Raw genomic sequence first — 113,613 nt, forward strand, 5'->3', positions numbered from 1 at the left:
TACGTCTCTCCATGTTTCCTGTTTTATTCTGAAGAGACCAGTGTTTCCATGTTGAGTGTGTTTTGTTTTCCATCCCCCTGTGGCGTCATGTTCATTTGTGTCAGCTGTGTCTCTCCAGGTGTTTCCACTTCCTTAATTACCCTTCTGTGTTTTTAAGTCCTCTGTCTCCTTCTGTTCTTTGTTGGGTCATCTGTTTGTTTTCATGTCAAGTCTGAGAGTTTTTGTTAATGTTAATGTTCTGTTTCGTGTTTGGTTTGTTTCATAGTTACGTTCTCGCATGTTCCTGTCCAGTTTCACGTTCTTGCCCATCGTCATTATCCCAATTTAAGTTTCAGTTTAGTTTCACCCTTGTTTTGCCTCGCCTTGTTTTTCTGTTTTTTGTATCAGCTGCAATAATGTTTTTTTGTTTAGACACCAGTTCATTTCTCCCGTGTCTGCATTTTGGGTCCTTTCCATAAAACACAACGGCATTTCCTGCTGTAACAGTGTTGCTTTCTCGTGATTATTTTTCTTGTGTGGTTGAAATAAAATAACTCCTTCTACTGGTACTGTAGGTTACTGCGACTTCTGCATGCATGTCCATTTCACTCGTTGGCAGCAAAAGATGAACTACCGCAATATTAGGCAGGTGATGTCAGTGTTTTGTCTGATTGTAGAAGATGAAGCAGTCAGATATCATCTACAATGATCCTTTCGGTAGGTGTCAAATGTTGACCTAATGTTAGCTCAAATTTCTGACAGGTTAATCCTCAGTCCTGAACATCCGAATGCAACAAATGGACTTCAATCCTGACCAAGTTCAGGTAGGTAGTCGGAGAGCAAAGAGGTGGAACAAAACTGAGTCAAGGAAATACTGCCTTTAAGTCTGACATCATTAGCTGTTTCTGGATCCAAACTCCATTGCAGGTCCCAAAGTCGAACAAACTCTGCGGCATCACTGAGAGTTAAAAACTGTCTAAATCCTTTCATCTGTAATAAAATGAACAGTGTGGCTGCTCTATCAGTTGTAACAATTAATTTTAACATCCACTAGATTCTACCAAAACAGAATCTATGAAGTTAGCATTGAGTTAGCTCACTAGTTTCCATCTAAAGATGATATACCATGTTCTGACTGAGGGATTTTTGAGAAATTAAAACGTACAACTAGCTATCACCTCCGACATAAATGAAGACAGAAAACTAAACAGCAGTGACGTTTGTAGGATTACTGAAGTTGGCCTAGCTGGTATATAATGATGTGCTACTTTTTGGCTAGCTACACAGCTATGGTTAGCATAATATAAACACAGTTAAGCTGGAGGATGAATGTAACTTTTTTCCATTCAATAAAAGTTAACAGGAGGGTTCCCAATGGTCAGGGACAAATGCAATCACACGGCAAGATGCTGTAAATGGGCAAAACTTTAGTCAGGAGAAAAACTGAGATAATCTATCCACAATATGAGGTTAGTCATTAACAGACTGCTGCATGGGCTGGGCTGTAGCTACATCATAAGGTTTTAAAAACCGAGCTTTAAAATAATTAGTGGTAATAAAAAACAGGAGGACTGACAGTGATCACTGCTCTTTGTTAGGGGGTTGTTCAGATTAAATAGAACAAGATACAAAGCATTAAAACATGTTAAAAACACAACAGCCTTAATGGACCCAGAAGCAAGGTTCATACGTTGTGAGTTCACAACTGTAAACATTTAAATATATCACAATGAAAAGTCTAACCGCTGCACTAGTCCTACACTTGTGTTACAAGGACAAACAGGCACAGAAAGGTAACAGTGGTTGCATCCTGTCAAACACAGTGCCTTTTACCATCTTTCTATTTAGATGTGTCAGTGCAACGGCCTCTGTGGTTTCAGCAGGATGTGCTCTTACGCTCACACATACCTCATGACCCAAGGACCACTTGCTGTAAACACCCAACAAAACTGTAGTTTTCAACAGGTCTTGTTTATTTCATGCTGCAACTCATATGAGCTCAGAATCATTATTGTATAACAGTGATTATTCAAACAGTTGAGTAAAATAATCTGACACAGATGCTGAAACTCAGTAAAAATGATATGAATTAAAAATGTAACATTGCATTTATGCAACTTAAGAGCAACGATTTCCTAATCCTGAATGCTAAACATCAAAATCCTGCGTGAATACAAATATTCCTGATTATCTCTTTCTGGACCCAGAAGTTGCCGTTTTCTTGTTTAACCTTTTGTTATCTACAATGAGCTCACTGCCAGAATCAATATTCTGTATACTCAAGTTATTACTCAACGCATGTTTTTAATTAAATGTGTTTGTATTACAGAGTGGGGTATACTGGAAATGCAGATAAACTGGTCCAATAAATAAAATTGATCAAGTTTATATAACATATTTAATGCAGACCAAGTTTTAGATCTGATTACGATTCATAATTTTTGAATATAGGCTATGTCTAACAGTGTAATTCTTCTTAGATATCATACTGTATTTTCCACTACAGGCTGCAGTAAACACGTGATCGTGACTTCCATACAGTAGATACTGTGTCACCTCTGGCTGGCCAATCAAACACATTCTTGCCTCTCAATAGCAGCACAGTAACCTTCATTTTACACGAGAATCTCACCACAATGGTGTCTTCAGTGTTTGCCTTCGGTCTTCTGTGCCTGTTCTTGGGAAAAATGGGTAAGTTCCATTATCATGAATTCAGATTTTTGTATTGCGAAGTTATTACATTGAACTGAATGTACATTTGTTTGTTTTTTTCAATTCCACTACAGTTCAGATGACAGAGTTGCAAATGTTCTCATCTGTTCATCCAGAGTCTCGTTTCCTATCAGCTCAAGTTGGTGGAAACCTGACATTAAAATGTTTCCATGATGGTGACAGGTCTGCAAGACTTTACTGGTTTAAGCAAAATCTGGGACAAAAACCAAAGATCATCTCTCACTTTTTCAAATATAATGTGAACAACTCTTCTAATGAAGAGCTCAAGAACAATCCACGCTTGACACTGGAAACACAAGACGGCAAATATCACTTGACAATCAAAGATTTGCAAGTTTCAGACTCAGCTTCTTACTACTGTGTTTACTATTTATACACTTTAACCTTTTTAGAAAACATTATCATCAGTGTAAAAGGTTCAGGTGTGAACATCAAAGCTGTGGTCCGACAGTCAGCATCTGAGACCATCCAGCCAGGAGGCTCCGTGACCCTGAACTGTACAGTACACACTGGGACCTGTGATGGAGAGCACAGTGTTTACTGGTTCAAAGACTCATACGAATCCCATCCTGGACTCATTTACACACATTTGGGCAGAAATGATCAGTGTGATAACAAACCCAGCACACAAACGCACACCTGTGTCTACAGCTTGCCAATGAGCAACCTGAGTGTTTCTCATGCTGGGACCTACTACTGTGCTGTTACCTCATGTGGACGCATACTATTTGGAAATGGGACCAAACTGGAGCCTAAAGGTGAGTAACCTTTTCTACCTGTTTCTCACTTTATCAATATTTAAAGATATAGGCAAGAAAAAGCTCTGTTTCTGGTGTGTTGCAGGCACGTTTAATTCTCAGGGCTTGGTGTATTTCTTGAGCGGAGCTTTGACATTCAGCTCCATCCTCAGTGTTTTACTGGGATACTTGCTGTACAAGATAAACAAAAGAAACAGGCACCAATCGACAGGTAAGTGGAGACTTTTAGGTAACAGCTTAGACTGGTTTTAGCTAAAGTTGGATTTTCAATTAAATCAGTTACTTTGTGTTTCACAAACAGAATCTCAAGCAAGATTTTCAGGCCCCGCAACAACAAGTGCAGAGGTGAATATATTTTTTTAAATGACTTGTTAAAGCACTCTTCAACAAACTTTTTACAGTCTTCTGTGTTATGGCCATTGTTTAAATCTGAAATCCTGTTATCTACTTTGTACACATTTTGACAGGGTTACCAGCATGCTGACAGCCTTCATTATGCTGCTTTAAGCATTAAAATCCCCAAGAGATCAAGAACGCAGAGAAACAACACCGACGATGAATGTGTTTACTCTGCTATAAACAAATAAAGATGGACATTTGCAAATGAGGTGGCCAATTTTCTTTATCTATTAGAGAAATGCTGTATTGGTGTGTCTGAGCATAGACATTTTTGTATTTTCACTGTGTTAAAATTGTAATGATACAAATTTAGGAACTTCTGCCCTGTTTGTTGTTTTTGTGATGTCAAGGATTCCCCCTTTCTTTCTTGTTCTTTCATTGTTTTTTCTATGTACCAATACATTTGTAGGAGATATTTAGTGATACTTTTCTACAAGTTTAATATATGAAACAATGTGCTTGTTTTTATCCTTATTGCTTTTCATGTAATTATGGAGACATTATGGACAAATTCACTGATGATCAACTAAATCTATTTTAACTAGGTAAAGCATGTTTGAAAGGATTGATTTGTTTCTGTAGAATACAGTAGAGGCTCCAAAACCCCCGCTGTCCACTAATATGATCATGGGGATATGATATATGATATGATATGACTTGAAATTGAGGAACACCGTGGGCCATGTCCTTCGAAGACCGAGAAGGCCGTAAGTACAAGGCTGTAAAATGGGACGGTCTAGCCTCTGATTTGCGTCACCAGCTGTCTCTGTGGAGTTTAATAAAGTCAGCTGTCTGCTCCTTGCTATCTAAAATATAACAAAACACTGGAGTAAATTCTCGACCATCTCACACTTCAGTTGAATCCGTTTTCCGTTTGACATTTATTCAAATGTGTAAAAACTATAACTTTAATCACAGCCAAACCCATTTACTCAGGACCAAATAAAACACTTAAAAAAAGCCAAACAATAACATTTTTAAGTTATCTAAGTGACTTATATATCATGTTTAACCTGAGAAGCAAAAGACTGCGAAAAGCAAAAGCATCAGAGCAGATATTTGAAGTTTACACAGCTACATTCTCACCTGAAAATATCTTAAAAGTTTATTTTGAGACTCAGAAAGAGTAATATTAAAACCAAGTAGCGTCGCCTTTGTTTGAATTCTGGGATAGGTTGGGCAAAAAAGGATACACCCGACCCGTCCCTTCAAACCCGGAAAATGAAGGACGCATTTGTCGGCCGCTTTTGGAGGAGTCTGAGACAGCCTGCGTCGCCTGGCTGTCATGTAATCGGTCTACAAATGCAGCATCCGAAAGATGTGGTCCCTGAATTTGGACGCAGCTTCTGTCTCCCGGTGAAAATTGCCTAAGTGTTTGTATTACTCCCTTCTTCTAGCTCCAAGTTACTCACCAAGTAGCAAGGACCCTTTGTGGTCACACTGTGAGTGGATGACGTTGACTATGAGGTGGTGCATTCAAACAGGGGAGGAGCCACACAAACATATCACCAAAACCTTCTAAAAGCATGGAGAGAGGCTGAAACAGCTTTTCTAGTAAGCCTGGTGAGAAATAAGTTGGAGTTGCCTAATTCCACCATTCCCACCTCCCTCCATTATGATGACCATCTCACACAGGCTCAGAGAGCAGCTGTTGCTGCACTGCGACAGCATTTTTCAGATGTGTATCCCCCCTGACCTGTCATACCAGTGTCATAGAGCACCATTTTGTAACGTGCCCTTGCGTGAGGTTGCATTCACAGCCCTATAGCTTACCCCAGCATAAGAGACAAATTATTGAGAGACAATTGGCCGAAATGCTAAAAATGGTAGCAATAGAAGAGTCACATAATGTGTGGTGTAGTCCCATAGGTTTTGCATCGACTACCACAAGGAGTTTGATGTCTACCCAGTGCCTCAGGTTGACAAACTCCTGCACTGTTTAGGAATTGCTCACTTTTTCACAACATTGTATTAAGAGTCCAGGGAAAAAACTGCTTTCTCCACTCTTCTCCACACAATTCCATTCAACTTGTTCGGAGCCCAAGCCACCTTTCAGTGCCTCATGGACCAGGTGCTTTGTCCACATGCTGCATATGCTGCCGCCTATTTGGATGATGTCATCATTCACAGTAAAACCTGGGCAGAGCATGTGCTGGGGTGACTGCAGTCCTGGAGTCCGTGAGGCAAGCGGGGCTCCAACCTGAAGAAGCACGCATCCTGCCACACGCACACAGCCTTCAAGCTGGCTGTGGTTAAACCTTTACTCAAAAAGCCATCTCTAGACCCAGCAGTCTTAGCTAATTATAGGCCAATCTCCAACCTTCCTTTCATATCAAAAATCCTTGAAAGAGTAGTTGTCAAACAGCTAACAGATCATCTGCAGAGGAATGGTTTATTTGAAGAGTTTCAGTCAGGTTTCAGAGCTCATCACAGCACAGAAACAGCTTTAGTGAAGGTTACAAATGATCTTCTTATGGCCTCTGACAGTGGACTCATCTCTGTGCTTGTCCTGCTAGACCTCAGTGCAGTGTTCGATACTGTCGACCATAATATCCTATTAGAGCGATTAGAACATGCTGTAGGTATTACAGGTACTGCACTGCAGTGGTTTGTATCATATCTATCTAATAGACTCCAATTTGTGCATGTAAATGGAGAGTCCTCTTCACACACTGAGGTTAATTATGGAGTTCCACAGGGTTCAGTGCTAGGACCAATTCTGTTTACATTATACATGCTTCCCTTAGGCAGCATCATTACAAGACATAGCATACATTTTCACTGCTATGCAGATGACACCCAGCTCTATCTGTCCATGAAGCCAGATAACACACACCAATTAGTTAAACTGCAGGAATGTCTTAAAGACATAAAGACCTGGATGGCCGCTAACTTTCTGCTTCTCAATTCAGATAAAACTGAGGTTATTGTACTCGGCCCTGAAAATCTTAGAAATATGGTATCTAACCAGATTCATACTCTGGATGGCATTACCTTGGCCTCCAGTAACGCTGTGAGGAACCTTGGAGTCATTTTTGACCAGGACATGTCCTTCAACGCACATATTAAACAAATATGTAAGACTGCTTTCTTCCATTTGCGCAACATCTCTAAAATTAGAAATATCCTGTCTCAGAGTGACGCTGAAAAACTAGTTCATGCATTTATTACTTCCAGGCTGGACTACTGTAATTCATTATTATTAGGATGTCCAAAAAACTCACTGAAAAGCCTTCAGCTAATCCAAAATGCTGCAGCAAGAGTACTGACAGGGACTAGAAGGAGAGAGCATATTTCTCCTGTTTTGGCTTCCCTTCATTGGCTTCCTGTTAAATCCAGAATTGAATTCAAAATCCTGCTCCTCACATACAAGGTCTTAAATAATCAGGCCCCATCTTATCTTAATGACCTTGTAGTACCATATCACCCTATTAGAGCACTTCGCTCTCGCTCTGCAGGCCTACTTGTTGTTCCTAGAGTATTTAAAAGTAGAATGGGAGGCAGAGCCTTCAGTTTTCAGGCCCCTCTTCTGTGGAACCAGCTTCCAGTTTGGATTCGGGAGACAGAAACTATCTCTACTTTTAAGATTAGGCTTAAAACTTTCCTTTTTGCTAAAGCATATAGTTAGGGCTGGACCAGGTGACCCTGAATCCTCCCTTAGTTATGCTGCAATAGACGTAGGCTGCCGGGGGATTCCCAAGATGCATTGAGTTTTTCCTTTCCAGTCACCTTTCTCACTCACTATGTATTAATAGACCTCTCTGCATTGAATCATATCTGTTATTAACCTCTGTCTCTCTTCCACAGCATGTCTTTTATCCTGTCTTCCTTCTCTCACCCCAACCGGTCGCAGCAGATGGCCGCCCCTCCCTGAGCCTGGTTCTGCTGGAGGTTTCTTCCTGTTAAAAGGGAGTTTTTCCTTCCCACTGTCGCCAAAGTGCTTGCTCATAGGGGGTCATATGATTGTTGGGTTTTTCTCTGTATCTATGAAGCGCCTTGAGGCGACTTTTGTTGTGATTTGGCGCTATATAAATAAAATTGAATTGAATTGAATTGAATTGAATTGAATCCCAGGAGCAAAAATGAGGTGAGGTAGTTGTTGGAGTTGGTTCGTGCCTGGCTTAATGCCCAGAGACGTGGAGCAGTGGGTTCAGGGTGTAGTGTCAGGGGAGGCTGACTAACACAGAAATTAGACTGTATCCAGAGATGTCTAAGGGACTGAACACAATGGGGACGTTAGCTAAATAAAATAACATTTGATTTTTCCTTTGCATGCTTGACATGTCTGTAGCAAGCATGACGGACCCCACCACAAAGTTCGTACACTTCGGCAACTTTATTGTGTTGCTATTACTTTCAGCACTCGGCTGCAGCTGCACTTACACACACACAACAATGAACTCAGGACCCAGTTCATTCTTTTTATGTAGGTGAGCCATGATTGCTGATGGAGTTCCACTCCCCTGCAGCTGCGCCACAAACCATGCCCACCAATGTCTTTTCTTAAATGTATTCTGATTGCAAAGTATTTGGTTTTCAGCTGCAGAGACTCCTTTGGCAGTCCATAAAGAATTAATTTAAGGCTGAAAATGTTAAAGAATTAAAAAAAAAAAAATTTCAGTACCATAAGTTGGGATATATATAAATGTTTTTTTTTTCTTAGCTCATTTGCAATGCATTAAGTACTACTAGCTCTGCTGTTACTCCCTGTCAGTCTTAGTCCTGACTCAGACATTCAAAGTGCAATGATTTACTCTTTCCTCTCTGTGTCAGGTTGTGGTTTTTGGGAGGATGTTAGGGTGTTAGTCTGACCAAAAATAGATGCTACCTGAGAGAAATAGCAGCAAAGTCAATTTCAATAGTGTTACCTGAATGGCACTGTCAGTACCCTTTAGGTAACACAGACATATTACCTACAGTCCATTTCAAATAACAGTATTGGCAACAGACCTTCCGAAATAATAAGAACACAAAACACGTGCTACCTTTTAACATAAAGATCTACCATGTTACATTTGCTTTTATTCTCACTTCTGTGATGAAAGTGAGTTGAAATTTGTTTGCAGTTTTCACAACATCAAAAAACTGTATACAGACCTCATTACAGTCTGCCTCCTCTGGACAGCATGAGAAGTGTGTCAGTCATACTGTCACAAAGAGATCGATATCATGCGAACATCTAGCAAGTGCCGGGTGCCTTACTGAGTCTCTACTGAGTCTGTAAATGATGAACAGGAATAAGTTCCACTGTATGTTGTCAGTTGTGTTTACACTCTATGTAATGATCAGTTTTAGACTAAAAATATATTTTTAAAAAAACAAAAAAAACCATGACACAACCATTATGGACCTGTCGCTATATCATTCTACCAAAGGCAACAAATCTCTGTGTTAAATGCACAGAAGACACATTTCATCCTGGGGGCAGATCACATGGCCTTGCAATGGCCAATCAAAAGCTGTCTTGTTTCTAAAGAGTGGAAAAAAGTCAAGGTTCATTTCATTTAACACAGAGGTTTGCACACGATGACACCTGCCAACTTTGTTTTCTATGTGACATGTCTGATCTTTGGAAATTTAGGTGAGTTATGATTTTTTTTAATCTATCAGTGGTTATGATTGCTCCTCTATACACATATGTTAATGAAATGTTTCCTGTAAAATTAATGCTGTGTCTGCGTTGTCTCATTCTCTATCAGTTCAGTTGACTCAACAGAATTTCTCCGTAACTCATAAGCAAGAGAGACGGTTTGTATCAGCTATTGTTGGTGAACACTTGACTTTACAATGTTTTTATGAAGCCAGTGATGCAACAAGGTTCTACTGGTACAAGCAGAGTCTTGGACAGAAACCAAAGCTCATCTCTACTCATTATGTATTTAAAGCAAATGGGACTTTTCATGATGAATTCGAGAACAATCCACGCTTCACCCTGGATACAGAAATAGGGAATAACCACTTGTATATAACAAACTTGCAGAAGTCAGACTCAGGTACTTACTACTGTGCAAGGCGGGTTTCTTTAGTCCTAGAATTTGCAGAAGGCACTACTGTCAGTGTAAAAGGTTCAGGTTTAAACATCAAAGCTTTAGTGCAGCAGTCAGCATCTGAGACCATCCAGCCAGGAGGCTCTGTGACTCTGAACTGTACAGTACACACTGGGACCTGTGATGAAGATCATAGTGTTTACTGGTTCAAAGACTCTGGAGATTTTTACCCAGGACTCCTTTACACCCATGGAGGCAGGAACGATCAGTGTGAGAAGAACGAACAAACATACAACTGCACTTATAACCTGCCAGTGAAGAGCATAAATGTGTCTCATGCTGGAACTTACTACTGTGCTGTTGCCTCATGTGGACACATACTGTTCGGAGAAGGAACTACTCTGAAATATAAGGGTAAGGAACATTGTCACAACAAATACAATATTGCGCTAATAAAACTCTAAAAAGTGCAAAAAACATTCTGAAATCCTTGTTCTGGAATTCTGGGTCTTTACAGACAAGAATAAATCTCACTTCTTGGTGTATTTCTTGAGTGGAGCATTGGCTTTCACCTTCACCGTGGTGGTTTCTCTGACGTTCGTACTCTACAAGATGAATAAAAGAAAAAACTTCCAATCAGGTATGGACCATTGGTGCTACTTACATCTAACAGCTTGTATTCATTTATTTGGCTTTTCAATCAGATTTCAATTGTTTATATGTCACATTTAGAGGCTCAAGCAAGATTTTCAGCTCCCTCTGTAGAGGTATGTTTCATCTGTTTAAACGATTTTACAATTTAAATAACATAAAACACATTTTTCACAGCACTTTTTATTAGAAGGCATTTTTTGATATACATTTCCTTTTTTTGACAGAATGCTCATACAGACAACCTCCACTATGCTTCTATAAATGTTAACATTTCCAGAAAATCAAAGAAAGAGAGGAACAGCAAGACCGAATGTGTTTACTCCAGTGTGAAGCAGTAGGACTTGTCCAAAATCTTCATGGTCGATAAGATGTAAAGTACACAGAATCTCATGTGGAGTGTCAGGTGGACATTATGTTATCCTTGTGATAACACTGTTTTCTATCCACAACAGTGCACAATTTCTCTGTCAGAAGTTCGATCGATAGATAGATAGTGACAGAAAGTGGCATTATAGGACGAATTTCAACATTGCTCTGTATATAATGAATTTTCATGTCTATATTTTGTCAGAAAATAAAAATTGAAACCCCTGTTGTTTGATTTGCACAACCCTTCTGCAGCTTTGAAAATGTAGGTTTGTCAGACTTTTTTTGGTTTTTCAGAGTGTGTTCACTGTTCACTGGAGAATATATATATATATATTAGTTAACAATATTTGTTTTCACTGTATTAAAATTGTAGGCAGTCTACATTATGACTTTAGATGATGTGTATAACAGATAATCCTGTTAGTAATGGAGAAGAACTAGAGAACACTGAATAACAGCTATTCAATCTTACAACTAAAAACTTTTAATTTTAAGGTAATAGAGTTTTCAACAAAAGAAAGTTGTGATGTAGAGTGGCTCGTGTGCTTTAGTGCAGAGCACAGTCACCATCAAAGCTCATTTTTGTGGTGCAAGTTTGTCTGACTCTCCCTTTGTTCTTTGTTGCAACATCCTAAAACTTAGAGTGTGAAATGCACTGCTCATTATGGCATTACTTTGCTCTTGTCTGGTCAAAAGACATTGGGCCTCACTTGCTGGTATTTGTATGAAATCGATATAAATATCGCTTGCAAATTAACTTGCGGAAAAAGTGAGCTTGCATGTAAAATTATAGTTAGATTTCTGAAATATGTGCACCATCCTATTCTGTACTATAGCACATCCTGCTATAGTACAGGTAAAGTAATTTATAAAATATTTTTCCTTTATTATTTTTCAATGAAAACTGACACAGTAACATTTATATATATGTTTACTGTAAAATTCTGATCTGATATTTGAGTGGGCCGAGCCAGCCCGGTCATGTTAGGCTGACCTGTGACATCATCAAGTACACTCGTGTGCTACGTTCTCAGGAAGTCCGGACTCCCGTGTGAACTTATGAAGTTTGCAAGAACATGAGTACAGAGTTGCGTACGTGAGTATTGAGAAATGGCCCTTAATAGAGTGGGGTTACATGCGGTGATGCTAGCATTAGCCATGCTAGCACGTTAGCTTCAACAGGTGGTCAGGCTGAGTCCACAGGCGCGCACTCGGAGGTTCAGCTCTCTGTTTCACTGCAGGGTCCCTTTCCTTCTTCACCTCTCTCAATCACATATCTCTATTAAATCTTTGTCAGGCAGAGTGTAAAGTGGCATTTCAAGGCTGAATGGCCTTTGTACAAGCACACGCACTTCTTAGCAGAGCAAAGCTATGAGCACAAACAGCAGTGTAGAAAAATCCAGGCAACAAGTGTATGTCTGTCCAACCAATCTCAGAGCTCCTTACATTGCGCCGTGTGGCTAATTTGCATTGCTTTAGGATCTCATAAATGAGATAAAAAATCTAAAATCTAATCTGATAGCTAATCCAGAAGGTAATCCAATAGTTAATCCCAAAGCTAGTCAATTTGCTAAAATAATAGCTAAGACGTGAGCTAACAGGAAAGGGACATGGATTTTCAAATGAGGAGTGGAATCGCCATTGGCCATTGGAATCGTCAGAAATAATCCTTAGATTTTTTTAATCTGTTTACTTATTTCTCTTATATAAATTGTGTTTTTAAAAAGATTTTGAAAATCAGTTTTTTAATTTGGAAATTGAAAATGATTTTTGAAATGAGATTTTTCTTGCGAGCTGGATTTGAAGTATTTATTAATGGATTGAAAAGTCATTTTAAAATATTGACTTAAAAATAGTGAAGCGTCTGGACTTCTTTAAGTTACTTGAAGACGTTTCACCTCTCATCCGAGAAGCTTCTTCAGTTCTAAGGTCAAATGGTGGAGAGTCCCAGATATAAACCTAGTGGGACTCTCCACCATTTGACCTTAGAACTGAAGAAGCTTCTCGGATGAGAGGTGAAACGTCTTCAAGTAACTTAAAGAAGTCCAGACGCTTTTCTTTGCAAGCTCCTTTGACTACGATGACCTGGATGACTGAGAACCTTCACAGACACTTAAAATAGTGTTTTTAAATTACATTATTAAATAAGAAATTACTTTAGTAAGGTTTACAATTGCATAATTTATTGTACAATTCATTATTTAAGCAGATAATTCTTTATTTCTATGCATGCGGCTCTTGTGGTCCTCCATACCACATTGGTTTATTGCTGTAAGGATTTGAGGTCAAATTTAAAAGGTCTAATTGACTGATAAGCAAATCCACGTCTTTAAGGATCACACTGTCATTACATTGTCTGGAAATCAATAATAGTTATGATGTCTAACGTGTGTCAACTATAACGTGAGGTATTATTTCCTGTCCTAAAGCAGTGTTTCTGAGGTGTCACAGATCAATTATGGTTCCTTTTGTGCCACAACTGGAACTATGGAGATACCAAAAGCTCATGTTTGTATATGTAATGAGCTTTGTGAGTTGCAAATTCACCGTTAGTTATTATGTTATAGATGTAGAATTGGCGTGACATTGTACTGATGTATTCTTTACACTCTTTATTGTCCACGCCTGTCGGCTTGACAAAAGCCGACAGACAAAACTGAGACATAACCGTCTCAGTTTTGTCTAACTTATTTGAACTGTCCCTCCGATGTTTTCATTTCTAATCTTGTCCATCTTGGTCATTCCCAATGTAAAAATGTGAATCTCGAGTTTAGCCACCACAATCCCCCCGCCCAACTCAATTACTCAAACACCAAAACCATAAAAAAGACTAACAAAACATTTACTTGCATACGTTACATAGTGTGTTACCAGTGGTGGCCAACCACTTTCAGATAGCTTGCATCTGTTATTCTTATTTTCTGACCTAAACCATGCAGTGTCTTCCTCAGACATAAGTAACAGATAACTGTTGTTATATAAATATTGTTGTTCATGTTCAGGTTATGTAAATATTGTCCAGAGTTTGTGGTTGAGTGGTGTTGAATGACCTCATGATGTTATTATACTTAGAAGTTCTAAGTTCCAGAGTATCCAGAGTCATATGGAGAGAAAATGTAGCACTGTTTACAACATCACTGACCTCTGTGGGAGTAAAGTTTAGGTAGCTGCTCTCTATTGTGTTGGCACATGGCACTGAAGAAGTGGACGAATTATATCCTTAAATCTACTTACAGCATTTTCAGAAATATATCTACTCTAATGAAAGTTATTCCCCAATGCTGTGTAGCCTATTTTTGTAAGTTTCAATGTTATTAAGCAATGGTCTGACTTTTTAGGGAATACTGTTAAGTGCTTGGTTTTTACACCATATAGCACAAGATGCAGAATATGATTAAAGCGGTGGGTGGGCTCATTTACATTTTGAGTCTAGCAAATTAAATGCAGTGTTTAGGCTGTTGTTTTCAGCATCTACGTGAATGGTAAGATCACTCACTATCATATTTTTGTATTAAGTCAGCAGTTCGGAAAGACTCAAACTGGTCCATCAGGCCTCAACCACCGTGTCTGATATCTTCTTTGCTTTTTTCCTATGGAGGGTTCATTTGTTCCTCCATGCCTGAAAATCAATGGATTAGAGATGGGGGCAAACCCTGGTCCACATACTCAGATGAAAGACGGGCCTTTAGAATTTTTAAGAAAAATGTGTACAAAGAGTTGATTGATCAGTGCTGTTTTCTTTATTTATAAACAGTTTTATTTATTTTTTTTTGCCTCAATCATGAAGTCTAACACTATTGGCTGCTCTGAACATGTGATCATCTTTCCTTAAAAGACATACTGTGACACTTCTGCTTGGCCAATCACACACAGTCTTCTCTAACAAGAGTGGAGACGGGTTTGAGATTCTTTTCATTCAGCAGGATTATTTAAAGACTATGACACCTGCGAAGTTTGTCTTTTGTCTAACATGTTTGCTCTTAAGGGAAATGGGTGAGTTTATGGTTTTGAAACTGCAGTCTGAATATATTTCCATGCTTTTAAGGGTCTATAAAATGTATTTGCTCTGTCTTTTATTTTACTTCAGCTCAGGTGAACAACCAGGAGTTCTTCTCGTCTGGTCATCAAGAAAGACGTTTCATATCAGTTAGAACTGGGGACAGCGTGACTTTGCATTGTTACAGTAAAAATGGTGTAACTCCACGGTTTTACTGGTATAAGCAAACATTGGCAGAGAAACCAAGACTCATTTCTACCTTCTATGTATATGAACAAAATGCCACATTTCACAGTGAATTCAAGAGTGATCCACGCTTCACCCTGGATACTCAAACAGGTCAAAATAACCTAATAATCTTGGATGTGCGCATTTCAGACTCAGCAACTTACTACTGTATATGTTCCTATTTACACACATCAGCATTTTCAGAGAGCATTACTGTTGGTGTTAAAGATTCAGACTTGAACATCAAGGCTGTGGTCCAACAATCAGCTTCTGAAACCATCCAGCCAGGAAGCTCTGTGACTCTGAACTGTACAGTACACGCTGGGACTTGTGATGGAGAACACAGTATTTACTGGTTCAAAGACTCTGAAGAATCTCTTCCTGGACTCATTTACACCCATGGAGGCAGGAATGATCAGTGTGGGAGGAAAGCCAACAGAAGAACACACACCTGTGTCTCTAACTTGACAATCACCAGCCTGAATGTGTCTCATGCTGGGACCTACTACTGCGCTGTCGCCTCATGTGGACACATACTGTTTGGAGAAGGAACCACGCTGGTGTTTGGAGGTAAGTAGCAGTATATAACCCAAATCTGTGACTGTTATTTTATTATCTATCTTAAAAGAAAACCTAAAATATAGAGAAGTCTGTACTCAGAATACTTGGCTCTTTACAGATGAGGTAAAATCTCTTGTCTTGGTGTACGTCTTGAGTGGAGCATTGACTTTCACCTCCACCCTGGTTGTTTTACTGGCTTTTCTTCTCTACAAGATGAGCAAAAGAAACCACTTCAAATCAGGTACTGGAAAAAAGTGCTGCATTTGACAGCTTTTATTCACTGATTTGGACTTTTAAGTGAGACTGCTGTTTTTGTATTTTACATTCAGGCCATCAACAAGCAAGACTTTCAACTCCCTCTGCAGAGGTACGTTCCATCTGTTCAGATTAAAGTAATATTGAAAAATAGTTTAGCGCATATTACTTTGAAATATTTTTTTCCAGAAACTGTAATTTGATCTACCTCTCAAATTTGTTTTTACCAGGGTAGCCATGATGCAGACAACCTCCACTACGCTGCTTTAAGCATTAACCTGCCCAACAAATTGAAAAGACAGAGGAAAACTCAGAATGAATGTGTTTACTCTAGTGTCAAGCAGTAGGTTACATTTTTCCACTCTAGTGAGACAAAAAATCCATACTGTCACGGGGTTTGTGTTTTTGGTTTAAGTCATACTCTGTGGATTATGGTTTTCTGTTTGTAATATATTTATAGTTCCTGGTTTCTAGGTTTCTGTTCTGTTTCTGTGCCTCCTCTTTGTTCTTGGTAAAGGTTTAATTCTGTTCTCCGTGAGTTGTCTGCTTAGTCTTAGTTTCTGTCTTTATGTCGTCCCTGTGTTCCACGTCTAGTTACTTTTGTCTCTGTGCTTAAGATTCCCTCTGTTCCAGAGTCTGTCAAGTCTGCGTCTTCGCGGATCTTTCATGTGTTAGGCTATGTCCTCTCTATTTTTGGTAATTCCATGCCGGTGGAAACCCAAACAAAACACGCATTAAGAGGCTCTAATGCGGCCCATGTCACCCCTACTTGCGGCCTGCATAATGACGTGACGAAATACTTTAAAAAAATATTGTTCAAAAATGTATTAATATGGAGGCAATATGCAGAGTGTTACAGGCATAGCCCTAAAGAATGCCCCTCATAGGCCCAGTTGTAAGTAAGCTATAAAGACTTGACTGTACACTGTGTTCGTGTTTTCCTCTGAAACAATAAGTTCTGTGGAAGCAGCCTTTTCAACGCCTCTCTCTGTCTCTCGCTAGCAAAGTTGACCCAGACAACAAAGTAAAGCTAGTTTTCAGCTACGAGCCCGACACGAACCCGACGTATTAGCCAGAGGTCCCTTTACTACGGTTCGGAGCCGCGGACCTGTTTTATATACACGTGAAACAGTTTTCTATACGAGATCGCTGCAAAAAGTGCAGCCTTACCTAATGTCCACCTACTGTTACTCATTTTATATTAAGATTTAAAAATCCAGTTGTTATTGGTATGGCGAGTAATCTTCAGTAATAGTAATAAATTACACAGCAATAGTACATTCATGTAGTTGTAAAAAGCATGATAATATATTAAATAATCCAAAGTATTTAGAATACGTTACTCTCATTGAGTAATGTAATGGAATACGTTACAAAATACATTTTGGGGCATGTATTCTGTAATCTGTAGTGGAATACATTTTAAAAGTAACCTTCCCAACACTGTTCTTAATAAACATAGTACACATGTATAACAAGTGAGATGTTAGGTTAGGATGCTTTTATTTTTATTTTAGTAAACATTCAAAACCTACAATACACAGCTGGGGTTTGGAAGAGAATAGAACACATAATTCAAATATAATCGGATAATTTTTGGAGCAGCCTTCCAGATCTCCACGTAGTAACATGCTTTTTTTAGACTTGAGTGTGTTCCCACCTGTTCCCCATCCTCTTGTTTTCCTGCCCTTGTATTTAAGCCCCGTGTATTCCTCTGTTGCTGGTTTGTCTGCTTGTCATCCTCATCCTTCATTTGCGTTGTTCCCTCTGTGGATTAGGTTTTTTCTAGTTCTTTGGCTCAGGTTGTGTGTTTCTCGTTAGCTTTCTCAGTTTAGGTTTTTCGTAGTTTAAGTCACTGCCATTCTCTACTTTTCTTTGTACTTCATCCACACTGAAAATAAAGCTCACTCAGTGTATGCCAGTTATCAGTTCCTGCACTTGGGGCCTTCCCTCATCACTCCACATGTCTGCCACTGCAGCCGTGACACATGCATTCATTAGATGTTGACATCCAAATTGTGTGCACAATAACGTTTACTGCGTTTTTCAGTCTTTAACAATGTGTAATATGATCTGGGGGGGGTTTGTGTTTCTTTTTTTATGTTATGTTTTATGTTTTATGTTTTTTATGTTATGTTGTTGTATATTATAGTCACCTCTTTCTATTTTGTAATCAATATTCTTGAACTCACTTAAAGAAAATGATGTATGGTTGTTGTTGAGTCTGCGCTTCCACAGGCTCCGCTAGTTTAGAGAATTATTCCTCATGAAGAACAAAAATAAGACAGAACATCTTCAACCGGTCTTTTACTCGACAACAAGGGAGAGCTTGGTCAGAGCCAGGTTGTGGAGCTAAACGCTCCTCACCTGTCTCCAAACCAAGTCCTTCAAAGAGCAGCTCTCCTCGGAGCTTTTTTATTGACAAACTGTTACAATACACAACACAACACAAGCACCTCCCACCGTAAAACCCCCCTTGGTTAAAAAAGACAAGGCACTGTGTGTGTGTGTGTGTGTGTGTGTGTGTGACCTCCTGCTCACCAAAAGGATCATAAAAGCAGGAAGCTTACAACACAAGAAACAGATCTTTCAGATAGGATGTGCCTAATAAAACCCACGTCAGCCTCCTCCAGCACCAAATTGGCTGGAGAGGTGGTCAGAGACAAAGGAATGTCTTTGATCCTACAGTTTGAACTAAGACTTTACAAATTTAAGAAACACAATGACAACATTCAACAATTTGACTCCAACAGTTGTGGTCCTCTACGTGAGTTTTGGATGGGAATAAAGAAGACCAGATCTTCAACCAGACTTGATTCTTAAGTTTCCTAGATTGTGAATCCGTGGCTCCTGCTTTATCTGAGTTTTGTATTGTTCTGTTTTTTGGAAAGTATTCAGTATTAAAATTGCCTTTTTGAGTTCACTTAATGCTTAATGAGTCCTGCATTTGTTTCCTACCACTCAGCTGTTTCTGGACAGTTAAAGTGAGAATGATGTCCTTTTGTCTGTGTTAACCTGGCGGCAAAATGGCAACCTCTTCAGGGTGTACCCCTAATTTCACCCTATGGCAGTTGGGATATGCTCTGCAACCATGAATTGGACAAACATTAGAAAATAAAGAACAAACGAAGGGAAAGAAAGAAAGGTAGAAAGTGTGTCTTGTGATTGTCTCATTATTGTATGTTTTCTTCTTCTATTTATTGCCTGTATGTTTAGGATTGACATGTCGTTTTCTTTCTTTCTCTCCTCCACGTTTTCCCTCTCTAAAATATCACAGAAGTGCCTCTGGAGAAAGCCCTTCTAATTCCTCAAGCCTTCTACAGCAAGTTAGATAAAAGCCACTGTGTGTTTTCTCACACAGTGCTCACTAGTGTTTAGACACATTTGCCTCACTTACTCAGAAGATGAATCAAAGAGTTCTTACCTTGTTCACCTCCTCAGAAGAAGGACTCTCAGATGGGCTTAGGCCATTCTCAACTGCAGCAAGGATTTGTGTTGTGCTGAGTTTACCAGTGATTTCATAAGTGTCTTTGATAAGGAAATTAACCCAATGCTGCACCATATGGCTGCAACAACAGCTTGTTTGTTCCGTTTGCAACAAGAGCAGATGAGTGTGGCTGATTACATTCTGGAGTACGCTGGTTGGGAAGACAAGGCTCTTTGTGGTGTATACGTGGCATAAATCCTTATATGAGAGATAAATTAACCACTAAAACCTGTACAAATCCCATGATGCAAACATTCTTCTGATTTATCTGCACTGTGATTAATGATCACCATCCTTAAACTGTTCCCACAAAGTTGGAAGCATGAAATTGTCCAGCATGTCTTGGTGTGCTGAAGCATTAACAGTTCTATCACTGGGGCTGTGCTGAGCTCCTGAAAAAACAACCCCACATCATAATCCCACTCCACTACACAGTGCCTTATGCCACTGCATCTGACACATTGGAGTGAAATAGGTTATATAAGGCTTTGATGCAGCTGCTTAGGCATGGAACCCATTACTTGAAAAAGTAGTTCAGTAGTTCAATTGTTAGTGTCACAACGAGACTGAACGGACTCATGCGCAGGCTCTGGGTTGGGAACAATAAAGAGTCTTTATTTACAGAAACACCAGGTGAGCTATTTACAAAGTGGGGGAAAAGACGGGTTCCGGGAATCCACACGAGCAGGGAAAGAGGCTTGCACTCAACACACGCTCCTAGGAGCACACTCCGTCCACGCTCCACGCCACACGCTTCTCTTCACTCTCCACCTTCACCTCCAAATACCAACTTGTATTTGCACTTTAATCAGCTGATTTCAATTAATGTGCCAGAGGAAGAACATAGAGAACAGTCTACAACATGAATATGGGTATTACTTTTACTTGTATTGCACAAACGGACAAGAGCACGATGGTAAAGTGCAAACTTCCCGAGCACAAAATTACACCAAAACTAGGTCTAATTACTAAAAAAACAGTAAATATAGACAGAGGCCTAATAGTATTGCAGTTATCAAACTTATAGAAAAACAACAAGGGAATCAAAACAGGTATCCAAAACTCAACCTGACAAAAAAAGGAGTAAAAACTTCAAATGACAGAAAATCCTAAAAACAAATTCCCAAACACAAACTTTAGATAACAAAAAATGATATATATGTATATATATATTATATATATATATATATATATATATATATATAGGATATTTAATGAGTTAACATCTAATATATCTGATCTGTGATCTAAACCATGTTGTCCTTCTATTTTCTTTTCTCAGCTACTACGTTTAACACTACAGATGTAAATGATCATGTGATCTAGTTTTCCATATACTGTGTAACTTCTGATTGGCCAGTAAAATCTAATCTTCACTCTTAAAAGTGAAGAGTCGCCATTCTTTTATTCAGTACGACTGTTGGAACAATGGCATCTGCACACATTGTCTTCTACCTGATATGTTTGTTCTTGGGTGTAATTGGTAAGTTTGTGTTTAACCACAATCTAATTCTTTTAAGGTCTTTTTTCTCAGCTGCCATGTTCCACAATGTGTATTTGCTTTGTCTTTCATTTCACCACAGCTCAGAAGAACAACATGCATGTATCCTCCTCTGTTCATGAAGAAGCACGTTTTATATCAGCTAAATCTGGAGACAGAGTGACTTTACATTGTTACTATGAACAGAATGTTGCTGCGATTTTTTACTGGTATAAACAAACTTTAGGAGAGAAACCAAAACTAATTTCTACCTTCTATGAGTCAGAAACCAATTTTGCAAAATTTCATCATCCATTCAACAATAGTGCACGTTTCAGACTAGATAATGAAAAAGGAAAAAAACATTTGATTATCTCAGACTTAAATGTTTCAGACTCAGCAACTTACTACTGTATATTTTCCTATTTCTACACATCAACATTCTTAGAGACCATTATTGTCAGTGTCAATGATTTAGATTTAAACATACGAGCTTTAGTTCATCAGTCAGCATCTGAGACCATCCAGTCAGGAGGCTCTGTAAGTCTGCACTGTATGGTTCACACTATGCTGAGCTGTGATGGAGAACACAGTGTTTACTGGTTCAAAGACTCTGAAGACTCTCAACCAGGACTCATTTACACCCATGGAGTCAGGAATAATTAGTGTGAGAGGAAAGACAACAAAAGAACACACACCTGTGTCTATAACTTGAAAATGGAGAGCCTGAATGTGTCTCATGCTGGGATCTACTACTGTGCTGTCGCCCTATGTGGACACATACTGTTTGGAAACGGGACCAAGCTGGACTTTGGGGGTAAGTCACTGTTCCAGCAGAGGTGACTCACATGGTATTATAAATAGGAGCAGATCATATTTGATGAACTCAGGAAGAAAAGCTAAAAAGCTCTGTCATTTCTAGGATTTACATTTCGGCGAGATTCTCCTGCCCTGATGTATTTCTTAAGCGCAGCTTTAACACTCACCACCATCATCAGTGTGTTATCAACTTTTTTAGTGTATAAGATGAAAAAGAGGAACAACTGCCAATCCAGAGGTTAGAATTTCTGTTCATATTTTACTGTTGTGGTTGTAAAACAATCATTTAGGTTTAAATCGTTTTCTTTTTTCCTCAGCAGACTCAAACGCAAATGATTCTGTAAATTTAGAGGTGAGTTTTAAAGTGTGGAAGTTCATGTGTTTTTAGAAAAAGAGATTTCTTGTTGAATTGTTATTTTGATTCTTTTGGTATCCAGAGCACCCAAGAGGACAACCTTCATTATGCTGCTTTGAGAAAAATTAGGACGAAACAAGCAAGAAGACAGACGAGCAACACCCAGGATGAATGTGTGTACTCCGGTATAAAGTAAACATAATGGATATAATGATTTTTAGTATTACCTTTCTGCTGTAGTGATGATTTTGGCATCTTCTCTTTATTTAACTGCTAACAGAATTTGATCACTTGCATATTTTTGAAATTCTCGTAAATGTAATTCCAGTAGATAATTTGTTTTGGATTTTGGGTTTAATTTATTTTTGAAGTTTCAAATTTTTAGTTGTCTTTTTGGATTTGTTGTTGTGTTGAGGTTTTTTTTAATCATTTGAAGTTTTGATTCTTTATTATGGTGGGTTCAGTATTGGACACTTGTTTTGATTCCATATTTTATTGTTGAATGCTTGTGATAAGATTAGGTTTTTGTGGCGGTATTTACTGTATTCAGATGATGAGGCTTAGTTTTTGTGTAAAAATGTATAATATTATTGTGAGGATTAGTCTCCCAAGTGTTCCCGTTGATGATGACTTTCCCCTGCATGTTTTTTCTCACCTGTTTAACATTCCAATCCAATCCCACTTTATTTATAGAGCAATTTAAAACAACATGGTTGACCAAAGTGCTTTCCAGCAAAAAACTGTGATAAAAGGTAAAAACCATACATTAAACAGACAAAGAAATAAATATAAATAACAATAAAATAAATACATAAATGAAAAAACAAGTTAAAAATAAATCAGTATATATTAAATTTTAAAACATGAGTAAAATAGACAATAAAGTATACAATAAATAAAATTAACAAAATAAAAAATTATTAAGAGTGACCAAAAACTGACTAAAACTGACTAGCTGACTCTAGTACTACTCCTAAAAAGCATTGGAAAAAATATGTGTTTGTAAAAGTGATGGGGCCAGTTGGGGCCAGCCTAATATGCAGGGGCATCTTATTCCATAATTTGGGGGCCACAACAGCAAAAGCTCAGTACCCCCATTGTTTCAGTTTTGGCATGGGGACACCAAGGAGTGACTGGTCAGTTGCGAAGTATATAGGTGTAGAAGGTCTGACAGGTAAGTTGGAGCCAGGCCATTTAAAATTTTAAAAGCAAACAATTGAATTTTTAAATGAATTCTAAAATGGGCAGGCAACCAGTGTAAAGAGGCAAGAACAGGGGTAATGTGCTCATTTTCGCGTGTCCCTGTCAGCAGGCGAGCAGCAGCATTCTGGACCATTTGCAAGCGTGATAGTGAAGCCTGATATAATATAAACCACAATAAAATGCCTTACAATAATCAAGGTGTGTGGTCACAAATCCATCTAAAACTCTCTAAGTCACAAAAAGAAATAAAAGGTTTGACTTTAGAGAGCAGCCTCAGCTGAAAGAAGCTATTTCTCACCACTGTATTTATCTTACGGTCATTGTGTTTCAGGGGTAGCTAAATCTGACAGTCGTCTGCATTAAAATTAAATGAGACTTTATGTTTTTTAATAATATGGCCACGGGGAAGTAAATAAATGCTAAAAAAGAAGGGGCCCGAGGATGGATCCTTGAGGTACACCACATGGGAGGGGGCGGAGGATAATTAAAATTTCCCAATTGAGACAGAGAAACTTCTGTCACACTGGTATGACTTGAATCACTCCAAGGCAGTGCCTGTAATTCCAACATGATGTTCTAGGCGAGAAATTAATATGTTGTGATCTACTGTATCAAAACCTGCTGTGAGACCCAAAAGCACAAGTAAGACGGAATTCCCTGAGTCAGCAGTTAGTAAGATATCATTAAAAACTCTCAAAAGTGCAGACTCAGCTGTGAAGTGCTTTAATACCTGATTGAAATAGAATAGAATAGAATAGAATAAACCTTTATTATCCCACGGATGAGAAATTTCGGTGTTACAGAGCTCTTACAGCAAGGGAAAATAAAATATAAAAGGAGGACACAAAGTGGTCCTATAAACATAAGCAACCGAAGTTTGCATGTACAGGTATATACAGGTAGCAATATACAGAATATCTATAGAAAAATTAAAAATAATTGTACAGAGATATGTTTAAAATGTACAGGATTATGTATAAAACCTACAGGGTTATGTATAAAATCTACAGAGCTATGTATAAAATGTACAGTAAACGAACAAGCTGGTGAGTAAGATGACCAAAAGAATGTTAAGCTGCATTATAGAGTCTGACAGCTGCTGGTAAGAATGACCTGCGGTAGCGCTCCTTCCTACACTGTGGGTCTAAAAGTCTACTGCTGAGCGAGCTACTCAGTGCTCGTACAGTCTCATGCAGGGGGTGGGAGGTGTTGTCCATGATAGATGTTAGCTTAGACAACATCTTCTCCTCCCCAACCTGCTTGATGGACTTCAGCGGACAGTCCAGGACAGAGCTGAACCTCCTGACCAGTTTGTTGAGTTTCCCCCTGTCCCTCTCTGCCATTCCACCACTCCAGCAGACCACAACATAGAAAATAGCAGACACCACCACAGTGTCATAAAATGTCCTTAGGAGTGTCCTTAAGACAGACAAAAACGAATACATCCAAAAAGTCTCTGAGCACGTCATTCACAAGCTCCTGGAAGACAGCGGGAGAATTAGTTAACCCAAATGGCATAACGAGGTATTCAAAATGCCTCAGAGGTGTGTTAAACGCTGTCTTCCATTCATCTACTTTCCGTATCCGGACGAGGTGGTAAGAATTGTGGAGGTCTAACTTGGTGAAGACATTGGCTCCCTGGATTGACTCGAAAGCTGAGTAAATGAGTGGGAGTGGGTATTTATTCTTTATTGTGATGTCTTTCATCCCTCTATAATCAATACGTGGCCGGAGAAACCCATCCCTTTTAGGCACAAAAAAGAAGCCAGCAACTTCCGGTGAAGAGGACAGTCTGATAATTCCTGCTGGCAGCGACTCCTGAATGTACTTCTCCATGGATTTGAGACAGGTTGTAAAGTCAGCCAGACGGCAGCAGAGCTCTGGGTAATAGGTCAATAGCACAATCATATGGACGGTGAGGTGGGAGTTAGAGCATTTTATCCATACTGAATACTTCCTGTAAATCATGATACTCAGAGGGTACCCAGGAAAGACCAGGTGGCTGTGAGATCTGTGGGAAGGAGAACCCTGTGTTTATGGGAACGACTGATCATAGTGCGGTTAGTGAGACAAAAAGACTCCAGCTAGCAATCGTTTTCCTGGCCCAGTCAATCTGTGGGTTGTGCTTTTGTAACCCTGGGAACCCATTGATGAGCGGAGTGTCAGGGGAGGGGAATGTGAAAAAGGAAATGGTTTCATTGTGATTGCCGGACGTAATATTACTGATGAGGCCTGGTCTGCCTCTTTCTTTCTTAAGTCTATTATTATTTTTATTTTTTGCTTTTAAATTAAACACAACATGCTTATACAGATTTCAACTGAGGGCAATTACTACATTTAGCATTTGTGAACTTATAAGCATGAAAAAAAAGAAGGAGAAAAAAGAGGAAGAAAAAATTATAACAATATTAACTAAATAAGGAGTAAAATAACATTCACGCGGAGTGTGAGGCATGAATTATGATCAGTTAATTTTTAAGAATTCTAGAAATGGCTGCCAAATCATACAAAAACTCGCCAGTTTCCCCTTTCTATCAAATCTTATCTGTTCCACCCTGGCCACAGACACCATCTCATTAAGCCACCTTTTAAAACACGGGGCCGAAGAAGACCTCCACTGTAAAAGAATAAGTTTCTTTGCAGCCAGCATACCCATTGTAATTATCTGTTTTTGTGAAAAGGAAAAAGATTCGATAGATGCAAATGATCCAAGTATAGCCAGTGTACCATCAAGTGGTACTTTTTTCCTAAATTGGTTTGAAAACCACGTAAAAATCTGGCTCCAAAAAGCTTTCAAGACAGGGCAATGCCAAAATAGATGTGCAAGGGAACCTTCATCGATATTACATCTATCACATAAGGGGGATACAGAATTATAGATCCGGTTAAGTTTAAGTTTAGAAAAATGTAATCTGTGAATGACTTTAAACTGGATTAGTTTATATCTGGCACTTATTGAGCCTTTCTGAATATTGGACAAACAGTTTGACCATTGGTCCTCAGACAGAGATTCTTTCTTAATTCTTTCGTAATTCTCAGATATCAAGCTTCAAATGGAAAAAATGCAGACAATGATATCTAAAAGCACCTTACAGTTACCCAAATAAAGGCCAGCATATCACTTCCAAACTTAGTATATCTTATGGGTGACATCCAATGTTCCCTCTAATTTTTCATGTGTCTGAGCGAACACACAAACTCCCTGAGTGGCCCCTTGGACCACTGTGAGCAACGAGCAATGAGTCTGTGGTCTGGGAGAGAGTCCTGTAACGCTCTGTCTGCAAAATACAGCATATAATGACCAATGTTGGGTAATTAATTATATAGTTACTTCTTCAAAAAAGTAACAGAGTTTTGCAAACAACAAAGTTTTTTGCAGCTGTTTAAATAAACATTTCAAACTATTTACAGAACAATCAGCTGTTCTGCATCAAATCTGATGCCACACAAATTATTTGTGTCACTCCAAAAAATAATTTCTGTCCACTATGAGATAAAGGAGAACAACAGCCTGATACCTGCAGGCCTGACAGCAGGAGATGTATCAATCCTGTAACACCTGTAACATTCAGCAGTCGCCTCATTGTTCTGACACACACAACAAAACTATTGACTACACTACACACTAACTACACAAGATTTACGCTAAACGTAGCAAATCTCACATCTCAAAACACCGCCATCACTCCTAAAACTTCCCCCTTCCTAAACAACTAAATGCCATGTTGCCATATCATTTTTTGATTGGTCGATATGGTCCTTTTTCGACCAATAGGAAAGGGTGGGGTTTTCTGGTTTTGTTTTTGCTCACAGGCGGAAAGTGCTTTCGAGCATTTTCCTTATTAAATGCTGTTTTTACCGTTTCTTCCCGCAGTAAATATAAATAACGATAGCATTCAGGAAGAAAACCAAACATTACATTGTTTTTTCCCACTATAGCCATGTGATCATGTTTCCTTAAAAAGACATACTGTGTCACTTCTGCTTGGCCAATCAGGCACAGTCTTCTGTAAGAAGAGTGGAAAAAAAGGTTTGAGATTCTTTTCATTCAGCACGATTATTTCAAGAAGATGACATCTGCGAAGTTTGTCATCTGTCTCACATGTTTGTTCTTGGGGGAAATGGGTGAGTTTGATTTTGAAAGTTTCAATATATTTTCATGCTTTAAAGAGTCCATAACCTGCATTTGGTCTGTCTTTTATTTCACTTCAGCTCAGACAAACAACCTGAATACCTCTTCTTCTGTTCCTCAAGAAAGACATTTCATATCAGTTAAAACTGGGCGTGACTTTGCATTGTTACAGTAAAGGTGATGGAGCTCCACGGTTTTACTGCTATAAGCAAACTTTGGGAGAGAAACCAAGACTCATTTCTACCTTCTATGTATATGAAAACAATCCCACATTTTATGATACATTCAAGAGTGATACTGAAACAGGTCAAAACGACTTAATAATCTCAGATGTGCGCATGAAAAAATAAATATGAAAATATAAACTCAAAATGCTTGGTCAAAGACGCAGCACTGTGACAGATGTCAAGGTGATTTTATACCTGCTACTTAATCTGTGGTACCTGGGATCAAGTATTATCGCCTAATGGAAAATCCTAAAAACCGTGTGGAGCTGTGCTTAGCTGATTGAAGCAGGTACTAATGGCAGTCTAAAGAGCTTGGATAGAAAGCGACTGTACTTCTTTAAGTTTCATGAAGACATTTCACCTCTCATCCAACAGGCTTCTTTGGTTCTAAAACCAAATGGAGGAGTGTTCCAGGTACTTAAACCCTAGTGGGGGTTGTCACATGAGCCAAGGTGTGAAAAAAGATGTGGATCATTATCACCATAGGTCTTGGGTGAAACCATTGTGAGACTTTGCATCACCCTATCATGTGACCCATTGAGGTCACCGGAGAAAAGATATGAGTGGGGGTTTAGGTACCTGGGACAGGATCTCAAGACTAAATTGTAGGTGGCGGACAGTTGGTGTCGTAAACCACCCCCTCTGTTCAATGATGGTTGCTTTATGTGGTGCTTTACTTCTGAGCAAACTAAAAGTAACATAGTGTATGCTGTGCAGTGCAGCGAGGAGTGCTCAGACCTCTACATTGGAGAAACTACACAGTCACTCCTTAAATACATAAACACAGGGCACCTCATAGAAAAGCCAGCTCTTGTGACGACATCCAGTAATAGTAGAAGTGAGACATTTTTAACCCTTTAAAACTGGTCGGAGCGGCACGCTCTGTTTTGTGTAGCTATTTTTAAATCCCTGTAGAACTGGAACGTAAGCGAGCGCAATAATTTTTTTTGCACATGAAACCGGAGGAGTTGCATCTTATGCCATCAGCTTGTCCTAAGTCAGGGTTTCTTTCCACATATGGCTTGGCAAAAACAACATAAAAAGCACTTGCAGCAACAAAAACATAATATTCCAGAAACACGCTTTGCTGATCCGATCGGCTGTTCTTGTTCTCGTTGGAATAGACGTCAGCGTGAACTATTGCGTGTCCACCATTACCTGGCCAAAACTGGAAGTGACGTCATTTTCGCGGAAAATGTAGTTTTTTTTACCTTCGGGACCTTAAAAGCCCATACTGGTGTTTTTAAAAGTCATATTTGATGTCATCAAGCTGTATGCAGGAGGTGGCTGACAGCTGCTCCATTCCGTAGTCTGTATCTGTAGCCAGTTCTCGCTCAGACCTATATAATTTATGCTGCACTTGAGGAGATCTAGCATGCACTGAAGATTTATACATGCAAGTAGATATTAGATTTAATGTGAGAGTCTGACAGTATAGAAACACATCCTTGAATGAGATTGGCCAAATTTAAATCAGGTATGGTTTTTGTCTTTATTGTTTAAATAATAAATTAATACATAAATTAATACATAATTACAATATTTACTTTCAGTGTGTTCCTTTTCATTAGCACATGTATGCAGAGATGAATATTTATTGACTTTAAATCAACAAAGAAAATGGTTTATTTATTTCTTTAAACCAACATCAGATTCTTCGTTGTTGCTTACCTAGCATTCAGTTGAAATCCTAGCAAAGTGACTGACTGTAAGATATGTATATATGTCAAGAGATTACATTTTATATAGCTCTCACCATGCAATAATTCTGAGACACTGAGCTCAACACTATAGGTAGCAGGTGACATGTGATCAAGTTTCCTTAACAGGACATACCATGTCACTTCTGCTTGGCCAATCAGACTCACTCTTCTCTCTTAAAAGAGGAGAAAGGATCAATACTCTTTACAATGAGCAGAACAATATGAGCACAATGACATCTGCACAGTTCGCCTTCTATCTGACATGTTTGTGCTTAGGAAAAATGGGTAAGTTTTTTTGTGTTTGTGTGTGTGTGTTTGTGCGTGTATGTGTGTGTTATAAAATGCAGTTTGAATCTTTTAAAATGAATGACGATGATTTCATGAGACCATAATTCTGTTTACTTTGTCTTTCATTTCACTTCAGCTCTGACGAAAGACCTCAAATTCTCTTTTTCTGTTCATCAAGAAAGACGTTTCATAACAGCTAACAGAGGGGACAGCGTGACTTTGACTTGTTTCTATGAAGGAGATGTTGCTGCGAGGTTTTACTGGTACAAGCTGACTTTGGGACAGAAACCAAAGCTCATTTCTACTCTTTACAAGTTTGACACCAACGCCACCTTTAGTGATGAATTCAAGAATGATCCACGATTCACAGCTGATGCCGACAAAGGAAAAATCTACTTAAAGATAACAAATCTGGACATTTCAGACTCTGCTACTTACTATTGTGCAAGTAGCTATTCATTTAAGTTTGAATTTGGAGAGGGGACTATCATCAACATAAGAGGTTCAGAGTTGGATATCCCAACTTTAGTGCAGCAGTCAGCTTCTGAGACCATCCAACCAGGAGGTTCTTTGACTCTGAACTGTACAGTACACACTGGGACCTGTGATGAAGAACACAGTGTGTACTGGTTCAGAGACTCTGAAGAATCTTTCCCAAGAATCATTTACACCCATGGAGGCAGGAATGATGAGTGTGAGAGGAAACCCAACACACAGACACACACCTGTGTCTACAACCTGCCAATGAAGACCCTGAATACGACTCATGCTGGGACCTACTACTGTGCTGTTGTCTCATGTGGACACATACTGTTTGGAAACGGGACCAAGCTGAACTTAGAAGGTGAGTCACATTCAAAAATATATTCAATTCCATTCTCGGCTCATTCCTATAATACAGCTGAAGATTCTGCATGTTCTTCTTCTCTTTCAATTTGCAGATGAGGTGGGATTTCTTTACTTGGTGCATGTCCTGAATGGAATTGTTGCATTCACTTGTGTCCTTAGTTTGTGTTTGATGTCCGTATTGTTTGTAATGACCAAAAAGAAAAGCATCCACTTCACAGGTAAGTGTTGTTGTAAAGTTGATTCATGCATTGAATGTCATGTGCTAAAAAGATTTTCTTCTGTTTTTCAGAGTCTCACGGAAGCTTTTCAGAGGTAACTAAAGAAATGAAGATTCTGTTCTGTTTATGTTCAGCAATTTTTATCCTTCAAAGAAGCACATTTGTGATTTACTTTTTTCCTTTACTAGGATCACGAGAACATTTTAAGGGAGAACAAAACAAACAGATCAAGAAGACAGCGGGATGACACCTGGAGTGAATGCGTCTACTTTACTGTAAAGCAGAAGAGCTGAAAATGTTTCATCTTTGTTTTAAAATGCTGTGATATACAGAGACAAAGTACAGAATTCCTTTATCTATAGTTTTGGTTTTATGATTTCACCTAAATGTGGTAACTGTAGAGATGTTCTTTCCAATAAATCTACTGAAGAAGCTTTTTAAAAACAAACATGCAAGTGCGTTTCCAGTTTATACCCATCCCAGCTATTCTGGTACTGTTTTATAGACAGAAAAAAATTAACACAAATAATGTTATTCACTGGCAAACAACTACTTACTTTAAATATTAAGCATGGCACACTGTCAAACGACATAGAGCTGTTAGGATCATTCTTTGTTTCAGTGTCAAAAGCTGATGCTTGATTGGTTTTTGTGAGGTTTTGCAGATTTTGAGAACTATCTCCATGTGACCCATCATACCTGTGCAGTCATTCATCAACATTAAATTAGAATAAAAATAATAATTACGGGATAACAAAGATCAGCCTTCACACTTTAAATGTTTTAATGAAGTTGATGATCCATGATTCGGCTTTTCCATAATGTAATGAGCAACTGTGATATCAGGCTGTAAGAACAATCATATTTTTAACAGTACTGGAGAGTAAAATTTTACCTCCAATTCTGTGCATCAGCTGTCAATGAAAGCCTCTTGTTCCAGTATATCATAAAAATAAAGGACTGTAAAGAGTACACCACTGCTGTCTTTTTAGTTCTCCTGATAATAACATGTTTATAATGAGCCTGTTTATTTAAATTGTTTTTGTGCATCACAACATCACCCTGAACAGGAAAGAGAGGCGGGTTTTGGTCATCATGTGCTCTTCAGATTGAAAGATGTTGTAGGACAGATTTAGTCTGGGGATCCATGGTTCATGAGTGTTTATGGACTATATTTGCTGATCTGCCCTGGGGTGGCGCTCTATGGGCTCAAATTGTGGTCATAAATATTTTGTACTTATAAATCAAATGCTGTCATGGTCCTGGGTCATTTTGACCCAGCGTTTTGTGTTTTATGATTATGTCCCTCTGTTCTAGTTATTCGGTGTCCTCCTCCCTTGTGTCCGGTTCGGGTTCTAGATTTCCTGTTTTGTTCTGAAGGTCTGTGTCTGTTGTCATTGTGTTCAGCTTGTCTCCTCCGGTCCTCATGTGTATTGGGTTCAGCTGTTCTTCCCTCCTGTGTGTGATTAACCGATTACCTTGTGTGTGTGTGTATATTTAGTGGGTGTCGGTCTGTGTTCGTTGTCGGCTCGTCTGCGTTCATCTGTGTAACTACGTCTCTCTGCATTCTCAGCTCCCCGTTTCATGCTTAGGTTTGTCATTTAGTTCTCCCAGTTTAGGTTTCTTCAGTTGTTTTGTCATGCCTCACTGCCTGTTTTTGCCACTGCCACCTTGTAAATAAACGTCACTCGAAACATCAGTCACTACCGCATTTTGGGTCCTCCTTTTCTCCAACACCACACGGCTCACCCCGCCAGCCGTGAGAAATGCGTAGTTGTGAACTGAGTTTTGTAACCATGTAATCTGAAAATGTTATGTTTGTGCAACTACATACATCCTGTTTGTATGTCTTCTTTGTGTGTGTGTTTGCAAAAAAATATTTACACAAGTTACAAATTATTTTTGTTAAGGTCTGGTTACAGATGCATAGCAAAAAACTATGTGTAAAACTCCACGCTTCAGTTCCCTGGCTGTGTGTGACTTCCAACTTGCAAGTAGTGATGTGTCGGTCGCGAACAAAACAGCCCTAGAGCCGGGTCTTTGAACTGAACGATGTGAGTCGACTTGTGGGGTTTTTTTTTTTTTTTTTTCTTTCTCTCACCCTCTCTCTCGCACTTTTTTTCGCTTCACTCCGCACGCGAGCCTTGTGCTTTGCACTGGGCAGAGGGGGGAGGGGCGGTAGTTACACTCGCAGTAGCACAGGAACAGAGCAGGAGGGAGAGAGAGAGAAAGAGAGCCAGGGACAACAACGTCACATTAGAAAGGTATAGTAATCATCCACAACTATTTTCAGTTGCGGATGATAAAGGATTCAGAAAGTTTATTCATGCAGGTCCATATGACAGAGAATATGTATGTTCTTTTTGTTTTCATATTTTCATTTATATTTAATTGTGTTGTTGTTGTTTGCAGTGTTTTGTGTTGTTTCACTTTAAACTTGTTTAAAAGGAAAGAGCTGAAAATTAAAATAATTAAAAGTTGAAATGTGAATAGTTGGTTTTTGTATTATTTGATTTTGTCATGGTCCCCGTGTCTGCCCGGCTGACTCAGGTTGGCTACATATGTTTCTTGTTTACATCTGCCTCTCTCACGCTTGCCCTGTCTCGCCGGGGCGGAGCTCATTGCGAGCTCCCGCCCCTGGCCCTCGCGCCTGAGATTAATCACACACCTGTGACTCATCGCGTAACCTCATCCACTACTTAAGGCAGTGGCTGGAAACATCTCGTCGCTGGACTATTGAGTAACCTCGGTAGTAAGCTCCGGAGTACTAGTTTCTTGTTGTCTTTTCACGTCGCTGATTGATGAGATTAATCGGAACAGGAATTCCGTTTCCCTTGGAGCCCTGGGTGTGCAAGGTTGGTGGTGTGCTGTGTTTTGTGGAGTCCCTCGTGTGTGAAGAGCTCCTTTTCCGGATTCCCCTGTGCCCTGCATCCCCCTTGCCCTCTCACTTGTATGAGAGGGCACCTGGTGTTGTATACCAATAAACGGAACTGTATTCTAGCTGCCTCGTCTGCGCTTGAGTCCATCCCACATCGTGACAGATTTATTTTTTATGTGGAGTGAATAAATAAAAGTATATTTACGGTGACCGCTAGAGACGAAGCACGTACAAACTCCAAAACATGTAGAAAACACAACAGAAGTGCTCCAGGATGCTAGGCACAGTGTTGAGCTTTTGTTACCTAGTGGCTACACAAGCCAGGAAGTACCAATGACTGGATTTGGTGTGTGGTAGTAACAGGTAAATTAACATTTTTTAAATTATTTGAATATATATGAGTGCTTGTGTATAAATACACAAACAATACACATATGCTTTCAATTGTGTAATTTAAGTGATCTAGGTAGCTCTGTTTTGGAAGTTCAGCTCATGCTAGAAATGTGTTTTGGAGTTTGTATGTGCTTTGTCCCTAGGGGCCACCGCATATATATATAAAACCACGTTTCTTTTTTACATTAGTAATTCCTTTTGTGCATAATTTTATATTGTTGTTAATAATGAATTAATTAAAGCAACAAAACAACCTGAAGAGCCATTTGGGAGCTGAAAGAGCCGGCTCTCTAAAAAGAGCCAGAAATTCCGTCACTAGTTGCAAGTATGAATTTTGACCCAATTTTTCTTCCTTGCTGGTGATTGGTCAATGTAATGTCAATCCCAATTTTAACAATCTAATCAGAGAACAGATGGGTGTGGCTGTCGAAGGAGTGCTTTACTGAGCTTCAGGTCCTGGAACGGTAAATGTCCTTTCACGTGTCAGCATTTTTCTCCATTAACACACCACAAAGGAAAACAGTCTATGTGTGCCCGAGTTCTGTGAATTTTTTGTCATAGGTTTGCGTGCTTATGCAGGGACCTCCAGAGCCTTTTCAACGGCTCTGTGGACCTCGGACCTCGTGTTGTTTAAATGACACTCTTCACTAGCCAGGATAGCTACAAAGCTTTCTCGTTATGAATGAGAGATGTTTTTATTGAACATTTGAACATAATAAAGCACAAACCCTTATAGAGCCCACAGTTTTACACTAACTAAAAAAAATGTGCCGGGAGGTTGAGGAGGATGATCACACACACCTGCAGCTGATCAGCTTTGTCTGGGAGAGCTACTTAGGAGAGTGGCTGAGTTCTCATCAATGCTAGATCATTGCGCGGCTGCCTCTGTGATTTTCCAGGAAGATTGGGCAGTGAGCACTAGGTACATGGACACAGACACTTGGAGAAGATACGGCAGAGGAGTCCGTAAGGCTCACTCATGTGGAGTGTGCACGGGGGGTCATCAATGTATTGTGATTTACCTCACTGTAAATAAAAGCACTGCATTCATTACAGAGTCCTGCATTTGCTTTCCTCGCACCCCTTGACAGATTTCACAAACTAAAACAGTTTTTTCCGTTCAAAAGTAGCCAAAACCATTTCACTCTGGACGCCTTTTCAAGGAGCTACAAGGTTCAACATTGTTGAACTGTCATGAGCAAGTGTCCTGTCTTCCTTCTCTCACCCCAACCAGTCGCAGCCGATGGCCCCGCCCCTCCCTGATCCTGGTTCTGCCGGAGGTTTCTTCCTGTTAAAAGGGAGTTTTTCCTTCCCACTGTTGCCAAAGTGCTTGTTCATAGGGGGTCATATGATTGTTGGGTTTTTCTCTGTACCTATGACGCGCCTTGAGGCGACTTTTGTTGTGATTTGGCGCTATATAAATAAAATTGAATTGAATTGAATTGAATTGTGCTAACAAATGAAAATTCTGAAAAGAAGTAAAGAATAATGGATAACTCAGGAAAACAATTGTCTGTTCTTCTGGTACACTGTGTCATTGATCTCAAAATTTTAGAACAGACTCAAAAATACCTGTAAAATTGGGGGTATTGCAGCATTGTCATCAAGAATCCCTCACCAAGCATACTCACCTGGTAGAGCGTGTCCCACATACTGATGGCTGTGTCCTGACTGTAGACAAATTTGTATGCACCCATCACCTCATGAAGTTTTAGTCTGCACCCATATTAGTCCTCTAGTTCACACATATGTAAAATAATTCAAAATGAATAACGCTGCAAAAAGATTTTTAAGTGAAGATTCAAAATATTTTATTCAAAACCAGTATTTTGAACAACAAATTAAGAGTGAAGATAACATTTATTTAAACCCTTTTTTTATTTAAAAAAAAAATGGTCACGTAAAAATATAAAATCTGTCCAGCTTTACATAACTATACATCACACTACGGGAGTTGGATTTGTAAATAAAATATTTGATGTTCAAATGAAAAAGCATTAACTTTGTTTCTCATCAATCCAGAATCAAAGCTTAACACTATAGGGCTCAGTGGACATGTGATCAAGCTCCCTAAATAGCACATTCTGAGTCATCTCTGGCTGGCCAATAAAATGCATTCTTCTCTCTTAAAAGTGAAGACAGGATTGAGACTCTTTCCATTCACCACAACATGATGACATTGACACAGTTTGCCTTTTATCTCACATGTTTGTTTCTGGGGCAAATGGGTAAGTTTCTCTTTAAACTACCATCTGAACCTTTTTGCCATGCCTTCATGTGTCCTGTGTACTTACTTGGTTCTCATTTTATTTCAGCTCACACAAATGATTTGAAATTGTCTGTTGATCAAGAAAGACGTTTTATATCAGTTAATACTGGGCAAAGTGTGACTTTGAATTGTTTTTATAACGGTAACGATGTGGCAAAGTTTTTCTGGTACAAGCTAAACTTGGGACACAAACTGAAGCTCATTTCTACTTTGTACAAGTACGGCACCAATGCTACGTTTCACGATGAATTCAAGAATGATTCACGATTCACAGCGGCTACTGAGGAAAGAAAAATCTACTTAAAGATAACAAATGTGCAAATTTCAGACTCTGCTATTTACTACTGTGGAGCTTATGGCTACATGTTTGAGTTTGGAGAGGGTACTTTTGTTGATGTAAAGGGTTCAGGTTTGGACATCCCAACTTTAGTGCAGCAGTCAGTATCTGAGACCATCCAACCAGGAGGCTCTGTGACTCTGAACTGTACAGTACACACTGGGACCTGTGATGAAGAACACAGTGTTTACTGGTTCAGAGACTCTGAAGCGTCTTTCCCAAGAATCATTTACACCCATGGAGGCAGGAATGATGAGTGTGAGAGGAAACCCAACACACAGACACACACCTGTGTCTACAACCTGCCAATGAAGAGCCTGAATACGGCTCATGCTGGGACCTACTACTGTGTTGTCGCCTCATGTGGACACATACTGTTTGGAAACGGGACCAAGCTGGACTTTAAGGGTGAGTAACTTGGTAATATTATTATAAAGTACATATGAGTATAGTCAAGGATCTTTAATGTTTCCTGGTGTCTGTCCACAGATGAGGGGAACTGTTGTGTCTCTGTGTATTTCTTGAGTGGAGCGTTGGCATTCACCACACTTCTGAGTGTTTTAATGGCTTTTTTATTGTGTGTAACCCACAAGAGAAACAGCACCACGTGCACAGGTACTGCAACTGCTATTGTTACTATCAATATAAACTCAATCAACCCTGCATCATAGTTAGAGAACTTCATCTGTTGTTCTTTTAGAGTCTCATCCAAGAACGTCACCTCTTTCCTCAGCAGACACAGAGGTAATTTTTGTGTTGACATTCAAATGTTAACAACTGACTCAATTTATTTTCAGTCTTTTATTTCTTTTAAGTAATTTTATGCAACTGTATATATTTTATATTTTATTATCAGCACAATGAAGGGGACATCCATTATGCGGCTTTAAGGGATCCGATAGCTGGCAGACCAAGAAGAAAGAGTAACAACAGCAAGACTGAATGTGTCTACTCTAGTATGAAGCAGTAGAACTGGATGAGTTTCTTTTCTGTTTTTGTGCTTTTGTTATTTTTAACAGGCTTCAGCATTTAAAGACCTAAAGACATTTGTTGTCTGTGAACTTCCTGATATGAGTTTTGCAACTTTATATTAAGATGAGTTTGATTTTGTCCCAAACAAAACAGTTTTTAGCCTGTGTGCTGGAATCTAGAATTCACAATGTTTATATGTAGTAGATCCTGTACTCAGCTCTTGGTTTTATTTAAATGCTTATAAACAGTGTCATAAAAAATAATTGCCACTTTCCTGATTTCATTTCTTTTAGCGTTAGTCTTTTAACATTAGTCAAAGATTTTTTTTTTAAGTAAATACAATCAATTTACAATACAATACAAACATATTAACTATGATTAACCAGATTTTTGGACAGCTGAGTGGAATTTCACTAGCCAGACCTAACCAGACCTGGGTGAGAGATTTAAGTCCCCGTGGCCACCCCCTGCCATCACAGCTGAGGTGGTAAAACGACTTGACACCCAGCCTTATGTGTTAAAAATGAAAATGAGTGCTAAAACAAAGCTTTTCTTTCTGCTACTATGTACATTATCTTTTTTTAATCAAAGATAAATCAGAAATGTATGTTTGCTCAATATGTTATCAAAGAAATGCAGATTGAGTAGTGGAAATGATTTCTCTTATTTCTAGATTTTATGTGTGTAGACATGATCCACAGTTTACCTTTTTATTCATGTCTGGGACTGAGAAGGATTGTGTCGCCAACCCATCATTATACTTTTGAACAAGAAGAATCGTGTTAAATGTTGTAATGGTTAAACACAGAATTATGTTTAAGTTGAGCAATATAATAATGTGAAAAGGTAAGAATGATTTTAAAGACAGGCTTAATTCAGGCTTAAATTGTGATTGACAAACACAGTTTTAAAGAGAAAAGGTATTTGGATTAAAAGGATTATGAAGAAGTGAATGTGCTAATGGAATCTAAACTGAATAAATCGTTATGTGAAGCTTATTCATAGGTAATATTACTAACTACATCTATGTACAATACACAGAGACAGGAGAGAGACAATACGAAGTGTGTTGTGTAGTATTGAATACCATGTTGAAGGTATGAGTCAGGATATTGTAGACAAAACAGGACGAAGACGTGCAAGATGCAAATTGTGCAATATAGCATTATCTAGATGTGTTCAGTAACTATGTAATTGAGGTGTGCAGATAAGCATATTGTTCCCAGGTCCAGTTTGTAGTAGATTTGTGGAAGTTTGTGTTGTTTTTGAGTCTTTTGGTAAGTTTTGTGACGTGTTTGTGTTTGTCAGTCATTTGGTGGTAGTGAGTTGAGGGCTCTGACTGCTTGAGGGAAAAACTTCTTGCAGTGTCTGGCCGTTATAGTTTTGAGCCTTCAAAAGCGTCTGGTAGATGGAAGAAGGGAGAACGTTGCATGTGAGGGGTGGAAAGTGTCCTTCACTATGTTCACATAACAGTAGTCATGTTTGCATAGAAGCTTCTCTTTTGTATCCCCTGCCAGGCCACTTTCAGCTGCGTTCACACATGAGTGGAGTGCACTGAAAACCACACAGCAACTTTGAATTTGTTCCTTTAAGACCAACAACTGTAAAAATATCATAAGATGTGTTCTAACACTTAGCTGAATTTAATACATGTAAAGTAAGTAAAATTTTATTTATATAGCACCTTTCAAGATAAAATCATAAAGTGTTTCACAGAAGCTAGAACATAAAACAAGATCAACCAAAGTCAAGTTTAAAAAGATGGGTTTTTAACTGTTTTTTAAAAGAACTGACCGAGTCTACAGATCTCAAATTCAGTGGAAGAGAGTTCCAGAGTCTGGGAGCCACAGAAACAAAAGCTCTGTCACCTTTTGTTTTTAATCTAGTGTCTCTATTTTGGTGCTTTTATTAGTGTTTAGTTTCAGCGTTTGAGCAACCTGAGAACATGATGAGCACAAACCTCCCCCGACTAGAAAAAGGAAACACAAAAACCTTTTAATCAATTATATTATCGGTGCATGTTGTCTTTGGTGATATTCAAAGAAGCAAAAAGTGCTCGCAAACCTGTGACCACATTTTATATATGAGGCAGATCACGTGATTCAGTCTGATCTCAAAAGAGTGGAGGAAGGTTATTTTCTTTCAGACTAGCAGTTTGAACACGATGGCATATGTCACGCTTGCTTCATATCTGACATGTCTGATCTTAGGGAATAAAGGTGAGTTATGTGTTAGTAATTTGGATTACGCTGTATTTACATTATTTCCTATCACCTAATATTACCAATCAGAAGAAATCCACATCTCATTATCATCTCAAAAGGACAGTAATGTCGTTGAAAACTCGACTTTGCATTGAAGTCATTTTCTTTTTTTCTGATTTTATTGTAGTCCAGAAGACTCATCTGCAACTACCGGCATCTGTTCATCAAGACAAAGATTTTATCTTAGCTATTGTTGGAGAAAATGTGAGTTTGCAATGTTTCTATGAAGGTGATGATTCAGCATGGATCTTGTGGTATAAGCAAACTCTGGGACAGAAACCGAGGGTAATCTCTACGTTCTATGTCTATGATACAAAAATCACTTTTTATGATGAATTCCAGAACAATCCACAGTTTACACTGGATACAGAAAATGCAAGAAATAACTTAAACATTTTAGATTTGAATATCAATGACTCAGCTACTTACTACTGTGCATGCAGCTATAGATTTGTGTTAACTTTTGCAGAGGGTACCATTGTCAAAGTAAGGGAGGCAGGTTTGAAAAACCCAGCTTTAGTCCATCAGTCAGCATCTGAGAGCATCCAGCCAGGAGGCTCCGTAACTTTGAACTGCACGGTACACACTGGGACCTGTGATGAAGAACACAGTGTTTACTGGTTCAAAGAAACAGAAGCATCTCGTCCAGGACTGATTTACACTTATGGGGGCAAAAATGATTACTATAGGACGAAAACTAACCCACAAGCAGACGCCTGTGTCTACAACCTGCCAATGAAGACCCTGAATACGGCTCATGCTGGGACCTACTACTGTGCTGTTGATTCATGTGGACACATAGTGTTTGGAAACAGGACCAAGCTGGACTTTGAAAGTAAGTACATTCAAGAAGAACATCTACTCCCACTCTAAATTCATACAGCTGAACACAATTTTATTTCTCCTCCTTTATCTGCAGATAACATGGACTCCTTTGTCTTGAAAGGAGCTGTTGCTTTCATGGCTATTCTGACTATATCACTGGTTTCCACTTTGTGTGTGATCATCAAGATAAACAGCTGCTGCTGCCCAGAATGTCATCCAAGCTTTTCAAATTTCTCCATGAAACACAAAGAGGTAACTCTTGGGTTAAAAAACAACTTTTTTTCACAAGTCACAACAGAGTATGAATATGTGAATGTTAGAAACTATAACACTTGAACATAGAAAAAAGGTGCTCGTGTGAATGGGTAAATGGGCATGTTGTATAAAAAGCGCCCTGAGTTGCATTTACCATCGAATGTGTAATTCAATCTTTGTACTTTGTTGTTACCAGGAGAACAAGAGCAAGACTGCTGACTTCTGGAGTGAATGTGTGTACTTTAGCTTCAAGCAGTAAAACTGAAAATGTTTCATCTTTGTTTCTTTATAACAGAGCAGAACCTCATATTTTCACTTTTTAAAGTTTATCATGACTTTTCTAAAGTTTTATTTTTTAAGATTTCAGCTAAATGTGATGACTTTAGGTTGCTGCTTTGCAAAAAAACTCTTAAACAATTCTTACAAGTGTGTTTGCAGTTTATATTTACCTCAGGATTTCTGATACTGACAGAAAAAATAAACACTAACTTCTGAAATAAACTGGGTGCAACTGTATTACTCAAGAAAGTGTTTGCAGCTCTACCAGCTCCACTGCAGAATTAGAAATGTTTCAGAAAAAATGATCTGCTCCACAAAATAGTGTTGGGGGCCAAACTACACAAAACAGGTGAGGAGGGCAGAAAGAAGGACACAGGAAAGTCTTAGAGAATATTTCAAATTAAAGACCACATGCAGACAAGACGATCAGCTTCTTAAAAACTCCTGATTTGATTTGATAGAACAAAACTGTGTCAGAGACTAAAGTCACTGATATGAAAAGGTTGCCTCTTCACATCATTAGACATATGAGTACCATTCACTAATAGCAATCACATTTGCCATGGGTAGTTTCCAGACTCATCAAAACAAGTTTGTTTTTCCACTGTGGTTAGAGCATGCGGTGGACCTCAGTGTACCTCTGCTGCTAAAAGTCAGGATCCCGACTTCACTTCAGAAACTTCGACAGAGAAAGCTGAGCAAGCAAGCCGGCTTTCTTGTCCTACTTTGTTGGTTTCAGTGGGTTTATGAAAATACAGATTCACGGGAGCTTCGCTTTTGTGCCACCTTACCTGGCTCCAGCTGCTTCAGTGTATTTCTCTGCTAAAATGATTAATGCCCACTCTATTGCTAACAAGTCCTTTCTTTTAAATGACTTGTTCTGTCGTGAGAAGTTGGATTTTATTTTTATCTCTAAGATGTGGCAGTGTGAGAATGAAGTTGCACATCTGTTAGAACTGTGTCCTGGAGACGGTTCATTTTGAGGCAGAACTGCTGTTATTTTTAAAAAGACATTTTTATGCCACACTGTTCTCAGAAGCTCTTATATCAGTTTTGGGATGATAATGACTAAAATTGGAAGCAATGAGCTTTTGTAAAGTGTTTTAATATATTGTCCATCTGGGTCTGCTACCTCTTTGACATTTGACATCTACACATTGACAATAAACTGGACTGGGCTAAAAACACCACAGCACTTTACAGGAAGGGCCAGAGTCGTCTCTATTTTTTGAGGCGACTGAGGTCCTTCAACATCTGCCAGAAAATGCTCAGGATTTTCTACGAGTCTGTTGTGGCCAGTGCGATCCTCTATGCTGTTGCATGCTGGGGGAGCAGGCTGAGGGTCGCAGATGCCAACAGACTTAATAAACTAATCCGTAAGGCCAGTAATGTTGTGGGGAGTGTACGACGCGACAGCGGACTGAGGACTAAAATACACAGGCAGGATAACGAGAGGATGGGGAACAAGTGGAAACACGGCTGGGACTAATCAGATGTAAAGAGACACAGGAAGCAAAGCAGACTCCAGTGACAGAGGACAAAGACTATCAAAATAAAAACAGGAAACACACAGACTGACAAGATACGTACACTTAACACAGTAACGTATTCTATGAGAAGGTGTGTCCAGTGGTTATACTGCATTTAACCCATACATTCTAATTTTATGTAACACATAAACTTTTAGATCAGAAGTTTGTACCACTTGTTATATGAGCACTTGTTGATTAGGATTATTAATATGTAACCTTTAATCATGTTATTGCTTATTGTGACCAGAGATGGGCAAGAGATGGGCAGAGTACAGTAACATGTTACTGTAATCTGATTACTTTTTTCAAGTAACGAGGATATTAAGGGATTAGTATTGGAAAAAAGGTAATTGGATTACCGTTACTTTCCCGTAAGCACGCTGCTTTACTGTGTTACTAATACCGTTATTTTCTTGCGAGTGTCTCATGACAATGATGTGAGCGAGTGCGACGTTCGTGACAACAGCTGTGTGCAGATCAACAATGGATAACATATCGAGTGCGGGAGAGAGTATGAGCGTGCAGCGTTTAAAGCGTGGAAGTACTGACCTTACTTTGAGTTTGATTCCATAAAAAGTGACAAAAACATTAGTGTCCGTTGTGCGTGGGAAGAAAACTTCTTTGTACAGTGAAAAACCCCGTATCTTCCGAGCAAGTACGCTACCACGGAATGGGAAATTCACAGACAAACTTGCGGATTCTTCCACTGACCGCTGTGGCACACCTGCACCAGGGCAAATCTCTGCCTACTATACCGGTGAAAATAGAGCAACAGGACCGCTGAGTCTTTGATTTTATTTATTTTCTGCTGTGTTTCACTTGCATTTATTTGTGTAAACACAAAAACCTATTTTATGTTATGTGCTGGAATATGCAGAAAATGGGTTTAAATGTTAAACAAATTGATTCCAGTCAGAGAATGTTGCATATAATTAAACTTTTGCTTGATGCATGAAGTTAAAAGATTAAAACTAATAAAACAAGTTTTAAAAAGAGACTTTTCCATTTGATTACATTTTGTATGATGGATTATGCAGAAAAAGTAGAATTGGGCTGAAAGATCTATTTCTTTATCACGTATTCAGGTTGTAAATCGTCTTTTTAAAAAGTAACTAAGTAATTAATTCCTTTTAAAAATAAGTAATCAGTAAAGTAACGGGATTACTTTTGGGGGGAGTAATCAGTAATTAGTTACTGATTACTTTTTTCAAGTAACTTGACCAACACTGATTGTGACAAAACAAGACAGAGGGTTAGCCAGAGTTAGCTCATCAGAAGATGCACCTGGCCTTGCACCTGTTGAAAGTCTAAACTTTAATGACACGTTCAGGTTCTGAACAGGTTCTTATATAAAAACAGCCAATACTGAACATCATATCTAAAAAAGAAAATGAAGCTTAGTAAAAGTATGCTGCAAAAAAAACATGGAATAAAATGGTTAACAAGAAACACAGGTCCTCGAAAATGCAATAACCTGTCGTGCCTTACTGAGCTATATACCTTCTTTTACCATCATTTATGTTGTTTCCTAACAGTCCAGACACTGAGCTTAACATATAGGTGTCAGTTGACACGTGATCAAGTTCCCTAAATAGGACATGCTGTGTCATATGTGGTTGGCCAATCAAACACAGTCTTCTTTGAAAAGCAAAGATAGGTTCAAGAATCTTTTCATTCAGCACCAGAGTCTGAACACGATGACATCTGCGCAGTTTGTCTTCTATCTGATGTGTTTGTTCTTGGGGGAAAAGGGTGAGTTTTTTTAAACTGCAGTATAAAACTTTTACTGTCCTTCCTTGTGTCTCAAATGTTCATTTACGTTCTTTCATTTTATTTCAGCTCACACAAATGACCTCAAATTCTCCTTGTCTGTTCATCAACAAAGACATTTTGTATCAGCTAATACTGGGGACGATGTGACTCTGCGCTGTTTGTATGAAGGTAACGATGTGGCAAGGCTTTACTGGTATAAGTTAAATTTGGGAAAGGAGTCAAAGCTCATTTGTACTGTCAACACAGTGGACAATCAAGCCATGTTTCATGATGAATTCAAGAGTGATCCACGGTTCACTGTGAATTTTGAAAAAGGAAAGATTGACTTAAAGATAAGAGATCTGCAAGTTTCAGACTCTGCTACTTACTATTGTGCAAGCAGCTATGGGTACAGGTTTACATTTGCAGAGGGTACTGTCATTGATGTAAAAGGTTCAGGGTCGAACATCCCAACTTTAGTGCAGCAGTCAGCATCTGCGACCATCCAACCAGGAGGCTCTGTGACTCTGAACTGTACAGTACACACTGGGACCTGTGATGAAGAACACAGTGTGTACTGGTTCAGAGACTCTGAAGAGTCTTTCCCAAGAATCATTTACACCCATGGAGGTAGGAATGATCAGTGTGAGAGGAAACCCAACACACAGACACACACCTGTGTCTACAACCTGCCAATGAAGAGCCTGAATACGACTCATGCTGGGACCTACTACTGTGCTGTCGCCTCATGTGGACACATACTGTTTGGAAACGGGACCAAGCTGGAGTGTGAGTAACTTTTATTTTATGTAACACAATCTTACATAGCAGCAAGCTACAGGATCTATAATGTTTCCTGGTGTCTGTCCACAGATGAGAGGAACTGTTGTGCCTTTGTGTATTTCTTGAGTGGAGCGTTGGCATTCACCACACTTCTAAATGTTTTAATGGCTTTATTATTGTATGTGATCCACAAGAGAAGCAACTTCAAATGTGCAGGTACTGCGACTTTTATTGTTATTGACATTAACTACTCAGTACTGACACAGCTTTACAGTAAGAACATTTTATTTGTTTTTCTTCAGAGTCTCGTTCAAGAATTTCTCCTGTTTCTTCAGCAGTCGCACAGGTAATTTTTTGGGGGGTTAACATTAAAATGTTAACATAACTGGAACATTTTGAACTCAGTTTGTTTTCATTTTTATTTATTTTGAGCAATTTTAAATAATTTTGCATTTTATATTTTATAATCAGGTAGCTCAAAATGAAGAAAACATCCATTATGCCGCTTTGAGGCACCACAAGGCTGACAGGCCAAGAAGACTGAGAAACAACAGCAAGGCTGAATGTGTCTACTCAAGCATAAAGCAATAGAAGTGGACGTGTTTCTTATCTATATCAATACTTTCGATGTCTTGAAAACATTTGCTTTCTGTTTGAATGTACATATTATGAGCAGGCAAGCTCTGTATTAACCTTAGTTAAATTTTTACCAAATACAAAACAGTTTTTGCTTTTAACATAGGTAAGAGTTTTAAATCTGGGCAGGATTCAAAAATTTGCAGTGCATTTTGAGGTTGAATACACAGAAGTGAAGCCATATTTACCTTTAAATCCATTTTTTTTAATGAAAACTTATTTTTACTGTAGCAGTTGTAGTGATGAGTGATTAAAACTGTCTATTCTCTCAGACGTAAAACAAGGAAAGTACATGACACAATGTTAACTATGCTGTGCAGAGAATCTGCATTGGGCTGTCTCATATTCATGACTTCAGTTCCATGACAATATTTGAAAAGGCTCATAATTTGTCACTACAAAAGCTAATAAATAACACAGGCTTTTCCAAAATGGCTGCTATACACGACTCGTATTTCTACCAGTCTGGAAAATAGATGACACACTTTATTATATTTATATAATAAAGTTTAGCGGGTTTTCCCCATGGTAACATTGGGCATCGGACACTGATTATACTGGATTTGTATGTGTTCACAAATGGCATTGGGAGCAATTGCTTCATCTGTGGAGTGGATGGACCCTTTTGGACTAGTTTGAAATTAGACGTGTGAGTATTACAAATGACTATAGATTTTCTCTACGTGACTATCTGCTGGTTTCTGGGTTGTCTCTTTAATGAGACGTTCAATAGCTGATCGCATAGTAATGTATAATTTGCATATAGGCAGTATTAAACCCAATGAGCTGTTTTGTTCTGCTCTGTTTTTTTCTTGTCTTTTGTCTTTATTTACTTTTTCAAGGAAATTATAAAAAATTCAAATAAAAAAATTTAAAAATACAGTTAAGGAAAAAAAAATTCCTTTCAAACTCTTTTCATAAAGCTGCTAACCACAAATTTTAAGCAAAGATGCTTCCTAAGTTTGAGAGTGTGAATTTAGAAAAAGAAAACTGTTTTTTTTTTTTTTACATTATGCTTTAGAAGTGTAATTTTGTATATATTTGTATATATTTCTTACCATCCAGCCAAGCAGAATGCTTCAATCCTTTACAATTGACACTGCTTTCACTTGATTTAAGCGTCATTTATTTATTTAGTTTTTTAGTTTTTCCAGGCTTACTGACCTCTAATACAGCTCAGCTTTATATATTAATATGGAGGATTTTATCACATACACAGTGACAAAACAGTAGATACTTTGGGAGTAATTTGTTTTTTGGTATGTTCTTGAAAGAAAATAGATTAATTTTGCTGTTATATAATTGTGCTTAAGGGGTCAAAAAACATTTTTCTTAGAAGATCCCCCACAGGCATTTTCAAAACACCACAACAATTAATAATTAATAATCATAACATTTTGTTTTTCCACCTCCGGCTATGAAAGTCTTCTTTTTTTAATTTCTGTGAAATTATGAAAACTTTATATTATATAATTACAGCATAGTCTAAGCAATGAGCTGGCAGAAATGGTTGTTTTTCTGGAAGGTTCTCCTTTCTCCACAGAGCAATGCTGGAGCGCTGTGAGAGTGACCACTGGGTTCTTGGTCACCTCCTTGACTAAGACCCCAGATAGAATAGAATAGAATAATCCTTTAATTGTCCCACAAGGGGAAATTTGGATGTAACAGCAGCCAGAAAGACACATATACAAACAAACAGTACACAAGACATAGAACGGAAACATACACATTTTTTACATATTTACATCAAGGGCAATGGTTACCAAAAACAGAGTACTGGCCCGCTATTAAATAAAATAAAATTAAATACAGATAAGAGGCAAATCCAGGTTGTAGTGTGAATCAGTTGATAAAATAGTGCAATTTACAGCGCTGATGTAAACCTCTATGTTTGTTGGGAGCAGTTTTGATTGTACAGTCTGACAGCTGCAGGGAGGAAGGACCTGCGGAAACGCTCCTTCATGCATCTAGGATGCAGCAGTCTGTCACTGAAGGAGCTCTGCAGTTCAGCAACATTTGCATGCATTGGGTGGGAGACTCTGTTCATCAGAGATATTATTTTGGCCAGAGTCCTTCTGTCTCCCACCACCTGCACTGGGTCCAGGGTGCATCCCAGAACAGAGCTGGCCTTCCTAATGAGTTTATCCAACCTCTTCCTCTCAGCTGCTGATAAACTGCTGCTCCAACATACAACACTGTAAAAAAGACAGATACCGCCACAGAGTCATAGAAGGTCTTTAAAAGTGCTCCCTGGACTCCAAATGACCTCAGGCACCTCAGCAGGTAGAGTCTGCTCTGACCCTTCCTGTAAATAGCATCATTGTTGAGGTTCCAGTCCGGTTTCTTATTGAGGTTATTATTATCCGATGCAGTCCTGTCTCAGAGGATTGTCTTCTTGCACATTCTTCTTGTTTCATTGCATCATATAGATTTAGGCCTTTAACAGCTATGAAATAATTCCCCACATCTGAACCTAATTTGTTGTTAAAAGTATAGTCCTGTTGCCTCATTAATTGGGCTACTAATAATAGCCTCATAATATATCTGAGGTTTCTAACCTGTTCGTTTGAAATATTCTTCCTGGCGGTTACTTTTATACAAGCCATTGTGTCACTGGGATCTTCATTGCTGCATTTTTTTTCTGTAAACTTCTCCAGATCTGTGCGGAATCTAACCTTAAACTGAAACATAAATACCAACCACAGTCTTATAAAGCAGCAGGTAAAATATTATTGTAAATGACAGAGATTATTTCACGAACAATGCCAAAGATCCTGTTGACTGATTAGAAAATATTCATACACTGTCTGCTAGCTTATATGCCTTTTCAGCCTGTAAGCTAAGCTAACAAGTCAACGCCACTTCTATTGCACAACACAGTCTTTCACACCGCAGCCAGGTGAGTTAAACACATTATGTTTTCTTGCTAGTTAAGTTTGTCAGTCCTCAGGTCCACACACTATGCAAGCAAGTTTAAATTACTGTACTGTAGTGAGGTTTACAGACATGCACTATATTCAGCTTGTACAGAACAGGCTGTGGGGTTGATGGTCGCTGTGAGGTTACATCAAGCATAGCAGACATCAATACATATTTAATATAATGAAACTGATAAAATTCACTCACCAAATTCTGCCTGTTATACTGTCCTTATAGTGTCCAGGGGCTGGAAATCAGCCACAAAGCTTACATAACTGTTATATCTTTATATTTTGTTGAATTTAGATGGTTTAATCAATGAACTGCAGGAAATCTGCAGCAGCACAGGTCAGTTGATCACAGTCTTTACATGACTAAAAACTACTGGAGATTCCAAAACAACTTATTATGTGAGCAGTTTGAATCCACTCTTAGGGCTCCTGCACCTGCTGAAACCCACTTTAAAATCATGGAGGCACAGCTGCCAGGGTGGCAGGGGCCAGGAGCTGCTCTGCATCTTGTTGCTGTGTCATCTTAAATTGGTCATGTGATGTTGACGCGCCGGCGTGTCCGTCGACCCGGAGTATTAATAATTACTTTCTTGAACTGTCTACTGCAGGTTTTGACTGAGCGTCTTGGAGGTGAGACATATGTCTCATGTTCAGTGGTTTTACCTGCTTTCTGCCACCTGGATCACACCATGGAGGTCTTCGATGAAGACTCGAACTATATGGTCAAATTTAAGACCGCCTTCACAGAGGACCTACCCTAACGTGTAGCTACACTCAACTGCCAGTGGCTCAAGATACCTACTGTGCTTGACCCACGCTTTAAGGATTTAAAATGTCTTGAAAAGGGAGAGCGAGAAGAGGTTTAGACCTTTCCCATCCCCTGCTGCAGGAACAGTGTAAACAGTGGCGGTTTTTGATATGGGCGACATGGGTGGTTGCCCAGGATGGCGACGTGGCATCATGGCATCGGCGGAAAAAAAGTTACTCGCACCTATGCTTCCCCGATAGCATGCAATCGCATTTTGGGGATTGCATAGGCACTGATTGGTTTTCTATTATCCATTTGCGAGGAGTAAGGGCACCCTCTGTTTGTGAGGTGCACCTGCTGCTTGCTGCACAGGTAGGAGAGGGGCGGGGCAGCGGGGGATTCTCTGGCTGGCTGGAGTGGCACCTAATAACTAAAATAAAACAAAATAAAAACAAACCAACAAACTAGGGCTGTCAAAGTTAACGCCATCAACACTATTAACACAATTAAAAATGTTAACTCAATTAATCCATATGGAGCGTAGAATGACTCAAAATCCCCGAAATGCCTCTGACAACGCATTTCGGGCAGTTCGTCCAAAGTTTGTCCATTTTGCACTCCAGATGAGTTGATTGCCTTAAAAATTTTAATCGCATTAATCGTGATGACGGCGTTAAAGCGTTAATGTTGACAGCCCTACAACAAACACAAAAACTGAAGACATTATGACAGGTCGTCAGTTTGGAAAAAAAGGGTGAAGGGAGTATCTGCCATCAAACAAGAAGACAGCCGCATGTAACTACGACGGTGTTTGCTAGTTCACCTTACGTCCATTAATTTAATAACGTGGTTAACCTACTCAACGTAAATTACACACGAACAACATTAAGCTACTCGCCCAGAGAAGAACGGCTGTTGCTGCCATCACCATCCGTCATCATTTCTGCTACACTGGCAGGGCTAGGGGCCAGGGCTCTCCTCTTCGGGTTCTTGGGGGATGTTGCTAACTCCGGGTCCGATAACAGGCAGCACACCCGCAGTAGATGTGCCTGGTGTGAGGTCTCGCAGCAAGCTATCAAATACGGTGCATTTCTCGGCTTTTAAAAAAAACGCTATGCGTTGCCAGGTGTTTTATCAGATTCGACAAAAAGCGTTTCAAGCGTGGAAGTACTGACCTTACTTTGAGTTTGATTCCGTAAAAAGTGACAAAAACATTAGCGTCCATTGTGCGTGGGAAGAAAACTTCTCTTTACAGCGAAAAAAACCCCCTAAACTTCCAAGCAAGCACCGAGTACGCGACCACGTAATGGGAAATTCACAGAGAAACTCGCGGATTCTTCCACTGACCGCTGCGGCACACCTGCACCAGGACAAAGTTCTGCCTATCCCACTCCTGCTTTACAGGTGAAAATAGAGGAACAGGACCGCTGAGTCTTTGATTTTATTTATTCTCTGCTGTGTTTTACTTGCATCTATTTGAAAGACTGAGTGTAAACACAAAAAAATATTTTATTTTATGTGCTGGAATGTGCAGAAAATAGGTTTAAATGTTAAACAAATTTCTTCCAGTCAGAGAATGTTGCATATAATTTAATGTTTGCTTGATGCATAAAGTCAAAAGATTAAAACTAATAAAACAAGTTTTAAAAAGAGACTTTTCCATCTGATTACATTTTGTATGATGGATTATGTAGAAAAAGTAGAATTGGGCTGAAAGATCTATTTCTCTATTCTTTATTTATTCAGGTTGTAAATCACGTTTTTAAAGAGTAACTAAGTAATTAGTTACTTAGTAAGTCTGTTGCATAGACTGCCAAGCTAACAACATATGGAGTAAGTAACTTTTAAGCACGAGTCTCCACTGTGTGAAAATGTTTTACTTTGAATGAAGAAAAAGCTGCTAGAAAAAGACCACTTGATGTTTGCCAATTACCAAGTGGTCATCTTGCGATTTATATGCATGTCTATGTAGATTCATACAAATTGCAGACTTTGACGGAATTTGGTAAAAATAGCAGAGTGATGCAGGACATGGCTGTTGCTGGTTACGTATAAAAGAATTTGATTTTAGTGTTTGACAACCCAACCAGTGAGTTAAACCTTCTTGGGAATTTTAATACATGTGGCTTTACTAGTTCTGTTGATACTGCTCGTTTGCAGATATGGCAGTCAGCCTTTTGTTTATCACTCTGAGATCTGCTGACTCCCTATACATTGTTCTTTTCCTTTCAGTGTGGCAAGTATTGTGGTTTTACAGGACGTAAGGTTTTTACTTTCATAGGTGCTCTGTGAAAAATACTGGTTCAAGGTTAAAAAACAAAACAAAAAAAACCCCATTCCATTTCAGGCAACATAAAAAATGCAACAAAAACATCTTGCAAAGGCATTGGGCAAAATGTAAAAGCTAACATGAGAGCATATTTCTCCTGTATTGGTTTCCCTTAATTGGCTTCCTGTTAAATCCAGAATTGAATTCAAAATCCTGCTCCTCACATACAAGGTCTTAAATAAGCACGATCTGATATCCTCGTGTCGGTGTTGTTCCCACATCATCATAATAAATGTTGTTCCAGGGTCCACATTACAAGTAACCAATCACCTTCTTCTGACGTCATACTTTTGCGACTTCGAAAAATACCCGCCTTAAAAAAACAAATGTTCTTCGAGAAACCGCCTTTTGTCCGCCGATCCAGCAATTTCAATTCCTCTCAAGATACTTTTCTTTAATAAACGGTAAGCATAATACATATGTTTTCCTTGAAATGGATAGCTGTTTGTTTGCTAGTGATAGGCTACTGGGGAACCAGTGTTCTCCAGAAAGAGAATTGCGTGTCAATGTATTTATGATTTATTATGAAAGTACAGGTGAATATATCTCTCCCGTCAATATATTATGATATATAATAAATGTACAGGTGAATATAGCTGTCATAACAATGTTAGGCAAAATTGCAGTAGCTTCCCTGATCATTTTACAAACACAAGTGAAGAGAATCTGAACTAAAAGGCCTAGACTAATGGTTGTGTGCTGAATCGATGAATCAAACTATCACCTGGAAACATAATTAACTGGTCCATAGCTGTGAAACGACATGAGTTCTTGATTCTATGGAGATTAACAGTAATCCAGAAATTTACAAATTTGTCCTTGGCCATCGTGTAAATGTTGTCCCAGGGACATCGCGTAAATGTTGTCCCTGGGACATTGCGTAAATGTTGTCCCAGGGACATCGCGTAAATGTTGTCCCTGGGACATCGCGTAAATGTTGTCCCAGGGACATCGTGTAAATGTTGTCCCAGGGACATCGCGTAAATGTTGTCCCAGGGACATCGTGTAAATGTTGTCCCTGGGACATCGCGTAAATGTTGTCCCAGGGACATCGCGTAAATGTTGTCCCAGGAACATCACGTAAATGTTGTCCCTGGGACATCGCGTAAATGTTGTCCCTGGGACATCATGTTAATGTTGCCAGAGACATACCATATGAAAGTTTAGCTTCTTTTAGCCCCTGTTTGTTTTATATTATATATATTTTTTTTTATATTATATTTAATATTTACATTGTATTGCAAAAAAACCCAAAACAAGTTAAAATGAATTAATGAATATTGACTAATTAAACCTTTGTTATTTTTCCACCAGAAATGGATGATATAATTAGAAGAAGTGTTCTGAATGACGAAAAAAAAAGAACTGGAAAAGATACACAACTTTGTGTGCATGTGTCACAATGCCAGGAGGACCCATTCAGTGTTGTGTTAGAAAAATTGAACTCATTAACCCTTCATGGACATTATAAATGTTTAAATGTGGCCTCAGGTAAAGACAGGAAAAGAGACTATTACAAATTCAACTGCATCAGAGCTGGAAAAAAAAGTCGAAACAGCTACAGAGCAGTGGGCTGTAAGGCCTATGTTTCATTTAAAGTACTCAAATGTTGGAAAGACCACACAGTCATCGTGCAGCGTACATATGATAAGCATGATGGGCATGATCCTTCGGACCCAAAAGACACACATTTCAACAATATTTACAGTGATTTGAGGAGGAAGATTGAGGAACTGCTTTCCCTTGGAACTAAGCCAGCCATCATACTAACCGAATGTCATAAATGGGCCAAAGAACATGGACACAGAGATCTTCACAACAGAGAGCATTTTGTCACACCACGTGACATTGACAGTGTTAGAACCTGCATGATGAGGAAGAAGCACTTTAACTGTGGAGACAGTCAAAGTGTACATACCTTACTTAATGGAAAACATCAAGAACATGTTCTCTTCTATCAACCATACACATCTGACCAAGAACTAATGATTGTTTTGCAGACACCTGTAATGAAATCAAACATGGAGAACTATGCAAAACAGTTAGTATTTGTTGACACCACCCACTGTGTTAACCAGTATTCATTTCCCTTATTCACACTTGTTGTAAGAGATGATCATGGGCATGGAGTCCCTGTGGCCTATGCTATTGTCAGCAACGAAAGTCAGAAAACCCTGGAAACTTCTTGGAATAGTTTGTGAGCATTTCCCAACTTCCCCAAGGTAAATAATACATTGACAGCTATTAATTTTGAAATAATTGCTTTTCAAAAAAGTTATAACATGCCAGAATCTAATGCTATAGCTGCAGCATGGGCTGCAAAAAACTTTCCTTTCCAGTTGTTAAAGTTATTCCTATAGGCTGTATGCAGTATTTTATATATCTACTTGTGAGTTGAAATGTTTAATTTGGCATTGAAGTGGTGCTTTGAGATAGCAAAAACATTTTCATACTGTTTAATCTCATTTAGTGTTTTCTTTTTTCTGTAGAGCATTTATGGTTGACAAAGACTTTGCGGAAATAAATGCTTTGCAGAAGGTTTTTCCAGAGTCAGCTATCCTTCTATGCTGGTACCATGTCTTGCAGGTAAACCACATTGTTTTCTTTTCACGTTGTCTAAGATGCACCTGAAACACATTTTTACAACAGGGTCCTGTTGTTATGATTTGCCTCATTGTGATATTCACCTACTCAGGTTAATGAATATAAAGGGATAAAATGTTGAGTGACTATGTCCATCCATTTAAGACCACAGTGCACTCATCTTCTGGTGGCTGCTTCCCAAAGCTCTTTTTGACATTTAAAAATATGTTTGCCTGGTTGATTTCTGTAATGCACAGGTCCTCTTGTCCAGTGAGTGACAGTTATTTTTGGACGTCAGCTTTCTTTTATGCTTTTTGTACAGCTGCTCCTCTGTCTCTCTCTCCAGATTAACTTTTTTTCTCTTACATTCACAGGCTGTTAATCGATGGCTTTCAAAATCAGAGTCCGGGGTCCATGGGCTTTCTAACACCCAAAAGAGAAATGAAATCATTTATTTCTTTTGTAAGCTGAAAGCTTGCACATCTGTAAGTGTAATTTGTCTATTTCACATTTTGATTTCTTGATTACACTAAGAGCATAATAACTTTCAGTTGCTAAAAAAAGTTACAGAGAGATACAAAATAGATTTTTGAAATAATTTCTAAAACTGGCTTCTTATCTTGCTTATCAAAACAAGTACTTAAGCTGTGCAGACCATCATTGTGTCACCCACTGTGCAGTAGAACTTGTGAGTGGGATTCTTTCACAGACAGATGCTGAAACCAAATATGCTTATAGGTTTAGTGTTCCTTCTTAGCCATTGTAAGGGAAGAAATAATTGCTTCTTAATACAAAAACACGACATATTATTAATAACTTAAAATTCTTAATGTTATTCAATAAAAGGAAAAGGGCTTCAATACATAATATTAAAGATTTCAATAGGTCTGTTAAATGGATTGAAATATATTCTGTTGCATCCAATTCTCTTAGGAGGATGACTTTAAAGCCACATCAGCAGAGTTCTGCCAGACATTTAAGCAATACCCTTTGGTGTGCCAGTATTTTCAGAAGCACTGGGAAGGCATTGGCCACATGTGGTGTGACTACGGCCGTCGCTTCAGTCACGCTCGTTCTGAAACAAACAATGTGATTGAAAGGTATGATTTATTATTTTGACCTCATTCAATTTTATTGCTGAAAAAAAGATATTATGCATTAATCCAAGAGGCTAAACTAAGTAGGTTCTTCATGTCATTGCCAGAACAGCTTTTAGGCGAATCCTTTAAATTCTAGCAGTGTTTTTTATGTTATCACAACAAAAAACAGAGTAGGTGGATTTGCCTAAATCAGCCAAACCGGCACAGAGCATTCCTTTATAAAAGATGTGTGCAATAGGTATTCCATTTTTTTTTAAAATAATACAGTTTTGATTTAAACTTTAAATTCCTTCAATTACAGTTACTAATCATTTCAAATAACTTTTTTTCAGATTTTTCCAGTTTTTATCTGGCTACAAGAATAGGCGTCTGGATGATCTGATTGAAGTGCTCCTAGGGAAGGCCGACGACTACTTCTCAGTCATAAAAAGCCTGCAAGATGGGGGCCGCATGAAAAACAGGTTTGCTGACACCTTGTCTCAAGTTTCAGACTCTGCTTCAAGACTGATGGAAAGTGGTTGGGCTCTTAAAATTACAGTCAAGAACAGCCATGGAGTTAATGCATATCAAGTCCCATCTGAGTCAAGAGAAGACATAGTGTATGATGTCTGCCCTGTTGAGTCCTACTGCAACTGTACATATGGCTTACGAGGACTTCTTTGCAAGCATCTAGTGTTACTTGCAAAATTAGCAGAGGTTGACAATGACATCTATCCAAACATGGAAACAGACATTTCTACCTTGGCAAGAATTGCAGTGAAAGAAAGACATTACTTTGTACACTGTGAGGACTTGAAAGTGATAAAAATGCCAAGTTTGTTTGGAAATCTGTGTTTTTTTGCATCGGTTGAAACACTTCAGTGCACTTGTTGTACGTTCTCTCACTATAACACATGTGCTTGCCTGAAGGTGGCTTGTAGCCATTTTAAACAAATGAAAAACTCTCTGAAAAGTCCTTTATCAACTTTGAATGACACTCCTGTAGTTGAAAGCACAGACAAAAAATGCACAGAAGATGCAGTTGGAAAACTAAATGCTGTTTTAGACACAGTTAAACAGTAGGCATTCATTCCAGAGGGCATTACTGCAATGATAGATGAACTGCATACAAATGTCTTAAAAACAAAACAAGAAGTAGGCAAAAGTATATGCCAGTACGAAATAAAGACGACAGATAATGCACGCAAAATTAGGCCATTGCATTCTAGCAAGAAACGTTCGGCCAGCATAGACATTCCAACAGTCTGTGAAAATGAATGTGAACAGTCGATAACCACTGAAAGAGAGACATCCTCTGGAGAAAATGAAAACCTTTTGGAATACAAAACAAAAAAGAGAAGAGTTAAAGCTAAGTATATGCACAAGTAGACTTTTGTGTAGACATTTCAAAGGGACTGCATCCATTACTTCTGTTTATTGAAACCTAAAGCTGAATAGCTGTCTTAACTTTCTGCCAAGGAACAGATGAAAAGAAATTGTTCGCTCTCTCAAGCAGTTGTTATTTATGTGTGTTATTCATTACTTTGGCTTGGTTGCTGTTTTTGATACAAATTCATCTGTGCCCATTGTAATATTTTCATATGTTACTATTTTTATATTGCTATGTATTATAAATAAAGAATTACTTATTACTATTAAAGTTCTGCATTTGTAATTGTTGGTATTATTTATAAAATGTGCGCTTTTAAGTTTTTTGCTCCATAAAACGATACCTGTCACTTTTTGGACATAGAGTATCAGCTGTTGAGGACCCCTGGCTCATACAAAATAGAAGTAAAAGGTTTCAACATCCAGCCTTTTTATGGTTAAATACAAAGTGTAATAATAGAGTTATCGGGGTGTGATTTTGTTAATAGTTAGTCTTAAGTATAAGTTTAATAGTAATGATGAGTAAGAAAATATAGCCAGAATAATGGAATGAGACTAATACCTGACGTCACACTGAGATTTGGTATGAAGTGGCATGTTTGTGCTAATGCTGACATTGGGGCTCAGAGTTCCTCTTTGTGTATATATTTGTGAACGTTAACTTGGCTAATGTCCAAGGGTTTGACTGCTTTCCTGTTGGATTGTATCACACAGAACGGGGATAAGAGCACCAGTGGCCACACCCTCATCTCTCTCCTTCACCCGATCATTAGTGTTGGAAACCGGCATTAGCTCAGAGTAGATTAGACTTCAGTATAGTGCAAGTGATTTGATTTTATGATTATTTGATTCAGTTTTTTCTGTGTTCAAGCTCAATTACTTTAATAAAATATGTTGAATTCAAAATTTATAAACTGTGGACATTACCCTTTTAAACCTTTCTGAAACAAGACAGGTAAAAACCAGTGTATAAAAGTTTACATAGGTATAAATAGCTCTAACACTTTACTCCAGCCTTTAACCTCCTAGGACCTGGCGTCCACATATGTGGACATCACATTTTGGGTTATTTAGACCAAAATACTAAATCTTGATCAACAAGTGCCTGATATACAGTTACAAGGACATTATACTGCAACTGTTCTATCGAAATTTCAAAAGAATGTCCTTATATGTGGCTCTCATTTTTCTCAGAAACAAAAATTAGGTAAAAAAAAAAAAAAAAAAAATCTGGTAATTCTTTGTTTTTACATTCATCGGGTTCCAATCGGCCCAAATATCAAAGAGAAATTAAAAATGCATGCCATGGAAGATTTCGGGTCTTAGGGGGTTAAAATGACCAGATCCCTGGGGCCTGTTTTCCAGGCCACTAAATTAAACCCAGTCAATTACCAATTGCACAGAATAAAAACCTAAAAAGTTTGGGAATGCTGGTCTAGAGAACACTGGTTAGCTAATGCTGTCGTCAAGTAGCCTATCACTAGCAAACAAACAGCAAGCCAAGTGAGGAACATATGTATAATGCTTACCATTTATTAAAGAAAAGTACCCTAAAAGGACTTCAAATTCGGCGGACAGGCGGCAGTTTCTCGCAAGTGAAGCGGGCGCGCTGGATTGACAGACAGAGGCGGGCACAAGTGAAGAAAATTTGTTTTCTTCACTTGTATTTCGAAATACTCGAAGACGGGTATTTCGAAGTCGCAGAAGTATGATGTCACAAGAAGGTGATTGGTCACTTGCAATGTGGAACCTGGAACAACATTAATTATGATGATGTGGGAACAACGCCAACACGAGGATATCAGATCGTCCCTTAAATAATCAGGCCCCATCTTATCTTAATGACCTCATAGTACCATATCACCCTATTAGAGAACTTCGCACTCGCACTGCAGGCTTACTTGTTGTTCCTAGAGTATTTTAAGGTAGAATAGGAGGCAGAGCCTTCAGTTTTCAGGCCACTCTTTCATGGAACCAGCTTCCAGTTTGGATTCAGGAAACATACACATACACTATCTCTACTTGTAATATTAGGTTTTCTTCCTGTTAAAAGGGAGTTTTCCGTCCCAGTGTTGCCAAAGTTCTTGCTCATAGAGGTCTAACTTACAGTATAAAGCACCTTGAGTCGACTGTTGCTGTATAAATAAAAAATTTAATGAACTGCAGTGGCTTCTTGCACCTTATTGGTGGGGATAAATGGCTGCATGTGTGTAATGACAGTGCAGCAGTGAGTGACGTGAGGGTATATTGGCAGCTTAAGTGTGCTTTGGTTGTAACTGTATCTCTGCTTTAGCTCTGGGAGAGCTACCATGTTCAGTGTTTACTTTGATGCTTGCCATATAGAAACACTTGCCTGCTTAATTTGCTGCTTAATTTAGAATTATATAACAAGGGGACAGACATGAAACTGCTTGTTAGTCAATTAATCCATTATTTTTGACCCTCTGAAAATAGGGAATTTGTATATTATAAAAATATATTTAATTCCTTTACAGCTAATGCAACAAACCCTTAAAAACTCTTCATTTAAACGCTGAAGTTGTAATCCTGAACTTCAATGACATCTTAATTGTTTAATTAAAAATCGACTGTGTTGGACTAGAGAGGTAAACTACAAAAATTGTCTTTGAACAAAAAAACATGGAGCTGCTGTTTGTCATATGGTAAAAGTTTATACTATGAAAAGCAGCCGGTATTGAACACCATATTTCAAAAAGGAAATGACACTTACTAAAAGTATTCTGCAAAAAACTTGGAATGGGGTGGTATAATGGAAACAAAGGTCATCTAGAACATGGGTTTTAGATTACTAGGGAAGACTAGATTGGTCTTCCCTTACCGAACTATATATGTCAAGTGTTCTGTCTTTGTGAGGTGCCCACACTTGAAAAAGACCAGACTTTGAATTTCACTCACTTTATTTTGACCAGCTAGTTTGATAGCTGGTAAGTAGATGGATAGATATAGATAGGTGAAAAACCTTTCAACACAAAAAATAAAGAACATTTCATTAATCATTCAGATAAATTAAATGCATTATACAGAATAGAAATGAAATAACAAAAATATATACACTTCAGTAAAGCCATTTAACATAGCTAAAGCTAAATACTTTTGTCTAAACTATCATTTAACCCAGTTTAAGTCAGTTTTACATTCATTGGTTTTTAATCACAGAGCTGAGTAATTTCAAACAACGAAGATGAAATAAATTGGTTCTTAAATACACGAAATGTGTCTACCTTGCATTTTTCACTTTTTATAAACAATTACATTTTTAAAGTATACATTTTAAAGTTTAGAGACTTTAACCAAGGATTTTCTTTTACAAAGAATTATTTTCCTTAAATTAAACCAAACATATTTACACTAGTTTTAAGATTTACCAAGGATTTGGGGTAACTATTTTTAGTATTAATTAACATAAATATGTGGGAAACACTATCTACATAAACAATTTATTCAAACTTAAACATTCATTTTAATATCAATATAATTTTTTAAACTTAAATGCAGTAACTATTTCCCAAAGCATAAATACATTTCCACAATTGAGCTTCCATAGTTCCCGAACATATAAACAGCAAATATGAGTCCAAGAGCTTACCGATAGCCCGTCTAGTTCAAAGTCTTCCTCACAGTGGAACGTGGATTGTGCCTTGTTTGCTGTCCTCTCAGTATGTCGCACCTGGGTCAAATGACTGCTGCATGCATTTTAAGGTCTACTAGCCATGCCTGCCCTTGATTGCTCTAATTCAGCTCACCTGGCGGAGCGGCGCGCACCAGGCCACGCTTAGTTATAGATTGCACACAAGGTCTAATCAGCAGCCATGCGCAAGCAGCAGCACAGAGCAGGTAGTGGGCAGGAGGAGGAAGAGAGGAGTAACAGCCACACCTACTAGGTCAGCGCGACACCTCCCACTCGATCTTTGCTCAGCACTGCCTGGAAAGATCGCACTCAGGTGGGCTGGTCCCTTGCTTGATCTTCCACCGGTAAAAGGACCACAAGACGCCGGATGTCCCGATGTAAAATGGTGCCCAGCTCAGGACTTGTGGTAGCAGATTTTGGACTCTTGATTGCAATGCTGGAACTTGGAGAGACCCTCACATGCACATCTCGAACGATCCCTTTGGAATCAGGATTCACGCTGATGACTTTTGCGAGTCTGAATTGCCCTCTAAGGGCATTTTGGTCGCAGAGCCAAACTATGTCTCCAACAGCAATGTTTCTCTCTGCAGTATGCCACTTACTGCGGATGAACAGGTTTGGTCCAGCGAGTTGGCTCCAGGACCTCCAGAAGTTGTTGACCATGGTTTGTATTTCCTTCAGCCTTTTGAAAGGATAATTTGTGAAGTCGATAGTCTTGAAGTCCCCACTTTGTGTGGCTCGACCAAGCAACAGATTATTCGGCGTGATGTAGTCAATGCGATCTTCTCGGCTCTGAATTCTGGCATCAATGGGTCTCTCATTTGCAAGGTTGGCAGCTAGCTGGAGTGCTGTCAGGAACTCATTGAAGGTAAGAGCCTCTGTATTGCCAAGAGTATGAAGGGCTCTCTTGGTAACTCTGACAGCAGCTTTGGCGGCCCCATTTCGGTGAGGTGAGTCAGCAGGAAGAATCTTCCATGCCCAGGTGGTCTCATTTTTGGCAGAGTATTCTTCAAGCAACTCCTTGTTTTGTTGTCTCAGGTAAGCATACATTTCTTCTAATACAGGCTTGGCGCCGACAAAGTTCGTGCCAGGATCTGACCAGATTTTTCGGGGATGGCCTCGGACAGAAGTGAACCTCTGGTAGGCAAGCAGGAAGCTCTCTGTTGATAGTGTGCTCGCTAGTTCGACATGAATGGCTCGGCTTGCCATACAGCAAAACACAACTCCCCAAACTTTCATGGTCACTCTTCTCTTGACATCATCCCTCACATGATAGGGTCCAAACAGGTCGACAGATGTGAATGCGAATGGTGCAGCAGGATTTGACCTCTCTTCAGGTAAGTCTCCCATTACTTGCTTACAGGTTCTTGCCTTTGCCTTCTTGCAGATGATGCACTGGTCAACGACCTTTTGGGCAATAATTCTTCCTCTGACAACCCAAGCCTTCATTCTCATCCGCAGTAAGGTTCCTGCCACTCCGTCATGTCCCTCGCTGTGTGCTTCTCTGGCAAGGAGGGTGGATAACCAGGCTTGGAATGGTAGAAGGGGAACGGCTTTGCGGTCTTTTCTGAAGGTCTGGATTCTGCCACCACAAACTAGAAGTCCACTTGTTTGGTCTCTGTAAACGACTAGTCTGTCTGTTGTGGTGCTTGGGAAGTTGACGCCCTCTTGTGCTGCTTGGCAAAGGTCTCGAAAAGCATCTCGTCTCTCGCTGACTGTGAGGACACCCAAAGATGGTACTACCTCCCACTTTTCTTGGTCTCTGGTCTTGGATCTCATGAACTTTTTGGCAACCCTCCAGACCCACGCCACGGTTCCAATCAGCCTTCTCAGGTTGCTGAATCGCCTTTCGTCGATTAGCTGTTGGGTTGCTACTCCTGGTGGTCTTCTCGACTCTACGTGTGCTGAGTCCTGAGCTGCCTTGATGTGGACTCTGGTAAGGACCGCAACAAAAGTCTTTTTCTGTAGCTTTGTGACCTTTTCTCGAGCTTGGGCAGCGACTTCTCCGGCGGATTTCTTCAGCCACTCATTTTCAGGAAGTTGGAGAAACTTTGGACCCGACTGCCACTCGGAGTCCTCGGTTAGGGCATTTGGACTGGCCCCTCTGGTGAGAATGTCTGCAATGTTTGCTGACCCGGGAATCCACCACCAATCTTGGACATCAGTGCTACTCTGGATTTCACCAACGCGGTTTGCGAAGAAGGTCTGGAAACCGTAGCTCTCACGCTGGATTGCACCCAAGACGGTCTGGCTATCGACGAGGTGGTACCATTTTTTGACCTGGATTCTGCAGTGTCTGTGGAAGTAGGTCTTCAGACGGGCAGCAAAGACTGCGCCACACATCTCTGCTTTAACAGGATCGCCTTTGTGGTTGAGAGGCGTCAGTTTGGCTTTGGACTCTACTAGTCTCACAATGACACTATGGCTGCAGCTCCAGTGAAGGTACATCACTGCGCCATATCCATGTTCACTGCCATCAGAGAACGTGATGGCACTGGGGTCCGCACAGGGATCTGGTGGAGTCAGGGCTCTAGTGAAATGCAGTTTCTTCAGGTCAGCATACTCTTCCAGAAGCTTTATGGCGTCTTCTCGGAGACCTTCAGACAAGGCCGCGTCCCATGTGTCTTCGAGGCAGTGCTTTACTTTTGCTTCTTGGAAAGCTCTCCTTACCAGGATGGCACCCTTTTGTTTGACGGTAGTCACAAGACCGAGTGGGTCATATAGGCCGGAGACTTGGCTTAGCAGTTCTCGCCTGGTGAGTGGATCAGGTGTTTGCCCTCTGACTTCTTCTCTGAGCAGGTCTTGACCAAGGCGCATTTTCCTCCTTTTCTTTGAGAAGTTCACTGCAACCATGACATGAAGCTTGTCATCATTGATGGTGTAGCCAAGGCCAAGGGCTTTGTTGTCATCTTCTGTCAGCTGGTTCGGCAGGATCATAGTCTTTGGCTCTGATCGAGGCAACTCTTTCTTTGACTCCTCCCTCCCACTTTGACTGGAGTAGACCCAAGGCTTCATGTAGAATCCTCCAGCTCTCAGGATGTGCTCGATGTTGGCTGTTAGGCGTCTCAGATGGTCGAGGTCATTGTGTGATGTCAGAATGTCATCGACATAAGCATCCTCTTCCAGCACACGTTTCTCTTCTTTGAAGTGACTGAATGAAGGTAGGTTTGCAGTTTCTCTCATGGCGACTTGGCCTATGCAACCAGCAGGTTTGTCTCCAATGTTGACTCTTGTTATGGCATAGTCTTCTATGTCTGCATCTTCTGTGTCACGCCACAAGAATCTGTGCAAGTGGACCTCTCGATCTTCCAGCCAGACGGAGTTGTACATCTTGCGGATGTCACCAAGGGCGGCATAGACACCAGCTCGGAACCTCAGCAGGACAGCTCTTATCGGGTTCAGGACATCAGGACCTTTGATGAGGATGTCATTCAGGCTGAGGCCTCTGTACTTCTGGCTGCTGTTCCACACCAACCTCACTGGGGTAGAGACCGAGTGTGGATTTGGCGCGATGAGGTGGCTTATATACCATACTGGCCCATTCCAACTCTGCAGGACTTCTTTGGACAGCTTCACTGCAGCTCTGCGGTTTACCATCTCATGAACTTGTGCAGCATAGGCCGTCTTCCATTCAGGTTCTTTCGATAGCTTCGTCTCGGTTCTGATGAATGTTGCTTCTACAGCTTTCCTGTTATTTGGCAAGGTTGCTGGATCTTCCACCCATGGGTATTTGGCATGCCAATGCGGTTCACTGCTGTGGTCATCTCCAGTTGAATAAGTCAGGCCATTTCTCACGATCTCCATCTCCCTCTCTTCTGCAAGCGTCATTTCTTTACCACCTGGCTGGCAGCTCCCACAACGACACCCTCCACATCTCGGCTGGCAAGCGGCTCCGATGCTTTCCCACCTCCACCACTTCAGAAAGTCTCTGCTGCTGGTAGCTGTGGTGGATAGAGTCTCAGGGTGATCAGGATGCTGACAGGAAGCTAGGTCTTTAGTGAACTCTTGGTACTTGAATGCAGCAGCGCTCATTGATCTTGCGAAGTGAGTCTTGGAGGTGTGGGCCATCAAAGTGACTTCCTCAAAGAGGTCTGGATGTGTGCCCCCAATTGTCTTGCCAAGTGGACCGTCCCAGAGAACCAGGTCACCGATGGAACGGATCTTTTGGGGCACCAGTTGGCCTTCTTTATGGCTGATTAGAAGCTGGATCTCTCTGGGTCTGATGAGGTCTTCGAGAGGGATGTCAGGGAAGATCTTCTGTAGCTTCTGAGGTGGAACATGTCTTTCCACTTCAGCAATCTTGTCAAGACCATAGCAGACTAACTGGTGAGGCTTTAAAGTTCCTCTCGAGGTGTTAACACGGATCTTGAGAAGGTAGCGCTTGGTTGCCACAGACACCTTCATACCTCCGATACCCTGGATGACAAGCATGACGTCTTCACTGCGAAGGTTGAGCTTACTTGCAGCTTTATGGGTTATGTAGTTTGTGTCAGATGCTAGATCAATTAGTGTCCCAATTCTCTGCCCATCATTGGCGATGACGTCAAGGAGCATCAGGGTCACAGGGTACTCTTTTAGACCAGTCTCCTCCAGTAGTCCTCTCTCTGCTGCCATGGAGTTGAAGGCTCGTGAGGAGACGTTGCAGAAAGCTTTCCGACACTGCTGCGCTAGCTCTGGCGATAGTTTAGAGATGAACTCTTCTTGAACCTCTGTATACCTCCTCCCCTCAGCTCTCGCCGGACCAGACTTGGGCCTTTGTGACAAGGGTCGTGGCAAGGGACAAAGAAGGTAATGATGCTGGTCTTTGCACTCTGGATTTCCACACAGGTAAGTCGTCTTTCTGCAAGGTTCGTCGTGGATCTCGAGGCATCTCTTGCAGGCTCCAAGTTGCCGCACTGCATCTTTTTTCTCCTGTAACTTTGTGTTGGTTCTAAACCGTCTGCAGATGTAGAGCTTTCTCTTGTGCTTCGGGTCCCCACAGACGATGCAGCCTGCTGGATCAGTACTGGATTTAACTGACTTGGTACAGGCGTACTTTATTGGGAACTTTGTTCTCTCCTTGGCAGGGTCGATGTCTCTCAGCTGGTCTAACTGCTCGTAGATGGACTCTTGAGATTGGAGGTATGCGAGCAGCTTGTCAAACCGGTTCTGATGAGTCACAGCATTCTTTGGATCAGCAGCGTGGGTAAGCCAGTCTTTCTTTAGAGACTCAGGCAGCTTGCTTTCAATAGACTTTATTACCAATAGGTTCTTTATGGCATTTGCTTTATCCAGCTCATTCAAATCATAGAGGGCCTTTTCAACTGAGTGGATAAGCTCTATAATTCTTCTAGGCTGGTTGCTACGGACAGGAGGGATAGCTTGAAGCTCCTCAATGATTTCAATGGCGATGGTGGCTTGGTTTCCATAGCGGTTCTCAAGGACTCTGAAGATCTCATCGGCCGAGGTGTATGTGGACAGGCGCAGATCTTTGGCCACTTTATCATCGAGGCTATCGAGAAGTTGGAATTTCTTTACTTCCACGGACCTGGTTGGTTCACCTTGCTTTTGCAGAGCCTCCCATTCCTTCCGCCATCTGTAGAACTCACGCTGGCTGCCAGTGAACTTTGGTAAAGCTGTGGCTTTCAATTTTATGGCTGCGACCGGGGCCGTGTTGCGGACTGTGACAACTGCTTGGTCGGTATCTCTTTTAATTCTCTCTGCTTTGATCAGGGCTGCCTTCCCTGACACCAGCTTTGGAAGGCAGATCTCGAGCTCCATTAGTCGACGATCACAATCTCGCCTCTCAGCAGGTGGAGCCCAGCGGTTCCATGTCTGGTGTGCCTGCTTAGCTTTCTTCACCAGTTCTTCTAGATGGTGGAGCATAAAATCATATGCCTCCAGGGGTGTATCAGGCTGAGTGGATGTGACGTTCTCACACACTATTTCTGCTGATTTTAGAGCAAGGGTCAGTTCTTTTTCACCATATGATGTCTACAGTGTATCTCTGATCAGGTGCTTCACCTCCTTCAACTTCTGCTCACATTCTTTCTCCGTTTTCTCGACGTCTGCTCTCTGTTGGCCCATCAGCTCCGGTGTGCCCTCTGCTTCACCCTGCGTGATGTAGGTGGCCTCAAGCTCCTCATTCACGTCAATCACTTTGGAGCCCTCTGCTGTGAGTCTCTTGAAGGAATCCTGCAGCTCCTCTACAGACATATCCATGTGGGTCCTTATTATATGGTTGGTGAGTCTGGAAAACAGTCTTTTTGCAGTGGTTCGCTCTATTTTCAGCTCTTCGAGTGACTTGGACTCAGCCATACTGCTTTCTTGGTTATTGATTGGACAGGCAAACGGCAAGTTGCGATTTCCTCCAGGCCCCCAGGTGGAGTCTTCTCCATCTTTGTGGTGAGCTTTTGTGGAGTCTTCACTGGTCAAGGCCGGTTTCTCTACTGGCCAGGGCGGTTTTTCACTGTCAAGTGTTCTGTCTTTGTGAGGTGCCCACACTTGAAAAAGACCAGACTTTGAATTTCACTCACTTTATTTTGACCAGCTAGTTTGATAGCTGGTAAGTAGATGGATAGATATAGATAGGTGAAAAACCTTTCAACACAAAAAATAAAGAACATTTCATTAATCATTCAGATAAATTAAATGCATTATACAGAATAGAAATGAAATAACAAAAATATATACACTTCAGTAAAGCCATTTAACATAGCTAAAGCTAAATACTTTTGTCTAAACTATCATTTAACCCAGTTTAAGTCAGTTTTACATTCATTGGTTTTTAATCACAGAGCTGAGTAATTTCAAACAACGAAGATGAAATAAATTGGTTCTTAAATACACGAAATGTGTCTACCTTGCATTTTTCACTTTTTATAAACAATTACATTTTTAAAGTATACATTTTAAAGTTTAGAGACTTTAACCAAGGATTTTCTTTTACAAAGAATTATTTTCCTTAAATTAAACCAAACATATTTACACTAGTTTTAAGATTTACCAAGGATTTGGGGTAACTATTTTTAGTATTAATTAACATAAATATGTGGGAAACACTATCTACATAAACAATTTATTCAAACTTAAACATTCATTTTAATATCAATATAATTTTTTAAACTTAAATGCAGTAACTATTTCCCAAAGCATAAATACATTTCCACAATTGAGCTTCCATAGTTCCCGAACATATAAACAGCAAATATGAGTCCAAGAGCTTACCGATAGCCCGTCTAGTTCAAAGTCTTCCTCACAGTGGAACGTGGATTGTGCCTTGTTTGCTGTCCTCTCAGTATGTCGCACCCGGGTCAAATGACTGCTGCATGCATTTTAAGGTCTACTAGCCATGCCTGCCCTTGATTGCTCTAATTCAGCTCACCTGGCGGAGCGGCGCGCACCAGGCCACGCTTAGTTATAGATTGCACACAAGGTCTAATCAGCAGCCATGCGCAAGCAGCAGCACAGAGCAGGTAGTGGGCAGGAGGAGGAAGAGAGGAGTAACAGCCACACCTACTAGGTCAGCGCGACAATATACCTTCTTTTACCGTCATTTATGTTGTTTCCTAACAGTCCAGACACTGAGCTTAACATATAGGTGTCAGTTGACACGTGATCAAGCTCCCTAAATAGGACATGCTGTGTCATATGTGGTTGGCCAATCAAACACAGTCTTCTTTGAAAAGCAAAGTGAGGCTGAAGAATCTTTGCATTCAGCACCAGAGTCTGAACACGATGGCATCTGCGCAGTTTGTCTTCTATCTGACGTGTTTGTTCTTGGGGGAAACAGGTGAGTTTTTTTAAACTGCAGTATAAAACGTTTACCGTCCTTCCTTGTGTCTAAAATGTTCATTTACGTTCTTTCATTTTATTTCAGCTCACACAAATGACCTCAAATTCTCCTTGTCTGTTCATCAACAAAGACATTTTGTATCAGCTAATACTGGGGACGATGTGACTCTGCGCTGTTTGTATGAAGGTAACGATGTGGCAAGGCTTTACTGGTATAAGTTAAATTTGGGAAAGGAATCAAAGCTCATTTGCACTATCACAGTGGACAATCAAGCCATGTTTAATGATGAATTCAAGAGTGATCCACGGTTCACTGTGAATTCTGAAAAAGGAAAGATTGACTTAAAGATAAGTGATCTGCAAGTTTCAGACTCTGCTACTTACTATTGTGCAAGCAGCTATGGATACATGTTTGCATTTGCAGAGGGTACTGTCATTGATGTAAAAGGTTCAGGGTCGAACATCCCAACTTTAGTGCAGCAGTCAGCATCTGAGACCATCCAACCAGGAGGCTCTGTGACTCTGAACTGTACAGTACACACTGGGACCTGTGATGAAGAACACAGTGTGTACTGGTTCAGAGACTCTGAAGAGTCTTTCCCAAGAATCATTTACACCCATGGAGGCAGGAATGATCAGTGTGAGAGGAAACCCAACACACAGACACACACCTGTGTCTACAACCTGCCAATGAAGAGCCTGAATACGACTCATGCTGGGACCTACTACTGTGCTGTCGCCTCATGTGGACACATACTGTTTGGAAACGGGACCAAGCTGGAGTGTGAGTAACTTTTATTTTATGTAACACAATCTTACATAGCAGCAAGCTACAGGATCTATAATTTTTCGTGGTGTCTGTCCACAGATGAGAGGAACTGTTGTGTCTTTGTGTATTTCTTGAGTGGAGCGTTGGCATTCACCACACTTCTGAGTGTTTTCTTGGCTTTATTATTGTATATGACCCACAAGAGAAACAGCACCAAACACACAGGTACTGCAACTTTTATTGTTATTGACATTAACTACTCAGTACTGACACAGCTTTACGGTAAGAACATTTTATTTGTTTTTCTTCAGAGTGTCTTTCAAGAATTTCTCCTGTTTCTTCAGCAGTCGCACAGGTAATTTTTTGGGGGGGGTTAACATTAAAATATTAACATAACCATAACATTTTGGACTCAGTTTGTTTTCATTTTTATTTATTTTGAGCAATTTTAAATAATTTTGCATTTGATATTTTATAATCAGGTAGCTCAAAATGAAGAAAACATCCATTATGCCGCTTTGAAGCACCACAAGGCTGACAGGCCAAGAAGACTGAGAAACAACAGCAAGGCTGAATGTGTCTACTCAAGCATAAAGCAGTAGAAGTGGACGTGTTTCTTATCTAAAACAGTTTTTGCTTTTATCATAGGTAAGAGTTTTGAATCTGGACTGGAGGTCAGAGCTAGATCAGATAAAGTGTAGCAACGGTTAATATGAATTGTAACTGATGATGCTTAGATTCATTCACTGAATTCTACCCTTATACCAACTTTATACTATCTAGATAAAAGACAGCATAAAAAGTGTCTGTATAGAGGATACAAATTCAGTTATGTACATTCACAAAGAGCAGTAAATGTCAGAGCAGCAGGAGCCCAGATCGACTGATCGCAGTCTGTACACTAAGAAAATCTAATATAAATTACTGTTATGTGTGCAGAGAATCTGCATCGGGCAGTGTTTCATATTCATGACTTAAATCTATTTGAATTGGAAAATGCATTTAAAAAAATAGTTCATGCACGAGTTGAAGGTATTACTGTTATACATGACCTGTATTTTTACATAGATGAAAATAGAACCTTGCCAAATTTAGGATTTTTTTTTTACATGGTTACATTGGCACTGATTATACTGGCGTTGGGGACACTCATCTTTTTTATGAGACTAAAATTATACAATATTATGTGATCAGCTATTGAATGTGCATTTTATTCTATTAAACCTGGCGAGCAGTTTTGTTCTGCTCTGTTTTTACTTGTTTGATGTTTTGTTTACATTTCCAAAGTGAAATTATTAAAAAAATATGTAAAAATAGAGTTAACAAAAAAAATGTATATTTCCTTTTAAAACTGTTTTCATAAATCTACTGAACACAAAGTTTGAGAGCATGAATTTCATGAATTTTTGACATTGTGGTTTAGAACTGTAATCTTCTATAATCTTTCTCATTATTTTTACCATATTTCTTATCATCTGACCAAGCAAAATGCTTTAAACTTTTAAAATGGACACTGCTTTTTATTGATTGAAGTGTTTGTTTATTTGTTTGTTTGTATGTTTTTTTTGTTTTTTGTTTTTTTTTGGGGGGGGGTTAGTTTTCCAGGCCAACTGATCCCTAAGAGATCTCAGCTTTATATGTGCAGAGGACTTTATTACATACACACAGTGACAAAACAGTAGGTACTTTGGGAGCAATTTGGGGTTCAGTACTGTATCCTGCTGAAAGAAAATAGATGAATTACTTTTTTATATAATGGAGCATAAGGAGTAAAAAAAAAATGTTATTTCAATTTATTTCAACTGACAAAGCTCTGACACAGTCAGAAAGCTGACCTGTGGAGGGTGGTTGGTGTACAGTGTTGAGCACAAAGGCTTTGCAAATTCAAATTAAGCTTCTGACAGCTTTTAGTTTTAGGTGTTTCTCCTCACTCAGTTAATTTTGTGAAAAATTCAGATTTAGGACTTCATATTGCTTTATATGCACTATATGGATTAAAATAAAATTAAAATACAGGGCCACCTAAGCATTAGGATGAGCTGCAGGAGCTGCTCATCCATGGAAATACATGCCACAAAACTCCCAGTACGCATTTGTTCTGTCAGCATTAATGCTAGACGAGGATTGAAACTCTTCTTGATTACGTAGAGCATTAGCAACCTTCATGCACTATGCGCCGCTCAGGTCACACACTTTGTTCTCCATGTGTATCTCTCGTCACTTTTTGACACTATGCTATGAATGCGAGGCTGTTTCCTTACAAGTGTGACTTTAAATCAGCCAATCAAATACAGTCTTGCCCCTGAAGACACTATGAACAGAAAGATTCTTTCCATTCAAGTCACGGATTTGAACATGATGATATCTCCACCATCTGTTTTCTATTTGATGCTTTTGTTCTTTGGGGAAATGGGTGAGTTGTGTTTTTTCCTCAGTAACGTTTATCTTTTAGAGATCAAGGTCACTGTGAGTAATGTTCCTTCTACGTGTTTCTAAATCAGTTTTCTTTGCTTTTTTCCTTCTATCATTTCAGCTCAGAAGAGTCATCAGTCCTCATCTGTTCGTCAAGACAGAGGGTTTATATCCACTAATGTCGGGGAGAGTGTAACTTTGCAGTGTTTCTATGAAGGTGAAGTGGTAGCAAGGTTTTACTGGTATAAGCAAACCCTAGGCGAGAAGCCAAGACTCATTTCTAGCTTCTATTCGTATGATAAAAATGGCACTTTCTATGATGAATGTGAGAACAATCCACGCTTCACACTGTCTACTGAAAAAGCTCAAAATCATTTGACGATCACAGATCTGCAGGTTTCGGACTCAGCTACCTATTTCTGCGCGAGTAGCTTTTCGGTAAGTTTTGAATTTGCAGAAGGAATCACTGTGAGTGTTAAAGGTTCAGGTTTGAACAGCCGGCCTTTAATTCAGCAGTCTGCATCTAAGACCATCCAACCAGGAGGCTCTGTGACTCTGAACTGTACAGTACACACTGGGACCTGTGATGAAGAACACAGTGTTTACTGGTTCAGAGACTCTGAAGAGTCTCATTCAGGACTCATTTACAGCCATGGAGGCAGGAATGATGAGTGTGAGAGGGAACCAAAGACACACACAAACACTTGTGTGTACAGCCTGCCAATGAAGAACCTGGATGTTTCTCATGTTGGGATCTACTACTGTGCTGTTGCCTCATGTGGATCCATGCTTTTTGGAAACGGGACCAAGCTGGACTTTGAGGGTAAGTACAGTTAAGAAAAGTTCTTACTCCCACTTTGAAGTCAATACTTTGTTGAAAACTCCGTAATGTCTCCTGCTGTTTGAATATGTAGACAAGCTGGACTCTCTTCTCTTGGCATATGTCTTAAATGGAGCAGTCGCATTCAATACAATCCTGATTGTATTTCTAATTTCCTCAATGAGTTTGAAGAAGATAAAACACTGTCTCTGCACAGGTAACTTTTGCTGTAATGTATGCATATATACAAGATGCATATACACTGAATTTCATGTTACTTTGATATCAAATCTATTCTTTGGCTTTCCAGAATCTCACAGAAGATTTTCAGATCTCACCATGACAAATGAAATGGTAATGTCTTCTTGGATTGATGGGAAATTGTGTGTGTTGTTTTTTCCCCACTAACCACATTTGTGATTTTCATCTTTTCTTTACCAGGGCTACGAAAGTGTTTTAAGGGCGAACAAGATCAACAACGCAGGAAGACAGGGGGATGACACCTGGAGTGAATGTGTGTACGTCAGTGTAAATTAGTAAAACTAATGTTTCATCTGTGTTTAACAGAACAAGAGATCATGCTTTCTCATTTTAAAGTATATCATGGTAAAGTTTTCAGACATCTGTGATGATTGTAGAGTTTTGTGTCAAAAAATTATTAAACAAACCTTTCAAAAAAAAAAATGAACGCAAGTGGATTTCTGATCTACACTCACTTGTCAGTTGGAGACGACTTTTTGCCTTCAGAGCTGCCTTTAACCTTACATGCTGTTTATATTCTAGGCCTTCACAAGACTCATAAATGTTTACAACAGATTTTGAGCTACAGATCAATTAAAATGTATAAATATCCTGTCTGACACAAATAAATGTATGATTAATCCTAGTGTGTGGTGACTTTTACAGAAAGGTAAGCATGACGATTACAGCCGAACCACCACTGACCACTTTCATGAGCTCAGAAACACAGACCTGGATTTTGAGTTTATTAAAATATATAAATAACAACAAAATCAGCTGAATGAAATGGTTTGAACAGTGTGTGATGGATAAAATCTACAGGGGACAAAATAAAAAATTAAGCTTGTTAAACACATTACATTCAGACATTCTCATAGATGCTAATCTAGCGTGCCTGTTTTATTAAACTGGACACAGTCAGACCAGCCATCCCCTCTCCATCACGCTCAGCTTCCTTTGCTAATATACTAAAGGAGGTACTAACAACTTTTTTACCCTCCAGCTTCTTTACATCAGACATGTTGGCCAAGGTGATTGGCAAGAAGAAACTCATCTGTTATGATGATGCCTCAGTTGCTAATGCTAATGCAACACCAAGCGCAGATCATAATGGATCGAAAAACACTGGAAACAGAGCCATTCCCAGCTTGCTTAGCATGCTGGTGTCCCATCAGTTTACCTTGAATGACAAGCAGTTTGTGCACAATGAACATGCACAAACCACAAGAAAAAAGCTGCTGACCTCAGTCATTGCAGTCAATTTTGAATGTATCACTATGAATATAGCGGAGATTCAATCAACAAATCTGACTATGGACAAATGATGGTAGAAAGGTAAAAGATGGATATACGTTAATTGACAGGAGAGGAGCTGTATGACAGCGCTGACTGAGATGAAAGGTGAAAGACTGATTTGCTTTGGTACTTTTAATTTATGCCCATTTTTAGAGTAAAACATTTATGTTCAAACAATTTCATGTTCTGTTTTTTCATAAGATATAAAAACATAACAACCAGAATGATTTAATTATATTTTACCTAAAGTTGGAGAGAACATTCTAGACATGCTGTGATTTATTAAACAAAACCTTTATAACTACCATCTATAATAACCAATATCAGTTCAATATTAGTTAGAGAAAACTTAGAGAAAAATGTTTGCTTATTGCTATCTAGTCTGTGCATTTAAAACAGCTGTGGGAAATCTGTGTTTGGGATTTGCAAATACTTCCCACATCATTATTACTGTTATTATCATCATTGTTGTTGTTCACAATTAAGTGTAGTCCATTAATAATAGCTATAGCCAATAGCTATAAACAGAATGACATTTGGCTGGGAAGTAAACTCCAGATGTTGGCTTCCATTAACATTCTCACCACAACTGAAAGACTGTAGCTATGCTGTCATCTCAGATATAAAGATGAAGGCTTGGGTGGTTCTCTGAGGGACCACAGTGAGATGAGGATGGGGAAGAAGAGCACATAAATGTAAAGCACACAGAATAGAAGCTGACTGACTCACAGAAGGTGGGCCAACAAAAATATTGGACTACAGTAATAATGTCAGTATTGAATAAGAAGAACAGACTAACATCCAAATATCCATGAATTGCTGCAGTGCAACAATCCCACCAATAACCAGTGACTGCACGAAGATCAGTAAAGCACACTGAAATGAAACTGACAGACTCATTGAAGGTGGGATAGAAAGTGACTGGGCTGGGATTTGCAACAGTCCCAGTATATGTTATTGTCGTCTGCCATTTTACTTCTTTTTCACCGACTAACAGACCATTCATACTTCAAAGCGACTGGCTCAATTGTGTGCTGTGTGTCTCTATTCAGATTTTCAAAAGTTTGTACTGTCTATTGGCTTAATGGCAGATTTGACACACTCTGTTCTCTCTTGTATGTTGATAGTTGTGAGTTCAAATGCAGCATAGAACATCTTGCACCATGCCGTCTTTCTTTTTGTGTGTTATGTTGTGTATTACATATCAACACAGTTTTTAGAAATCTTTTTTTTCCTCCTTATAATCTAAAGCACAAACTGTCATTTTCCCATGTACACAATTATTTCATGCTGCAGAGGGACAGCTTTACTACAACAAGGTAAATGACCCTGAACAGTGAAGGCGACTACACTTTGAATACAAATCAAAGGTGGCATCAAGAGAGGTTGAAGTCCCCCCCCCCCCTCCCAGATTTCTTAAATGAGAAATGTAGCTGGAGTAGAGACAATTCCTGCTCTAATGTCTGGATTTTCTGTGTGTTTTGACCTTAGTAGATTAGTGTCTGTAGTGCTCGGTCAGAATGATTATCTTGCATTATTTTGAACTAGAAAATCAGTGTTAAATATTGTAATGGTTAAACACAGTTTTGTGATTTATATGTGACCTGGCTGATGGTTAATTATGCTTAATACTATCAGGTGAATTGGTAAATTGCAAATTGTGATTGTCAAACACAGAGTTGTAAGGAGAAAACGTAAAAGAATGAATTCCTCTGTGATTTAGTTGAAAAGGAATTATGCTAAAATGAATGTTCATGTGAGAATGTGCTAAAGACAAATCTAATTGAAGTAGTGATGAAAAAAGGGATGAAACGATTTTCAAATTTAAACTTTGTTTTAAAACATGTATGTGGGGAAATATATATATATATATAGAGAGAGAGAATGATAGGGTTTGGCTGGACACCAGAAGATTTCATGTAAACAACGTGATTGTCTGTCTAGATAAGGGGGAGAGGTGTGTGGGCTCTTGACAGAGCATACATTAAAGCACCCATAGACATTCTTGAACGGTTCCCTGCGCCTTCCGTAAGATGAGCAGTTGGAAATTCCAGCAGAGATGCCTGTGGGATCATTCGCTGCCCAGATGGTGGATTTCCAAATTGGACTTTGGCTCTGCTCATCATCATCATCATTGGTGTTTTGGATTGTAATTCTGAGAAGAATTTGTACTTTAATTGCTTACATGGTGGATTGCAGCTTCCCAAGCTTCTCGCAGCTTTTCCCAACTACGTGAAGATTTGGGATCCCACTGTATTCCTGAGGGGCTGAATATCCACAAAGTCCTGCTTTCCTGTCAGATTATTTTGTTTAACATTGAACGATGAGATAAAACACATCTCTAGTGCTCTCTTCTCCAAGCTTGCTCCAAGTAAAAGTAAAAATATGAATCTTATGAATCCTACACCAGCCCTTTAAAAATAACAGTCCCATAGCCATACAAATCCAGGCCTCTAAAATCAGCCCAGAAATTCCAAGGACCACGACTGAGAGGGGAGTTCCTGCTAACGGGTGTGGCTTATCAGATGAAACGGGGAAGACACACCTGGACTTCTAGGCAGTGAGAACTGGGCGAGTCCTCTCACCCACACCAGTTCCATCTGAACTCTGCATTGCCTTGGCTAGTACTCATAGGGTCAGAGGATGGGATGTTTTAAACAGAGAGCCGACACAGGCATGTTGCATTGGGGTGCTGGTTCTGCAGATCTACACTACACTGTAAAAAAAAATCCTAAAAAAACAGTAATATTCCGGCAGCTGGGGCGCCAAAATAATACCATAAAATAACAGAAAATAACTTTCTCATAAAAATACGGTTATTTTCAGTAATGACAATACAGTTTGTTGCCCTAATTTTACATGGGATTTTGCTTTTTTCAAGTGCTTTTAAACATTAAATTAGGAACATTTTAACGCGATTAAACAATGAAATTACCTATAAACAAGGTCAATGAATGCGGCAATATGAATAATAATACTTAAATGTACAGAAATATACAGATAACAGTTGGTTTAAATAATAATGGATTGCATGCTCTGGGACAGACTGACAGAGGCGAGGCTGCCATATCGCACCATTGGCCCCTCTGGCCATCACTAGTAGGTGGTAGGTGAAGTGTCTTGACCAAGGACACAACAACCGAGAGGGTCCGAGCCGGGGCTCAAAACGGCAACCTTCTGATTACAAGGCGAACTGCCAACTCTTGAGCCACGATCGCCCTAAATGACAATGATAATAATTATTATTTGATGTAAAAAAAGTTACAATCATGTAATCATCAGTTAGAATCATGTTATATATTTTTCCATAGCATTACATTTGAATTTAACAGTTCAATCTTTGAAATAACGGACAAATATTTGTGAAATTATGATACATTCGTGAATGTATTTTAACAATGTAAATATGCATATGTACAGACAGATACATTTAAAAAACAAGAAAATTTTGTTTTATTACATTTACAGTGATTTTATGTTAATTTACATTTGAAATGTAAAATCACAGTCTCTTTATGTAATTTTAATGATATTCTAGAAAAACAGTACAAAACTGTAAAATACACAGTAAAGTACTTTCATATTACTTTTTTTTTACAGTGTAGTAAATAGCACAAAGAAAAAACCACAGGATCATACAGTGATATTTCCCAAATGGCACTTCTTCAGTTCCTCATGTTGATTTCTTTCTTTGACTCATCTCCTAACATCTAGGAGTACTATACTCACTGTTTTAGAGTGATGTCAATTAATATAATATTTGACAAATGCATCAAACATCGGAAAAAAAAACATTGATAAAATTGGTCATCATGAATAACTGTGGATAAATATGATTTATATTGCTGGAACCAGTATGGATTTATTTTTAACCCTGTTAAAAATAAGTAGGTTTTAAGATACACAAAATATTGCAGGTTAAAGCGTGAAATATTTTGCATTTTTTCAAGGAAATTAAGAACTGAAAAAAATTGTAAATCTCTTAAATGCATTTAAAAATAACCTTCAGTTTACTTATGAATACAATAAAGAAACTGTACACTTCCTTGGTTACATGTAAGAGTGGCGAATTGATCACTTTCTTATATAGTAAAGATGGTGATAGAAATACATTATTATTAGCCACTACTGCAAATCCAAAGCCACTTCAGACATGCTTATCTCAAAGTTTCCTTATGCTCTTATTTGATCCAAGGTGTTTTTTGTTTAATATGCATTTTTTTTTTCAATGAACCTCCTCTCTTGATTTGAACTAGTTTCAAAAAAATGTCAATAACAACATGTAAGAACATGCACACAGAAAAGGGTAAAGATTATAAGTTTAGGCAGTGGCGAAGGAAATTGGTACTGCCAGCAGTTTCCTGAGCTATTTGTTGTACAAACAACAACACTTACACTAAGTTGATGTTGCTACATTTTCCTGTACTAGACTAGATATTAAAAAATAATATTTAGATCAGTGAGATCTGTGAAGTGCAATCCGAGTAAGACTGAGTGGTCAGTTAAATTTCAATAACTTGAAGTTCAGTGGAAAGTTCAAGAGCCACTTTGTCCTCCATGTGAATCTCTCATCATGTTTTGACACTATGCTGTGAATGTGAAGCTGTTTCCTTGCATACAGTGTGACTTTAAATCAGCCAATCAAATACAGTCTTGCCCCTGAAGACACTATGAACAGAAAGATTCTTTCCATTCAAGTCACGGATTTGAACATGATGATATCTCCACCATCTGTTTTCTATTTGATGCTGTTGTTCTTTGGGGAAATGGGTGAGTTGTGTTTTTTCCTCAGTAACTTTTATCTTTTAGAGATTAAGGTCACTCAGTGACATGAGTTCTACTTTTTTTAAATCAGTTGTCTTTGTTTTGTTTTTTTCCTTCTATCATTTCAGCTCAGAAGAGTCATCAACTCTCGTCTGTTCGTCAAGACAGAGTTTTTATATCCACTAATGTCGGGGAGAGTGTAACTTTGCAGTGTTTCTATGAAGGTGAAGTGGTAGCAAGGTTTTACTGGTATAAGCAAACACTGGGAGAGAAGCCAATGCTCATTTCTAGCTTCTATTTGTATGATAAAAATGGCACTTTCTATGATGAATGTGAGAACAATCCACGCTTCACACTGTCTACTGAAAAAGCTCAAAATCATTTGACGATCACAGATCTGCAGGTTTTGGACTCAGCTACCTATTTCTGCGCGAGTAGCTTTTCGGTAAGTTTTGAATTTGCAGAAGGAATCACTGTGAGTGTTAAAGGTTCAGGTTTGAACAGCCGGCCTTTAATTCAGCAGTCTGCATCTAAGACCATCCAACCAGGAGGCTCTGTGACTCTGAACTGTACAGTACACACTGGGACCTGTGATGAAGAACACAGTGTTTACTGGTTCAGAGACTCTGAAGAGTCTCATTCAGGACTCATTTACAGCCATGGAGGCAGGAATGATGAGTGTGAGAGGGAACCAAAGACACACACAAACACTTGTGTGTACAGCCTGCCAATGAAGAACCTGGATGTTTCTCATGTTGGGATCTACTACTGTGCTGTTGCCTCATGTGGATCCATGCTTTTTGGAAACGGGACCAAGCTGGACTATGGGTGTGAGTAGAAGCTTAGCAAACATTTTATCTACTGATAAATAGTTCTGTGTACTTTACAATTAAAATGTTATTACAAATTGGAAAAGCTGCTAACATAATATCTTATTGTCATATTTGTTACTGCAGCTCAGGAGACTTTTCTTCTCTCTGTGTATTTCTTAATTGCTGCCTTGGCATTCACCACAATCCTGATCTTTATACTGGCTTTCTTAATTTATGGTATAAGCAAACGGCAGTGTACAGGTAAATGTTGCTGTTCATATACTATTTATATAAAATTACCATCCAGTATGGTTGAAATATGATTTGTTTGTCTGTGTGTGTGTTTGTTTCAGGATCTAATGCAAGATTTTCAGCTTCCTCTATAACAAACACAGAGGTAGAATAATACAATTCTAAATCATTTTGTTATTATGACAAATATCTGTCATTTTTAAAATTTTATACCATGTGCCATATTGTGATTTGTGGATTTATTTCATTATCAGAATTGTGAACCTGAAGAAACCCTTCATTATGCTGCTTTGAGGGTAAAAAAGACCAGCAGATCTACAAGAAAAAGAGAGAATCCAGAGGATAAATGTCTATATTCTAGTATCAAATAATAACCCTTTACATGTTTACTTCTGTGTAATAGGGCTTAAGCTTAGCAGTATCATGTGTAATTTTGTCTCAAATATGACTAGTTTAAAAGTACATTGGTTGCTGTATTTCTCTTCTTTTTCTCATTTATTGCTAATATAAATTATCTTTTCAACTGAAAAGTTGATTATAACATCGCAGTATTTGCTGAATGTCCGAACATTAAATGCTTGTTTTTTTTATTCACAGAGTCTATATTTCCTAATTGGCTGATAAATTATTGACATACTAAAACTGTATCATTTTAAGATGAAATTTGTTATGTCAATATCCAGTATTTGCTACATACATAAATATATGTAACAAATAATCTTGGGCAAGATACTAACGCCAAGTTGCTCCCCAATGCATTCACACTGAAGTATGAATGTGTGTGAATGTTAAATAGAAAGCATTTACATTGTGTAAATGTGTGAATAAGGCAAGTTGTATAAAGTGCTTTGAGTGTTCAGTTAGAGTTGTATCAAGTTGTACAGAATATCATTACAGTTCATGTCAAAGACAAACAGTTTCTATTAAAGTGTCGATCTGAGCAACCAACATTTCTAAGTTAAGTTGTTAATTTCCACAAGTTTTATACTTATTTATAATAATAATTATAGCTGTCGAAATTAACGCGTTAATTGCGATAATTAAATTTTGGAATTAATTACGTTAGAATATTTAACTATTTAGCGCAACACGCAGATAAGTCGCTCCCATAATTCCACTTGATTTGTTTACCGCGCCACTGAAAATGGAGAAGCAGGAACAGGATGGCCTTCTGGATGGGGAATTTAAATACAAGAAGAACATAGATGGGACAATAAACAAACGCGTTGTAATTTGCACTCACTGTAGTAAAGAGTTTCAATTTCACCGTTCAAATTCGACCTTAAAATACCACCTTAATGCCAAACACGCGTTTGTCGGGGCAGCAGCTTCACCCGGCCTGCGTCAGACCACTCTTAGTGAACGCAGGCCACTCGGTAAGTCTTCTTTGGACAAACTGACCGACAATATAGCCAAATGGATAGCAAAGGACTGTAGACCGCTAAGCATTGTGGAGGACAAGGGCTTTGCGGATGTTTTAAAGGTTGCATCTCAGGACGCGTCCTACAAGCCCCCAGCGAGAAGCACAATAACAATTCGAATCCACGAACTGTATGAAACGGAGAAAAAGAAAAAAGAAGAGGCTTTAGTTCACACAGAATGCGTGGCTCTGACAGGAGACCACTGGACATCATTGAGTAATGACAATTACCTGGGAGTTACTGCGCATTTAATCACTGAAGCCTGGGGTCTGACATCCTTTGCGCTGACTATAATGAAAACGGAAGAGCGGCACTTTGCGGAGGCTTGTGCAGAGCAGTTCCAGACTGTTGCTCGCAGGTGGAGAATTGAGGAGAAGGTGACAACAGTAGGCACGGACAGTGCGCGCAATATGATCGCCGCGGCTTGCATCATGCCATTCAATCACATGCCGTGTACCGCGCACATTCTACAGAGATGCATCACAGTGAGTCTCGCAGACAGTGGCTTTGTCACTGCGCTGGCCAAATGCCGCAAAATTGTTGGCCATTTTAAGCACAGCCCAGCAAACACAGCAGAGCTGAACGCAGAGCAGGTGTCACTGGGGCGCAAGCAGGAGCCGTTGGCCCAGGACGTGCCTACGCGCTGGAACTCCACGCTGGAGATGGTGAAGCGCTTGATCCGCAACCAAACTGCAGTAACCGCGACTCTGGATAAACAAAAGCATAAACTTGTCCTCCTGACGCCTCCAGAGGGGGACAAACTCCAGAGACTGGAGACACTTCTAGAGCCCTGCAGGTGAGCCTGTCATTGTGACCATAATTGTAGGGTTAGATTAAATGTATCAAACATACATCTTAAATCAGTTTTGTTATTATGAAAATGTCTTATTTAAAAAATAAATGAAATCAAATATTTTATTAATATTACCTAGTATTAAAAAGCTTTTTTTAATTTGCTGTCTTATCTGTGTGTGTGTGTGTGTGTGTATTCCACTGCAGATATGTGACTGAACTGCTGGGAGGAGAGGCCTACGTCTCCTGCTCTGTAGTTCTACCAGCCTTCTGCCACCTGCGCCGTGTCATGGAAGTAACTGATGAGGACCCTCCATATGTGGTGAGGTTTAAAGAGAAGTTTAAGGAAGACCTTGCTTCCCGCCAGGAACATACCAACTATGCATGGCTCCAGATCGCAACTGCACTGGACCCACGTTTTAAAGACCTACGCAGTGTGCCCAAGACTGACAGAGAAGCAGTGTGGACCACACTGGCAGGCATGCTGCATGAAGACTCTCCTAGAAGATCACACACTGCAGAAGAAGGTCCAGCCAAGAAGAGGCTGAGCCTGCTGCAGATGGACTCTGACTCTGAGTCAGAGGAGGAGGTACAGCAGGACAGAGCCATACAGCGCTACAGAGCAGAGCCCTGCACTGCCTTAGAGGACTGTCCCTTACAGTGGTGGGCAGCTCATGCAGGAGCCCACAGCCAGCTGGCCCGCCTTGCTCGCAGATACCTGGCCACTCCTGCCTCCACAGTGCCCTGTGAGAGGCTGTTCTCTGTAGCAGGGCACATTGTGAACAAGAAGAGGTCTGCTCTGCACTCAGAGAACGTGGACAAGTTGGTTTGTCTCAGCAACTGGCTGAAGGATGAGTAGACCAGAGGACCGTGTGTTTAGAGCTTGTTCTATGGTTGAATGTGATTTAAACAATACTTTTCACTGTTGTTCATATTTTTTTGGACTAATCTACCTTACCCAAAAGGATGATTGGAGATTTTTTCTATTTTGCCTGTTGAATTAGGCCTATGTTCTGTGAACTTGAAGATGTATATGGATAAAACAATGTGCTAGATTTAAACGGGTGGAAAACATTCAGTAAAAATCCCTCACAATTATTTGAAGCCCTGTTCTGCTTGTACTGCTTGTACTCACAATTAATAATAAATAAAACAAACAAGTGTGTTAAAAACCACTATCTGTCCCGATTTTTACACATATATACACATATATTTCGAGTTGCGATTAATAAATTTTTAGGCTGTGATTAATTCGCTTCCAGCACAACACCCAGCCTACGTCAGACCACGCTGAGTGAACGCAGGCCACTCAGCGTGGTCTTAGCATTAAATAACACTAACAAGTGTGTAAAAATACGCTATCTGTCCGTATGTTTGCACACATTTTGGTCATGTTTCGAGTTGCGATTAATCATGATTAATTAATTTTTAGGCTGTGATTAATCTGATTAAAAATTTTAATCATTTGACAGCCCTAATAATAATGATAACATTTGTATAAGTATGAGTATAATAATATTTGACAAAAAAAGTACTTAAGTATTTGGAGGTTTTGTTAGTTTTATCACTGATTTTGATCATTCTATTATAGATCGTAAAATTAAAATTAGAATAGAATAAATAAACGGTATACCAACATCTGAAGATGTTATTTTTACAGAAGAACATTATGAAAAGTTCAAAATTGATTTTGAATAATGTGTGGAATTTGTTTCACAATAAATGTTCTGTTTTTATACCATCTTTATTTGCAACTATCTTGGCTTTATTTTAAAACTGACCTTACAGCTGGTTTTAAAATGTTAAATGATTATTATAAAACTACAACAGTCAGAGTTTATCATCTCATCCACATCTGCCTGACTATTAACCCGGCAGCTTCTCCTCTGCAATGCACACTGTTCTGCCTCAGTCGACAGCTTCACCTCCTCGGCTCTTCTGCTCAGGCCTGAAACTGTCAAATTTTGATCATTCTGCTCTAGATTACCAAGTCCAGCGTCGTAATTAATATGCGACGGGAACACTACCACAAAGGTAACTGTTGAGGCAACAATATAAATGCTGCTCAGTCTGTGGCTTTTAGTCAGACTCTTGGAAACCCCGGGCGAGCATGTACTAAAAAAGTACCTGGTACACAGCAAATCCAGCATACACAAATTAACACTGTCAGATTTGATTTCAACACTATTAAAGTGTCTATATGGGCCAACACCAAAGAGTGTGAATTTAACTCTTTTTGGAGAGTTGGTATCTTAACTCAGGTTTAGTGTTAAATACCAAATCTGTCTGGAGTTGATAATTTAACACTTATTAATGCTAACTAGATGTTAAGAGTTTAGATATTAAGTCTCACAGAGTATTTTATTTTAACTACATAAGAGTTATCTTCTAATTAATAAAAGGTTTAAATTTTACTCTTCTGAACTTTCAGAAATTCCTTGGGAAATACACATTTATTAAAAAGAGCCAATGTTTTTCTGAAAAACATTTATTTTGAACTGTGAACTGCAATTTTCAATCATTTTCTAAAACATGGAACAGTGTACATGCTCTAATTGGAATATTGTTTATCAAAGGGTCTGACATAGGTGCGCTGGTCAATGCAAATAACAGCATGTTCATTACTCTTTTCTTCCATACAATATGCATGTCCTCCATTCATCACTTTGTGGAACTTTAACGTACTTCTGCTCGCCCCCATATTCCATCTTCGTAAGCACATCCTGTGTGGAGATGCAGTCAAAATTAGTTGTGCAGTAATTAATTGCAACACAGTTTAAAAAAAAAAAGGTTAAAAAAAACCTGTTTGCTCAGTTTTTGTGGGACGTTTTCAGGCTTCGAGTTGCGCCATAGTTCTATGCCAACATTTCACGATCTCAACATAGTTTTAGGTGTATTTGACTGAATATTCATATATAAGCATTTTTTAACACTATCGTATTTGCCCCCAAACAATACATTTCAGCTAGCTAAAACAGGCTATTATGCTATCACCGAGCAACGTGGCTATACCTTTTACACAGCTTTGTCTGACAGCCTCCCCACCATCACCACGAATATAGGGTGATGGTGTCTTGACGCAGCAAGGCACAAAAACTTTAAGGTGTGAGGATAACCTAGAGGAAAACATGTGGTGTGTTTGTGTTATTTTAATGCTCTTATCATTACAGGGAGAAGCCTGCTGCAGAAGGCAAAGTATGAGTTAGGCACGGGAAGAAAGACCAATAGGGAGGCCGAGTTTAAACCACGGCAGCGCCCCAACTTTTTTAAACTAATCCCAGGTGGTCAAAATAACCAACTGTTTTATGTGAGTCAAAGAATAGAAGATAAATAGAGTTGAGTTTTAAATTAGTAATGACAGGACCACTTTAATGTTAGTGCCGCACAGTGTCACATCTGAAACAAAGCTAACCAGATGAGCGTCGTAGTTTTCTTTCTCTAAATGGAAAATGAAGCAAATCTTCAAAGAAAGCACGACCCATTTTACGTCCACAACGTTGCACAACCAAGGATGTCTGTGGTTTTTCATTTTTCAAGCGCTAAACATGACAGCGATGAGCATGTTTCCTTTACGGGACATTACACATATTCTGTGGTTGGCCAGTCACATGAAATTTCCTCTTTGAAGAGCAGAAAAATTATTTTACCATAATGACACATTTAATATTTGTAGTTTATCTGATACGTGTGTGCGTAGGAATAATAGGTGAGTTCTAATTTTGCTGTTTTGAGATGTCATTTCTCAATTAGGTTTCAGATGTCCACTGCACTAAATATATATGCAATGAAAGAAATGTGTGTGCGTTGTCTTGTATCTTGTTTCAGCTCAGCCAGCTGAACTGCACTCATCTCTTCATCAAGAGGCTGATTTTGTTTCAGCTGATGTTGGTGACGAAGTAACTCTGCACTGTTCCTACAAAGGTGAAGCTGCAAGACTTTACTGGTACAAACAAACTCTGGGACAAAAACCAAGGCTCATCTCTACCTACTATAGATATGAGGGAAATGGCATATTTTATAATGAATTCAAAAGTAATCCACGCTTTACGTTAGTTACTGGCATCAGTAAAAATCACTTGAAAATAACAGATCTGCGTGTCTCAGATTCAGCTACTTACTACTGCGCAACAAGCTTTACTTTTATTTTAGAGTTTACAAAAGAAACATATCTCAATGTAAAAGGTTCCAGTTTGGACATCCAGACTTTTGTCCTACAATCACTATCTGAGACCATCCAGCCAGGAGGCTCTGTGACTCTGAACTGTACAGTCCACACTGGGACCTGTGATGAAGACCACAAGGTTTACTGGTTCAAAGACTCCGAAGACTCTCATCCAGGGCTCATATACACCCATGGAGGCAGGAATGATGAGTGTAAGAAGAAATCACAGGCACAAGCACACACCTGTGTGTACAGCCTGCCAATGAAGAACTTGAATGTCTCTCATGTTGGGTCCTACTACTGCGCTGTTGCTTTATGTGGACGCTTACTGTTTGGTAATGGGACCAAGCTGAATGTTGAGGGTAAGTAATTTTGGGAAAGGTTCTATTATCTGAATAAGCAACTCACTATCATGTCAAAGAGTGTAAAGGCAGGCCAGTCCACCATGTAAATACATATTAGCTGCTTATCTTAATGACCTTTTGCTTTTTAAAGCATTTCCCACTTTGCCTTTCCAAAGCATGAAATGGACATTCATGCAGAAGTTGCAGTAACTTGCACTAAGCTGCACTAACAGCGAAAAATAAAAATATTTTCTTTCCAGCCAACATAAAAATAATCATGGGAAAACCTTTAAACATATTGTTCCGACATTTACAAGTAAATACATATTAGGTGCCTAGCTTAATGACCTTTTGCTTTATAACTGAACTGATTAAGACACAAATAAGGCTAGACAACACTGTTATAATACTGATATAAGGAGGGAGACAGTCTTTTTAACAGTACAGACAAATATGCTTATTATCCAGCACGCTATCAAATGGTATATTTAAATGGTCGCATGTTATTAGGTAGAATTGTTTAACAATAAATAAATTTAAAAATGTCCACGCAGTATTGTTAATCTCTGTCCGCTACTTGTAGCAGACCTTGACCCATAATAAAAAAAATAGTGTCATCAGTATTAACAGACATGGTCGACATCTGTTTGTCTATGGCACAGTTTGTGTTGTATGAGGTGGGTGTATGAGTGGTTCAATCCCTGGCTGCTTCAGTCTACATGTAACACACTAACCCCAAATTGCTCTCTGATGCGTCAATGAGTGAGTGTGTTACAGAAATTTGAAAACACTTAAACATAGAAAAAAAGGGCTTATCTGTATGAGGCATGTTGTGTAGAGTGCTCCTGGAGAGTACAAAAGTGCTCTATAAGCATCAGTCTATTTACCAACCAAGCCAGTTTTACTGACAAGACAACATCTGTGTTTTAACTTTATTTGTTGGGTTACTATCTCTGTAGATGAAGGGGACACTCTTCTCTTGTTGTATTTCTGGAGGGGGGTTTCAGCTTTCACCAGCGTCCTGAGTGTTTTACTGGCTTCCTTAATGTGCATGACGAGAAAGAAAAACAGCAGCACATACACAGGCAAGTGGTTTAGTATTTCTTATGTTTGTTTGTTTTTAATCCTCCGGTGAATATGACATTATATTAACACAGTTTTCTGTTTTCCAGATTCTCCAGCAAAAAACTCCCCCGTTTTCAAAGCAAATGTAAGTGCATTTTCTTTTGAAAGAAAAAGCACAGTTTTACATTCCATCCATGTTTGTTTGTGTTTTTTTAATAAATGTGAAAGTGACTCAGCTGTTGTACTATTTCTCATCCCCAGGGTGACCAAGAAGGAGGCTACCTCTATTTCAAACCTTTGAGGGACATGAAGATGAACAGATCAGAAATGCAGATGGACAACACCTGGAGTAAATGTGTCTATTCTAGTGTAAAGCAGTAAAGTGGACAGGCTTTTGGTCTCTGTGTATAAACACAGGACCTTGTGAGGTTCTCTTTGAAGCATGACTTCCCTTATAAAAGACGTGTTACTATTTCATTCATTTCCTCACAACACAATTTAACATGGACAATAATGACATTTGTGTTTCAGACTATTAAAAGTGTCTGTTATGTACATAAAAGAATTATGTGTATTTGTATTTTAATATCATGATAATAATGATCACTTTTTTTTTGCATCGTGAATTTTAGTCCCTCCCCCCTCTCAACCAAAAATAATAAAAATATTTTGAATATTCTGACGTTTGTGTGTTGAGATCAGACGTGAGTATGAGTGGAGCGTGAATACAGTGGTTTGAAGTGCCCGCCCCCTTCCCTTCCACCGCACTGTAAAAGACGCATTGCCCTCAAACGCTTGACTGCAGTTGTTGTTGTTGCTAAGCGTGGCCCAGCCAGTTATTAGGCTTTACAGGGTGAACACTTTTTCACACAGGGCCATGTAGGTTTTTTCTTCTTAATAGTAAACACCTTCATTTGGAAACTCCCTTGTTTGTTTATATGTGTTATCTTTGTCTAATATTTAAATGTGTTTGATGATCTAAAACATTAAGTGTGACAAACATTCAAAAAAACAGGAAATCAGGAAGGGGACAAATGCTTTATCACATCACTGAATGCGTGTAGCCACAAACTACAGCTGAAGTATGTAATTAGCTCAGGAAGAATATTCAAAATATGCCTGGATTTGCTTTGTTTTTATGAATGACTGAATATGGGCAGTCCTCTCCCTCTATGCGTCTCTGCTGGAATTCTGAGATCCAATGATCTAAACTGTTAATGTTACAGGACTCCTGGGAACAGACCCAAAACACCTCCATACATCCCAGTTTACACTTTGTCAAGTGCCCACTCGCCCCATCTCTCTCTCTCTCTCTCTAATATCTACTCAATCAACCAGGTCAACTGATCCTCAGCCACACGTTATCATTCTCTCTCTATTTCTCTCTTTGATCAAAGACAATTCTGTTACATTTGAACATTCAATCATATCTGAATAAGCTTCACTTTCCATTCTTTACATTCACTTTAGCATGAACCCTTTTAATCTGAATACTTTTTCTCTTGCAAACTGTTTTTCTCTGTCACAATTTACTCAATACAATCTTTTTTACTAAGTCATGCACTTCAACTGTGAGACATTCAGAGATCAGAGTGTCCTGTGTGCACTCTCATTTAGTTTCTCTCTCTCTCTCTCTCTCTCTCTCACACACACACACACACACACACACTTTTTCTACATAGGTTTTCAGCACAGCCTGGATTACACCTGTCTTTAAAGTCATTATTTTTTTTCACAATATTAAAATTGTCAACTTAAACATAATTAACGTTAACTGATTATTTTCTGATTAGTATTGAGCACATTTAACTGTCAGCACAATGACAATGAACCATCATTCAGTGTTTGACGTTTACAACATTTAACATTGTTTTTGTTGTTCAAAAGTATAATGATGGGTTGGTGACACAGTCCTTATCTTCTCAGTCCAACACACAAAAGGTTGATTATGGCTCATGTCTACACACAAAGCTCTAAAGATTAGAACAGACATTTCTTAAACGCAAACTGGATTTCTCTGCATACTGATCACTTACATTTTTTTATATTTGTCTTTGTTTACAAATGAAGATGATGACCAAACTATAGGAAAAAGCTCTGTTTTACCACTCTAAACTTTATTAACACATTTTTAACAAATAAGGCTGAATGTCAAGTCCTTTTACCCCCTCAGCTTTGATGGCAGGGGGCGGCCAGGCCTCAATCTTTCGCTACGCCACGTTACTCGACAGAGCCAATCATGTTCTGCAGTGTGATGGTGATGAACCAATCAGACCTGTCAGATGTGGCAAAATGTAGGACAAGCTGGCGTTTTTAAATCTGAGAAGTATACTGCTGCTTCATTAGGTGTGGACTGCTGTACTGAAGAAGGAGACAAGATGAAGATGTTCTTTGTGAATGTTTTCCTGCTCTGCTCTTTATGTAAGTAAAACAAATTTACTTGTGTAAACTTTTGATCTTCATTTGTGTGAAACTGAGTCTGTCTGAATTATTTCAGGTGCAGCACAGTTAAGTGAAGTCTCTCAGCCTGAATCTTTGAAAACAGTGAAGCTTGGCGACTCAGCTACAATTAAATGCTTCATAAAGAGCGCATCAACGAAAACCGTGTGGTACAAGGTGACTACAGGGAGGAAACTACAGCTGGTGGTTAAAGCTGATTCTTACTATAATGTGAGAGAGTTCAGTGATGAATTTGTTAACCGTTCTTCAGTTAAATTTGACATGACTAACAATCATCTGACCATAAATAAAACATCATGGGAAGATGTTGGAACATACTTCTGTGGAGTCTTACACATAAGTGAGGTTCAGTTTGGGTCAGGAACATTTCTGATGTTGACAGGTATGTTTGGACATGTTTGCATTTCACATAATTTCAACTGAATGTGAACACAATGCTAATAATCACAGTCCAAATGGTTTGTTTTCCAAGGTGCAAAGACAATCAGCGACTCTGTCGTCCAGCAGCCAGAATCAAAGTCAGTGAGGTCCGGAGACTCTGTGACTCTCAGCTGTTCTCTTCACTCTGCTCAATGCACAGCAGAACTCACTAGTTTCATGTGGCTGAAAAACTCGGATCATTTTGCTCCAGAGATGATTTATTACTCTGACAATAAGAACAACATCTCCCAGAGAACTGACAGAGGACGAACTACCTGCGAGTACAACTTTGTCGTCAGTAGCCGGGATGACGCTGGGGTCTACTACTGTGCCGTCAATGCATGTGGACAAATACTGCTTGGAAATGGGACCAAGATTGGTATAAGTAACTTTGGAGTATAATTTACTTAAGATTTTTTTGCAGTAGAAAATCTTGTGTTCTTGCTTTTTCAATTCATACATTAGAAGTTGATTTCAAATGAAATTCTAATGTCTCCTGTCTGTATTGCCAGACGACATCAATGATCACAAGAGTTTTTGTGTCCGTGACAGAACCCTGTCATGCATCATCATCATCATCACCATCATGGGTGTTTATCTGGTTTTCGCTGTGTTCATGATCAGTAAGAGAAACTGCTACCACTGTACAGTAACCGATGCTGTCGATCTCTATACTGTGTGTTCCACTGAGCATAACATCAATCACTTTGCCTGCTTTTCAGAGTTTAACTCAGGACTTTCACCTCTGTCCAAGGTATGTGCTGTTTAGTTGAATATTTATATAATCATTACACCATCCTTAGTGGCTCATAACTTTGATTTTGTGCACATTATTGTACTTTTTCTCAGGTTCGAGGTGAAGAAAACCTCGAAATCAAGAGATCAAATGAACAGAGAGATGGTATCTGGAGTGAATGTGTGTACTCCAGGGTGAAGCTACACTGAACTGAAGCCGTTACAACTTTGATGCCACATGTCTAGACATGAACTTATTACTGCAGCTTTGAAATGTTCAGGCTGTTCTCTAGGTCTTTCTAACATTATCCTGCTCAGTCGATTTGAAGCCTGCTCTTTTTTTTCTGTTTTTTTTTGTTCTAAGGGTAAAGTTTCTTGTTAACTGACTTTACTTATATTTTAGCATCTTTTCTGTAAGACAGAGGCATGTGAGAGGAAAGCTGACACGCTGATGAAATTTTTTCACTCGCTTTCTCTCTCTCTCTTTCTATCATTTCTATATGATAGATCTTTTTTTTATCATTAACACATATCATGCCTTTAAAAAAAGCATTTTCAGCTTTTCATGCAGCGTATCTCACTGTTTTACTGTAAGCACTAAGTTTATAAATTGTGTGTTATTAAACTGTTAGGTTGCATCTGTGACCTTGTGAAGTCTTCTCTTTCAGTTCAATTCGATTCCATTTATACAGCGCCAAATCACAACAATGCTTCAAGGTGCTTTGTATTGTAAGTTAGACCGTATATATTATAATCCATACTCAGTAATACTCTTTGCTGTTGTTTTGTGCTGAGTTTTCTTCATTTCAATGGCTGATGTAAAGGGGCTTCTCTTCATCACAGAGATGATCCAGAAATGATCCATTAGTGTCACTGTTATAATAAACTGTTGATTCAGACACTTCTGAGAGTTACTTGCTTTGAGATCTCTGGGCCTCGTGTTGTTGGTTCACAGCAATAGTCCCATTTGTCACAATCACACTCACTCCACTGTTAGATAAAATTCAATTTTTCAATGAAATCCTGGAGGATGTGACTTTTGCTTTTTCATTTCTAGTTAAAGAACGTTGCCTCAGGTACTGCATGGAAATAAAGGGGGGAAATTGAATTTTGTCAACAGAATAAATACCCCTTTAAAAACAATATTTAAAAGCAGATTTTATAATCAGATAAGGTAAGGAACTGTCTAAAGCTAAAACAATGATAATTTTAAAAATGCATCGTCTTGCTGTTGTAGTGTTATTCATGTTCTACAATACACAGCCATGTGCCAAAAAATGTTGTGAAACATTATAAATCGTTGCGGAAATACTAAAAAAGTTGATCAGACAATAAAATCAAACAATTTAAAGACTGTTAACTGTTCATTTATTTTTGTTAAAGTTGACTGACTTTCAGCATTGCATGCATGGATCCAACTTGCCTCATGTCGACAGTCACGGCTGCTGGTAGTGATCAAGTCAAGTGAAGTCAAGTGAAGTGGTTTTATTGTCATTCCAACCATGTGCAGTGGTACACCGTGAAACGAGACAACGTTCCTCCAAGACCATGGCGCTACAAATGGCATATAACAGACAATAAACACGTGACTACATAATGTGCAAGGTGCAAAAATTGCAAAAAACAAAAAAAAGTGCAACACCAGACAGAACAGAACGATACGTGTGTGTGTGTAGCCTGGGGGAAGAAGCTGTTTCACAGTCTGGCAGTGAGGGCATGAATGCTCTGGTGCCTCTTTCCAGAAGACAGCAGGGTGAAGAGTGTCATCTCCTTTGTTTTGTCCACATTTAGAGACAGGTTGTTGACTCTACACCAGTCTGTTAGCGGTTTCACCTCGTCTCTGTATGCTGACTCGTTCTTGCTGATGAGACCCACCACAGTCGTGTCATCAGTAAAATTGATGATGTGGTTCAAACTGTGCACTGCTACACAGTGGTGAGTCGGCAGAGTGAACAGCAGTGGGCTGAGCACACAGCCCTGAGAGGCTCCAGTGCTCAGTGTGGCTATGTTGGAGATGCTGTTACCGATCCAGACTCTCTGAGGTCTCTCCATCAGAAAGTCCAGGATCCAGTTGCAGAGGGAGGTGTTCAGGCCAAGCAGGCTCAGGTTTCCAATCAGGTGCTGAGGAATGATTGTGTTGAATGCTGAACTGAAGTCTATGGACAGCATTTGTACATATGTGTCTTTATTGTCCAGGTGGGTGAGGGCAAGATGTAGGGTGGTGGCGATGGTGTCATCTGTTGACCGGTTGAGGCAATAGGTGAACTGCAGTGGGTCCAGTGTGGGTGGCAGCCTGGTCTTAACGTGACTCATGAGGAGACTCTTGAAGCATTTCATCATGATGGGTATGAGTGCAACTGGAAGGTAGTCATTGAGGCAGGACACTGAAGACTTCTTTGACACAGGAATGACGATGGTGGCCTTGAGGCACGTTGGGACGACAGCAGTGCTCAGGGAGAGGTAGAAGATGTCAGTGAATATATCTGTCAGCTGGTCTGCGTGTTCTCGGAGTACTCTCCAAGGGATGTTATTTGGACCAGCAGCTTTCCCTGGGTTAACTCTGTGAAGAGTTTTCCTCACATCAGCCGAGGTCTGGTCGTTGTGAGGGGGGGAGACTTCCTCACCAACAAGTCCTTATGAGGTAATGTGTGTAGAAATTTGAGGTGATAATTTTATTTAATCAATTTTGGAATAAGGCTGTAATGACAAAATGTGGAACGAGTGAAGCGCTGTATACTTTCTGGATACACTGTAGGCTTCTACAACAGCATCACAATTTAGATTAAGAAGATGCAGCTCAGGGAGAACTGATATATTCTGATATAAGCGTGATGCATTTAATTGATCTGCACTATGTTCTTATTTTTGGAGTGAGAGAGGTTGGTGGTGAGATAGGGACTTCCAGCACTGAAGATGTGTTGCACCTCACTGCAAACTCGTCATTAGCTCAGAGTTAATTAAGAAGAATTGATGTTATTTCATTATTCTTTTCTTTATTCTTTCTATTTTTGCTTTTTCTTTGCCTCTGCCAAGCTTATTTAAAAAAAAAAAACATCTTCAAATAAACTCTAAACTGTGGACATTCAATTTCTAACCTTTTGTGAAACAATAAAAACTTAAATATAAGTATTTATCCAGTATTTACTTTTACTTTTAAACACCACTTTAAGTCTTACACCAGAAAAAAAGACTGAAGCCAACAAAATAACCCTGTGCCTATGTTGTCTATGTTATGGACACATCTGTAAATAACACAAAATGTTTTTAGGTATTTTATGATGTGATAATGATGCTGTTCAACTGTGTAAAATATTACATGTGTTCTGAAACACATTTACTGTTATACGATACTAAGGGGTAAGTGGAGTGGCTATATAGGCACAAATGCTCTGTTTCACTAAATTAATTGCTTATCACTAACTGGTCCAGTCAAGTGAGTATTTTTTATACTCAATCTATTCTCCATACTTTATCAGCTTTGGGGGCATTTGTGTAATGCATAAAAATGAGGTCTTCTGCTGTTCTGGAAAGTATGAAGCAAAACTGACAGTTTCATGATGTAAAATTCAAAATAGGCCACAAGGGATTTTTCCTTTCAGTGCAAATCAACAAATCACTTTCTGTAAGAGGCTGGTGATGAACCAATCAGAACTGTCAGATGTGGCAAAATGTAGGACAAGTTGGCGTTGTTGAATCTGAGAAGTCAGCTGCTGCAGTTCAGAAAGGCAGCACTGCTGTATTGAAGAAGAAGACAAGATGATGGTGTTCTTTGTAAACTTGTTCCTGCTCTGCTCTTTATGTAAGTAAAACACATTTACTTGTCGTGTCTCATGTCACTCCTGTCCCTGTACTCCGTGTTCCTTCTGTTCAGTATCAAGTCCTTGCCTCTGTTCCTGTTTGTTGCACATTAGTATATGTGAGGGGGCAAACTCCTCAAGATGGTTGGTGACCATGGTGGCCATTTAGAAGTCGGCCATCTTGGATACAACTTTTGTTTTTTCAATAGGAAGAGGGCCATGTGACACATCAAACTTACTGGTAATGTCACAAGAACAACAATGGTGTGCTTGGTTTCAACGTAACTTTATTATTTCATGAGTTATTTACAAGTTTCTGACCACTTATAAAATGTGTTCAATGTGCTGCCCATTGTGTTGGATTGTCAATGCACTCTTCTCCCACTCTTCACACACTGATAGCAGCACCGCAGGAGAAATGCCAGCACAGGCATCCAGTATCCGTAGTTTCAGGTGCTGCACATCTCGTATCTTCACACCATAGACAATTGCCTTCAGATGACCACAAAGATAAAAGTCTAAGGGGGTCAGATCGGGAGACCTTGGGGGCCATTCAACTGGCCCACGACGACCAATCCACTTTCCAGGAAACTGTTCATCTAGGAATGCTCGGACCTGGCACCCATAATGTGGTGGTGCACCATCTTGCTGGAAAAACTCAGGGAACGTGCCAGCTTCAGTGCATAAAGAGGGAAACACATCATCATGTAGCAATTTCAAATATCCAGTGGCCTTGAGGTTTCCATTGATGAAGAATGGACCCACTATCGTTGTACCCCATATACCACACCAAACCATCACTTTTGTTGTTCCAACAGTCTTGGAGGGATCCATCCAATGTGGTTTAGTGTCAGACCAATGGTTTTGTTTGTTAACTTCACCATTCACATAAAAGTTTGTCTCATCACTGAACAAAATCTTCTGCGTGAACTGAGGGTCCTGTTCCAATTTTTTTTTTGCCCATTCTGCAAATTCTGTGCGCCGATCTGGGTCATCCTCGTTGAGATGCTGCAGTAGCTGGAGTTTGTAAGGGTGCCATTTGTGGGTAGCTAATATCCGCCGAAGGGATGTTCGACTAATGCCACTCTCGAGTGACATGCGGCGAGCGCTACGCTGTGGGCTCTTGCTGAATGAAGCTAGGACAGCCACTGATGTTTCTTCATTAGTGACAGTTTTCTCGCATCCACATTTTGGCAAATCCAACACTGAACCAGTTTCACGAAACTTAGCAAGCAGTTTGCTAACTGTAGCATGGGAGATGGGTGGTCTCATAGGGTGTCTTACATTGAAATCTGCTGCAATGACCCGGTTACTGCGTTCACCAGATATCAACACAATTTCGATCTGCTCCTCACGTGTTAACCTCTTCGACATGTCAATGGTTGTGAACAAAGAGAAACTTGTAAATAACTCATGAAAGAAAGTTACGTTGAAACCAAGCACACCATTTTTTTTCTTGTGACATTACCAATAAGTTTGATGTGTCACATGGCCCTCTTCCTATTGAAAAAACAAAAGTTGTATCCAAGATGGCCGACTTCTAAATGGCCACCATGGTCACCACCCATCCTGAGGAGTTTGCCCCTCACATATACTAACGTGCCACAAACAGGACTTTAATATCACCAACCATTCCCATTTTATTACGGTGTATCCATATAAATGGCCCACCCTGTATATTTTGAAATAAAATAATGAAACATATTAACCTGGATTTAGGCTGCAATTCTGCACCCGACCTCAGAAGACTCCAACTCCCAGTGTCCCCTTGCCGCCTTTTATTCAGTGACAAACAAGCACTACCCATTGTAAAACCATAAATGGTGTGTCCTAACAGTTAAAGCACTGTGTGTGCATGTGCGAGCGTGTGTGTGCATGTGTGTGCATGGGTGTGTGTGTGTGACTTCCTGGTTACAACTGTTTTAACAACATCCCTGGTCATAAAAAGGGTCATCTCCCCTCACCCTCTATATGGCTTAACCCCTTTAACTGTCCACCATATACAAGCATAAGTGAGGCCATAAATGGCAAGAAGTAAACATCCTAAGTAAATAAGGACACCCAGAACCTTATATGCAATGTCTGCAGTTAAACAATTGCCTCCCCCACCATCCTAGATGTGTAGTGGAGGAACAGAAAAATATCTAAACATGCAGTTTAAGACAAGGTTTACAAATTTAAGTACAGTAATGGCAAAATTTAACAATTCACTCTTACAATTTGCGCTTGCAAAATCTTTTTATGTGCGCTCAGAATAGAGTCACAAAAATAACGCCATACTCCTCCTGTTCCTGCTATCAGGGCAGCTCGGGCCCAGCTTTCCCCTGCACTCGTTACAGTTCCTTGCATGAGGGAGGCTGAGGTCCTGCTGGTCCCTGCTTCAGCCCAGTATCTGTACCTGTTCCCCGGAGAAGAGCAGCTAAGAGTCAATCAACAGCTCTGTTACCAGTTCAGACATCTACTCTATTACAACCTGAGTCATCAGTTCAGTTGCTAGCTCAGTCTTCTGCTCATCCACCTCCTAAGCCGCCAGCTCAGGGAGGGTTCTCCACACCTGCTGGCTCTGCTTCGCCTCAGGCAGGGGCCTCTGCACTTTGTGGCCCACTGCCTGTTCTCGCTGGAGGCTCAGGAGAGTCAGTCCAGCACCGCCTTGTGTTCGCTGATGGCTCTGGTGAGCCACTCCAGCCACCTTCATCCTCTGCTGGAAGCTCTGCTGAGCTTATTCAGCCAGCTGAGGACTTCATTTTGCTGTCACTGCCTGAGCAGAGCAAATGCCCTGCACAGCTCCAGCCAGCTTCATCTCAGCCAGGGGTCTCTGCACCTGCTGACCTTGCTTTGTCTCAGCCAGGGGTCTCCGCACCTGCTGGCCCTGTGTCTGCTGGCCCTGTTTCTGTTCCCGCTGGGGGCTCTGGTGAGCCTCACCAGCCGTCTGTCTCTGCTGTGGATTCCAAAGAGTCTGTCCAACCATTTGTTCCGGCTGGAGGCTCTGGAGAGCCGTGCCAGCTGTCTGTCTCTGCTGGGGACTCTGAGGAGTCGGTTCAGCCATCCGTGACTTCTACGCCACCATCAGTGTTGACTGGGGGCTCTGGAGAGTCCACCCAGTTGTTTTCTGTTCCTGCTGGGAGCTCAGGCGAGCCCATCCAGCCATCAGCACCACCGTGAGCGCCACCATACACGGCTTCCGTGCTACCACCTGCAAACACCATGCTACCGTCTGGTCCTGCCTCTTCTGGTCCCGTCTCGTCTGGTCCTGCATACCAGCTGTTAGCCAAGCTGTCCATGAGCCCACGGCCATGACCACGTCCTCGCCCAGACAAGCCTGCACATGCACGTCCAGCACCTCACCGTCGCTGGCCACTTTCCAGGCCATCGGCTTAGGATCGTCATGGGCGGCCTCCTGAACTGTGTTGCCACCACCGTTTTCACGCGGTCAGCCTCCAGACCTGCTTCATTTACGTAACATCACTGCTGCCACTGTCCTCACGTCCAGTGCCCTGGACAGTCTCACTGTTGTCGCTTTCCAAACAGTCGTCATCTACACCTGTGTCACCGCTGCGGGTTTCCATGTGGCTTGAGTCGGGATCTGCTTCACCTATGCTACAGTGGCTTTCGACGCAGTCGGCTGCCTGAACTGTGTCGGTGCTGCCACTTTTCACGCAGCTGGCCTTGACTCTTGTGCCTAGTTTTTTTGTTTTTGTTGTTTCTGGACTCCTAGTGCTCCTGTTTTTCTGTTGCTCCTAAACAAAAGGAACATAAAAGCTTAATTTAACAGAAGTACAAATATTCCCATATAAAAACTCTAAGTTAAGTTTAAACATGAATTAATTAATAATTGGTCATGTCATGGTACATGTTAAATAGATTTTAAAGTAAGGCGGAGCTCCTAGGTTATGCATTGCTATGTGCGACTGTATTCTGCATCATTTGTGTGAAGCTGAGTGTATCCTGCCTGAATTATTTCAGGTATGGCACAGTTAAGTAAAAACTGAAACATAAAGTGTGACAAATATACAAAATAACAGGAAATCTGGTAGTGACCAAATGCTTTATCACAGCTCTGTGTAAATACAAACCACAGCTGGAATATGTAATTACCTCCATAAAAATATTCAAAATATGCCTGGATTTGCTTTGTGTTATGGATGACTGGCTAATTGGCATCAGAGCAAGTCCAGAATGTAGTCTGCACCCTCTGAGCATCTCTTCTTGATCCAATCGTCTGAATTGTTAATCTTACAGGACCGTTGGGAACAGACCCACAACACCTCCATACATCCAGGTTTAGACTTTGTCAAGTGCCCACTCGCCCCACCTCTCTCTCTCTAATATCTAGTCAACCAATCAGGTCAACTGATCTTCAGCCACACCTTATCATTCTCTCTCTATTTCCATATTCCCTATTTATTTGTTTATCTATTTGTTATTGCTTGTGTACAGTGTCCTTGAGTTTTTTGAAAGATGCTTTCTTAAATAAAATTTATTATTATTTTTATTATTATTATGTCTTTTAATATGGACAGTTCAGTTACATTTGAACATTCAATCATATCTGAATAAGCTTCACTTTTCATTCTTCACATTCACTTTATCGTAATCCTTTTTAATCCAAATAAGTTTTTTCTTAAAAACTGTTTCTCAGTGACAATTTACTCAATATAATCCCCTTTTTACTAAATCATACACTTTAAATGTGAGACATTCAGAGATCAGAATGTCCTGTGTGCACTCTCATTTAGTCTCTCTCTCTCTCTCTCTCTCTCTCACACACACACACACACACACACACACACACACACACACACACACACACACGCACAAACATGTCTGAAGGCATTTTGTACACAGGCTTTCAGCACAGCCTGTCCTTAAAATAATAATTATTTTTTCACAATATAAAATTGTCAACTTAAACATAATTATCTTTAACCAAATATTTTCTGATTACTATTGAACACAACCATCATTCTGTGTTTAACCCTGTTCACAAGTATAATGACAGATTGGCAACACAGTTCTTATCTTCTCAGTCCAGCACATGAATACAAAAGATTGATTATGGCTCATGTCTACACACAAAACTCTAAACATTAGAAGAGACATTTCCACAACTTAAACTGCATTTCTCTGCATATTGATCACTTACATTTTTTATTTGTCTTTAACTAAGAATAAAGATGATCAACAAACTGGAGGGAAAAGCTCTGTTGTAGCTCTCTGATGTTTACACGACACATTTTTCAACAAATTTGATGGGATAATAAAGGTTTATTCTATTCTATTTTCACACAGAAGGTTGAATGTCAAGTCCTTTTACCCCCTCAGCTTTGATGGCAGGGGGCGGCCAGGGGGACTTCAGTCTCTCTCTACGCCACGTTACTCGACAGAGCCAATCATGTTCTGCAGTGTGATGGTGATGAACCAATCAGACCTGTCAGATGTGGCAAAATGTAGGACAAGCTGGCGTTTTTAAATCTGAGAAGTATACTGCTGCTTCATTAGGTGTGGACTGCTGTACTGAAGAAGGAGACAACATGAAGATGTTCTTTGTGAATGTTTTCCTGCTCTGCTCTTTATGTAAGTAAAACAAATTTTCTTGTGTAAACTTTTGATCTTCATTTGTGTGAAACTGAGTCTGTCTGAATTATTTCAGGTGCAGCACAGTTAAGTGAAGTCTCTCAGCCTGAATCTTTGAAAACAGTGAAGCTTGGCGACTCAGCTACTATTAAATGCTTCATAAAGAGCGCATCAAAGAAAACCGTGTGGTACAAGGTGACTACAGGGAAGAAACTACAGCTAGTGGTTAAAGCTGATTCTTACTATAATGTGAGAGAGTTCAGTGATGAATTTGTTAACCGTTCTTCAGTTAAATTTGACATGACTAACAATCATCTGACCATAAATAAAACATCATGGGAAGATGTTGGAACATACTTCTGTGGAGTCTTACACATAAGTGAGGTTCAGTTTGGGTCAGGAACATTTCTGATGTTGACAGGTACGTTTGGACATGTTTGCATTTCAAATAATTTCAATTGAATATGAACACAGTGCTAATAATCAGAGTCCAAATGGTTTGTTTTCCAAGGTGCAAAGACAATCAGCGACTCTGTCGTCCAGCAGCCAGAATCAAAGTCAGTGAGGTCCGGAGACTCTGTGACTCTCAGCTGTTCTCTTCACTCTGCTCAATGCACAGCAGAACTCACTAGTTTCATGTGGCTGAAAAACTCGGATCATTTTGCTCCAGAGATGATTTATTGCTCTGACAATAAGGACAACATCTCCCAGAGAACTGACAGAGGACGAACTACCTGCGAGTACAACTTTGTCGTCAGTAGCCGGGATGACGCTGGGGTCTACTACTGTGCTGTCAATGCATGTGGACAAATACTGCTTGGAAATGGGACAACAATCAATAATGGTAAGACACTAGCAGTGCATTTTTAAAGTTTTTACTTTCACTTTAAGGTTCAAAGGCATTGAAATGTTTTTCTAATAGATTAGTTCCAAAGAAAACCTTCACTTAAATATGAAGTCCAAATTTTTCACAACTATTATTTGTAAAAAAAAAAAAAATTTTTTTTAAAGAATTTACCTTAACATATATAATTGAGAGGATGAAAAACAGATCAGTTCAGACTTTTGTATTTATTTATTTTTAACTGAGGCAATGTGAAGTACTTACGGTATCCACAGAATATCAGATCTAATTAAACGCTTTAAAAATAACAACCCCACAAACCGCCCATTCAAATCAAGTGGCAGATCATCTTCTCTGTGCAAGAGTTTGTCAAGAAAATGTGGTAGCTTTGAAGAGATCAGAGATGAGATAAGGTTTTCACTTCGCACCAGGTTGTCACAGGAAGGAACAAAAATCTAAATATACCATATACTTTATTTTTATCAGTTTTACTGCTGTTTGACTTTGTTGACCCATTTGTGTAGAAAAAGAAATGCCTGTGGTCAGAGTAAGTAGCCAAATCCTACAAAAATCCAATTTGTCACAATTAGTTTTCTCTAAATCAAATATTAAATGTTAAATCATGTATCATGTTTACAGCAGACGCTGAAAGCATATCACTGAGTCCGACTTTTATTGCACTGATGCTGTCAAACATGGTTCTTGGATCTGTGATGCTCCTCCTTGTAGTGACATTTTGCAAGACAAGAATGAAAAAATCTGCAGGTGTGTAAAACTTTATGCAGGATGAGATCTACATTCTGTTATTCTGCAGTAACTACTAACTATAGGTATCTTTTAATGCTTTTGTTTTTCCACAGAAGCGGCCGATGAAGGCGATCGGGTGAGAGTTTGTCTTAGTCCATCCACCCCATGGCAGCCTATCCTAGTCATCAAAGAGCAATAGATTATTTCACATATTTTAATGTGTCTGACAGAATGTATCTATATTTTTATTGGAATTTCCTTTGTTCACAGACTGGTGATACAGTCATCTATACATCTGTGTGTTTGGCTCACAATAGTATCAGGCCCAGACAACCTACAGTAAAAGCCAATGGAGACGCTGTAATTTACTCTACACTCAAACCCTGACAACAGAACATCAAAGTTTCATCAGGGGAATATGACCAAGCTATGCCAAATAATGGCTTACGAATGTCTTGCAACTCTCATAGGTAGTATATCTCTTTTCAGTGGTGCATACAAGCATTCAAACTATAATCAAAGAAGTTTAGTACATTTCCTCAACTTCACCTCTTTGTAGGCTAAATTCATATTTTTGTATCCTTCGGATTTTAAAACCAGCATGCTTTTCATGGACTGTCACATTTAACAACCAGCTTCTCACTAATGGAATGTATGATTCTTCAGTTATTTACTCTGCCTTTCACTGTCAAAACCAAATGTACTGTTTTGATATACTTTTATGTTTGGACTGAAATACTTTCCATTTCACAAATTGTCCTGCAGAACGCTTTGTTATGTGATGTTTGCTGTAGGTTTGTATTTGGCAGCAAGGCTATTGGTTAAGAAATTACACTGACTAGTGTAACAAAAAAAAAAATCTTTTAATTCAGAGAAATGTGTTGTGACTTATATAATACATGACAATATATTAAAATGTAGATTCCTCTCTTCTTTTCTCTTCAGATTAATATGAATGTTTTAAGTGAGCATCTTTTCTGTAAAATGTTTTACAATAAAAATGTTCATGTTTGGAAAAACCCTACACTCACCAACGATAACACCCTACTTCTATAATCAATATAAAATTTTTAAGTTAAACAGAGTCATGAACAGATACAGAAAGTTAAGATGGCAGTGATAGGACTGTGTTTGTATCCCTGACCAGTCCTTGGCTGGTTTTTGACAGTAATGAGATCCGTCACCAGTGATGTAGTGTGGAAAGCCATGAGAGGTATACCCTTAAGCAGGGTATAGGAAAACGTGTGTTTCCACCAGGAGACCAGCCACAAAAGAAGCTCATTTGTTTACTACCTGCTGTCATGTACTTTAAATTTGCTCAGGGCTTCTGTAATTGTCAGGGAATCATAATTTTGAACCTTTCTGTAAATCATTTTGTACATACTTGCCTGCAGAAAATATCAACTGGAAGTAGTTCAGGTTGAGCAAGTAGAAAGATACAGCCTGCAGTTATTGCTGATCAATGTTTTGGAACATAAAAGCTTAAAAAAAATTTACTTAACAGAACTGAAAATATTCCCATATGAAAACTCAAATTTAAGTTTAAACATAAATTAATTAATAATTAATCATGTCATGGTGCATTTAAAATAGGTTTCAAAGTAAGAAGGAGCTCCTACGTTGTGCATTGCTATGCGCAACTGTATTCATTCATGCTTCATTTGTGTGAAACTAAGTGTATCCTGTCTGAATTATTTCAGTGTGACAAATATACAAAAATAACAGGAAATCGGGTAGGGGCCAAATGCTTTATCACACCACACTATACATGTAACCACAAACCACAGCTGGAGAATGTAATTAGTATGTAAAAAATATTCAAAACCCTGGATTTGCTTTGTGTTATGAATGACTGGCTTACTGACATCACAGCAAGCCCAGAATGTGGGCAGTGTGCTCCCTCTGAGCATCTCTGCTGGACTTGAATTTTAAATCTCACCGGACCGCAGGGAACAGACCCACAACACCGCCATCCATCCCAGTTTAGACTTTGATGGTGACAAACCAATCAATCAGGACTAATGGATAATCTCTGGATCACCTCTGGGATGAAGAAAAGCCCCTTCAAATCATCCAGTCAAATGAGGATCACAAGACAACCCCAAAGAGAAGAGAGACTTCACAAGGCCACAGATGCAGACCAACAGTTTAAAAATACCCAATTTACCCCCTCAGTGCTAACAGTAAAAAATTGATATACGATGCATGAAAAGATTAAAATGCTTTACTTTAAAAGTCAAGATTTGTGTTTATTATTGATAAAAAAAAACTGGTCTGTCATATAAAAATGACAGAAAAAGAAAGAAAGTGAGCAAGAGATTACATCAACATGTCAGCTTTCATCTCACACGCCTCTGTCTTACAGAATGGATAATAAAAATTTTATTTAGAAAGAAACAAAGAAAAAAAGAGCAGGCTTTAAACCGATCAAGCAGGATAATGTTAGGAAGAGCTAGAGAACAGCCTAAACATTTCAAAGCTACAGTAATAAGTTCATGTCTAGACGTGTGGCATCAAAGTCGGAACGGCTTCAGTTCAGTGTAGCTTCACCCTGGAGTACACACATTCACTCCAGATACCATCTCTCTGTTCATTTGATCTCTTGATTTCGAGGTTTTCTTCACCTCGAACCTGAGAAAAAGTACAATAATGTGCACAAAATCAAAGTTATGAGCCACTAAGGATGGTGTAATGATTATATAAATATTCAACTAAACAGCACATACCTTGGACAGAGGTGAAAGTCCTGAGTTAAACTCTGAAAAGCAGGCAAAGTGATTGGTGTTATGCTCAGTGGAACACACAGTATAGAGATCGACAGCATCGGTTACTGTACAGTGGTAGCGGTTTCTCTTACTGATCATGAACACAGCGAAAACCAGATAAACACCCATGATGATGATGATGATGCATGGTATTGGTGTCTCATGATAATTGATGCCGTCTGCAAATGCAGACAGAAGGAGGCATAAGAATTTCAGTTCAAAGCAACTTCTGATGTATAAAATAAAAAGCAAAACAGAGCTTAAAAAGCTAATCATCATACGTGCATTTCGGAAATTTTAAACGCATGATTTTCTACTGCAAAGTTACTTACACTTAAAACCAATCTTGGTCCCATTTCCAAGCAGAATTTGTATTTGGGGGTATTGGTATTTTTAAAGTGTTTAATTAGATCTGACATTCTGATAAAAAGGACAAATCTTACAAAGTTTCACAGACTTGTTGTCTTTGGATCTAATCTACTGGAAACTACACTTTAAAGAAACACATTTAAAAACCGTTGAACCTTAAAGTGGAAGCCTTAAAAACTTTAAAAATGCACTGCAAGTGTCTTACCATTATTGATTCTTGTTCCATTTCCAAGCAGTATTTGTCCACATGCATTGACAGCACAGTAGTAGACCCCAGTGTCATCCCGGCTACTGACGACAAAGTTGTACTTGCAGGTAGTTCGTCCTCTGTCAGTTCTCTGGGAGATGTTGTTCTTATTGTCAGAGCAATAAATCATCTCTGGAGCAAAATGATCCGAGTTTTTCAGCCACATGAAACTAGTGAGTTCTGCTGTGCATTGAGCAGAGTGAAGAGAACAGCTGAGAGTCACAGAGTCTCCGGACCTCACTGACTTTGATTCTGGCTGCTGGACGACAGAGTCGCTGATTGTCTTTGCACCTTGGAAAACAAACCATTTGGACTGTGATTATTAGCACTGTGGTCATATTCAGTTGAAATTATGTGAAATGCAAACATGTCCAAACATACCTGTCAACATCAGAAATGTTCCTGACCCAAACTGAACCTCACTTATGTGTAAGACTCCACAGAAGTATGTTCCAACATCTTCCCATGATGTTTTATTTATGGTCAGGTGATTGTTAGTCATGTCAAATTTAACTGTAGAACGGTTAACAAATTCATCACTGAACTCTCTCACATTATACTGAGAATTAGTTTTTACCACCAGCTGTAGTTTCCTCCCTGTAGTCACCTTGTACCACACGGTTTTCGTTGATGCGCTCTTTATGAAGCATTTAATTGTAGCTGAGTCGCTGTTTTCAAAGATTCAGGCTGAGAGACTTCACTTAACTGTGCTGCACCTGAAATAATTCAGACAGACTCAGTTTCACACAAACGAAGATCAAAAGTTTACACAAGAAAATTTGTTTTACTTACATAAAGAGCAGAGCAGGAAAACATTCACAAAGAACATCTTCATCTTGTCTCCTTCTTCAGTACAGCAGTCCACACCTAATGAAGCAGCAGTATACTTCTCAGATTTAAAAACGCCAGCTTGTCCTACATTTTGCCACATCTGACAGGTCTGATTGGTTCATCACCATCACACTGCAGAACATGATTGGCTCTGTCGAGTAACGTGGTGTAGAGAGAGATTGAGGTCCCCCTGGCCGCCCCCTGCCATCAAAGCTGAGGGGGTAAAAGGACTTGACATTCAGCCTTATGTGTTAAAAACGTTTTTTAAAGTTCAGAGTGCTAAAACAGAGCTTTTCCTGATCTACTACTTGTGTGGCGATCATCTTTCTTTTTAATCAGCAATAAATCAAAAACGTAAGTGATCATGGAGAGAAATGCAGTTTAAGTAGTGCAAATGTCTATTCTAATGTTTAGAGTTTTCTGTGTAGATGAAGAAAGAGACGAAATGAGAGTCCACACAGGATATTCTGATCTCTGAATATTTGACATTTCAAGTTCATGATTTCGTTAAAAAGTAGATTGTATTGAGTAAACTGTGATTGGCAAACACAATTTTAAAGAGAAAAAATATTTGGATTAAAGGAATATGCTTAAGTGAATGCTCTAATGAAATCTAAAATGAATGAAATATAAAACAAAGCTTATTCATATATGACTGAATGTTCAAATGTAACAGAACTGTCGATGTTAAGAGGTTAACAGTTCAGACAGTTCAGAAGTTCAGCAGAGATGCTCAGAGGCAGCAGACTGCCCAAAATCTGGACTTGCTGTTATGTCAGTAATCCAGTCATTCATAATCCAGGCATATCTTGAGTACTTTTAGCTAATTACATACTCCATCTGTGGTTTCTTTTATTTTCTATGTTTTTTTTTTATGTTTGTCACACTTAAATGTTTCAGATCATCAAAAACTTTAGATGTTAAAAAAATGCCTTTTCAAAATGAAGGTGTTTATTTATAAGAACAGAAAACCTACATGTTCCTGCGTGGAAACATCTTTGCCCCTAATAACCTAATGAACCTAATAACTGGTTGGGCCACCCTTAACAACAACAACAACTGCAGTCGAGCGTTCGCTGGCAATGAGTCTTTTACAGTGCTGTGTAAGGGAAGGGGGCGGGCACTTTTTCAAACCACTGTATACACACTCGACTCACGTTCTGAGCTAAACACACAAACATCAGAACATTTGAAATAATTTTAATTTGGTTTTGAGGGGTTCAAAGAGAACCTCATAAAGTCCTGTGTTTGTACACTGAGACCAAAAGCCTGTACACTTTTCTGCTTTACACAAGAATAGACAGTATAAATTGGGATGCCTGGAGGTGTTCTGGGTCAGTCTCCAGCAGCCTGTGAGGTTAGCAATTCAGTGGCTTGGATCATTTCCAGGTGGATTGCAGCTTCTCAAGACTTCCAAGGCCTTCCCTGTGGATTAAAACTTTGAGAAGTTGTGGGATCTATCAAGAAGTCCTTCTTTTCCCATTATATCAATGAACACAGAGCATTAAAGTGGAACACATCTTCAGTGCTGGAAATCCCTATCACCACCAACCTCTCTCCCTCAAAGATATGAACACAATCGTCATCAGCGCGGAGTGGGTTAATTAAATAAGAAGTTTTTAATGTTTTATGTTCTTCACACTTAAATGTTTCAGATCATCAAACAATTTTAAATATTAGACAATAATAACACAAAAAAGTAAACAAATGCAGTTTCCAAATCCCCCCAACCCCCAAGAGATCTTCAAAGGTCAGACATCATGCCGCAATCCAAGGAAATTCAAGTAACAGAGCTCTCTCAGTTTGGAAAAAGGTTATGAAGACATTTCTAAAGCTGTCAAACTCCAGTGAACCACAGTGGGAGCCATTGTCCAAAAATGGTGAAAACATGGAACAGGTACCGTCGCAGGAGTGCCTGCCCAACCAAACTTGACTGACTAGACAAAAGTTGGACTCTTTGGAAGAGTGGGCCAAAATTCCTCCCCAGTACTGTAAAAGACTCATAGCCAGTGTCATGAGTAGCTGTGTGGCAGGCAGAATATAGGACCGGAGTGCAGGACTCGAACACAAACAGGTGAACTCAACAGCTTTATTCTAGCTTTATTTGCTGGGAAAAAACTGTAACGTCAAAAATGAAACTAAACTCGACACATGAACAACATGTGAACATGAACCTGACTCCGTGGTATAATTCTCAAACACGTACCCTAAAGCAGATGACTCGTAATCTGGAGAGGAAATGGCGTGTCACAAATTTAGAGGATCATCATTTAGCCTGGAGAAATAGTTTGCTGCTTTATAAGAAAGCCCTCCGCAAAGCCAGAACATCTTACTATTCATCACTGATTGAAGAAAATAAGAACAACCCCAGGTTTCTCTTCAGCACTGTAGCCAGGCTGACAAACAGTCAGAGCTCTGTTGAGCCAACCATCCCTTTAACGTTAACTAGTAATGACTTCATGAACTTCTTCACAAATAAAATTTTTATCATTAGAGAAAAAATTACCAGTAATCATCCCACAGATGTAATATTATCTACAGCTACTCTTAGTACCATTGATGTTAAGTTAGACTCTTTTTCTCCAATTGATCTTTCTGAGTTAACTTCAATAATTACTTCCTCCAAACCATCAACGTGTCTTTTAGACCCCATTCCTACAAAACTGCTCAAAGAAGTCCTGCCATTAATTAATTCTTCGATCTTAAATATGATCAACCTATCTCTAATAATCGGCTATGTACCACAGGCCTTCAAGCTGGCTGTAGTTAAACCTTTACTCAAAAAGCCATCTCTAGACCCAGCAGTCTTAGCTAATTATAGGCCAATCTCCAACCTTCCTTTCATATCAAAAATCCTTGAAAGAGTAGTTGTCAAACAGCTAACAGATCATCTGCAGAGGAATGGTTTATTTGAAGAGTTTCAGTCAGGTTTCAGAGCTCATCACAGCACAGAAACAGCTTTAGTGAAGGTTACAAATGATCTTCTTATGGCCTCTGACAGTGGACTCATCTCTGTGCTTGTCCTGCTAGACCTCAGTGCAGCGTTCGATACTGTTGACCATAATATCCTATTAGAGTGATTAGAACATGCTGTAGGTATTACAGGTACTGCACTGCAGTGGTTTGTATCATATCTATCTAATAGACTCCAATTTGTGCATGTAAATGGAGAGTCCTCTTCACACACTGAGGTTAATTATGGAGTTCCACAGGGTTCAGTGCTAGGACCAATTCTGTTTACATTATACATGCTTCCCTTAGGCAGCATCATTAGAAGACATAGCATAAATTTTCACTGCTATGCAGATGACACCCAGCTCTATCTGTCCATGAAGCCAGATAACACACACCAATTAGTTAAACTGCAGGAATGTCTTAAAGACATAAAGACCTGGATGGCCGCTAACTTTCTGCTTCTTAATTCAGATAAAACTGAGGTTATTGTACTCGGCCCTGAAAATCTTAGAAATATGGTATCTAACCAGATTCATACTCTGGATGGCATTACCTTGGCCTCCAGTAACGCTGTGAGGAACCTTGGAGTCATTTTTGACCAGGACATGTCCTTCAACGCACATATTAAACAAATATGTAAGACTGCTTTCTTCCATTTGCGCAACATCTCTAAAATTAGAAATATCCTGTCTCAGAGTGACGCTGAAAAACTAGTTCATGCATTTATTACTTCCAGGCTGGACTACTGTAATTCATTATTATCAGGATGTCCAAAAAACTCACTGAAAAGCCTTCAGCTAATCCAAAATGCTGCAGCAAGAGTACTGACAGGGACTAGAAGGAGAGAGCATATTTCTCCTGTTTTGGCTTCCCTTCATTGGCTTCCTGTTAAGTCCAGAATTGAATTCAAAATCCTGCTCCTCACATACAAGGTCTTAAATAATCAGGCCCCATCTTATCTTAATGACCTTGTAGTACCATATCACCCTATTAGAGCACTTCGCTCTCACTCTGCAGGCCTACTTGTTGTTCCTAGAGTATTTAAAAGTAGAATGGGAGGCAGAGCCTTCAGTTTTCAGGCCCCTCTTCTGTGGAACCAGCTTCCAGTTTGGATTCGGGAGACAGAAACTATCTCTACTTTTAAGATTAGGCTTAAAACTTTCCTTTTTGCTAAAGCATATAGTTAGGGCTGGACCAGGTGACCCTGAATCCTCACTTAGTTATGCTGCAATAGACGTAGGTTGCCGGGGGATTCCCATGATGCATTGAGTTTTTCCTTTCCAGTCACCTTTCTCACTCACTATGTATTAATAGACCTCTCTGCATTGAATCATATATGTTTTTAACCTCTGTCTCTCTTCCACAGCATGTCTTTTATCCTGTCTTCCTTCTCTCACCCCAACCGGTCGCAGCAGATGGCCGCCCCTCCCTGAGCCTGGTTCTGCCGGAGGTTTCTTCCTGTTAAAAGGGAGTTTTTCCTTCCCACTGTCGCCAAAGTGCTTGCTCATAGGGGGTCATATGATTGTTGGGTTTTTCCTCTGTATCTATGAAGCGCCTTGAGGCGACTTTTGTTGTGATTTGGCGCTATATAAATAAAATTGAATTGAATTGAATTGAACAAAAACAAGAAACTCAGAGTAGAAAAAAAATCAGGAACTGAGAACTAAGAATTGGCCAGGAACACAAAGGGAAAAACACAGCACTGTGAGGGTACGACACGACAAAGGGCAGAGGAAAACACAGGGCTAAAATACACAAGGAAGTAAAAAGGGAATGGGAAACACAGCTGGGACCATTCTGACTTAATGAGACGAGGGGGAAGCAAAACACACCACTGAACACAGGACACAAGATGTCTGTGAAGGTTCTCAGTCATTGAGGTCATCGTAGTCTAAGGAGCTTGGAAAGAAAAGCGTCTGGACTTCTTTAAGTTGCTTGAAGACGTTTCACCTCTCATCCGAGAAGCTTCTTCAGTTCTAAGGTCAAATGGCGGAGAGTCCCAGATTTAAACCCAGTGGGAGTTTCCCCCCAAAGAGGGACAAAGGACCCCCTGATGATCCTCTACCTAATTACATGAGCCAAGGTGTGAAAACGGGTGTGGGTCACAATCAGCCAGGGTTTCGGGTGAGCTCATTGTGAAACCTGGCCCCACCCTATCATGTGATTTCCAGAGGTCAGATGGCCCAGGATGTGAGTGGGCGTTAAGGCGCCTGGGAAGGGATCTCAAAACTGGATTATAGATGGCAGACAGTTGGTGTCGTAAACTACCGCCTGTTCAAAGATGGTCGCTCACACTGGACATAAATGGCTTCTTTCACTCCTCTTTCAAACCATCTGTCCTCTCTGTCCAAAATGTGAACATTGGCATCCTCGAAAGAGTGATCTTTGTCCTTTAGATGCAGATGAACTGCTGAGTCTTGTCCCGTGGAAGTGGCTCTTCTATGTTGTGCCATGTGCTTGTGAAGTGGCTGTTTGGTATCTCCAGGACACAAGACTACCAAAGTAAAACAGGAAACACAAAACAGGCATGGAGACGCAGACTTTACCAGGAGGCACGGCTGACAGAGAAAGACACAGGAGACGCACGAACACAGAGACCGAGGAGACTAGACGAGAAACATGTAACACAGGACAGGCAAAGAAACAAATATCTAAAAATCACTAAAATACAACCAGATACTCACAGACACAAACAATACTAATAATCAAAAAACAAACACTGAGTCAGCCTCAGGACCATGACCGCCAGTTATCACATAAATACAGTTGTTGCTGTTAAGGGTGGCCCAACCAGTTATTAGGTTTAGGGGTAATCACCTTTTCACACAGGGTCATGTAGGGTTTTTTTCCCTGATAATAAACACGATCATTTAGAAATTGCATGTAATCTTTACTTATGTTATGTTAAACATAAGTCAAACATTTAAATTTGTCTCATGATCTCGTAAATTAAAATTTGACAAAATAAAAACATTAGAAATCAGGAAATTGGGGGGTGGGGGGCAATGTTCAGAAATATTCCCTCTAATTTTTCATGTGTCTGAGCGAACTCACAAACTCCCTGAGCAATCCCTTGGACCACTGTGAGCAACATTAGACGTGTGCACTGTGGTCACGCCGGCATCGAATCCATCCAAGTTACACGGTTTATTAAAATAATCAAATTACAGCGTTTACATTTATGTTAGACTACTTTTAATTAACTGCTTTAGCCCATTTACCATGAAACTCCAATTTTGAAAACCCAACTGTCTTTCTTCATATATATATATATATATATATGTATATATATATGTATGTATATGTATATATATCTGACTTGTATTATGAGTCTGTGGTCTGGGAGAGAGTCCTGTAACTCTCTCACTGCAAAATACAGTATATAATGACCAATGCTGGGAAATTAATTATATAGTTACTTCTTCAAAAAAGTAACTGAGTTATGCAAACAAAGTGTTTTGCAGCTGTTTACCTGAAAATGCAGCCAAGGCGTTTTTTTAAATAAATATTTCAAACTATTTACAGAACAATCAGCTGTTCTGCATCAAATCTGATGCCACACAAATTATTTGTGTCACTCCAAAAAATAATTTCTGTCCACTATGAGATAAAGGAGAACAACAGCCTGATACCTACAGGCCTGACAACAGGAGATGTATCACTCCTGTAACACCTGTAGCATTCAGCAGTCGCCTCATTGTTCTGACACACACAACAAAACTATTGACTACACAAGATTTGCACTAAACGTCGCAAATCTCTCACATCTCAAAGCACCGCCATCACTCCTAAAACTTCCCCCTTCCTAAACAACTAAATGCCATGTTGCCATATCATTTTTTGATTGGTCAACATGGTACATTTTTCCACCAATAGGAAAGGGTGGGGTTTTTTTGTTTTGTTTTTGCTCACAGGCTTTCGAGCGTTTTCCTTATTAAACGCAGTTTTTACCGTTTCTTCCTGCAGTAAATATAAACAACGACAGTATTCAGGAAGAAAACCAAACATTGCAGATATTTTTATCATAACTCTGGTTTTACGTGGCCGATCAACACAATTTAAAAACTGGTATAAAGTCCACACTTTTTCCGTCAATTGTTCCGTCTGTCCTGCTCACATCTCCAATGGTTGTACACGTTGTCATTAACGTGGCTTCACTCCACATCAGTCACACCGCTTTGCTCGCTAAAACACCGATGTCGGCACATAAGGACGCTGTCATAGCCTGTCAACCACTTGATTAGCTACGTATATCCGAATGTGAATCGCATTTCAGGTGCAGCACAGTTAAGTACAAACTGAAACATTAAGTGTAACAAACATAGAAAAAAAAAATCAAATGCTTTATCACACCTCAGTATACACAAACCACAGCTGGAGTACG

The 113,613-nt window shown here is 39.4% G+C and overlaps 14 protein-coding genes and 2 pseudogenes across 16 annotated transcripts; 15 read left to right on the forward strand and 1 right to left on the reverse strand.

Annotated features, from left to right (window-relative positions):
• The first annotated feature begins 2,615 nt into the window (after positions 1-2,615).
• Positions 2,616-4,057, forward strand: LOC146391589 (uncharacterized). Its single transcript, XM_084924554.1, has 5 exons — positions 2,616-2,670; positions 2,766-3,470; positions 3,556-3,681; positions 3,772-3,815; positions 3,938-4,057. Exons 1-5 carry the CDS (start codon positions 2,616-2,618, stop codon positions 4,055-4,057), a joined length of 1,050 nt encoding a protein of 349 aa, XP_084780680.1.
• A 5,462-nt stretch (positions 4,058-9,519) lies between these two features.
• LOC146391590 (immunoglobulin kappa light chain-like) lies at positions 9,520-11,095 on the forward strand (the record flags this gene model as incomplete). The annotated part of the gene is made up of 4 exons (XM_084922865.1): positions 9,520-10,270; positions 10,374-10,496; positions 10,589-10,623; positions 10,735-11,095. Coding segments are annotated over 4 exons (1,023 nt in total), but the record flags the coding sequence as incomplete, so codon positions are not given.
• A 3,722-nt stretch (positions 11,096-14,817) lies between these two features.
• Positions 14,818-16,267, forward strand: LOC146391591 (uncharacterized). Its single transcript, XM_084924556.1, has 4 exons — positions 14,818-14,872; positions 14,967-15,674; positions 15,784-15,919; positions 16,156-16,267. The coding sequence occupies exons 1-4, from the start codon at positions 14,818-14,820 to the stop codon at positions 16,265-16,267; spliced, it is 1,011 nt and encodes a 336-aa protein (XP_084780682.1).
• A 4,568-nt stretch (positions 16,268-20,835) lies between these two features.
• LOC146391592 (uncharacterized) lies at positions 20,836-22,257 on the forward strand (annotated as a pseudogene).
• A 7,299-nt stretch (positions 22,258-29,556) lies between these two features.
• Positions 29,557-30,974, forward strand: LOC146391593 (uncharacterized). Its single transcript, XM_084922866.1, has 5 exons — positions 29,557-29,611; positions 29,751-30,458; positions 30,556-30,681; positions 30,753-30,775; positions 30,870-30,974. Exons 1-5 carry the CDS (start codon positions 29,557-29,559, stop codon positions 30,972-30,974), a joined length of 1,017 nt encoding a protein of 338 aa, XP_084778992.1.
• A 5,148-nt stretch (positions 30,975-36,122) lies between these two features.
• LOC146391594 (uncharacterized) lies at positions 36,123-37,783 on the forward strand. Its single transcript, XM_084924557.1, has 5 exons — positions 36,123-36,180; positions 36,268-36,966; positions 37,048-37,173; positions 37,259-37,302; positions 37,415-37,783. Exons 1-5 carry the CDS (start codon positions 36,123-36,125, stop codon positions 37,526-37,528), a joined length of 1,041 nt encoding a protein of 346 aa, XP_084780683.1. The 3' UTR covers positions 37,529-37,783.
• Positions 37,784-39,708: 1,925 nt separating this feature from the next.
• On the forward strand, positions 39,709-40,988 carry LOC146391595 (uncharacterized). The gene is made up of 2 exons (XM_084924553.1): positions 39,709-40,629; positions 40,714-40,988. The coding sequence occupies exons 1-2, from the start codon at positions 39,861-39,863 to the stop codon at positions 40,953-40,955; spliced, it is 1,011 nt and encodes a 336-aa protein (XP_084780679.1). The 5' UTR covers positions 39,709-39,860; the 3' UTR covers positions 40,956-40,988.
• A 3,394-nt stretch (positions 40,989-44,382) lies between these two features.
• LOC146391596 (immunoglobulin gamma-1 heavy chain-like) lies at positions 44,383-45,811 on the forward strand. 3 transcript variants are annotated; one of them, XM_084924551.1, is made up of 5 exons: positions 44,383-44,437; positions 44,525-45,226; positions 45,311-45,436; positions 45,523-45,566; positions 45,692-45,811. In XM_084924551.1, the coding sequence occupies exons 1-5, from the start codon at positions 44,383-44,385 to the stop codon at positions 45,809-45,811; spliced, it is 1,047 nt and encodes a 348-aa protein (XP_084780677.1). The 3 variants fall into 3 exon arrangements, with proteins under 3 accessions (XP_084780677.1, XP_084780676.1, XP_084780678.1); XM_084924550.1 differs by having other exon boundaries at positions 44,525-45,224; positions 45,273-45,436; positions 45,523-45,560; XM_084924552.1 differs by lacking the exon at positions 45,523-45,566 and having other exon boundaries at positions 44,525-45,230; positions 45,318-45,430; positions 45,696-45,811.
• A 21,989-nt stretch (positions 45,812-67,800) lies between these two features.
• On the forward strand, positions 67,801-69,707 carry LOC146391597 (immunoglobulin kappa light chain-like). The gene is made up of 5 exons (XM_084922868.1): positions 67,801-68,334; positions 68,422-69,120; positions 69,205-69,330; positions 69,450-69,460; positions 69,588-69,707. The coding sequence occupies exons 1-5, from the start codon at positions 68,181-68,183 to the stop codon at positions 69,705-69,707; spliced, it is 1,110 nt and encodes a 369-aa protein (XP_084778994.1). The 5' UTR covers positions 67,801-68,180.
• Positions 69,708-71,514: 1,807 nt separating this feature from the next.
• LOC146391598 (immunoglobulin kappa light chain-like) lies at positions 71,515-72,905 on the forward strand. Its single transcript, XM_084922869.1, has 5 exons — positions 71,515-71,518; positions 71,639-72,340; positions 72,432-72,554; positions 72,648-72,691; positions 72,779-72,905. Exons 1-5 carry the CDS (start codon positions 71,515-71,517, stop codon positions 72,872-72,874), a joined length of 969 nt encoding a protein of 322 aa, XP_084778995.1. The 3' UTR covers positions 72,875-72,905.
• Positions 72,906-78,580: 5,675 nt separating this feature from the next.
• LOC146391599 (immunoglobulin kappa light chain-like) lies at positions 78,581-80,636 on the forward strand. Its single transcript, XM_084924558.1, has 5 exons — positions 78,581-78,643; positions 78,766-79,467; positions 79,594-79,710; positions 79,803-79,846; positions 79,956-80,636. Exons 1-5 carry the CDS (start codon positions 78,586-78,588, stop codon positions 80,070-80,072), a joined length of 1,038 nt encoding a protein of 345 aa, XP_084780684.1. The 5' UTR covers positions 78,581-78,585; the 3' UTR covers positions 80,073-80,636.
• Positions 80,637-80,712: 76 nt separating this feature from the next.
• On the forward strand, positions 80,713-83,089 carry LOC146391600 (E3 SUMO-protein ligase ZBED1-like). Its single transcript, XM_084924559.1, has 2 exons — positions 80,713-81,918; positions 82,122-83,089. Exons 1-2 carry the CDS (start codon positions 80,846-80,848, stop codon positions 82,771-82,773), a joined length of 1,725 nt encoding a protein of 574 aa, XP_084780685.1. The 5' UTR covers positions 80,713-80,845; the 3' UTR covers positions 82,774-83,089.
• Positions 83,090-85,565: 2,476 nt separating this feature from the next.
• LOC146391601 (uncharacterized) lies at positions 85,566-89,783 on the forward strand. Its single transcript, XM_084922870.1, has 6 exons — positions 85,566-85,620; positions 85,749-86,438; positions 87,380-87,505; positions 87,593-87,630; positions 87,747-87,834; positions 89,659-89,783. Exons 1-6 carry the CDS (start codon positions 85,566-85,568, stop codon positions 89,781-89,783), a joined length of 1,122 nt encoding a protein of 373 aa, XP_084778996.1.
• An 80-nt stretch (positions 89,784-89,863) lies between these two features.
• Positions 89,864-90,767, forward strand: LOC146391602 (uncharacterized). Its single transcript, XM_084922872.1, has 3 exons — positions 89,864-89,906; positions 89,983-90,327; positions 90,418-90,767. The coding sequence occupies exons 1-3, from the start codon at positions 89,864-89,866 to the stop codon at positions 90,765-90,767; spliced, it is 738 nt and encodes a 245-aa protein (XP_084778998.1).
• Positions 90,768-100,428: 9,661 nt separating this feature from the next.
• Positions 100,429-101,341, forward strand: LOC146391603 (uncharacterized). Its single transcript, XM_084922873.1, has 3 exons — positions 100,429-100,471; positions 100,548-100,892; positions 100,983-101,341. The coding sequence occupies exons 1-3, from the start codon at positions 100,429-100,431 to the stop codon at positions 101,339-101,341; spliced, it is 747 nt and encodes a 248-aa protein (XP_084778999.1).
• A 234-nt stretch (positions 101,342-101,575) lies between these two features.
• Positions 101,576-106,278, reverse strand: LOC146391604 (uncharacterized; annotated as a pseudogene).
• Between the last annotated feature and the right edge of the window lie 7,335 nt (positions 106,279-113,613).

The sequence above is a fragment of the Perissodus microlepis genome, chromosome 3, assembly GCF_051167445.1.
Source record: "Perissodus microlepis isolate ML-2025 ecotype Zambia chromosome 3, ASM5116744v1, whole genome shotgun sequence".
NCBI lineage: Eukaryota > Metazoa > Chordata > Actinopteri > Cichliformes > Cichlidae > Perissodus > Perissodus microlepis.

Bases quoted from the DNA above. Each gene is read 5' to 3' on its own strand.
- LOC146391596 (XM_084924550.1), top strand. From the start codon at position 44,383: ATGACATCTGCGCAGTTTGTCTTCTATCTGATGTGTTTGTTCTTGGGG. The intron at 45,225-45,272 runs GTGTGAGTAACT...CATAGCAGCAAG, and splicing joins GGAAACGGGACCAAGCTGGA to CTACAGGATCTATAATGTTT. The intron at 45,561-45,691 runs GCACAGGTAATT...TTTTATAATCAG, and splicing joins CTCCTGTTTCTTCAGCAGTC to GTAGCTCAAAATGAAGAAAA.
- LOC146391594 (XM_084924557.1), top strand. From the start codon at position 36,123: ATGATGACATTGACACAGTTTGCCTTTTATCTCACATGTTTGTTTCTG. The intron at 36,181-36,267 runs GTAAGTTTCTCT...ATTTTATTTCAG, and splicing joins TTTGTTTCTGGGGCAAATGG to CTCACACAAATGATTTGAAA. The intron at 37,303-37,414 runs GTAATTTTTGTG...TTTTATTATCAG, and splicing joins TTTCCTCAGCAGACACAGAG to CACAATGAAGGGGACATCCA.
- LOC146391599 (XM_084924558.1), top strand. From the start codon at position 78,586: ATGATGATATCTCCACCATCTGTTTTCTATTTGATGCTGTTGTTCTTT. The intron at 78,644-78,765 runs GTGAGTTGTGTT...CTATCATTTCAG, and splicing joins GTTGTTCTTTGGGGAAATGG to CTCAGAAGAGTCATCAACTC. The intron at 79,847-79,955 runs GTAGAATAATAC...TTTCATTATCAG, and splicing joins CCTCTATAACAAACACAGAG to AATTGTGAACCTGAAGAAAC.
- LOC146391595 (XM_084924553.1), top strand. From the start codon at position 39,861: ATGTCGTTGAAAACTCGACTTTGCATTGAAGTCATTTTCTTTTTTTCT. The intron at 40,630-40,713 runs GTAAGTACATTC...CTTTATCTGCAG, and splicing joins GACCAAGCTGGACTTTGAAA to ATAACATGGACTCCTTTGTC.
- LOC146391593 (XM_084922866.1), top strand. From the start codon at position 29,557: ATGACATCTGCACAGTTCGCCTTCTATCTGACATGTTTGTGCTTAGGA. The intron at 30,459-30,555 runs GTGAGTCACATT...TTCAATTTGCAG, and splicing joins GACCAAGCTGAACTTAGAAG to ATGAGGTGGGATTTCTTTAC. The intron at 30,682-30,752 runs GTAAGTGTTGTT...TCTGTTTTTCAG, and splicing joins GAAAAGCATCCACTTCACAG to AGTCTCACGGAAGCTTTTCA.
- LOC146391602 (XM_084922872.1), top strand. From the start codon at position 89,864: ATGAAGATGTTCTTTGTGAATGTTTTCCTGCTCTGCTCTTTAT. The intron at 89,907-89,982 runs GTAAGTAAAACA...GAATTATTTCAG, and splicing joins TTTCCTGCTCTGCTCTTTAT to GTGCAGCACAGTTAAGTGAA. The intron at 90,328-90,417 runs GTATGTTTGGAC...TTGTTTTCCAAG, and splicing joins AACATTTCTGATGTTGACAG to GTGCAAAGACAATCAGCGAC.
- LOC146391598 (XM_084922869.1), top strand. The intron at 72,555-72,647 runs GTAACTTTTGCT...TTGGCTTTCCAG, and splicing joins AAAACACTGTCTCTGCACAG to AATCTCACAGAAGATTTTCA. The intron at 72,692-72,778 runs GTAATGTCTTCT...TTTCTTTACCAG, and splicing joins TCACCATGACAAATGAAATG to GGCTACGAAAGTGTTTTAAG.
- LOC146391601 (XM_084922870.1), top strand. From the start codon at position 85,566: ATGACACATTTAATATTTGTAGTTTATCTGATACGTGTGTGCGTAGGA. The intron at 85,621-85,748 runs GTGAGTTCTAAT...CAGCTCAGCCAG, and splicing joins TGTGTGCGTAGGAATAATAG to CTGAACTGCACTCATCTCTT. The intron at 86,439-87,379 runs GTAAGTAATTTT...CTATCTCTGTAG, and splicing joins GACCAAGCTGAATGTTGAGG to ATGAAGGGGACACTCTTCTC.
- LOC146391600 (XM_084924559.1), top strand. From the start codon at position 80,846: ATGGAGAAGCAGGAACAGGATGGCCTTCTGGATGGGGAATTTAAATAC. The intron at 81,919-82,121 runs GTGAGCCTGTCA...ATTCCACTGCAG, and splicing joins ACACTTCTAGAGCCCTGCAG to ATATGTGACTGAACTGCTGG.
- LOC146391603 (XM_084922873.1), top strand. From the start codon at position 100,429: ATGAAGATGTTCTTTGTGAATGTTTTCCTGCTCTGCTCTTTAT. The intron at 100,472-100,547 runs GTAAGTAAAACA...GAATTATTTCAG, and splicing joins TTTCCTGCTCTGCTCTTTAT to GTGCAGCACAGTTAAGTGAA. The intron at 100,893-100,982 runs GTACGTTTGGAC...TTGTTTTCCAAG, and splicing joins AACATTTCTGATGTTGACAG to GTGCAAAGACAATCAGCGAC.
- LOC146391589 (XM_084924554.1), top strand. From the start codon at position 2,616: ATGGTGTCTTCAGTGTTTGCCTTCGGTCTTCTGTGCCTGTTCTTGGGA. The intron at 3,682-3,771 runs GTAAGTGGAGAC...TTTCACAAACAG, and splicing joins AAACAGGCACCAATCGACAG to AATCTCAAGCAAGATTTTCA. The intron at 3,816-3,937 runs GTGAATATATTT...ACATTTTGACAG, and splicing joins CCGCAACAACAAGTGCAGAG to GGTTACCAGCATGCTGACAG.
- LOC146391591 (XM_084924556.1), top strand. From the start codon at position 14,818: ATGACACCTGCGAAGTTTGTCTTTTGTCTAACATGTTTGCTCTTAAGG. The intron at 14,873-14,966 runs GTGAGTTTATGG...ATTTTACTTCAG, and splicing joins TTTGCTCTTAAGGGAAATGG to CTCAGGTGAACAACCAGGAG. The intron at 15,920-16,155 runs GTGCTGCATTTG...TTACCAGGGTAG, and splicing joins AAATCAGGTACTGGAAAAAA to CCATGATGCAGACAACCTCC.
- LOC146391597 (XM_084922868.1), top strand. From the start codon at position 68,181: ATGCTGTGTCATATGTGGTTGGCCAATCAAACACAGTCTTCTTTGAAA. The intron at 68,335-68,421 runs GTGAGTTTTTTT...ATTTTATTTCAG, and splicing joins TTTGTTCTTGGGGGAAACAG to CTCACACAAATGACCTCAAA. The intron at 69,121-69,204 runs GTGAGTAACTTT...GTCTGTCCACAG, and splicing joins AAACGGGACCAAGCTGGAGT to ATGAGAGGAACTGTTGTGTC.